Source organism: Dendrobates tinctorius, unplaced genomic scaffold (genome assembly GCF_039654945.1).
Source record: "Dendrobates tinctorius isolate UK_male_01 unplaced genomic scaffold, ASM3965494v1 ptg000020l, whole genome shotgun sequence".
Taxonomy (NCBI): Eukaryota; Metazoa; Chordata; class Amphibia; order Anura; family Dendrobatidae; genus Dendrobates; species Dendrobates tinctorius.
In genome coordinates, this window is record NW_027361688.1 from 8,436,527 (window position 1) to 8,580,705 (window position 144,179).

The window sequence follows — 144,179 nt, forward strand, 5'->3', positions numbered from 1 at the left end:
ATGTACAATAGACAAGTATAAAATAATGGGGTTTAAAATATAGAGAGTACACTCACATGTGCTTGGAGATCAGGCAGAACATGCGGCTTGGTGGGGGAGGGAGAAGGTGGAGCCACACGTCTCCACTCATCTGGGTTCTGGTCAGCTCAAAACTCTGCTCCAACTGACCGGGATTTGCCAGGGGATAGCTATAGACTAGGGTCTGTGTGACATCACGGAAGGGGCAGTCTGGGGAAGTCCCACCTCTCCCTCTGCAAGTTATGATCTGGCTACAAACTTTAGAATAACCATAACTTTGTGGGGGAAGCTAGTATGAACTCCCCAGTGGTATCATGTTTCCCAGGGTAACAAACCCAACACGACAACATCAAGAAGGCCCTAGATATGACCGTCCATTTGGGAGCAAATCATATCTCAGGTTCTGGTGATCCGAGAACTTCGCAAAAGCCAAGGTAGCGAAGCTGGGACCGCTCAGATCACAAAAATATAATTGTGCTGTCTCTGCTATGTGTGGTTTTTACGGCACAGTCTCTTTAATATCGCCCATAGCTGCATTCATTCACATCTCCTGAACAAAGGATTTCCTGTCCTGGCAGGCAGGGGTTTTCTCACTTAAGTTTCAAGTTCCACAGAGCTGCAAGCAGGGGGGCACTGGTCTGTATGTGTAAAGAGAAGGGGGGGTGAGCGAGCGTAAAGCAGAGGGTTGCACAAGCTGACAGGCTACTTTCTCATAGAATGCCGGATTTCTAGAAAGTTCCAACAGATAACATCATACTTTACAGAAAAAACCTCATACTTCTCAGACATTGTATATCACACCTCCCCCCTTTAGAGGGCGCTACGGAAGAGCTACCTCTCGGTAATCGGCCATGCGCACCTCAGCGGGTTCGCCCCGGCGGGACAACCCATCTGCATTGTCATTTTCACTGCCCTTCCTGTGTTTTACAGTAGAGTCGTACTGTTGAAGGGCAAGGCTCCAGCGGAGCAACCTTCCATTGGTTCCAGACACTGTGTGCAACCAGCTCAGAGGGTTGTGGTCGGTTACCACCGTGAAGGCGCGCCCGTACAGGTAGGGCTGCAAACGTTGCAGTGCCCACACCATGGCCAGACACTCCTTCTCGATGGTGGAGTATGCCACTTCCCTCGGCAAAAGTTTCCGGCTCAGGTACAACACGGGGTGTTCCTGGTTCCCCGAGTCGACCTGGCTGAGCACAGCGCCGAGGCCAAACTCGCTGGCGTCGGTCTGTACCAGAAACGGGCGACTGCTGTCGACTGCTCTCAACACTGGAGAGCTGCACAGGGATGCTTTCAAAGCTTGGAAAGCCGCCTCACAGTCATCTGTCCAGTTGACTGTTTGGGGTAGCCTCTGCTTGGTGAGGTCAGTCAAGGGTTTTGCAACGGCGCTATAGTCCTGTACGAACCGCCTATAGTACCCTGCAGTGCCCAAGAAGGACTTCACCTGTTTCTTGGTCCTGGGGATGGGCCAGGACACGATTGCGTCCACTTTTCCTGGCTCCGGACTCATGAAACCTCCACCTACCCGGTGCCCCAGGTAGTGGACCTCGCGCATGCCCATCTGGCACTTTCCCGGCTTGATAGTCAGGCCTGCCTGGTGAAGACGCTTGAGCACCTCCTGGAGATGCTGAAGGTGTTCCTCCCAGGTGGAACTGAAGATGGCGATGTCGTCTAAGTACGCCACTGTGTACTCCTCCAGTCCCCGAAGCAGGTGGTTGACCATCCGCTGGAAAGTGGCAGGGGCATTCTTCATGCCGAAGGGCATGACTGTGGACTCATACAGTCCAAAGGGGGTGATAAAGGCGGATTTCTCCTGCGCTTCAGGGCTCAGGGGAATCTGCCAGTATCCCCGACTCAAATCCATGATGGATATGTACCTTGCTTTTGCCAGCCGCTCAAGCAGATCCTCGATGCGCAGCATTGGGTGGGCATCAGAGGTTGTGATGGCGTTGAGCCCCCTGTAGTCCACGCAGAACCGGGTGGTTCGATCCTTTTTAGGCACGAGGACTACAGGTGAAGCCCACGCGCTTCTTGACCGTCGAATCACCCCCAGCCTTAACATCTCACCGATCTCTTGGCGCATGACCTGTTGCATCGCCTCAGAGATCCGATAAGGTGTTCGCCGTAATGGGGCGTGAATCCCGGTGTCCACCTCATGAACCGCTAACTCCGTCCTCCCAGGTCGGTTGGTGAACACGGCCTGGAAGGGTTCCAGGGTTTCCTCCAACTGCGACCGCTGGGATACGGTTAGCAAACCACTTATCTCCATGTCCTCAATAGACCCATTGGCCTTGTCTTGGGCCAGCATGTCCAGGAGGGGTTCTTCCTCCCCATCCTCGGGCAGGTTGCGGATCGGTAGGACGCAAGCTTCACGCTCGTAGTGCGCCTTCAGCATGTTGACGTGAAAGGCCTTGCGCCTACCCCGAGCATGGTCAAGCATGACCACGTAGGTGACCGGGTTGAGCTGTTTGTGGACGACGTATGGGCCTTCCCAGGCTGCCTGAAGCTTATCCGTTGGTACGGGGACAAGCACCCACACCTTTTGACCCACCTGGTAGGTCCGCTCCCGGGCGTTCTGGTCGTACCAGTGCTTCTGGTCAGCCTGAGCCTGCGTCATGTTGTCATGCACCAACTGCGTCAAGGTCTGCATCTTGTCACGGAAGCGCATGACATAATCCACGATGGACACTTCTGTGGGATTTGGCTCATCTTCCCAGGATTCTCTTATCAACCCAAGGGGTCCCCGGACTCACCTGCCGTACAGGAGCTCGAAGGGGGAGAACCCGGTCGAGGCCTGTGGAACTTCTCTGTAAGCGAACAGCAGGTGTGGGAGGTACCGCTCCCAGTCACGCCCTTGGGTCTCAACCAGCATGCTGAGCTTCTGTTTGAGGGTACCATTGAAGCGTTCACACAAACCATTAGTCTGTGGGTGATACACACTCGATACCAGGTGCTTCACCTGCATTTTCTCACAGAGAGCCTCCATTAGGCGAGACATGAATTGGGTCCCTTGATCGGTAAGCATCTCCCAGGGAAATCCTACCCTTGAAAAGATGGTCACCGGTGCGTCAGCCACCTTATCTGCCCTGGTTGAAGACAGAGCTACTGCCTCTGGGTACTGGGTAGCGTAGTCTACCACGGTGAGAATGTATTGCTTTCCAGAGCTGCTGGGGACGGCCAGCGGGCCTACAATGTCCACCGCGATCCTCTGGAAAGGCTCCTCTATCACCGGCAAAGGAGTAAGGGGAGCCTTAAGAGCAGGCCCCGCCTTACCCACATTTTGACAGGTGTTACAGGAGCGGCAGTATTGTGTCACATCTGTCCCCATCTTGGGCCAATAGAAGTGTTGAGACAGCCCTGCCTTTGTTTTGCTGATCCCCAAGTGTCCAGCGAGTGGAATCTCATGGGCAATCCTCAACAACTCAGTTCTGAACTGTAGGGGAATGACTAGCTGTCTTTCCCTCAACCACTCCTTTTGGGAATCTCTGGGTACTGTCTCCCGGTACAACCTTCCTCGTTCCCAGAACACCCTCTCCTTATCAGACTCGGAGGTGGGCGTCTTGGCGAGACCTCTCAATTTCTCCAGACTCGCATCTGAGTGCAGAGCAGCCTGGAACTCCTTGCGGGAGGCTGCCAGAAGTGACGTCAGGGTACCTTCCTTACGGGGACCCTCTGGAACCGACTCTGGGTTCACCTCTGGTTCAGTCTCTCCTGTAGCAGAAGAGGGTCCAGAAGACAGGGCGCTACCTGCGATCTGGGCCCTCTGACTGCGTGTGACAGCTGCTATGTATGCTGTCTCCCTGGGGATTTCTACAGACCCACCAATCGGCGCTGCCTTCCTCTGTGGCACTGGTCAGCTGCATGGCATTACCTTCCTCATGGTCCCCATGCACCTCCCCATTTCCTTGAGCAGGCTTGCTCCTGCCAGGGGTTCCTCAGCCTTCTCACTCCGCAGAGTGACGGGGCTGAGCACTTCGGTACCTGTGGACACATCTACCGTTTCAAAGAAAGGGTTAACAGGTTCAGTCGGCACAGGTACATCATCATCATCATCATTATCATTCTTAGGAACAGAATGGTTATCAGATTGCTTGAGTACATTCACATCACCATCAGCATCATACCTGGGGAAAGAATGGTTGTTAGTTGCATCATTACTAAGGCATTAGCAGGTAACACATTCAGTTTCCCATCATCATCATCAACATCAGGGTTAACGTTACCCTTATTATCAGATTTGGGAAGGGTGTCAGGGACATAGTATGCAACCATCCGCCCCAAGTCAGTCCCTAATAAAACATCAGTGGGCAAGTTTTCAGACACTCCCACCTCCCTCAACCCGCTCCCAGCACCCCAATCAAGAAAAACCCGGGCCACTGGCAAGGGACAACGGGTGCCTCCAATCCCAGTGACAGTCAGGGTTTTCCCCTCAACAAACTCTTCAGGGGCCGCCAGTCCAGGACGGATGAGGGTTCGTTCAGCCCCGGTGTCCTTGAGGCCTGTAGCAAGACGGGCCCCCACCTGAACAGGTTGAACGTTGTCGTCAGCCCTCCCAACCACACCTCCCACCAAAAGAACAGAGGCGTTGGGCCCAGAGGCCTTGGCTGGGGGGTTCTTCGGCCTTTCCGGACAGGCGTGACGGAAGTGACCAGTCCGATTGCAGGTGAAACACAGGCGACTGTCAATAGTAGGCCTGGTGTTGGCAACAGGGACAGGGCCTCCGGAGAGACGGCTAGCTGCAGCACTGGGGTTGGTTGCAGGCTTACCCCCTCTCCAGCTGGTGGTGACTGGCCTCCGCATCTCTGGCTTCCGAATGGCCTCGTAGTTGTCGGCGATCTGCGCCGCGTTGTCCGCGTTTGTTGGTTCACGGTCCAGGATGAACTGTCGGACCTCAGCTGGGCAGAGATGCAGGAACTGGTTTTTGATCATCAGGTCCCGTAGCTGCTCAAAGGTTTCAACAGACAGCCCTTGGATCCACTGGTCAAAGTGGGTCCTGAGTCCTTTCACCACATCACTGTAGCTATCGTGTGGGCCACGTTGGAGGTGCCGGAACTTCTTTCGGTATACCTCATGTGTCAGCCGGTATTTGACAATCACGGCCTGCTTTATGGCCTCATAGTCATCATCATGCGCTTGCGGAAGAGAAGCAAACACCTCCAGGGCTTTGCCTTTTAGCCCTGGGGTCAAGTACTTGGCCCATTGGACCTTATCCAGCCGGTACTGTCGGCAGGCTTTCTCAAAGGCTCGCAGAAATGTGTCCAAGTCCCCGTCCTTTTCCATCACGGGAAAATGCTCTGGCCGGGGTTTAGGACTCTGGACGCTGCTGGGCTCACTGGTTCGGGCTGTGGGGGCATTCCACCCCCCCAGAGCATCTCCAGTTCATGGGCTCTCTGAGCTACTGCTTGGCGCTCACGTTCGGCTCTCTCAGCCTCTCTTTCGGCTCTCTGGGCCTCCCGCTCGGCTTGGGCCTCCTGCCGATATTGCTGGATCAGCCTCACCCGTGCCTCACTGTCTTCGGCAGGGAGTGCGTCCAAGGCCATTTGCAGATAGGGGTCCACCCCGCTCTGGTTGAATGTGGGGCCAGCGCTCATGAGTGGAGCCTCTGCTGCAGCCCCATTGTCACTTGGGCCAACTTCTGCGTCCGCTGGACCCTGGGTGTTGTCCAGCTGCACCAGAGCCGTGATCAGTTGGGCTCTGTTTTTGTTCGTGGCGTTAAGGCCTTGGAACGTGCATAACCCAGCAAGAACTTCCTTTGTCTGCTGTTTGTACCAAGGTTCTCCTTTTGCCGCCATGGTTGCCAAATAAAAGTTAGAAAAGAAAAACGAAGAAACGGGAGGGGATACTTGCACGTACACAAAAAATGTCTCAGGACTAATAACCAGAGTCTGTTCTCCAAAACCTATGATGCAGGATTCCCGCAGGACCGTGCAGGTTTTTAGTGAGAGGAATGATTGCTCAAACCAAATCACTAATGCTCTAGGATTATCCCACCGCTCTGCCACCAATATGTGAGGAACAGCCCGCTCACTGTTCCCCAATAAGTGACAAATGGGGGTCCCGCTGCCACCAAAACGCGACGGACAGCGGACCCTGTGTCACCACTATGTCACGATCCCACCACTGACACGGGTGTATCAGCTTACGGAGGGACGCGACACACTGCCGCCACACGGCTATCACAGGCACAGTGGGGGCTTATCTTAGTTATCCCACCACTGGAACCATGTGACCAAAATATCCAGCAAGCTAATCTCGCTCTAACAATTTGCCGCAGGGGGGTATTTTGGGTGCCCCACCACTGCTATCAATCTTCCACGAACTGCGGGGATTTATGTATATCCCACTTTCTCAGTTCCACTTTGGAACTCGCAGCTCTCCGGCGCCCCCCCTACCCTCAGGTCAGTCAGGGAACTGCACCCGGAATAATTAGTTGCCGGACGGGCTACTTGTTGTGCACGGGCCGCTGGACTGCCGCAGTAAGGGAATTATCAATGCTGTGGCCGCAGCCCCTCATTCAGCAATATGAGTCCCTTCTGTACTGCCAGCTAGTCTCGCCAGCCGTGCACACCACGCTGCCACCAGCCACGCTTTACTTAATCAAGGAGTTAATTAAGAGGGTCCGTGACAAACCCCAAATTAGTAGCGATTCTCTAAAAGAGGCGCTTAGTTCGTTTCTTAGAGCATGGAGGCAGACTGAATAATTTTATCATTTATTTCCCAAATGGGCAGTGATTACAGATAAAAAGTTGCTATACAGTTGAGACATAAAATATGTACAATAGACAAGTATAAAATAATGGGGTTTAAAATATAGAGAGTACACTCACATGTGCTTGGAGATCAGGCAGAACATGCGGCTTGGTGGGGGAGGGAGAAGGTGGAGCCACACGTCTCCACTCATCTGGGTTCTGGTCAGCTCAAAACTCTGCTCCAACTGACCGGGATTTGCCAGGGGATAGCTATAGACTAGGGTCTGTGTGACATCACGGAAGGGGCAGTCTGGGGAAGTCCCACCTCTCCCTCTGCAAGTTATGATCTGGCTACAAACTTTAGAATAACCATAACTTTGTGGGGGAAGCTAGTATGAACTCCCCAGTGGTATCATGTTTCCCAGGGTAACGAACCCAACACGACAACATCAAGAAGGCCCTAGATATGACCGTCCATTTGGGAGCAAATCATATCTCAGGTTCTGGTGATCCGAGAACTTCGCAAAAGCCAAGGTAGCGAAGCTGGGACCGCTCAGATCACAAAAATATAATTGTGCTGTCTCTGCTATGTGTGGTTTTTACGGCACAGTCTCTTTAATATCGCCCATAGCTGCATTCATTCACATCTCCTGAACAAAGGATTTCCTGTCCTGGCAGGCAGGGGGAGGGAAGGGGGCTTTCTCACTTAAGTTTCAAGTTCCACAGAGCTGCAAGCAGGGGGGCACTGGTCTGTATGTGTAAAGAGAAGGGGGGGTGAGCGAGCGTAAAGCAGAGGGTTGCACAAGCTGACAGGCTACTTTCTCATAGAATGCCGGATTTCTAGAAAGTTCCAACAGATAACATCATACTTTACAGAAAAAACCTCATACTTCTCAGACATTGTATATCACACCTCCCCCCTTTAGAGGGCGCTACGGAAGAGCTACCTCTCGGTAATCGGCCATGCGCACCTCAGCGGGTTCGCCCCGGCGGGACAACCCATCTGCATTGTCGTTTTCACTGCCCTTCCTGTGTTTTACAGTAGAGTCGTACTGTTGAAGGGCAAGGCTCCAGCGGAGCAACCTTCCATTGGTTCCAGACACTGTGTGCAACCAGCTCAGAGGGTTGTGGTCGGTTACCACCGTGAAGGCGCGCCCGTACAGGTAGGGCTGCAAACGTTGCAGTGCCCACACCATGGCCAGACACTCCTTCTCGATGGTGGAGTATGCCACTTCCCTCGGCAAAAGTTTCCGGCTCAGGTACAACACGGGGTGTTCCTGGTTCCCCGAGTCAACCTGGCTGAGCACAGCGCCGAGGCCAAACTCGCTGGCGTCGGTCTGTACCAGAAACGGGCGACTGCTGTCGACTGCTCTCAACACTGGAGAGCTGCACAGGGATGCTTTCAAAGCTTGGAAAGCCGCCTCACAGTCATCTGTCCAGTTGACTGTTTGGGGTAGCCTCTGCTTGGTGAGGTCAGTCAAGGGTTTTGCAACGGCGCTATAGTCCTGTACGAACCGCCTGTAGTACCCTGCAGTGCCCAAGAAGGACTTCACCTGTTTCTTGGTCCTGGGGATGGGCCAGGACACGATTGCGTCCACTTTTCCTGGCTCCGGACTCATGAAACCCCCACCTACCCGGTGCCCCAGGTAGTGGACCTCGCGCATGCCCATCTGGCACTTTCCCGGCTTGATAGTCAGGCCTGCCTGGTGAAGACGCTTGAGCACCTCCTGGAGATGCTGAAGGTGTTCCTCCCAGGTGGAACTGAAGATGGCGATGTCGTCTAAGTACGCCACTGTGTACTCCTCCAGTCCCCGAAGCAGGTGGTTGACCATCCGCTGGAAAGTGGCAGGGGCATTCTTCATGCCGAAGGGCATGACTGTGGACTCATACAGTCCAAAGGGGGTGATAAAGGCGGATTTCTCCTGCGCTTCAGGGCTCAAGGGAATCTGCCAGTATCCCCGACTCAAATCCATGATGGATATGTACTTTGCTTTTGCCAGCCGCTCAAGCAGATCCTCGATGCGTGGCATCGGGTGGGCATCAGAGGTTGTGATGGCGTTGAGCCCCCTGTAGTCCATGCAGAACCGGGTGGTTCGATCCTTTTTAGGCACGAGGACTACAGGTGAAGCCCACGCGCTTCTTGACCGTCGAATCACCCCCAGCCTTAACATCTCACCGATCTCTTGGCGCATGACCTGTTGCATCGCCTCAGAGATCCGATAAGGTGTTCGCCGTAATGGGGCGTGATTCCCGGTGTCCACCTCATGAACCGCTAACTCCGTCCTCCCAGGTCGGTTGGTGAACACGGCCTGGAAGGGTTCCAGGGTTTCCACCAACTGCGACCGCTGGGATACGGTTAGCAAACCACTTATCTCCATGTCCTCAATAGACCCATTGGCCTTGTCTTGGGCCAGCATGTCCAGGAGGGGTTCTTCCTCCCCATCCTCGGGCAGGTTGCGGATCGGTAGGACGCAAGCTTCACGCTCGTAGTGCGCCTTCAGCATGTTGACGTGAAAGGCCTTGCGCCTACCCCGAGCATGGTCAAGCATGACCACGTAGGTGACCGGGTTGAGCTGTTTGTGGACGACGTATGGGCCTTCCCAGGCTGCCTGAAGCTTATCCGTTGGTACGGGGACAAGCACCCACACCTTTTGACCCACCTGGTAGGTCCGCTCCCGGGCGTTCTGGTCATACCTGTGCTTCTGGTCAGCCTGAGCCTGCGTCATGTTGTCATGCACCAACTGCGTCAAGGTCTGCATCTTGTCACGGAAGCGCATGACATAATCCACGATGGACACTTCTGTGGGATTTGGCTCATCTTCCCAGGATTCTCTTATCAACCCAAGGGGTCCCCGGACTCACCTGCCGTACAGGAGCCCGAAGGGGGAGAACCCGGTCGAGGCCTGTGGAACTTCTCTGTAAACGAACAGCAGGTGTGGGAGGTACCGCTCCCAGTCACGCCCTTGGGTCTCAACCAGCATGCTGAGCTTCTGTTTGAGGGTACCATTGAAGCGTTCACACAAACCATTAGTCTGTGGGTGATACGCACTCGATACCAGGTGCTTCACCTGCATTTTCTCACAGAGAGCCTCCATTAGGCGAGACATGAATTGGGTCCCTTGATCAGTAAGCATCTCCCAGGGAAATCCTACCCTTGAAAAGATGGTCACCGGTGCGTCAGCCACCTTATCTGCCCTGGTTGAAGACAGAGCTACTGCCTCTGGGTACTGGGTAGCGTAGTCTACCACGGTGAGAATGTATTGCTTTCCAGAGCTGCTGGGGACGGCCAGCGGGCCTACAATGTCCACCGCGATCCTCTGGAAAGGCTCCTCTATCACCGGCAAAGGAGTAAGGGGAGCCTTAAGAGCAGGCCCCGCCTTACCCACATTTTGACAGGTGTTACAGGAGCGGCAGTATTGTGTCACATCTGTCCCCATCTTGGGCCAATAGAAGTGTTGAGACAGCCCTGCCTTTGTTTTGCTGATCCCCAAGTGTCCAGCGAGTGGAATCTCATGGGCAATCCGCAACAACTCAGTTCTGAACTGTAGGGGAATGACTAGCTGTCTTTCCCTCAACCACTCCTTTTGGGAATCTCCGGGTACTGTCTCCCGGTACAACCTTCCTCGTTCCCAGAACACCCTCTCCTTATCAGACTCGGAGGTGGGCGTCTTGGCGAGACCTCTCAATTTCTCCAGACTCGCATCTGAGTGCAGAGCAGCCTGGAACTCCTTGCGGGAGGCTGCCAGAAGTGAAGTCAGGGTACCTTCCTTACGGGGACCCTCTGGAACCAACTCTGGGTTCACCTCTGGTTCAGTCTCTCCTGTAGCAGAAGAGGGTCCAGAAGACAGGGCGCTACCTGCGATCTGGGCACACTGACTGCGTGTGACAGCTGCTATGTATGCTGTCTCCCTGGGGATTTCTACAGACCCACCAATCGGCCCTGCCTTCCTCTGTGGCACTGGTCAGCTGCATGGCATTACCTTCCTCATGGTCCCCATGCACCTCCCCATTTCCTTGAGCAGGCTTGCTCCTGCCAGGGGTTCCTCAGCCGTCTCACTCCGCAGAGTGACAGGGCTGAGCACTTCGGTACCTTTGGACACATCTACCGTTTCAAAGAAAGGGTTAACAGGTTCAGTCGGCACAGATACATCATCATCATCATCATTATCATTCTTAGGAACAGAATGGTTATCAGATTGCTTGAGTACATTCACATCACCATCAGCATCATACCTGGGGAAAGAATGGTTGTTAGTTGCATCATTACTCATCGAGGCATTAGCAGGTAACACATTCAGTTTCCCATCATCATCATCAACATCAGGGTTAACGTTACCCTTATTATCAGATTTGGGAAGGGTGTCAGGGACATAGTATGCAACCATCCGCCCCAAGTCAGTCCCTAATAAAACATCAGTGGGCAAGTTTTCAGACACTCCCACCTCCCTCAACCCGCTCCCAGCACCCCAATCAAGAAAAACCCGGGCCACTGGCAAGGGACAACGGGTGCCTCCAATCCCAGTGACAGTCAGGGTTTTCCCCTCAACAAACTCTTCAGGGGCCGCCAGTCCAGGATGGATGAGGGTTCGTTCAGCCCCGGTGTCCTTGAGGCCTGTAGCAAGACGGGCCCCCACCTGAACAGGTTGAACGTTGTCGTCAGCCCTCCCAACCACACCTCCCACCAAAAGAACAGAGGCGTTGGGCCCAGAGGCCTTGGCTGGGGGGTTCTTCGGCCTTTCCGGACAGGCGTGACGGAAGTGACCAGTCCGATTGCAGGTGAAGCACAGGCGACTGTCAATAGTAGGCCTGGTGTTGGCAACAGGGACAGGGCCTCCGGAGAGACGGCTAGCTGCAGCACTGGGGTTGGTTGCAGGCTTACCCCCTCTCCAGCTGGTGGTGACTGGCCTCCGCATCTCTGGCTTCCGAATGGCCTCGTAGTTGTCGGCGATCTGCGCCACGTTGTCCGCGTTTGTTGGTTCACGGTCCAGGATGAACTGTCGGACCTCAGCTGGGCAGAGATGCAGGAACTGGTTTTTGATCATCAGGTCCCGTAGCTGCTCAAAGGTTTCAACAGACAGCCCTTGGATCCACTGGTCAAAGTGGGTCCTGAGTCCTTTCACCACATCACTGTAGCTATCGTGTGGGCCACGTTGGAGGTGCCGGAACTTCTTTCGGTATACCTCATGTGTCAGCCGGTATTTGACAATCACGGCCTGCTTTATGGCCTCATAGTCATCATCATGCGCTTGCGGAAGAGAAGCAAACACCTCCAGGGCTTTGCCTTTTAGCCCTGGGGTCAAGTACTTGGCCCATTGGACCTTATCCAGCCGGTACTGTCGGCAGGCTTTCTCAATGGCTCGCAGAAATGTGTCCAAGTCCCTGTCCTTTTCCATCACGGGAAAATGCTCTGGCCGGGGTTTAGGACTCTGGACGCTGCTGGGCTCACTGGTTCGGGCTGTGGGGGCATTCCACCCCCCCAGAGCATCTCCAGTTCATGGGCTCTCTGAGCTACTGCTTGGCGCTCACGTTCGGCTCTCTCAGCCTCTCTTTCGGCTCTCTGGGCCTCCCGCTCGGCTTGGGCCTCCTGCCGATATTGCTGGATCAGCCTCACCCGTGCCTCACTGTCTTCGGCAGGGAGTGCGTCCAAGGCCATTTGCAGATAGGGGTCCACCCCGCTCTGGTTGAATGTGGGGCCAGCGCTCATGAGTGGAGCCTCTGCTACAGCCCCATTGTCACTTGGGCCAACTTCTGCGTCCGCTGGACCCTGGGTGTTGTCCAGCTGCACCAGAGCCGTGATCAGTTGGGCTCTGTTTTTGTTCGTGGCGTCAAGGCCTTGGAACGTGCATAACCCAGCAAGAACTTCCTTTGTCTGCTGTTTGTACCAAGGTTCTCCTTTTGCCGCCATGGTTGCCAAATTAAAGTTATAAAAGAAAAACGAAGAAACGGGAGGGGATACTTGCACGTACACAAAAAATGTCTCAGGACTAATAACCACTGAGTCTGTTCTCCAAAACCTATGATGCAGGATTCCCGCAGGACCGTGCAGGTTTTTAGTGAGAGGAATGATTGCTCAAACCAAATCACTAATGCTCTAGGATTATCCCACCGCTCTGCCACCAATATGTGAGGAACAGCCCGCTCACTGTTCCCCAATACGTGACGAACGGGGGTCCCGCTGCCACCAAAACGCGACGGACAGCGGACCCTGTGTCACCACTATGTCACGATCCCACCACTGACACGGGTGTATCAGCTTACGGAGGGACGCGACACACTGCCGGCACACGGCTATCACAGGCACAGTGGGGGCTTATCTTAGTTATCCCACCACTGGAACCATGTGACCAAAATATCCAGCAAGCTAATCTCGCTCTAACAATTTGCCGCAGGGGGGTATTTTGGGTGCCCCACCACTGCTATCAATCTTCCACGAACTGCGGGGATTTATGTATATCCCACTTTCTCAGTTCCACTTTGGAACTCGCAGCTCTCCGGCGCCCCCCCTACCCTCAGGTCAGTCAGGGAACTGCACCCGGGATAATTAGTTGCCGGACGGGCTACTTGTTGTGCACGGGCCGCTGAACTGCCGCAGTAAGGGAATTATCAATGCTGTGGCCGCAGCCCCTCATTCAGCAATATGAGTCCCTTCTGTACTGCCAGCTAGTCTCGCCAGCCGTGCACACCACGCTGCCACCAGCCACGCTTTACTTAATCAAGGAGTTAATTAAGAGGGTCCGTGACAAACCCCAAATTAGTAGCGATTATCTAAAAGAGGCGCATAGTTCGTTTCTTAGAGCATGGAGGCAGACTGAATAATTTTATCATTTATTTCCCAAATGGGCAGTGATTACAGATAAAAAGTTGCTATACAATTGAGACATAAAATATGTACAATAGACAAGTATAAAATAATGGGGTTTAAAATATAGAGGAGTACACTCACATGTGCTTGGAGATCAGGCAGAACATGCGGCTTGGTGAGGGAGGGAGAAGGCGGAGCCACACGTCTCCACTCATCTGGGTTCTGGTCAGATCAAAACTCTGCTCCAACTGACCGGGATTTGCCAGGGGATAGCTATAGACTAGGGTCTGTGTGACATCACGGTGTGACGTCCGCCTGCGGGTCTGGGCTGCAGCCAGGCAACACCCCGAGAAACACTGATACCCTTTACCCCTATACAGGGATCTGGATTTATAGCAGAGCCCAGGAGGCGCTGTCTGAATAGGAGCAGTGACCAGAGCAGGACGGTCGCCAGAAAGGTGTTCCAATACAGGACACAAACGTGGAGATATGCGAGTCTAAACCAGTCGGGCAGCAATGGTACAAAAACGGTAGACAGAAGCAGAGTCAGATTCAGGCCGAGAGTCATAAACCAGGAGAGTAGCAGAGGTACAGAATCGTTAGGCAGAAGCAGAGTCAGATTCAGGCCGAAAGTCATAAACCAGGAGAGTAGCAGAGGTACAGAATCGTTAGGCAGAAGGAGAGTCAGAAGTCCAGGCCAAAGTCAGTCAGTCAGAAAGCAATTCACACAGTAACACACAGGGGAACCAAGAATATATCCGGCGGCTTGCAAGACCAGTCCCAAGGTATTTCAGGGATCAGGTCACCCCTCATAGGTTCCTGGACTGATGATGTCATCAGTACCACCCCCAGGACCAGGCCAGATGGAGATGCAGTAACCTCTTGATGACTGACAGAGGGGTGGAGCCTGCGTCCACCAGATGCCTGCGCAGGTGCCCTTACTCTGTCAGCACCATAACTCCCGGGCGAGCTATGGCGCCTCCTAGTGACCGCGACAGGAGCAGCAGACCCAGAATTTAACGGCGACGTGACAGACCGGCGCCTCCTAGAGGCTAAAGCCGGGACAGTAGGCTCTGAGCCTGACGTGACAGAACCACGGCCCTGTCCAGTGGCCGAGGCAGGAACAGCCGTCCCTGAGTCTGACGATAAAGTGGTGGTCCGGCGCCTCCTAGAGGCCGCGACCGGAACAGCAGGCCCTAAGTCTGGCGGAAACGTGACAGTACCCCCCCCTCCAAGAGGGGCCTCCGGACCCTCAAAACCCGGTTTATCAGGGTGAAGGAGGTGAAACCTTCTAATCAACCCCTTGGCATGAATGTCACTAGCGGGGACCCAGGACCTCTCCTCTGGGCCATAGCCTTTCCAATGAACTAAATATTGCACAGACTTTCTCACTAAACGGGAATCAAGGATGCCCTGGACTTCGTACTCCAAGGCACCCTTGACCAAAACTGGAGGAGGAGGGGACTGGACGGGATGAATTGGGGAGCGGTACACCTTGAGAAGGGATTTGTGGAAAACATTAGGAATTTTAAAAGACTGAGGGAGCCTTAAACGAAAGGCTACCGGGTTAATTACTTCTAATATCTCGTAGGGACCAATAAACCTGGGCCCCAGTTTGCCAGATGGCACCTTAAGCTTAATGTTTCTGGTAGACAGCCAAACTTTGTCCCCAACTCCTAGGTGCGGCCCCGTGGACCTCCGTTTATTTGCGGCCGAAGCCTGCCTGACCTGGGACCCTTCCAAGTTTGTGTTCACCTCCGACCAGATTGTCCTTAAGTGACGTATGGAATTCTCTACTCCCGGAAGCTCCGACATCTTGGCCGAAAATGAACCAAAACGTGGGTGCAAACCATGATTGCAGAAGAACGGGGTGGTTTTGATAGATTCCTGGTACTGGTTATTTAGAGCGAACTCAGCTAATGGGAGATGTTCCGCCCAATCAGACTGATGTTCCGAGACATAGCAGCGAAGATATTGCTCTAGAGCCTGGTTGGTACGCTCCGTTTGACCATTGGTCTCAGGGTGGTAAGCGGAGGAGAAGGATAATTCAATACCAATACGTTTGCAGAATGCTCTCCAGAATTTGGAAACAAACTGGGTACCTCGGTCGGACACGATATTCTCTGGAGCGCCATGCAGCCTTATTACATGAACAATAAACAACTTACTCAGAGTTTCTGAATTAGGTAATCCAGAGAGGGGAACAAAATGACATTGCTTACTGAACCTGTCCACCACCACCCAGATACATGTCTTCCCCTCTGAGGGTGGTAGGTCAGTAATGAAGTCCATGGAGATGTGGGTCCATGGACTCTCTGGAGCGGGCAAGGACTGGAGCCAGCCGGTAGGCCGATTGTGAGGGGACTTGGCGCGAGCACAGATTTCACAAGCTAGTACATAATCCTTGCAGTCCTTAACTACCGTTGGCCACCAAAAACTCCTAGTCACAAGTCTGGCGGTATTATTGACCCCAGGATGGCCTGCCAGGACGGAGTCGTGCGACTCCTTCAGAACTTGTAGGCGAAACGGCGCTGGAACAAACAATTTCTGGGGGGGGCGTCGAGTCAGGGGCTGGTTCTGGGGACCTACGGATCTCCTCCAGAAGGTCCAGAGACACAGCCGACACAACAATACCATTGGCCAGTATTGGAACTGGCTCCGAGTCCTCAGCCTGTGAGGGGCAGAAACTTCGAGAGAGAGCATCAGCCCTCACATTTTTGGTACCAGGACGAAAGGTTATTAAGAAATCAAACCTAGAGAAGAACAAGGCCCACCTCGCTTGTCTAGGATTTAATCTTTTTGCTGACTCCAGGTAAGTCAGATTCTTGTGATCTGTAATCACAGTGATCTTATGTTTGGCGCCTTCGAGGAAGTGGCGCCATTCCTCGAAGGCCCATTTGATCGCCAATAACTCCCGATTACCTATATCGTAATTCTTCTCAGTGGCAGAGAATTTGCGGGAGAAAAAGGCACATGGGCGAAGCTGAGTGAGTGATGCAGTGCCTTGCGACAGCACTGCTCCCACTCCGACCTCAGAGGCGTCCACCTCTACAATAAACGGGCGGTCCAGATCAGGCTGAACCAAAACTGGGTTGGCTACAAAGCACTCTTTTAACGTAGCAAAAGCCTGAATTGCCTCAGGGTGCCAATTGGTCACGTCTGCCCCTTTTCGGGTCAAATCCGTGAGTGGTTTAGCAATTTCGGAGAAACCCCTGATGAATTTTCGGTAATAATTTGCAAACCCTAAAAATCGCTGCAGCGCTTTTAGCGACTTGGGTTGCACCCAAGTTTTAATAGGTTGGATCTTGGCAGGATCCATACGGAAGCCTGTGCTTGAAACCACATATCCTAAAAATTGTACCTCCTCCGCAAAAAAAACACATTTCTCCAGTTTAGCAAACAGGGAGTGTTCTCGCAGTCTCTGCAGTACAGAGCGAACGTGCTGAGCATGTGTCACAGGGTCAGCAGAATAAATCAAAATGTCATCTAAATACACAACGACATACACCCCACAAATGTCCCTGAAAATGTCATTTACAAAGTGCTGGAACACGGCAGGTGCGTTACTGAGTCCGAAGGGCATTACCAGGTACTCAAAGTGGCCAAGAGGGGTATTAAAGGCTGTTTTCCACTCATCCCCGTCTCTTATGCGGACTAGATTGTATGCCCCCCGGAGGTCCAGTTTAGTAAACCAACGGGCTCCCATTAGCTGATTAAAAAGATCAGGGATGAGTGGAAGCGGGTACTGGTTCTTTATAGTGATTGCATTCAATTCCCGGTAGTCAATGCAGAGTCTGAGACCACCATTTTTCTTTTCTACAAAGAAGAAGCCAGCTCCAACTGGTGAAATGGACGGTCTAATAAACCCCTTTTTTAAGCTATCAGCTATGTGCTCGTTCATAGCCTGACGCTCTGGACCTGAGAGATTAAATATTCTCCCTTTTGTGAGACGGGCATCTGGAATCAGATCTATAGGGCAATCATACTTTCTGTGAGGGGGTAGCTTTTCAGATTTTGCAATAGAAAAGACATCCTCAAAATCTCTGAAGGCAAACGGTATGTGGAGGGGTTTAACTTTAACTTGGTTTACTGTTAGTGACATGCAGTTTTCCTGACAGTGTGAACTCCAGCGTATAACATCGCCTAGGTGCCAGTCGATGACTGGATTATGCTGGCGTAGCCATGGCATCCCCAAAATGACTGCAGCAGACAAATTATCCATCACAAAAAATGACATAACCTCGGTATGCAATGCTCCCACCGACATAGTGATTTTGTCAGTAACAAATTTAACCCCCTCCTGGACAATAGATGTGCCATTAATAGCCGTAGTTTTTATAGGGGCATTAAGTCTTAATAGGGGTACACCGAGACTTTTAGCAACCAAAGAATCCATAAAATTCTCTTCAGATCCACAATCCACATATGCGTTCACACACTGAGATTTCTGACCAAAAGAAAGGGCAATAGGCAATAAAACTTTAGCCGCATCTGCGGGCAATACCTGTGCCCCTGGGCAACCATAGCCAGAGTTGCCCAGAGGCCGATGTCTCAGTAGTATGGATCTCTGACGCTCAGCTCTCTCTCTGAAGGCTCCAGACTGCAGCATACTGGTGCAGGAAGATGAAAGTGCTCCTTCAGGCTGTGCACTGAACCAGGTGTTTAGGCCAGAAATCAGCTCAGTCAGAAGAAGGGAGAGAAAAAAAAAGTTCAGGGAGACTGCTTTTGTATATGCTGGATATATACACAAGAAGCAGTTTTTTTTATATGGCCGGATATAATGTGACGTCCGCCTGCGGGTCTGGGCTGCAGCCAGGCAACACCCCGAGAAACACTGATACCCTTTACCCCTATACAGGGATCTGGATTTATAGCAGAGCCCAGGAGGCGCTGTCTGAATAGGAGCAGTGACCAGAGCAGGACGGTCGCCAGAAAGGTGTTCCAATACAGGACACAAACGTGGAGATATGCGAGTCTAAACCAGTCGGGCAGCAATGGTACAAAAACGGGAGACAGAAGCAGAGTCAGATTCAGGCCGAGAGTCATAAACCAGGAGAGTCGCAGAGGTACAGAATCGTTAGGCAGAAGCAGAGTCAGATTCAGGCCGAGAGTCATAAACCAGGAGAGTCGCAGAGGTACAGAATCGTTAGGCAGAAGCAGAGTCAGATTCAGGCCGAGAGTCATAAACCAGGAGAGTCGCAGAGGTACAGAATCGTTAGGCAGAAGCAGAGTCAGATTCAGGCCGAGAGTCATAAACCAGGAGAGTCGCAGAGGTACAGAATCGTTAGGCAGAAGGAGAGTCAGAAGTCCAGGCAAAAGTCAGAGTCATAAACCAGGAGAGTCGCAGAGGTACAGAATCGTTAGGCAGAAGGAGAGTCAGAATCCAGGCCAAAGTCAGTCAGTCAGTCAGAAAGCAATTCACACAGTAACACACAGGGGAACCAAGAATATATCCGGCGGCTTGCAAGACCAGTCCCAAGGTATTTCAGGGATCAGGTCACCCCTCATAGGTTCCTGGACTGATGATGTCATCAGTACCGCCCCCAGAACCAGGCCAGATGGAGATGCAGTAACCTCTTGATGACTGACAGAGGGGTGGAGCCTGCGTCCACCAGATGCCTGCGCAGGTGCCCTTACTCTGTCAGCACCATAACTCCCGGGCGAGCTATGGCGCCTCCTAGTGACCGCGACAGGAGCAGCAGACCCAGAATTTAACGGCGACGTGACAGACCGGCGCCTCCTAGAGGCTAAAGCCGGGACAGTAGGCTCTGAGCCTGACGTGACAGAACCACGGCCATGTCCAGTGGCCGAGGCAGGAACAGCCGTCCCTGAGTCTGACGATAAAGTGGCGGTCCGGCGCCTCCTAGAGGCCGCGACCGGAACAGCAGGCCCTAAGTCTGGCGGAAACATGACACACGGAAGGGGCAGTCTGGGGAAGTCCCACCTCTCCCTCTGCAAGTTATGAGTTATGATCTGGCTACAAACTTTAGAATAACCATAACTTTGTGGGGGAAGCTAGTATGAACTCCCCAGTGGTATCATGTTTCCCAGGGTAACGAACCCAACACGACAACATCAAGAAGGCCCTAGATATGACCGTCCATTTGGGAGCAAATCATATCTCAGGTTCTGGTGATCCGAGAACTTCGCAAAAGCCAAGGTAGCGAAGCTGGGACCGCTCAGATCATAAAAATATAATTGTGCCGTCTCTGCTATGTGTGGTTTTTACGGCACAGTCTCTTTAATATCGCCCATAGCTGCATTCATTCATATCTCCTGAACAAAGGATTTCCTGTCCTGGCAGGCAGGGGGAGGGAAGGGGGCTTTCTCACTTAAGTTTCAAGTTCCACAGAGCTGCAAGCAGGGGGGCACTGGTCTGTGTGTGTGTGTAAAGAGAAGGGGGGGTGAGCGAGCGTAAAGCAGAGGGTTGCACAAGCTGACAGGCTACTTTTGCATAGAATGCCGGATTTCTAGAAAGTTCCAACAGACAACATCATACTTTACAGAAAAAAACCTCATACTTCTCAGACATTGTATATCACAGCAGTAAAAATGTATGCCATCATTGACGATCAGAGCCATCGATCCCTAGCTGGACCTATGTTCTTTGAAGCCTTTGGAATCAAGGGACCAGCAACGCCCTATACTCTGAATACTTGCTCAGGCCGCATAGAGACTAGTGGCAGGAGGGCACAAGTTTTCATTGCTTCTCCTGTCAACGGAGGCGTAGAAATACCCTTACCTACGCTAATCGAATACGATCAAATACCCGACCAAAGGGATGAGATCCCTACCCCAGAAGCTGCGTTCCACCAACCACACCTAAGGCACCTAGTCAGTGTTATCCCACCTATGGACTCAGATGCTGATATCCTACTTCTGATTGGCAGAGACAATTTAAGGATACATAAAGTCCGTCAACAGTGCAATGGTCCTGACTATGCCCCCTACGCACAGAGACTCGACTTAGTGTGGGTAATCATAGGAAACATGTGCTTGGACCGAACAACAGTCGATTCCTTTAAGACTTATGTACGCAGAGATGGACGAGCTACTTTCTGCAAACCATGCCCTTATCACTACGATGTGAAAGAGAAGCCTCCAGATCCTGTACAGCTGCCTGATGTCATTCCTTCTCCCTATGCAGATGACTTGGGAAGATCGGTGTTTCATACAACCAAGGATGACAACAATGTAGCCCCGTCAATGGAAGACAAGGAATTTGTCAGGATAATGGACAATGAGTTCCTGAAGGATGAGACTAATCACTGGGATTTTCCCCTACCCTTCCGAACTATCAGGGTAAGACTCCTGAACAATCGTGAACAAGCCTTGTCCAGATTCAACTCTCTCCAGCGCACACTAAGCAACAAAACGGAGATGAAAGAACACATTGTCACCTTCATGAGCAAGATATTCCGGAATAACCATGCTGAGCCAGCGCCTCCCTTAAAGGAAAATGAGGAGTGCTGGTACCTACCCTCATTCGGAGTATATCACCCACGGAAACCTAAGCAATTTAGAGTTGTCTTTGATTCAAGCGCCAAACATCAAGGTGTATCTCTCAATGATGTCCTCCTCACGGGTCCTAACCTTACAAACAACCTAGTAGGAGTGTTGATGAGGTTCCGGAAAGAGCCCATCGCCATCACCGCCGACATTGAACAGATGTTCCACTGTTTCATAGTCAGAGAGGACCACAGGAATTTCCTCAGGTTCCTGTGGTACAAGGACAATGACCCCAGCAAGGAGATGGTGGAGTATCGCATGAGGGTGCACGTATTCGGGAACAGCCCTTCCCCAGCAGTGGCAACCTATGGCCTGCGGAGTACCGCACAAGAAGGAGAGGCCGAATATGGAACAGATGCCAGAGACTATGTAGAGAAAGACTTCTATGTAGATGATGGACTAAAATCTCTACCCACAGAAGAAACGGCTATCGATCTACTCAAGAGGACCCTAGGTATGCTGTACCAAGCTAAGCTTAGATTGCACAAAATTGCTTCAAACAGCCAGGCTGTCATGAGAGCCTTTGATTCAAGTGACCACGCACCAGGATTCAAGGACATAGACCTGGGACCAGACTGTCCACCTGTGCAGAGAAGCTTAGGCTTGAGGTGGAACCTGTCAGTTGACACCTTCAGTTTCCAAATCAACTGTGCAGACAAACCATTCACTAAACGTGGTGTCCTGTCAGTGGTGAATAGCTTATACGACCCACTGGGGTTCGTAGCACCAATTACCATACAAGGTAAATCCCTTCTGAGACAGCTTTCCGAAACCGTCAAGGACTGGGATGCCCCACTCCCTCCCGAGAAGGAACCAAAATGGGAAACCTGGAAGCAGTCTTTGTGTGCCTTGGATGAGATCCACATACCGAGATGCTACGCCAGAACCTCACTTGCTGCTAGTACTAGGAAGGAACTCCATGTGTTCTCGGATGCATCCACGGAGGCCATTGCAGCAGTTGCCTATCAGAAGGTGACGGGACCCGACAATCAAGATCACTTTGGATTAGCCTTCGGCAAGGCTAAGTTGGCTCCCAAGCCCGATCATACTATTCCCAGGCTTGAACTTTGTGCAACCGTGCTTGCAGTAGAACTCGCAGACTTTATACAGCACGAGCTGGACACCAACATAGATGACGTGCAATACTACACTGACAGTAAGGTTGTCTTAGGTTACATCTACAACCAAACAAGGCGCTTCTACGTGTTCTTCAGTAACCGCATTGAGAGAATAAAGAGGTCTTCCAAGCCTGAACAATGGCACTATATCCCATCTGAACTTAATCCAGCTGACCATGAAACTAGACCTTTGTCTATAAGGTCCTTTGCTAACTCTTCTTGGCTTTCAGGTCTTAAGTTTCTGTTGGAACAGAAGGGAAGTGATTATGTCCAGGATGTCTTCAGCATCCAGGATCCGGATGGCGATCCAGAAGTTCACTCCGAGGTCAGTGCTTTGGCGACGAACACTAAACCAACCTCCAGCCTCGGTTGCCAGCGCTTCGAACGCTTCTCCAATTGGATGAGACTCGTCAAGACTATCGCAAGGTTAGTCCACATTGCGAGATCATATCACAATTCACTTGGAGACAAAGACTGTCACGGCTGGCACGTCTGCCATAAACCACTCTCTGCCGAGGACATTTCTCACTGTGAGTCCCTTATAATACGTTACGTCCAGCAGAGCATATTCAGTACTGAATGGGAATGCCTTCACCACAAACAGCAGATCCCTCTGAAAAGCCCCATTGCCCATTTGAATCCAGTAATGGACAGCTTCGGTTTGCTGAGAGTCAGTGGTTGTTTAAATCAAGCCAAGATTGCGGCTTCAGAGCAACATCCTTGCATCATTCCCAGTAAACATCATATCACTGATCTACTGATCCGGCACTTTCATGAAAAAACCGAGCACCAAGGCAGGCAGCTCACAGAAGGCAAGTTACGGTCTGCAGGGCTTTGGATCATAGGTATGAAAAGACGTGTAGCAGGATCACTACATCGCGGTGTGCAATGTCGGAAAACCAGAGGAAAACAGGTACATCAACAAATGGCCGACCTGCCCTCTGACAGATTGAGTGCCGAGCCGCCTTTCACCTATGTTGGCCTAGATGTCTTTGGGCCATGGATGGTATCTGCACGCAGAACTCGAGGTGGTCGAGGTGGCCACGCCAACAGCAAACGTTGGGCCGTACTATTCACTTGCATGAGTGTCCGTGCTGTCCACATAGAGGTAATAGAGTCTATGGACACATCCAGCCTGATCAACGCTCTCCGACGGTTTCTAGCGATCAGTGGACCGGTGAACCAGTTGAGGTCTGACCGCGGAAGCAACTTCATCGGTGCATGTCGAGAGCTGGATATTGACATCAAGCCAATTCAGGATCAGTTGGCAAAAAGAGGTTGCACCTGGATCTTCCATCCTCCGCATAGTTCTCACATGGGAGGTTCCTGGGAAAGGATGATCGGGATCTCACGCAACATCCTGAACTCTATGTTTATGGACGTAAACTCTTCAAGGCTTACGCATGAGACCTTGGTTACTCTTCTGGCCAAAGTTTCTGCTATAATCAACTCAAGACCACTTGTCCCAGTGTCAATGGATCCCGAACTGCCGACCATCCTTACGCCAGCTACTCTTCTCACCCAAAAGACCGGGAACCCGCTAACAGTTAGTGGAGAGTTTACTCACGCAAACACCTACCAGAAACAGTGGAAACGTGTGCAGTACCTCGCTGATTATTTCAGGAACCGGTAGAGAAAGGAATATCTCGTGACTCTCCAAGGAAGAAGAAAATGGCGACAGAATAAACCGAACTTGAAAGAAGGAGACGTGGTACTAATGAAAGAACAACAAGGCCGAAGGATCGACTGGCCTATGGGAATCGTTACAAAGACTTTCCCTAGTCAAGACGGTAAGGTCCAGAGGGTGGAGCTGAAGGTTCTTAGGAAAGGCGAGCCTAAGACATTTCAGAGGCCAATCCACGAGCTTGTATTGATACTGCCAATTGAGGACGTTCCGGTAGGATGAACCACAAACAGAACACTGCCCTACTATTTTGTCCATTGGATTACTGTTGGGTCGGAGACAGTTTGGCCTAGTGCGGCTTCTCCGATCCGAAGATGGATACCATTGGATTGTCTCAGGAACTGACTATCATTTACCTCGTTTTGAAGTTGTTATGATTGCATGCATATTTGTGTTTCCTTTCTAGGTTATTGAACTTTACTTAAACAAAAAACATTAATATAGTGAAATCCCTTACGGAATTTCAGACGGGGAGTGTGCTGTCCCATCTAAAGTTATGATTTTTGTGCTTTATATAGATTGTGTTATTTTCCATGCTGTGATCAGTTTTGCATTTGGTCTGCTGCCACCTGCTATCCTTTTTCTGTATAGCAGACTGCAGCTAATTATTTTTAGTACATGCCTTCAACTTCCTGGTCAAAGTCACTGCTTCTCTTCCTGTTAGCTGCCATTCTAGTTTTCATCTTCACCCGGGAGAGATACATTTACCAGGCTGTGAAAGGCATCAGTTTTTTGACCACTTCGTTGCACACACAATTTTCTGCATCTTGCTGTACCACCTGGATTGTTACATCTGCATTCCTGGAGAAGTACTGCATTACCAATCATACGCTGTATGTCCAGATTTCCAATAAACAAGTCTGGACTTCACAATATCTGGTGTGTATCATCTCTCCGGACGCAAAACAGCAACAATGGTCCTGTCTGCTCTGCATTGAGGAAACGGAAGTTAGAAATCTCTCCCAGCCCCAATCAACTACACCTCCATTCGCCTCATGTGGGGACAGAACAGAAAGTGATTGTCAATCAGTGGTGCTTCCTAAGTGGACAGTTTGATTTCACAGAAGTTTGATTTACTTGGAGTTATATTCTGTTGTTTAACTGTTCCTTTTATTTTTTGAGCAGAGTATATATATAAATATATATATATATATATATATATATATATATATACAGTGGGGAAAAAAAGTATTTAGTCAGTCAGCAATAGTGCAAGTTCCACCACTTAAAAAGATGAGAGGCGTCTGTAATTTACATCATAGGTAGACCTCAACTATGGGAGACAAACTGAGAAAAAAAAATCCAGAAAATCACATTGTCTGTTTTTTTTTTCATTTTATTTGCATATTATGGTGGAAAATAAGTATTTGGTCAGAAACAAAATTTCATCTCAATACTTTGTGATATATCCTTTGTTGGCAATGACAGAGGTCAAACATTTTCTGTAAGTCTTCACAAGGTTGCCACACACTGTTGTTGGTATGTTGGCCCATTCCTCCATGCAGATCTCTAGAGCAGTGATGTTTTTGGCTTTTCGCTTGGCAACACGGACTTTCAACTCCCTCCAAAGGTTTTCTATAGGGTTGAGATCTGGAGACTGGCTAGGCCACTCCAGGACCTTGAAATGCTTCTTACGAAGCCACTCCTTCGTTGCCCTGGCGGTGTGCTTTGGATCATTGTCATGTTGAAAGACCCAGCCACGTTTCATCTTCAATGCCCTTGCTGATGGAAGGAGGTTTGCACTCAAAATCTCACGATACATGGCCCCATTCATTCTTTCATGTACCCGGATCAGTCGTCCTGGCCCCTTTGCAGAGAAACAGCCCCAAAGCATGATGTTTCCACCACCATGCTTTAGAGTAGGTATGGTGTTTGATGGATACAACTCAGTATTCTTTTTCCTCCAAACACGACAAGTTGTGTTTCTACCAAACAGTTCCAGTTTGGTTTCATCAGAACATAGGACATTCTCCCAAAACTCCTCTGGATCATCCAAATGCTCTCTAGCAAACTTCAGATGGGCCCGGACATGTACAGGCTTAAGCAGTGGGACACGTCTGGCACTGCAGGATCTGAGTCCATGGTGGCGTAGTGTGTTACTTATGGTAGGCCTTCTTACATTGGTCCCAGCTCTCTGCAGTTCATTCACTAGGTCCCCCCGCGTGGTTCTGGGATTTTTGCTCACCGTTCTTGTGATCATTCTGACCCCACGGGGTGGGATTTTGCGTGGAGCACCAGATCGAGGGAGATTATCAGTGGTCTTGTATGACTTCCATTTTCTAATTATTGCTCCCACAGTTGATTTCTTCACTCCAAGCTGGTTGGCTATTGCAGATTCAGTCTTCCCAGCCTGGTGCAGGGCTACAATTTTGTTTCTGGTGTCCTTTGACAGCTCTTTGGTCTTCACCATAGTGGAGTTTGGAGTCAGACTGTTTGAGGGTGTGCACAGGTGTCTTTTTATACTGATAACAAGTTTAAACAGGTGCCATTACTACAGGTAATGAGTGGAGGAAAGAGGAGACTCTTAAAGAAGTTACAGGTCTGTGAGAGCCAGAAATCTTGATTGCTTGTTTCTGACCAAATACTTATTTTCCACCATAATATGCAAATAAAATGAAAAAAAAACAGACAATGTGATTTTCTGGATTTTTTTTTCTCAGTTTGTCTCCCATAGTTGAGGTCTACCTATGATGTAAATTACAGACGCCTCTCATCTTTTTAAGTGGTGGAACTTGCACTATTGCTGACTGACTAAATACTTTTTTTCCCCACTGTATATATATGCACACACACATCTATTAATCTATTATGAAGTATATACATATTCATAGATCAGATAAAGAGGACTGAATACCTGTTACAATTCTGCTGCACCCTGTGTCTACATAGTTGAACCTGACCTTTGCTTTCTGAGGATCAGATAATTGTAGTTTCATTTCTTCCTTCTTCCGTTAGTCATGGCGTCTGCTGATCTGAGAGACGAGCTGCTCTGCTCCATCTGTTTATCTACATTTAAGGACCCTGCAATACTGAGATGTGGACACAACTTCTGCCGGGTCTGTATTGGTCGTGTGCTGGATACACAGGACAAGTCTGGAGTTTATTCCTGTCCTGAATGCAGAGAAGAGTTTCAGGTGCGGCCGTCACTGATGAGGAACATAAATCTCCATAATGTCGCAGAACGTTTCCTGATTACTCAGCGAGAACAAGAGGAGATCACCAGGATCTTCTGCACTTACTGTGTGGACTCTCCTGTACCTGCTGTTAGATCCTGTCTACACTGTGAGGCTTCTCTGTGTGATAAACATCTGAGAGCTCACAGCAAATCACCAGAACACGTCTTATCTGATCCCAGCACTTCTCTGGAGAGAAGGAAATGTTCTGTCCATAGGAAGATCCTGGAATATTACTGCACTGAGGACGCAGCTTGTATCTGTGTGTCCTGCAGTTTGGCCGGAGAACATCGGGGACATCAAGTGGAGATGCTGGATGAGGCCTCTGTGAGGAAGAAGAAGAAACTAAGAAATGTTCTCCAGAAAATGAACACAAAGAGAAAGGAGACTGAGGAAAGAGTCCGGAGTCTGGAGGAGAGCTGGAGAAAAGCTCAAGAAAAAGCAGCTGGAGAAGCCGAGAGAGTCACTGCCCTGTGTACAGACATCAGGAGACGGGTGGACGACCTGGAGAAGAAGGTCCTGAGTGAGATCTCCAGGCAGGAAAAGGAAGAGTCACTGTCACTGTCTGCTCTGATCCATCAGCTGGAAATAAAGAAGGACGAGCTCTCCAGGAAGATGAGACACATTGAGGAGCTGTGTAACATGACGGATCCACTGACTGTCCTACAGGAACCAGACACCGGTGACTTGTGTGATCCTGAGGAGGAGGGAGGTGGTGAGGACACAGGAGGACATGATAAACAGCCCCATGATGGAGATGACCTGGATGTGGCTGTGATCTCACACACATTACACACATTATGTGACGTAGTAACAGGTATAAGGAGCGGGATCTATGTGGCGAGTCCTGCAGACATATTACTGGATGTAACCACAGCTGCTAATAATCTCCTTATATCAGACGACCTGAAAACTGCAACCGGGACACAAGAGAAGCAGAAACGTCCAGAAACAGCAGAGAGATTCCAGTATTATCAGGTGATGAGCAGGAGGGGATTTACCTCAGGACGACATTACTGGGATCTGGAGATCAGTAGATCAGGAGATTGGATTGTGGGGATGTGTTACCCCAGTATAGAAAGGAGGGGGCAGCAGTCAGTGATTGGATATAATAACAAGTCCTGGGGTTTGTGGAGATATAATAATCAGTATTCAGTGATACATGGCAGTAAAGAGATCCGGTTACCTGACAAGATCCCCAGTGATAGAGTCAGGATCTGTCTGGATTATGAGGCCGGGCAGTTGTCCTTTTATGAGCTGTGTGACCCCATCAGACACTTACACACCTTCACTGTCTCTGTCTCTGATCCCCTTCATGCTGCGTTATATGTATATAAAGGTTCTATAAAGATATTAGGGAGAAGTAACTAGAAGAAACCTTTATAACGTGATACATCCATTGATACGATAAAGAATATCTCAGATTTGTTGCATTTAAGGCTGGGTTCACACGTACCGGAACTCTTGCGGAAATTACAGCGAGAATTCCGGAATTCCATTCCGCGGGAAAATCGCATTTTAAATTCCCGCGATTTTCCCGCGGAAAAACTAGCATTTTGCAAGCGTAATTAGCTTGCAAAATGCTAGCGTTTTCCAAGCGATCTGTAGCATCGCTTGGAGAACTGATTGACAGGTTGGGCACACTCATCAAACACAGTGTTTGACAAGTGTGACCAACTTTTTACTACTTAGGCCGCCTATGCAACATCAATAGTAAGAGATAAAATGTAAAAAAAAATAAAAAATGGTGTTATTCTTACCTTCCGACGTCCCGCGCAGCCTTCCCATTAATCCTTTGCGAAAATGCCTTTTTCTCGCGGGATCGCGATGTCTCGCGGTAATTCGCGATGACGTCGCGCGAATGACCACGAGACTTCGTGATCCCGCGAGAACGGACGCCATCACGGGCATTTTCGCAAAGGATTACTGGGAACGAGAGCGTGGAGAGAGGCGGGAAGGCTGCGCGGGACGTCGGAAGGTGAGAATAACAATATTTTTTATTTTAAATTCTATTTTTTACAGGGATATGGTACCCAAAGCCCGGAGGACAGTCTCCTCTCCTCCGGACCGTGGGTACCATCCGCAATTGTTCTGCTTACTTTTCGCATGGTGTGCACAGCCACATGCGGGAAGTAAGCAGAACAATGCATTCCTATGGGTGCGGGATCGCCGCGATTCCGCGAAATTAATGAGCATGCTGAGTTTTTTACCGTGAAGCGATTCCGCCGCTGTAAAAACCGCAGCATTAGCACAGCATTGCGGAATCCCATAGGAATGCATGGGATGCTTATTTTTCGCGTTTTCACGGCAAAATCGCGCGGTTAAAACCGCCGCGGAAACGCGAAAAAAACGCCACGTGTGAACTCAGCCTGAATGTTTTAGATCATTCAACTAATTGTAGTATAAAATAAAGACAAGCTTAAAGATCAAAACGTGTTTAAATTCCAAGTGTTTGCCCCTTATAACTAATAACTGGTTACATACCTGCAATCAAACATGTGCAATAATAATTCTTTCATTGTGAATATTTGGCGCCCTCTTTGCATAATTGTTTTTATTTGACTATTCTGGAAGGATTTCTCGCATGAACTTCCCAATTCTGGTCCTTTAATAGTATCTCGAAGGTTATTGCATATGATGTAATTTTTGAAATGACAAAAAAACCTGTGCAGAATAAAGTACCAGCAAATTAAATGAGAACTTTGGAATTTTATGTACAAGATGCCTCATTTTTCGCTTGTAATTTGAAAGGTGCAAATGTTTAAAATTTACCATGTCAGTTGTTTTTGCATTTTGCTGCATTTTTTTTTGCTTACAGACATCAATGTGGAGCTCATTTTCTGAATAAAAAGTGTTGCTCTAATGACTGCTACAGGAAGGTATATACAATATAAAAAAATAAATAAATAAATATTGAAAAATAAAATAGAAAAAAAGTATCGTTTCTAGAGAAGGAAAACGTGATATCACAGGAGCAAGAAGCAACAATCCAGCAGGAATATAAATGTTGTACATTAAAAAAAGATTCAAATACAAAATTTACTTGCAGATTTTCATGATTTTTATGCAATTTGTAAGTGAAAAAAACACATAAAAAATCCATTACATACATTGACCCAAATAGGGTCAGTATTCAAATTGTCCATTCTTCATTATCTTTCTTTTGAGCCGCTTAGAAGAAGTTCCCTTATTGCTTTGATTCAATCTATTGTCTCACAGCTTAACCCAATGGTCCTTGATCTTTATTAGAGACTAGATGGAGGCCTGATGCTATCACATCGGGAGGGCAGTAATGTCACGCTGGGGCAGGCTTTGCAGCTTTGAGAATCCCCCCCCCATGTGCTCACCCACCTATCCACTCTCTCTTTCCCCATGTGCTGACTTCTCCCGTCTGTGCTCTCTTCTTTGACCCGTCTACTCTATGTGCTCTCCCTCTTGTCTTCTGTCTCTCTCCTTCCTGTGCTGTGTTCTCCCCTCATGTGCTGTCCCGTTTGAGCTGTCTCCCCCCTGTGCTCTGTCTCTCCCACCCATGTCTGACTGTGTACAGAACATACCACAGCTCCTGGGCAGGGGAGGAAGCAAAAGACAATACTGACATTACAGCAGGAGATCACAGAGGATACATTTTGTGAGGTAAAATATTGTTTAAAACCAGTCCGTGAAATGTTTTACCTCACAAAATGAATCCTCTGTGAATCCCTGCTGTAATGTCAGTATTGACAATTGACAATTTTTAAAATGAACTTTCGTTCGTGGGAAAACCCCTTTCTTTAATGTGACCAGCTTCCTCTGCCTGTAGACACGTCACGCATCTGCCACCAGGATCAGCCGAATGATTCACTGCGCCTGCACGGAATTCACACAGGCGCAGTGCAACGGTGTTCCGCTGGAGGTACCGCACACGAAGCTGTGTGTGTGTGGTGCGACGGTGTTCTGCTGGTGGTACCGCACAATAGGTTGGTACCACCAGCAGCTTCCATATTGAGACACCCATCACTTGGGTGTCCCAATATGGCGGTCAGTGAACTTCCTCCGCTTGGAATTCTGGGATACGGTGACATCTGGACAGAACAGCAAATGAAAACATTACAAGGGGATTATATAAATAGATGAGCGAATATGTTCAGAAAACGATCGCCAAACAAATTAGGCACATTTGGATTTGTGATCGGAAACACGAACATTTTTTTCTTAAAAAGTCTGGGAAAATAATTGCGTTGCTATTTTCAGCACTTTGGCTAGGATAGTGGTGGTGTAAGACAAGCGTGGGGCCTGTGTTTGGTGAGGGTAGGGGGTGGGGAGAGCGCAGAGGGGCGGCGTGCTTGTAAATTTTTTTTCTCCAATGTCCAGTCACAAGGGCTTGTGCCACTGGCTGCTGAAATCACATTCCCTCATTATATAAAGTGCGGACATCTTGTTTTGCGCCATTTTGTCACTATAACAGCGCAGAGAGGCTGCTGCTGACGCTGGTCCTCGGTGCTGATAGATTTTAGCTAGTTAGCTGGGCGGTTCTTTCTAGCTAGCTAGTCCTGTGTCCAGCAGATTTTTTTCTTGTGCCATTAGGGAGGTCAACAAAGACAGCAAGGCACATTTCATAGAAGTGTGTTGTGCAGTGCTTCTATTGTGCTCCATGTGCGAGTAGACCTTTTTTTTCAGTTGCTAACGTGATTCAGCAAGGCATATCTCACCTTGTGATTTAGTGCCGCTGAACTTCATCTGTGTGCAGAGCTGATGCAGAGTAAGAAAACAATTTATTCCTGCTACAAACGTGATACAGCACGCCGTATATCACCTCATCATTTCGTGGCGGTGAAATTCATCTGTGTGCAGAGCTGTTGCTGAGTAAAAAACTTATTTTTTTCTGTTACAAATGTGATGCAGCACGCCATTTCCCACCTTCTCATTTTGTGGTGGTGAAATGTAGCTGTGTGCAGACCTCAGGAAGAGTAAAAAAAAAAAAAAAAAATTGTGACAAACGCGATACAGCAGGCTAGATGTCAGTTTGAAATTGTTCGGAGCATATCTTCTATGTTATATAGGCCTCATCCATACAAAAAAAAAATACTTTCTTCTGTTACTAATGTGATACAGTAGGGGAGAGCTCAGTTTGTCATTTTTTGGAGCATAGCTCCTATGTTATACAGGCCTCATCCACAGTAAAGAAAAATGCTTTCTTCTGTTAGTAACATTATATAGCAGGCCAGATGTCCGTTTGAAATTTTTGGGTGCTGATATTGTTCTCCACCCAGAGGAACACATGATAAAATGGAAATTGGTTTTCTTACTATCGTGCTACCTAGAGCAGGCTACATTTAATCTTTTCATTCTTTGGTGCAGATATGTTCCATATAGGGTTACTCATGATAAAATATAAATTTGCTGTGTTACTACCGTACTCCAAAAAGTTGGCCACATCTGAGGTTGTAATTCTCTTGTGCTGAGATTCTGCTATATCCAAGGTTTGTCCACAGTAAAAAAAAAATCAAATTTTTCTCTTACTACCGTGCTACATTAGATTTCAGAAAGGCAGATTTTAAGGGATTCAGAAAGAGAATTGGAGGGATCCAATGGCTGGATATCATTAAAGACAAAAATGTCCAGGAAGGATGGGAAATCTTGAAAAATGAAATTCTCAAAGCACAATTGTTAACTATTCCGAAAAGAGGGAAGAATAGGAAGCATTTAAGGCAGCCAGGATGGATGAACACAGAACTTAAGCACATGCTAAAAAGGAAAAAAAAAATGTTTATAAAATGGAAAGAGGGAGGCATAGCTAAAGAAGAATATAATGCTGTCTGCAGAACCTGCAGGGCACAAATCAGATTATCTAAAGCTGACAATGAATTGAGGCTTGCAAGAGATGTCAAAAGCAATAATAAAGGATTTTGGGGATATGTCAAAAGTAAAAGAAAAGTCAAAGATGCTATAGGATTTTTACAGGATGAAAATGATGAAATGGTAAGACAGGATGTTGAGAAGGCCGAACTTTTAAATTCCTATTTTGCATCTGTTTTCTCTCAGAAAGGAAATGTAACATCAACTGTTCTTCACTGTCCTATTAAGGAAATAGAAGAATCCAGGATATCTATAAACAGAAAGATAGTAAGGAAACACTTAGCTAACCTAAATGAATTCAAGTCTCCAGGTCCAGATGAATTACACCCCAGAGTACTGAAGGAGATAGCAGAAGAAATTTTTGAACCCCTCTCCATAATCTTTGAAAATTCTTGGAGAACAGGAGAAGTCCCAGAAGACTGGAGAAGAGCAAATGTTGTTCCTATCTTCAAAAAGGGGAAGGTGGACCCAGGCAACTATAGGCCGGTGAGTCTGACTTCTATACCAGGAAAGATCTTTGAACAAATTATTAAACAACATGTATGTCAGTACCTGGAAAAGAATGAAGTGATTAAACAGTCAGCATGGGTTTGTAACTAATAAGTCATGTCAGACTAACTTAATTTCCTTCTATGACGGAATCACTGATTGGGTGGATCAAGGAAATGCTGTAGATATAGTATATCTTGACTTCAGCAAAGCATTTGACAAAGTATCTCATACAATCCTTATTGAAAAAATGACTAAGTATGGAATGGACAAGGCAACTGTTAGGTGGATTCATAACTGGCTTAGTGATCGGACCCAAAGAGTGGTTGTAAATGGCTGCACATCCAGTTGGAAGAATGTCTCAAGTGGGGTACCACAGGGTTCTGTCCTGGGCCATGTATTGTCCAACATCTTTATCAATGATTTAGATGAAGGAATTGAGGGTAAACTGATTAAATTTGCTGATGACACAAAGCTAGGAGGGATAGCTAATACTAGAGAAGAGAGAGAGAGGATTCAAAAAGATTTAAATAAACTGGAGAAGTGGGCAGCAACTAACAGAATGGTTTTTAACAGGGAGAAATGCAAAGTACTACATCTGGGCAATAAAAATGAAAAAAGCATATACAGAATGGGAGGCATAGGCCTAAGCAACAGCACATGTGAAAAAGACTTGGGTATACTAATAGATCACAGACTGTATATGAGTCAACAGTGTGATGCAGCAGCAAAAAAGGCAAATGCAATTCTAGGATGTATTAACAGAAGCATACAGTCTAGATCATGTGAAGTCATTATTTCCCTCTACTCCTCTTTGGTCAGACCTCATCTGGAATATTGTGTCCAGTTTTGGGCACCACATTTTAAAAAAGACACTAACAAACTGGAGCAAGTTCAGAAAAGAGCAACCAGAATGGTGACCGGACTGCAAACCCTGTCTTATGAGGAAAGGTTGCAGGATTTGGGATTGTTTAGTTTGCAAAAGAGAAGACTGAGAGGAGACTTAATAGCTGTGTACAAATATCTAATGGGCTGTCACATTGTAGAAGGATCAACTTTATTCTCATTTGCACAAGGAAAGACTAGAAGCAATGGGATGAAACTGAATGGGAGGAGACACAGATTAGATATTAGAAAAAACTTTTTGACAGTTAGAGTGATCAATGAGTGGAACAGGCTGCCACGAGAAGTGGTGAGTTCTCCTTCAATGGAAGTCTTCAAACAGAGGCTGGACAGACATCTGACTGGGATGATTTAGCGAATCCTGCTTTGAGCAGGGGGTTGGACCAGATGGCCCAGGAGGTCCCTTCCAACTCTACGATTCTATGATTCTACATAACGTAGGCTACAGTTTATTTTTTAATTACCATATATACTCGCATATAAGCCAAGATTTTCAGCCCACTTTTTTGGGCTGAAAGTCCCCCTCTCGGCTTATATGCGAGTCATATGCCAGGGGGTCGGCAGGGGAGGGGATGTCAGGTAATCTTACCCCCTCTTGGCGAGGTCTCTGCAGCCTCCATGCTTCTCTCAGTCTCAGGCTCCTTCCTTCAGCGGTCACATGGTACCGCGCATTAAACTCATGAATATGCGCATATTTATGACTTTAATGAGCAGTACAACGTGACTGCTGAAGGAAGGAGCCTGAGATCAGGAGAGGCAGTGGGACTGCAGAGACTGTGCCAGGAGGGGGTAAGTATAAGCTGCACGCTGCTGTCCTCTCCTCCTCTTGTTAGGGTATGTGCGGATTTGGCTGCGCAGATTTTGTAAAATCCGCAGGTAAATCTGCAGGTCAAAAGACCTGCGGTTTTACCTGCGGATTAGCCTGCGGTTTTTCATCTCCACACTGGCTCAGTGGATAGCACTGCAGCCTTGCAGCGCTGGGGTCCTGGGTTCGAATACCACCATGGACAACATCTGCAAGGAGTTTGTATGTTTTCCCCGTGTTTGCGTGGGTTTCCTCCGGGTACTCCGGTTTCCTCCCACATTCTAAAGACATACTGATAGGGAATTTAGATTGTGAGCCCCATCGGGGACAGTGATGATGATGTGTGCAAACTGTAAAGCGCTGCGGAATATGTTAGCGCTATATTAAAAAAAGATTATTTATTTATACTGCTATGTGTGAATGGTGACTGACCCCTTCCCTCTGATATTACGCATGTGGTTAGGGAATTAGTTCAGTAGTCTGCGCCAGTCAGTGGCAAGCCTTAGGCCACTGTGCACACCGCACCTCTGCGCTAGCATCCGACATAGCGCCTGCTTTGTAGCTGTGTCATCCAGCGGCCGTGTCCTGCACCGTGCTGCAGTTGCAGCCCTTCTTAGCATTCGCAGTAGCGACGCCGCACACACGGTAGGTCTAGACGGACGCAGCTCCTGTCTTAGTTCCTGCTCCTGTGACCTTATACCGTGTGTGCATTTTCCTGAGGCCTGTGACTCTAACAGGCTGTGTTTTTTGTATGTTTTTGTTGCGGTGTCTCTGTGTGTGAACAGAGCCCGCTCTGCGCACTTTGGGTGAAGTTGAACCCGTGCGCATTATACCGCCATATTGCTCCTCTGTCAATACCTAGCAGCAGTCATATCATCTACTGCACGGTGGACCCTGAGCGGCAAACACACTTTATTACCATTTTTATTTAGTGCGTTCCGCTGTTCCTAACACCTCTGTCTGTGATGTTCAGATCAGAGGGCGCAGTGACGTAGTTAGTGAACGCCGTGCCCTCTGCCTGAACGTCACTGACGGGACGCAGAGGAGGAGAGGACAGAGCAGCGCGCAGCCATGGAGTGGGGATCGGCACATATCGCCAGTGTCGGGGTCCTGAGCCAGCGGTGACATCAGAACCGGTCACCGCCTGCTCAGGACACCGGCACCGGGCCCCCAGCGACGAGAGGTATGTCTTTTTTTTTTTTTACAGCAGCAATATATGGGGGCATAACTATGGAGCAGCAGGGCTGCCACTAGGAATTTCGGGGCCCCATACTGGCAAAATTTTCGGGGCCCCCTTTAGACTCCGCCCAGGCTCCATCCAGCCCCGCCTCCACCACTCGAACTGTCCACAGTCCCACCGCTTTCTTGGATAAACTCCACTTCTCACCTATCACACATTAACAGTTCCCATCACCAGGTCACACATATAGCCAGCAGCTTTTGCTTTGGCCAAAAGATTGTTTTACGTCGCCACCATAACAGGGTAGACACTTTTGGCCAGGCCCTACTCTACTGTAACCTATTAAATATTTGTTAAAATATGTAATACAATTTAGGTATATTTTTATTTATTTTTCAATTTTTTAAAATGACCAATAATATCACATACAAGGAACAAATATCGCTACACCATGTCCAGACCACATATTACCACCACATAGTGACCTATAATAAGACATACAAGGAACAAATACCGCCATACCATGACCAGACCACATATTACTACCATAGTGACCGAATAATATCACATACAACGAACAAATACCACCGCACCATGAACAGACCGCAAATTACCACCACAAAGTGACCAAATAATAGAATATACAAGGGACAAATACCACTGCACCACGCCCAGACCACATATTACCACCACATGGAGACTGAATACTGCAATACTGACATTAATTAAAAAAACATAATACTATGACCATAAGAGACATTATACACACAAGATCTGTACTTAGTATGCAGTGTCTGTGTACAGGTAATATAGTGATCAATGACATTATACACAGGAGCTCTGTATATAATGTACAGGTAACACAGTGATCACCGGTGACATTATACACAGGACCTCTGTACATAGTGTCAGTGTACAGGTAACACACTAACTCACCAGTGATGTCTCTAGGTGAAGTCCTTCATCTTTGTTTTTCATCTTTCATCCAGCACAGATCGCCATCACGTCTTCCAGCCAGGACTTGTCTCTGCAGGAAATAACACAGTTATCTAGAGCTCCGCTTGCAGAACACATTACTTATTTTTTCCCAACTTCTACATTACACCACATGAAGAAAAAAAGGCGACATAGTATCACTCTACACAGTAACAGGACCGCCCCCCCATTTACAACAGTATCCTCAAGAAAATAAAATACATCACTGCAGTAATAATATCCCTTAATTAGCCCCTATGGTAATAATATCCCCCATCCTGACTCCCGTGTGTCTCATTTTTGGCTTCAGCCATATGTTCTCCCATCCCACCCTCATCAGTATCCATTCTGCCCCATATGATCTCCCCTCCTGACCAATCTGTCTAAATCGTATCCATCCTGCCCCATGACCCTGCTCCATCTATCTCCAATCATGCCCGGTGTCTCACATTCTGCCCCCTCCTGTGTCTCACTGTCACATTCTGCCCCCTCCTGTGTCTCACTGTCACATTCTGCCCCCTCCTGTGTCTCACTGTCACATTCTGCCCCCTCCTGTGTCTCACTGTCACATTCTGCCCCCTCCTGTGTCTCACTGTCACATTCTGCCCCCTCCTGTGTCTCACTGTCACATTCTGCCCCCATGTCCAGCATTCTGCCCCAGTCTCTTGCATTCTACCCCCAGCGTCCACCATTCTGCCCGCAGCGTCCAACATTCTGCCCCAGCTCACAGCCTGCCCCCATGTCCAGCATTCTGCCCGCAGCGTCCAGCATTCTGCCTCAGTCTCCAGCATTCTGCCCCAGCTTCGAGCATTCTACCCCATGTCCAGAATTCTGCCCCAGCGTCCAGCATTCTTCTGCCCCATGTCCAGCATTCTGCCCCGTCTCAGTCTGCCCTCATATCCAGCATTCTGCCACCAGCGTCCAGCATTCTGTCCCCAGCGTCCAGCATTCTGCCCCATGTCCATTCTGCCCCCAGTGTCCAGCATTATGCCCCATGTCCAGCATTCTGCCCCCAGCGTCCAGCATTCTGCCCCATGTCCATTCTGCCCCCAGTGTCCAGCATTATGCCCCATGTCCAGCATTCTGCCCCAGCGTCCAGCATTCTGCCCCATGTCCATTCTGCCCCCAGCATTCTGCCCCATGTCCAGCATTCTGCCCCCAGCGTCCAGCATTCTGCTCCCAGCATTCTGCCCCTAGCGTCCAGCATTCTGCCCCCAGCGTCCAGCATTCTGCCCCCAGAATTCTGCCCCCAGTGTCCAACATTCTGCCCCCAGCGTCCAGCATTCTGCCCCCAGCGTCCAGCATTCTGCCCCCAGCGTCCAGCATTCTGCCCCCAGCGTCCAGCATTCTGCCCCAGCGTCCAGCATTCTGCCCCCAGCGTCCAGCATTCTGCCCCCAGCGTCCAGCATTCTGCCCCCAGCATTCCTGCCCCATGTCCAGCATTCTGCCCCCAGCATTCTGCCCCCAGCGTCCAGCATTCTGCCCCCCGCATTCTGCCCCCAGCGTCCAGCCTCCAGAATTCTGCCCCCAGCGTCCAGCATTCTGCCTCCAGCATTCTGCCCCCAGCGTCCAGCATTCTGCCCCCATCGTCCAGCATTCTGCCCCCAGCATTCCTGCCCCATGTCCAGCATTCTGCCCCCAGCATTCTTCCCCCAGCGTCCAGCATTCTGCCCCCAGCATTCTTCCCCCAGCGTCCAGCATTCTGCCCCCAGCATTCTGCCCCCAGCGTCCAGCATTCTGCCCCCAGCATTCTGCCCCCAGCGTCCAGCATTCTGCCCCCAGCATTCTGCCCCCAGCGTCCAGCATTCTGCCCCCAGCATTCTGCCCCCAGCGTCCAGCATTCTGCCCCCAGCATTCTGCCCCCAGCGTCCAGCATTCTGCCTCCAGCATTCTGCCCCCAGCATCCAGCATTCTGCCTCCAGCATTCTGCCCCCAGCATCCAGCATTCTGCCCCCAGCATTCTGCCCCCAGCGTCCAGCATTCTGCCCCCAGAATTCTGCCCCAGGCCCCCTGGATAGCCGCTCTCAAAAAAAAAAAAAAAAAATTCTTCTTACCTTGTTATCTGGCTGTGCTCCAGCGGCAAGGCTCCCTCCCTCGCCCAGTCCCACGTGGCACACTGACTGAATGAGGAAGTGGAGGAGCAGAGCAGTGTGTGACGTCAGGTGAGGGCGGAGCTGTGGCTGGACCATTGTGCAGGGGGGGATTTCGGCGCTGGCTGGACCATGGTGCGGGGGGGGGGCCTGCCCGAGGGGCCCGGCAGGCGCTGAGTCTGAATTTAAAATAAAGCTGCAGAAGCCTGTATAAAATGTAGGGGGGCCCCAGCGCGGATCGGGCTGCCAGCATGGTCGGGCCCCCCTAATCACCGGGCCCCATACACATGTAAGGCCTGTCATGCCCTGATGGCGGCCCTGTGGAGCAGCATATGGGGGCACAAACTATGGAGCATGTTATGGGGCATAATCTATGGAGCAATTTATGGGGGCATAACCTATGGAGCATAATCTATGAAATATCTTATGGGGCCATAACCTTTATGGGGCAGCATATGGGGCATATTCTATGGAGCATCTTATGGGGCCATTATTAACCTTTGTGCAGCATATTATGGGGTGTATTTTGTATGGAGCATCTTATTGGGCCATCTTGGACTGTATGGAGCATTATATGGGGCTCCTGATTCAATATGGATAATCAAAAACATTTAACCTACTGATGTCTCAATTAATTTTACTTTTATTGGTATCTATTTTTATTTTTGAAATTTACCAGTAGCTGCTCCATTTTCCACCCTAGGCTTATACACGAGTCAATAATTTTTCCTAGTTTTTTGTGGCAAATTTGGGGGGGGGGTCGGCTTATACACGAGTATATACGGTATTTTGTGCTGATATTGTGCTCCAGCCAGGAGTCCACGTTTCACAATATAAATTTGAGCTAACAGCGTGGTACTGAAACCATGCCACATTTAAGCATTGGACAGGGCTTGGAGCAGTATTTCTTGCTTAGGGCTCATACTCACTTGCCAGAGACTCGCACGATTCTCTCGCATGAAAACCTGGCACTGCCGCCGGCACTCGTACCGGAGCGTGCAGCTACATGTATTTCTATGCAGCCGCACTCTCCAGTCCCGGCGGCAGTGCCGGGTTTTCGTGCGAGTCACTCGCAAGTGAGTATGAGCCCTTACAGTTTGATCAGTAACTAGTAGATGAGTGACAGCTGTAGGCCTGATGCTCTGAGAGCTCTGCCAAAATCAAGAAACACAAATGAAGGAGACCCAACTGTTGCTGCTTCCACTACTAAGCAGGTAATAGTGGAACACGGAGTGTATGATATATACACCTCCAATTCCAACACATGGCATATATGTATATACATTGATATGGTCACTGCCACCTCCACAATAACATAACAAAAGGAATTACCATCTGCCAACACCAATCATTTATACAGGCCGATTAGACATCCGTTACAGGTAGCGTATGTCTTCAGAGGTGCGGTATACAGAGCAAGAGGAACAGAGCCATTATATTGTATATGTTAAATCTAGAAAGGTAGGCAGTGTTTATAAAAAAAAAAATATATACAAGGATGTTACAAAATGGGAACAAAACAATACAAAATATATACATATCCCACAGAAAAAAAAAAAGGATATCAAAAGAAAAAGTACTAAACCTGTGTCATGGAAATGGCTCAAAGTTTAGAGGAGGGAAGCACTCCTTCGAGCAACAGAGAGAGCCAGAGTATTTGATCTTCTTCCAAAATACAAAAACCCAAACTCTGATTTTTATTAAATGAATGTTATACCCACATACCTTCTCTAGGTGAGCTCATATGGGGGGGGCTAGTTGTTCGATATTCTAGGTCTTTAGATTATGAGATCCAAAACATTCAGGATATCTTCTCCCCTGGAAGTCCCAGGCAGTAGATATTGTCATTTCCTGTCACGATTTTACCTTTCTATAGAGATGAAACATGGCACTGATAGCATCAGACCGCTATTAAGTTAGAGGTGTTCAGCTGGCCTTATGGTGAGGTGAGTGAATGAGCTATGTTAATCTCCTTGCTCCGACGCTGAAAATATATCTCCCATAAATATCAGAATGATGCAAGCCGCAATATTCCTCACTGACCACCGGTTCCACAGTCTGAGAATTCCTTTGATCAGAGGAAGCCCTTGCCTCAGGAACGGTTCGCCTTTGAGTATATAAATCCTAGACTGGCTGCCTCTCAACAGTTCCCTTGGCACCTCCCACTCCCGACTCCAAGACTTCTCCCGTGCTGCGCCAATTCTCTGGAATGCTCTACCCCAAGATATTAGGACCATCCACAATTTGCATAGTTTTAGGCGCTCGCTCAAAACACATTTGTTCAGAGCGGCCTATCACATTCAGTAATCAAAGTCATGTTATGTTTGTGTGTGTAGCCCATTCACTATCTCCATCTAACCCCCACCCCCTGAAGATGGCTGGACCATCATTGTAAATACAAACCTGTGCTTTGTATCTCCCCCACCTCATTGTAGATTGTAAGCTCCCACGAGCAGGGTCGTCTTATTTTGCTTTAATTATTGTATGGTTAACGTTGTTACTTATGTCTGTTGTGTTTGAAACTGTTCAACTGTAAAGCGCTGCGGAATATGTTGGCGCTATATAAATAAAGATTATTATTATTGTCATAATTACCGATTCACTGAAGGAGGTCCTACTTCAATGGAGGTTGAAGTGTCAGCTCTTTCTCACTTCCTCAGTTATAATTAATCCCATATGTTTGTGAGTGTAGGTAATAGGTCATCTTGCCGGAGATTTCTTTATGAATTTTTATTTTTTTTTCTCTATAGCATGGTATATCACATAAAATACCAATAAAATAAATTTAAGTTTGTGGGTGTAACGTGAAATAATGTGCAAATTTCTCAAGGTACTGTATCGTATGAAAATATAGTGCTGCCTCATTGACAAATAGTATTTACCTTCCTGTGCATTATGAAGTTACAGGTAATGCTGCTTGCCTGTCTTTCCGTTTAAGGTATGTTGGCACAGATAGTGCTGCCTCCTATATATTGTAGGGAAGGATAGTACCGTATCCCTGTAAAGCGATGAACAGACAGTGATGTCTGTGTATAGTGCAGGCACAGATAGTACTGTCTTCCCGGCTCAGTGGAGTGATAAAGGCATACACTGTGTTCCAAATTATTATGCAAATGATATTTTTCTCTGATTTTCCTAAACAGTCGGTACAAATGACAGTCAGTCTAATAAAACTAATCACCAGTTAGAGTATGCATCAAATTTTATTGAAGAAACCTCCCAATGATAACAGTATAATCTCCAAAATGAATAAAAACTCAAATTGCACTGTTCCAAATTATTAGGCACAGTAGAATTTCTAAACATTTGATCTGTTTTAAAGAACTGAAAATGCTCATTTGTGGAATTTGCAGCATTAAGAGGTCACATTCACTGAACAAAAAGGATATTTAACTCCAAAACATCCTAACAGGCCCAGTTACATGGTAACATAGGAACCCTTCTTTGATGTCACCTTCACAATTCTTGCATCCATTGAACTTGGGAGTTTTTGGAGAGTTTCTGCTTGTATTTCTTTGCATGAAGTCAGAATCGCCTCCCAGAGCTGCTGTTTGGATGTGACCGGCCTCCCACCCTCATAGATCTTTTGCTTGATGATACTCCAAAGGTTCTCTACAGGGTTGAGGTCAGGGGAAGATGGTGGCCACACCATGAGTTTATCTCCTTTTATGCCCATAGCAGTCAATGACTCAGAGGTCTTCTTTGCAGCATGACATGGTGCATTGTCATGCATGAAGAGGATTTTGCTCCTGAAGGCACGTTTCTGCTTTTTATACCATGGATGACAGCTGTCAGTCAGAAACTCGATATACTTTGCAGAGGTCATTTTCACACCTTCAGGAACCTTAAAGAGCCCTACCAGCTGTTTCCCCATGATTCCAGCCCAACACATGACTCCTCCACCTCCTTACTGACGTCGCAGCCTTGTAGGGGCATAGTGGCCATCCACCAACCATCCACTACTCCATCCATCTGGACCATCCAGGGTTGCTCGACACTCATCAGTAAACAAGACTGTATGAAAATTAGTCTTCATGTATGTCTGGGCCCACTGCAACCATTTCTGCTTGTGAACACTGTTTAGGGGTGGCCGAATAGTAGATTTATGCACCACTGCAGCCTTTGAAGGATCCTACACCTTGAGGTTCGAGGGACTCCAGAGGCACCAGCAGCTTTAAATATCTGTTTGCTGGTTTGTAATGGCTTTTTAGCAGCTGCTCTCTTAATCCAATGAACTTGCCTGGCAGAAACCTTCCTCATTCTGCCTTTATCAGCACAAACATGTCTGTGCTCAGAATCAACCACAAATCTCTTAACAGTACGATGGTCACGTTTAAATTTTTGGGAAATATCTAATGTTTTCATCTCTTGACCAAGGCATTGCACTATTTGATGCTTTTCAGCAGCTGAGAGGTTTTTTTTCTTTCCTAAATTCCTTGAAACCTGTGCCCTGCTTAATAATGTGGAACATCATTCTTCAGTAGTTTTCCTTTAATTGGGCTCTCCTGGTAAACTAATTATCACAGGAATTTGAGATTGATTCCAGTGATCCAAAGAGCCCTCATACACAATAGCATCTATGAGTTTATTTGAAAAACAAAAAATTACATCTTTATGACACTTAAATCCAATTTGCATAATAATTTGGAACACAGTGTAGACATAAATCAAAGGGACAGGAGTGTAAGGACCCTCTATCGTCTAAAGATACGCATGTCATGGCTGTCTGACACTGACTGTCTATTAAAACGAGATATTAAACATCTCATGGCGACTGAAGACATAAAAAAAGAAAAAGAGAGAAAAAACACAAGATCCATAAATAGAATTTACGTTTATTTACAAGAATCTGGACGAGCGCCTCACAGGGAAGAGCCGATATCACTGCGAAAGGGAAAAAAAAAAAAAAAGCGTTACAAGGATATTTACGAAGGCAGGTAAATCTAGAATTGCCGTATTATCACATCCGCTCCACCCCATTGTCAGTGCAGCAGAGGACGGCAATGACGTCTACTGTGAAGCAATCAGCTCACCATTCCAGTCGCACGGCAAAATACTCCAGGAATAGCAACAGTCCAAACGATAGCGGGCGCTCACATCCTCTAAAAAATAATGGCTTTATTGATCCAGTGGTATAAAAAGGCAAAAAACATGGTTGAAAACAGCACAAAAATGAAAAAAGGCAGAAATCTCCAATGTGCTCCCAGGCTACATGTTTCCGACCTGCACGGTCCTTTGTCAAGCCTTGGCCATGCAGGTCTGAAACATGTTGCCTGGGATCGCAGTTGATTTTTTTTTTTTTTGCCATTTTTCGTGCCTTTTACACTACTGGATCAATAAAGCAATCCCTGTAAGAAGATGTGAGTGCTGGCTATTGTTTGGTCTGTTGCTATTAGTGATGTCTAATAGATTTAGGGGATAGAAAAACATGGCGTCCCCCGTTATATAATGGACTTGGAGCTTACACCAGTTAGGGCTCATGCAGACGTCCGGTCTGAGCACAGCCCTCAATGCGTGGACTATTCGCGGATCTCCCGATACGAGGCAGTACAGTTCAGGTCGGGAGACCAGCAGGCAGACTTTGTATTTGGATTCTTGCTTGGATCACATTTCACAGATGCCTACGTGAGCCCCGAGACCCATGTTGTGACGGAAATCCTTCAATGCTGTGTTCATGACCACAAGCCGTACATTTCCACTGTAATCGTATGGCACGGGTGGAACGTACTGGTGATCACTGTCCAACCTGGCGGAGATCCCATGTATATCCCCCAAACTGGTGTTAAGAAGTCTATGTTCACAAGTGATCATTAGAGGGTTAAAGCGACCTTACATAAGGATGTAATAGACTATTAAAGGGCAGCTGATTCAGGCTGCACAAACCTCAGACAGCATGAATCACAACCTGACAGCAAGACATATTTTTTCTCCGAGACGTTTCAGATAAAATATACAAATATACAATACACAAATATACAAATATACAAAGATGTGTTCATGACCACAAGCCGTACATTTCCACTGTAATCGTATGGCACGGGTGGAACGTACTGGTGATCACTGTCCAACCTGGCGGAGATCCCATGTATATCCCCCAAACTGGTGTTAAGAAGTCTATGTTCACAAGTGATCATTAGAGGGTTAAAGCGACCTTACATAAGGATGTAATAGACTATTAAAGGGCAGCTGATTCAGGCTGCACAAACCTCAGACAGCATGAATCACAACCTGACAGCAAGACATATTTTTTCTCCGAGACGTTTCAGATAAAATATAGTTAGAGGATCCGGCCGGGAACCATAGGCAGAGACTAGACTCTTCCCAACAACGTTTCAGGTGACAAAAAGGTCTCTCCCATAGTGAAGGAACTGTATCACCGTGAGTAACGTGAAGAAAAGGATCTTCTAACTTTATTTCCTCTGAAATGTGAGATATATATATATATATATATATATACAGTGCCTACAAGTAGTATTCAACCCCCTGCAGATTTAGCAGGTTTGATAAGGTTTGATAAGATGCAAATAAGTTAGAGCCTTCAAACTTCACACAAGAGCAGGATTTATTAACAGATGCATAAATCTTACAAACCAAAAAGTTATGTTGCTCAGTTAAATTTTAATAAATTTTAAACATACAAGTGTGGGTCAATTATTATTCAACCCCTAGGTTTAATATTTTGTGGAATAACCCTTGTTTGCAATTACAGCTAATAATCGTCTTTTATAAGACCTGATCAGGCCGGCACAGGTCTCTGGAGTTATCTTGGCCCACTCCTCCATGCAGATCTTCTCCAAGTTATCTAGGTTCTTTGGGTGTCTCATGTGGACTTTAATCTTGAGCTCCTTCCACAAGTTTTCAATTGGGTTAAGGTCAGGAGACTGACTAGGCCACTGCAACACCTTGATTTTTTGCCTCTTGAACCAGGCCTTGGTTTTCTTGGCTGTGTGCTTTGGGTCGTTGTCTTGTTGGGAGATGAAATGACGACCCATCTTAAGATCCTTGATGGAGGAGCGGAGGTTCTTGGCCAAAATCTCCAGGTAGGCCGTGCTATCCATCTTCCCATGGATGCGGACCAGGTGGCCAGGCCCCTTGGCTGAGAAACAGCCCCACAGCATGATGGTGCCACCACCATGCTTGACTGTAGGGATGGTATTCTTGGGGTCGTATGCAGTGCCATCCAGTCTCCAAACGTCACGTGTGTGGTTGGCACCAAAGATCTCGATCTTGGTCTCATCAGACCAGAGAACCTTGAACCAGTCTGTCTCAGAGTCCTCCAAGTGATCATGAGCAAACTGAAGACGAGCCTTGACATGACGCTTTGAAAGTAAAAGGTACCTTACGGGCTCGTCTGGAACGGAGACCATTGCGGTGGAGTACGTTACTTATGGTATTGACTGAAACCAATGTCCCCACTGCCATGAGATCTTCCCGGAGCTCCTTCCTTGTTGTCCTTGGGTTAGCCTTGACTCTTCGGACAAGCCTGGCCTCGGCACGGGAGGAAACTTTCAAAGGCTGTCCAGGCCGTGGAAGGCTAACAGTAGTTCCATAAGCCTTCCACTTCCGGATGATGCTCCCAACAGTGGAGACAGGTAAGCCCAACTCCTTGGAAAGGGTTTTGTACCCCTTGCCAGCCTTGTGACCCTCCACGATCTTGTCTCTGATGGCCTTGGAATGCTCCTTTGTCTTTCCCATGTTGACCATGTATGAGTGCTGTTCACAAGTTTGGGGAGGGTCTTAAATAGTCAGAAAAGGCTGGAAAAAGAGATAATTAATCCAAACATGTGAAGCTCATTGTTCTTTGTGCCTGAAATACTTCTTAATACTTTAGGGGAACCAAACAGAATTCTGGTGGTTTGAGGGGTTGAATAATAAATGACCCTCTGAATAAACTTTTCACAATTTAAAAAAAAATTAAACAAAGAAATAACATTCTTTTTTGCTGCAGTGCATTTCACACTTCCAGGCTGATCTACAGTCCAAATGTCACAATGCCAAGTTAATTCCGAATGTGTAAACCTGCTAAATCTGCAGGGGGTTGAATACTACTTGTAGGCACTGTATATATATATATACACACCTGTCTGCAATCATACTGCCGGGCTCGGATTCATGCTGGCCGGGATTTGGGTTCCTCTGCCCATTAAACAGGGCACATAGCAGCTCCTCTGCTGGATTCCCCAGGCTGGGTGTGGATTATATAACCAGCCTACTGATTTTAGGGGCTGTTGTGTAATCCAGCGCGTCGCCCCCTCGGTACGAGTATTCGTCAGCTTAGGGGGCCCTCACCGCAGATGTCTAAGGATGTTACGCCTTGTTCGTACTGTAGAGAGCCTCACTCTTCGTCTTCGGGGGACAGTCCCAGCTCCTCGTCAGTCCACTGTGAGGGGTCCGGATATGGAAAGTGACCCTATGAAAAATAAAGAGAAAATTTGTAACCTCCACGTGTGATGATTATGTCTGATGTCGCTGCTCAGTAGTCGCGTATTACATATCTTCTCCCAGTAGATCCCCGATCATCTCTGTCCTGCCTGCACTGGGGCAGGAGTTTGTGTCCTGCCTGTGACATGCTGCTGCACAGAGCGCAGTCTCCTCTCCTGGGCCTCCGACCTGCATCTCTATCGCTCTGGCCTCCTGCTCACAATTTGGAATACTCTCTATGGCAAGACATCATGGGATATGTAGTTTCTGGTTGCCGACAAGATGGCAGCTTAATAAGGCAAGTGCTGGTTGGTAGGAGAGAGGCTTTTAATGTGGACGAGGTTAGAGGGTGCTAGAAAGGATTCCAGTGCCCACTCTAGCTTTACATCCATGCTAAAGATCTGGTGCTTTGTGTCATGATCCAGTTTGGATCTGACAGTTTAAATGGACAAAGTGAACTTTTTTTTTCCCTTTGGCTAGGTGCCAAAGTGATGTGATTGCCCCCGGTGGCCATTAGAATTATCACACGTGGTGTCATTCATTCTGAGTTGCCCCGGTGGTGGTGAGCGGTAGTGCACTTTAATTTCATGTGCACTTAATTACAAAGCAGGTGTTAGCCTCTATAACAGAGAGTCAGAGGTTTTCAATCACGGTTGGTGATATTGTGTGTTCATTTGGCAAGTAAGCCTGGGTGAGGAATTAGCTGAACATGAGTCCTGCGCAGCCCAGCCAGAGGGGACGAGTGGCAGCTATGTGGTCTGCAACAAGGGCTGGCATGGCGTGGTGGAGTCACAGTTTGTGGTGTCGGCAGGAAGTGCTTGCATGGCTTGGTGGAGTGACGACTACGGAGAGAGTTGAACTCAGCATGCGGGACTTGGTTGCTGAGAGCTGGACTCAAGCATGATGGACTTTTTGGGCAGGAGCTGAACTCATCTTTGGGACTCTGTTACTGGACTTCTGCAATTGGTGGTGGACTCTGCTCCAAGGCTGCACTATGGTGAAGGATCCATTTATGGTGATGGATCCAGGTGGAGGAGAAGATGCACGCAGGTGGTGGGCTCTGTTGCTAGGAGCATACACAACAGAGCAAAGCTAAGTGGTGTTTCCCCTGTATTGTCATTTTCCCTCATGTATGTTTAGTGCAGTGGTGGGATTAGTTTCCGCACCGACCAATTCCCTAGTGAGGGTTTAGGTCAGGGCGAGCTAGGGTTTTTAGGTTCCTGTTGCGCGCCCGGTGCGGAACCAGCATAGGGAACGTTAGGAGTGCAGGGACACTGGCTCAGGGGAGCTCAGGAGGTCTCCACTTCCCTATTCCCTATCGCAGGGCCCACCATTGTTAATGTTTCCCAGGTTTCCCTTATTGTTTAAATTCGCCTTACTGGAGGCGGGGTTTCCAGACTTGTATATACGTGTATGTCTAAATTCGCCAGTTGGAGGCGGTGTATCCAGCTGCACGAGTTTATTACTTAAATTCGCCCCACTGGAGGTGGTGTATCCAGGGTCACGTGTGTCATATGGGTTCGCCTTGCGGTACTCGCTGCGTCCAGGCACACGTGACAATATCACCAACCCTTACTTTTTTTTTGTTCTAGGGAGCCTTGGCCATGTGGAGACCTGTGAGAAATTGCTGCCGGGCCTCACTGAGGTGAGTGAGGAGCGGCATGGTGTGTTAGAGCAGCTGCAGCAGCAGTTATCAGGGTCTGGGGCCTCTGCTCAGATAACCAGGAAATCAAAATGGCGGCTGCGGTCTGGCAAAAAGCCCCCTAGAGTCGCTGCTGGGGAGCGGGACTTGTTCATACAGGCGGACGTACCCAGACAGGTGGGTGGCGTTGGTGATCCCCATGGTGCTGTCTGGGTTTCCCCGAGGTGAAGGGGTACGTCCCTGTAGTGAGCAGACTGGTGTATAGTCCGCGGTGCTTACGCCAAATCTTCTATACCACCGAAGAAGCCGCCGCCTCCTGGTCGTGTGGAGGCGACCAGCGAGTGAATATTTCCTCCATTTTCCTGTCCCCTTCTCCTCCAGGTTTGAGCAGCAGGTGTGCTGCGGGGGAGTTGGGACAAATCTCAACCCTCGCCATTAACCAACCCTGGGAGGCGTAGACCTCATGGTGAAAGGGTTGGAGGGTGGTGTCCCTTGGTGAATAGCGGGGGTGAGAGTGGTGACAGCAGGGGGACGCCTCTGTTGTCGAGTCCAGAATGAGTTCACCAAAATATGACAAACGAATGTGTGGCAATAAACGTTCAGGTCCGGACCTGTGTGTGAACGAGCATGTATGGGTGGCCACCAAAATACATCTTGTGGAAGCGTGTTGTGGAGTCTGATCAGCTCATAGTAAACATACACATACATAAACTCGCTCCCCAGGTCGGCGCTGTGGAGATGAGTGGTGCCTCCAGAACATGTATTGCCAATACCAGCAGTGCGTTTGTCATAAACCTAAGGTGTCAGGTGGTGGTGGGGTGAACTCTGGATCTGGGCGTCCCCTCTGTAGGTGTTTCCCTAATGAGTAGTGGTCTAGAGGGTCCAGAGGCCCCTCATTAAGGAGAGGGTACTGTCATTATCCAGTTTGGATCTGACAGTTTAAATGGACAAAGTGAACTTTTTTTTCCTTTGGCTTGGTGCCAAAGTGATGTGATTGCCCCCAGTGGCCATTAGAATTATCACATGTGGTGTCATTCATTCTGAGTTGCCCCGGTGGTGGTGAGCGGTAGTGCACTTTAGTTTCTTTGGTTTAATGTGCACTTAATTACAAAGCAGGTGTTAGGCTCTATAAAAGAGAGTCAGAGGTTTTCAATCACGGTTGGTGATATTGTGTGTTCATTTGGCAAGTAAGCCTGGGGTGAGGAAGGAGCTGAACATGAGTCCTGCGCAGCCCAGCCAGACGGGACGAGTGGCAGCTATGTGGTCTGTAAGAAGGGCTGGCATGGCGTGGTGGAGTCGCAGTTTATGGTGTTGGCATGAAGTACTTGCATGGCTTGGTGGAGTGGCGACTATGGAGAGAGTTGCACTCAGCATGCGGGACTTGGTTGCTGAGAGCTGGACTCAAGCATGATGGACTTTTTGGGCAGGAGCTGAACTCATCTTTGGGACTCTGTTACTGGACTTCTGCAATTGGTGGTGGACTCTGCTCCAAGGCTGCACTATGGTGATGGATCCGGTTATGGTGATGGATCCGGGTGGAGGAGAAGATGCACTCAGGTGGTGGGCTCTGTTGCTAGGAGCGTACGCAACAGAGCAAAGCTAAGTGGTGTTTCCCCTGTATTGTCATTTTTCCTCATGTGTGTTTTAGTGCAGTGGTAGGATTAGTTTCCGCACCGACCAATTCCCTAGTGAGGGTTTAGGTTAGGGCGAGCTAGGGTTATTAGGTTCCTGTTGCGCGCCCGGTGCGGAACCGGCATAGGGAACGTTAGGAGTGCAGGGACACTGGCTCAGGGTAGCTCAGGAGGTCTCCACTTCCCTATTCCCTATCGCAGGGCCCACCATTGTTAATGTTTCCCTTATTGTTTAAATTCGCCTTACTGGAGGCGGGGTTTCCAGACTTGTATATACGTGTATGATAATGCCCAGTATCAGAGAACGAGACAAGGCGGTGACCATGGTCCAAAAACGCCTTGTGCATGGATTACCACTCCATATGCTAATCTTAAAAAGGAGAAAACGGAGTAACGGATCCAAAATATATGCAAAAGTATAAATTTTATTAGTACTCACATCAAGTGCTGACAAGTATACAAGTTGACTAAAATAGGGGGGATAAGCCCCAATGATACAACAATCAGGACAGACAAGGACAGGGTAAATAAAATGATACCAGTGCTCGAAATCTACATGGCACAACGTTCAGTCAGCCCATGGGCATTGCACATAACAGACATATGTCTAATGGTAAAAGATAGTCAAATATGGCATACTCAATTAAATGTGTATTGTACATAGTTGTACATGTCTAGAGCGCCAAAAAAAAAACAAACCATCCAGAGGAGTCAATGTGCAAGTCCAATGGACACTGAACATAAATGAATCAATGACATGTGAAAGGATTCTTATCCCCCCTATTTTAGTCAACTTGTATACTTGTCAGCACTTGATGTGAGTACTAATAAAATTTATACTTTTGCATATATTTTGGATCCGTTACTCCGTTTTCTCCTTTTTAAGATTTGTATATACGTGTAATGACTAAATTCGCCAGTTGGAGGCGGTGTATATTGCACTGCACGTGTTTATTATTTAAATTCGCCCCACTGGAGGCGGTGTATCCAGGGTCACGTGTGTCATATGGGTTCGCCTTGCGGTACTCACTGCGTCCAGACACACGTGACCGTGACACTTTGTATCAGAAAAAACAACTCTGCACACTCTAAAATATATACGAAAAAGGCAGCACAGCAGCACCCTGTGAATGCCAAGACATATGAGGTCAATGGAAATAACTTCCAAACGCTCCGTCCTCAGCAAGATGTACTTACAAAAACGAAGGTTCTTAGCGCATGATTTGGCCAATTTATGTGTGCCTGTCAACCGCGGCAAGGTGACACTTCTCTGACGGGTCCTGTCTAAACCCTACCATATCCTACTATACATGCCACTTTCAGGTTAAAAAAACCTACTATAATGGACAAACATGTCTCTCCTGGGCTGCAAGCCTCCAATTTGAATGGGCAAGTAGAACTGGTTGACAACACCTGCAGGTTAATGGGAGGAGAGCAAGTGTCAGAGCAGAGGTAGTCACCCCCCCCAAAAAAAAAAAAGCTATAAGAAGGTTCTTGGCACATTTGTTATTTTGGGGGGGGGGGGGGGTGACTCCCTCTGCTCTGACACTTGCTCTCCTCCCATTAACCTGCAGGTGTTGTCAACCAGTTCTACTTGTCCATTCAAATTGGAGGCTTGCAGCCCAGGAGAGACATGTTTGTCCATTATAGTAGGTTTTTTAACCAGAAAGTGGCATATATAGTAGGATATGGAAGAGTTTAGACAGGACCCGTCAGAGAAGTGTCACCTTGCCGGGCACACATGAATTGGCCAAATCATGCGCTAAGAACCTTCGCTTTTGTAAGTACATTTTGCTGAGGACGGAGCGTTTGGAAGTTATTTCCATTGACATTGTATGTCTTGGCATTCACAGGGTGCTGCTGTGCTGCCTTTTTCATATATGTTTTGCAGTCACTGCAGCTTGCACCTATTCACACTTAGGAGGTGCTGGTCAGGTTTTTTTTGTATATGCACACTCTAAAAGAGAGATCAGGAGAGGGAAAGAAAGACATCCTAAAAACCTGTAGTCTGAGTAATAACAGCAAATTCTCACCAAAACTGCATCAGGGTTGTGCCAAAAATGCCAAAGAATCCAGAACCACATGAAGCCCCCGAGCAGCTCGGCCTGAATGTTCTGGGATTTGGTCAGTTCCACCATTTCTCTGTATCGTGGCGCTATGTGAACCTCACCCCCGGCACTAGAAAACAAGAGGAAAAACGTGAAAAAAGGAGGGGGGGGGGAAGGAGGGGCAAGAGGAAAAGGGGGTGAAGGGTAAAAAAAAAAGGGGGTGAAGGGTAAAAAAAAAAGGGAGTGAAGGGTAAAAAAAAGAAAGTGATGGGTAAAAAAGGGAGTGAAGGGGTAAAAAAGGGAGTGAAGGGGAAAAAAAAAAGGGAGTGAAGGGGAAAAAAAAAAGGGAGTGAAGGGGAAAAAAAAAAGGGAGTGAAGGGGAAAAAAAGAAAGTGATGGGTAAATAAGGGGGTGAAGGGAAAAAAAGGGAGTGAAGGGAAAAAAAGGGAGTGAAGGGAAAAAAAGGGAGTGAAGGGAAAAAAAGGGAGTGAAAGGTAAAAAAAAGGGAGTGAAAGGTAAAAAAAAGGGAGTGAAAGGTAAAAAAAAGGGAGTGAAAGGTAAAAAAAAGGGAGTGAAAGGTAAAAAAAAGGGAGTGAAAGGTAAAAAAAGGGAGTGAAAGGTAAAAAAAGGGAGTGAAAGGTAAAAAAAGGGAGTGAAGGGAAAAAAAGGGAGTGAAGGGAAAAAAAAAAAGAAAAAAAAAGGGGGTGAAGGGGAAAAAAAGAAAGTGATGGGTAAATAAGGGGGTGAAGGGAAAAAAAGGGGGTGAAGGGAAAAAAAGGGGGTGAAGGGAAAAAAAGGGGGTGAAGGGAAAAAAAGGGGGTGAAGGGAAAAAAAGGGGGTGAAGGGAAAAAAAGGGAGTGAAGGGAAAAAAAGGGAGTGAAGGGAAAAAAAGGGAGTGAAGGGAAAAAAAGGGAGTGAAGGGAAAAAAAGGGAGTGAAGGGAAAAAAAGGGAGTGAAGGGAAAAAAAGGGAGTGAAGGGAAAAAAAGGGAGTGAAGGGAAAAAAAGGGAGTGAAGGGAAAAAAAGGGAGTGAAGGGAAAAAAAGGGAGTGAAGGGAAAAAAAGGGAGTGAAGGGAAAAAAAGGGAGTGAAGGGAAAAAAAGGGAGTGAAGGGAAAAAAAGGGAGTGAAGGGAAAAAAAGGGAGTGAAGGGAAAAAAAGGGAGTGAAGGGAAAAAAAGGGAGTGAAGGGAAAAAAAGGGAGTGAAGGGAAAAAAAGGGAGTGAAGGGAAAAAAAGGGAGTGAAGGGAAAAAAAGGGAGTGAAGGGAAAAAAAGGGAGTGAAGGGAAAAAAAGGGAGTGAAGGGAAAAAAAGGGAGTGAAGGGAAAAAAAGGGAGTGAAGGGAAAAAAAGGGAGTGAAGGGAAAAAAAGGGAGTGAAGGTAAAAAAAGGGAGTGAAGGTAAAAAAAGGGAGTGAAGGTAAAAAAAGGGAGTGAAGGTAAAAAAAGGGAGTGAAGGTAAAAAAAGGGAGTGAAGGTAAAAAAAGGGAGTGAAGGTAAAAAAAGGGAGTGAAGGTAAAAAAAGGGAGTGAAGGTAAAAAAAGGGAGTGAAGGTAAAAAAAGGGAGTGAAGGTAAAAAAAGGGAGTGAAGGTAAAAAAAGGGAGTGAAGGTAAAAAAAGGGAGTGAAGGTAAAAAAAGGGAGTGAAGGTAAAAAAAGGGAGTGAAGGTAAAAAAAGGGAGTGAAGGTAAAAAAGGAGTGAAGGTAAAAAAAGGGAGTGAAGGTAAAAAAAAGGGAGTGAAGGTAAAAAAAAGGGAGTGAAGGTAAAAAAAGGGAGTGAAAGGTAAAAAAAGGGAGTGAAAGGTAAAAAAAGGGAGTGAAAGGTAAAAAAGGGAGTGAAAGGTAAAAAAAGGGAGTGAAAGGTAAAAAAAGGGAGTGAAGGGAAAAAAAAGGGAGTGAAGGGAAAAAAAAGGGAGTGAAGGGAAAAAAAAGGGAGTGAAGGGAAAAAAGGGAGTGAAGGGGAAAAAAAAAAAAAAAAAAAAAAAAGGGGGTGAAGGGTAAAAAAGGGAGAGAAAAGGAAAAAAGGAGTGAAGGGTAAAAGTAAAAAGGAGGGAACTGCACCAAGACAGAGAAAGGACACCAGCATCTCCCGGGAAGCTTTCCCCCTGCAGTGCGTGTGCCGTCATTCCAGGGACTGATCATCCATATCCCACCCTCATCTCTCCTCACCATCCTTCTAATGCCGCAGTCAGCCAGCCGTATGAATCTGATGGAGATCAGAACGCAGTGCACGGACTGGCCAGCAGGGCGTGTGACACTCATGCACTTCTATGCAGCTGTCATGCTCGGGTCAGGAGACCTGCCGGTCAGTCCTCGCAGTGCTTTCGATCTCCGTCCAATTTATATGGCCGTCTGATTGTGCCCTATGGAGCCTGCAGGACCTGGTGGAAGTCCCAGGACTAGGGGGGGGTCTTCAAACCCTTCTCCTGACGCAGCTTTTCTTCCCTGCCACATAAACCAGGGGCTGCAGCTCCCCCCATACTCCAGGCAGCCAGCGAGAGCATCTACAAGACCTGGAGAAGAATGACCCCGATGTCTCCAGGAAATTCGATCCCAGGACCCCTGTGCTGCAGAGCAATAGCGCCCCCCGCCGAGCGACATCAAAGTCCACATCTACAATGTTTTATCATCAACACAAGATGATAAACCTTCCACCGTTTCGTGTATGCAGTCCCCGTGCACATCTCCACGGTAACAGACCACCGTTTGCTTTGGCTTGTGTTTCAGCTGGAAGGAACCATAGAAGTCCATAAGTCCGCATAGGGGCTGTATACACAAAACAGCAAGGATGCAACTACGGACGTCCCCCCGGTGAGACCCCAAAATGAGCATTTATGGTTTTATACCACCCTCCTAGGTCAGAAGAATATCCCCCACCGCGACATGCGTCCAATAACCGTCGCCTTCCCTAGAAATACTACAAGAAAAGAGGTTTCTGGCAGATAAATGGGCAAAAAACAGCCAAAATGCAGAAATGCTGAGGACTCCAGTCACAGACAGCAAGAGGAGATCTCGCACAGAGTCATACGTGCAAGAGAAGGCTGGATCACACGTGACCTAAAAATTCATGGAAACCCCCTTTAAATCCTCCATTACCCAGAACCCCCCGCGCCGGCCCTCTATAAGCGCCCTCTCCTCGTCCTCTGCCCCCCGCGGCCTCACTCACTTGCGGACCCCGGTTCTCCGCCTCCCTACGACTCCGCAGAAGAGGCGGCTCCCGGCTCTCAGCGCTCCCCCGAGCCGCACCAGCGACGCCATGACACCGCAAGCTGCAGCAATGTCACCTTCCGGCAGGACAACGCCGCCGCCGCTGATTGGCTGCAGGAATTAACGAAATCTCGCGAGAATCCCTCATCTCCCAGACGCGACCATTACCAAAAATAGGGGGGTGTTTATAATTTACTTCGTTCTAAAATCGCTCTCCGATGATCCCTCTGTATACCTACAGTTTTTCCTATCTGGATAATCGCGTTTGAATTCACTTTTAACCCCTACAGAGCGCGTTATAGCAATAGAACAGAAATGACCGATCTAGATTAAGTATTGATCTCATGACAGGAAATCTGAGTGCTGGCTGATTAGTAAATGATCTTATGAATCTTATGTGAGAATTCTCCGAAAATGAATATGAGACCGTGCTTTTTAGACGGTAGTGCTCCCCTGTAGACGTGAGTGGTATATCCCGTTGTCATAGTGCCTGTGTAAACAGAGCGTTGTACACATAGGGCGTGTGCGGGGTCCTAGCGCCCGGCGGGCAGAGAGCTGAGCGGGTGAGTGTGACTGCTGCATACTGGTATAATATGCGGGGCGCTGTATATTGGGGTCTCAAGGTTCTTGGTGCGACCACAGGGTCTAGTTTTGGCTGCCCATTGTGTCATATGACATGAGGGGTTTAATAGAGAAAGGGGTCACTTTAAGCTACATGATAAATATGACGCCCAGGAGCGTCGCCCTCTGCGAGACCAGACGGGTCCGTGTGTTTAATGGATGAACCGATCATTTTGGTGGGAGCTGTGTAATTATGGTACTTTTACGTTATCTGGATTGTCGCTCCTCTCGGGGGCTGACACATAACTACTCGGACCCCCCGGAATCGGATCTGAGCCTCACGGTGGATGGGTCTTCATAGGAGGTTGGACTTAACACTGGTGGGCTCTTGAGCAACATGGCCGGCATGGGTTGCAGCACTCCGACCTGATGCACAGTGTCCGAGAAGTGTGAGTGACCCGTCCAGTCGGAGGACCCAACACAGGTGGCTAACCAGGAGGTCAGTTCTTCCAGTAGGTAGCGGAGATGGTTGCCCCACAGGTCTGGTAGTCCTTTTCTTGAGGTTCGTTCTTTCAGTAGGTAGCTGATTGCCCCACAGGTCTGGTAGTTCTTATCCTGGTTAGCCACCAAACACAGGTGGCTAACGATAAGGTCACTCCTTCCAGTAGGTAGCTGAGATGTTGCCCCACAGGTCTGGTAGTCCCAATCTTGATTAGCCACCAAACACAGGTGGCTAACCATGAGGTTCGTTCTTTCAGTAGGTAGCTGATTGCCCCACAGGTCTGGTAGTCCTAATCTTGATTAGCCACCACACACAGGTGGCTAACCATGAGGTTCGTTCTTTCAGTAGGTAGTTGATTGCCCCACAGGTCTGGTAGTCCTTGTCTTGACTAGCCACCAAGCACAGGTGGCTAACTATGAGGTCACTCCTTCTAGTAGGTTCCTACGATGTTACCCCACAGGTCTGGTAGTTCTTATACTGGTTAGCCACCAAACACAGGTGACTAACGATGAGGTCAATCCTTCCAGTAGGTAGCTGAGATGTTGCCCCACAGGTCTGGTAGTCCCAATCTTGATTAGCCACCAAACACAGGTGGCTAACCATGAGGTTCGTTCTTTCAGTAGGTAGCTGATTGCCCCACAAGTCTGGTAGTCCTTATCTTGGCTAGCCACCAAGCACAGATGGCTAACCGGGAGGTTGTGTCTTCCACTAGGTAGCTGAGATGGTTGCCCCATAGGTCTAGTAGTCCTTATTCCATAAAGCTGGTCTGGCCGGCATTCATCAGGTTCAAATGCAAAGCAGAAGTTGCGTACAAACTAACATGAAACCTACAAATGGTTTTGTCGGTATTGTCAGTCTTCTCACACAACTGTATGCTAGGTAAAACTTTTAGACCATCGCATCACCGAACCTCACGGGAATGGGCCTGTTGGCACACCAGCAGGAGTCCAGAGTCGGAGAGGTCTTAGTAGAAGGCTAGGCTATCGATCGATATTCGGCATGAGTTGCAGCCCCCTCACCTGATTTGCAGTGTCCTAGAAGCGTGAGAGCCCCCACACAGAGATGACTCACCAGGAGGTATTACACTCCTAGGTGACGCAAGTGGTTTTGGACACACTGTGCCACAGACTGGAGCTACCTTGGAGGGGCATGAGTAAGAGGCTGCCTTGGTGTTCGCTTTGGCCTCTAGTGGTGAGGTCAGACTTGTGCGGCAGGTCACTGCCAGGTACCATTCCAGGGCAGTGTCCTGCAGCATCTGCTGACCCCCAAAGGCTCCAGACGTTACTTTTTGATTCTTAGACTGAGCAGGATGGCCACTGGGACAGGTTCTCGTTGTGTAGACAGGACGGCCATTGGGACAGGTTCCTACTGTGTAGACAGGACGACCACTGGGACAGGTTCTCGCTGTGTAGACAGGACGGCCACTGGGACAGGTTCACACTCTGCAGACAGGACGGCCACTGGGAAAGGTTCCCACTGTGCAGACAGGACGGCTACTGGGACAGATTCACGCTGTGCAGACAGGACGGCCACTGGGATAGGTTCACACTCTGCAGACAGGAACGCTACAGGGACATGTTCAGGCTGTCCTGACAGGGCAGAAGAGGTGAGAAGCCAATTTGAGGGACCTCTGACAGAGGATTAAATGAGAGTTATAATGGAGTGAGGTGCCACTCATGGCGGTGCTCTTGATGTCCAAATAATAAGAAAGTGCCACATAAAAGTGCATACAATAAGTAATTAAATATTGGGGTGATGTACGATGCACCATGGTGGCACGATGACTAGGGCTTGCACTTTCTTCTCCACCTCTAGAGTGTGACCTATGACTTGTGAAGACTTGCTTATTCTGTATCGTGTATCCAGGAGACTACATCCAAATAAAAACACGGATGGGAGCATTGCTCCTTTCACTAAGTGCTGCTTATCTAAAGGAAGAAGGGGGACGGCTTGTTTGTACGTTGCTATTTTCCTTACACTCTTAGAGACCGGTTTGGATTATCGGCGTTATGTGACGTGATCTTATGTGCTCACATCAGAAGACACACAGGAGACATGTCCAGTCTCCACCATCCCAGCTGCTTCTGCTCCCAGTGTCCTAAGAACCTCACTGGAGCTGTGACATTCGCGGTGGGCACATTGGATGGAGACCCCGTGAAATTGAATCTTCTGAAGGATTATGTCTCCAAGGCACTGTACAACTTGGTCACCGGCTGGAGAGCATCATCATTCAATGTCATCTACTTCTCTGAGGAGGTATGAGACCATGTCCATCCCTGTTAAAATAAAAAATACAGTGATATCCTCAGGTTTGGAAGTTATTCCCTTTCCGAAGGGATAACTTCCCAATCGCTGGGCGTTCGACTGCTGAGTTCCAGTGCTGAGAACTGGGTGAATGGAGCGGTGATTGAACATGTGCACCTCCGCTACATTGATACTTAATGGGAGTGCCGAAAACCAGCCAAGTCCTTTGGCTATCTCCAGTGATTCCATTAAGAAGGAATTGAGCAGCAAAGTGCATGGTTGACCACCGCTCCATTCACAAGAGCTTCGGTTCTCGGGATCAGTGGTTGGTCCAGCAGTCAAACCCCCAGTGATCGGGAAGTTATACTTAACTTTCAAACTTGACAATACCCCATTTAAATTGATTGTCTTGTGATATCAATGATCTGTCCTTTGAATAGGTCATCTATACCAAAACAGTGGTGATCCGACACCCTGAACCCTATGCTGATTAGTGGGGATGACAGGTGTCAGACTCCCACCTATCTAATATAGATGAACCATCCTAAGTATAGGGTATACATATGAAAGTCCTGGACAATTTCTTAGTCACCTTTATTCTTGATCAGATCCATTGGGTGATCAGAAATGCACATATGTGCAGCTTCACAAAATGTTAAAGGGGTTGACAATTGTATGATTTCTGGGTGACAGACCACTAGGACCCCTCTAAGGATCAAGAGAACAGAGGAATCTTAAGGGAAAGAAGTAGTAATGAGCATGTACTACCACCACACCATTCACAGCCTACAGATGTGTTGGTCGCACATGCTCACTACAGCTCCTTTCAAATGGGGGATTTTGGGCTTGTGTAAGTTTGGTAACAAATCTAAACTACTTTGTTAGATCCATAAGTGGTGTGATCGCACGGTGACGTGGACCCCAGATACCGCAAATCAGGCCATTTCATGGATCCAGACTTTTGCCTGCGATTCTGGTGCTGACCCTTCTGAAGCTTTGGCTGCAGCTTTCGAGGACCCATCATGTCAGACGGTGTACTTAGTAATGGACACCCTACCACCCCGGGTTCTGCAGGACATCTACAACTTTCTCGCCAGAGATGAGAACCCCTGCTCTGTAAATGTGGTGTACCTGCGAGAGGAGCCGAATGACTGGACGAGAGAAGGAGCCTTCCGAACAATTAATCTGAAGCCTCTGAGATCGTCAGATATGGTAGGTAATAAAGAACGGCCACTGTGACCTGGGGATCTGATAGATTTTCTATATGGTACACCACACGGGAGAGCTGACAGATCCTTTATACTCTCCATTATAAAATAAATCCCTTGTTTTCAGGCCAGAATTAATGGTCACCAGAGACCCCATTATTATTGCCCATCATCATCTTCTTCGTCTTCCTGCACTTTCTCTACAGCTGTTTCCTCTGAACCTCAGTAAGTATCACCTCCATGACATTTGTACCCTGCTTATATCCATGTACTATTCTAGATATATACAGTGCCTACAAGTAGTATTCAACCCCCTGCAGATTTAGCAGGTTTACACATTCGGAATTAACTTGGCATTGTGACATTTGGACTGTAGATCAGCCTGGAAGTGTGAAATGCACTGCAGCAAAAAAGAATGTTATTTCTTTGTTTAATTTTTTTTTAAATTGTGAAAAGTTTATTCAGAGGGTCATTTATTATTCAACCCCTCAAACCACCAGAATTCTGTTTGGTTCCCCTAAAGTATTAAGAAGTATTTCAGGCACAAAGAACAATGAGCTTCACATGTTTGGATTAATTATCTCTTTTTCCAGCCTTTTCTGACTATTTAAGACCCTCCCCAAACTTGTGAACAGCACTCATACATGGTCAACATGGGAAAGACAAAGGAGCATTCCAAGGCCATCAGAGACAAGATCGTGGAGGGTCACAAGGCTGGCAAGGGGTACAAAACCCTTTCCAAGGAGTTGGGCCTACCTGTCTCCACTGTTGGGAGCATCATCCGGAAGTGGAAGGCTTATGGAACTACTGTTAGCCTTCCACGGCCTGGACAGCCTTTGAAAGTTTCCTCCCGTGCCGAGGCCAGGCTTGTCCGAAGAGTCAAGGCTAACCCAAGGACAACAAGGAAGGAGCTCCGGGAAGATCTCATGGCAGTGGGGACATTGGTTTCAGTCAATACCATAAGTAACGTACTCCACCGCAATGGTCTCCGTTCCAGACGAGCCCGTAAGGTACCTTTACTTTCAAAGCGTCATGTCAAGGCTCGTCTACAGTTTGCTCATGATCACTTGGAGGACTCTGAGACAGACTAGTTCAAGGTTCTCTGGTCTGATGAGACCAAGATCGAGATCTTTGGTGCCAACCACACACGTGACGTTTGGAGACTGGATGGCACTGCATACGACCCCAAGAATACCATCCCTACAGTCAAGCATGGTGGTGGCAGCATCAGGCTGTGGGGCTGTTTCTCAGCCAAGGGGCCTGGCCATCTGGTCCGCATCCATGGGAAGATGGATAGCACGGCCTACCTGGAGATTTTGGCCAAGAACCTCCGCTCCTCCATCAAGGATCTTAAGATGGGTCGTCATTTCATCTTTCAACAAGACAACGACCCAAAGCACACAGCCAAGAAAACCAAGGCCTGGTTCAAGAGGCAAAAAATCAAGGTGTTGGAGTGGCCTAGTCAGTCTCCTGACCTTAACCCAATTGAAAACTTGTGGAAGGAGCTCAAGATTAAAGTCCACATGAGACACCCAAAGAACCTAGATAACTTGGAGAAGATCTGCATGGAGGAGTGGGCCAAGATAACTCCAGAGACCTGTGCCGGCCTGATCAGGTCTTATAAAAGACGATTATTAGCTGTAATTGCAAACAAGGGTTATTCCACAAAATATTAAACCTAGGGGTTGAATAATAATTGACCCACACTTGTATGTTTAAAATTTATTAAAATTTAACTGAGCAACATAACTTTTTGGTTTGTAAGATTTATGCATCTGTTAATAAATCCTGCTCTTGTGTGAAGTTTGAAGGCTCTAACTTATTTGCATCTTATCAAACCTGCTAAATCTGCAGGGGGTTGAATACTACTTGTAGGCACTGTATGTATTTTATGATATTTCTTTATTAAGGAGTAGCAGCAGTGAATAAAACTGAGCGACATCTTTGTCTATCGTTTCCAAAATCCTACATTTGGCCATTTTGATCCCTTTACTTGACCTCTAAGGGCTCATACCCACAGGCAAAAAACTCGGACAAGTCTCGCACGTCAATATCCGGCACTGCCGCCGGCACTCGGATCGGAGCGTTCAGCTGCATAGAAATACATGCAGCTGAACGCTCCGATCCGTGTGCCGGCAGCAGTGCCGGGTATTAACATGCGAGACTCATCCGAGTTTCTCACCTGTGGGTATGAGCCCTTCAACTGTAGTACCTTTCCTTCCATGCTTTTATACATTTTCAGTGTTGTATATAATACATAGATGTCCCTCTACATCTGTTCCTCCCTCGCTCACACATCATGCTGTCTTATAGAGAGAAGCTGCAGTCGCATCCCCCTCCTCCCTCTCTATTTACTGTACTGCCCTTAACAGGCTCTACAGGCAGATAAATGGGATCTACTTGTTAAGCTGAGGAGGTGGAAAAGGTCTAAATTCATCAATGACAGTAACGTGTGTAAATCAATGCAATCCTATGGATCACGCTAATCATCATCTAGCACCATAATACCAAAAAATGAAGGACCTTATGTTCGGTTTGGGTCCTATATTTCCCTTTGATTTAATGTTTCTCAGGCTGAAAACAATTAACTGCTGTGTCCATCCCAAAGAACTTCCATCTCCTGTAAGCCCCGTGCAACTAGCACCAGAAGTATTGAGTTTGTTTAGAGGGGCCAGGGTATTGGCCCGCAGGGACGCAGATGGACTTTATTACATGGGGCACATTGCCCGCGAGGTGGAGGTAAGTAGCAGCAATGCCTTACGTCTGAACGTGTCTCAGAAATCCCAATTTCCACTGGGTTGTCTACTAAGTCAACGATTGTGTCTCCCTTAACCACGAATTCAGGGCTCCAGTGACCGATTCCTTGTGGAGTTTGAGAAATGTCGCTCCTTAAAGGGTAAAAGTCAGTTCCGCATGCAGGAGACGCCAGTCTGTGACATCATCCACTATGAAGATGCAAGGTGGAGACCACTATCTCCAGGAGACCATGTGCTAGCACCGGTAGATGCTAAAATGGAGAACTATGGACCTGGTACTGTTCTGCAAGGAAAAGAAACCCGAGCGCGTGGATTAGGTATGAACGTGTGGGAACCAACAAAATAATTTAGTCTTCAACATTCTTTCAAATGAAATTATCACCTTTGAATACCTATTTAAAGATCTAGAGCACAATTCATTTTTTATGTCACTTTTGTTCTTTAACTTGTGGTTTTCAATGACTTTTGTCTGCCAAATTTATCAAAATAGTTTCCTTCATGAATTTTTCACAAAGCCTGAGTTACATCCTGTATGATACTCCAGAGCTGCACTCACTATTCTTCTGCTGCAGTCACTGTGTACATACATTACTTTACTGATCCTGTACTGATCCTGAGTTACATCCTGTATTATACTCTAGAGCTGCACTCACTATTCTGCTGGTGCAGTCACTGTGTACATACATTACATTACTGATCCTGAGTTACATCCTGTATTATACCCCAGAGCTGCACTCGCTATTCTGCTGGTGCAGTCACTGTGTACATACATTACAGATCCTGAGTTACATCCTGTATTATACCAAAGAGCTGCACTCACTATTCTGCTGGTGCAGTCACTGTGTACATACATTACATTACTGATCCTGAGTTGCCTCCTGTATTATACTCCAGAGCTGCACTCACTATTCTGATGGTGCAGTCACGGTGTACATACATTACATTACTGATCCTGAGTTACATCCTGTATTATACCCCAGAGCTGCACTCACTATTCTGCTGGTGCAGTCACTGTGTACATACATTACATTACTGATCCTGAGTTACCTCCTGTATTTATACTCCAGAGCTGCACTCACTATTCTGATGGTGCAGTCACTGTGTACATACATTACATTACTGATCCTGAGTTACCTCCTGTATTATACCCCAGAGCTGCACTCACTATTCTGCTGGTGCAGTCACTGTGTACATACATTACTGATCCTCAGTTACATCCTGTATTATACCCCAGAGCTGCACTCACTATTCTGCTGGTGCAATCACTGTATACATACATTTGATTATGTATCTATAGTCAGTTTACCATGTGTTTATATATATATATTCTTTATTAGCTTTTGACAGCACTGGGGTCCTGGTGACTTTCTGGAATGGAAAGACTAAGCTAGTTCCTCCTGGCCTGGCCATATGGATCCCTCAGACTTTAGGTGACCGCATCACCTTGGAGCTCTATATTCCTCCAGAAACTCGAAAGAAGCTGATAGAGACTTGCACCAATTTCCCCTTTATGGGCACTAGTGATTATCACCAAGAGTGTCAGGTAGAAGAGAAATTTGTTGGCTCAGGGTCTCATAAATGTCACTATTGTGGTCCCGAAACTGGTGTTTGCCAAAAGTGTCATGTTCCCGAGGAGTTATGGGTGGCCCTCAGGAATTCACTGAACCACATCAACCAGATCACGGCAACTAAAGAAAAATCTACCCAAAAGGGCAAAGCTCCCAAAAAAGATGAAGAACCTGGCAAGGAAAAACCCAAACTCCAGAGGAGGAATGTACGGTACCAGGGATTCCACCAGATAAGTAGACATGTATGTTTAGGCTGTCAGTTGGCCACAATTCCCGTACTGTTTATCACATTGAAGTTTTAAGGAATCGAGAAATTGTTGGAGATGGAAGGTGGCTGATGTTTCTTCTTAGGTGATTCTTTGTGTTTCAGAAGGAACCTCTCATCCATAGTAGAGACACTCAGACGGAAAACCTCATCGACCCTCCGGACACGTCTTATAGGAGAAGAGAAGGTAACTATGAGATGTACAGCATCTGACTTCTAACTGGTCAAACCCTACTTTACCCGACATCATCTGTTGGAAGGTCCCCATACATATTAGATAGCAAAAATTAGAAAGTTTGTCCGATATTAACTGTTTGGGGTGAGAAGCGTCAAAAGATTAGATTACTTTGGAGGTCACCACTAGGACATTTACGGTTTGAACAGCAAAAGGACTAAAGCTGGTGTGACGACGACACAGCATCCAGACGTCTATTTTCAGCAGGCCAAGAGACATAGGCTATTATTCATGAGTCTGAATGTTGACTCTAGAATTGATGTGTTTTTCTTCCGGTAGGTAAAGAATCATAGACTATTGTTTGAACTTTTTGTTGTTTCTGAATTGATGAATGGCTGCTGTTTGCCTCTTATATCAGCTCCTACAGGTTATTGTCTTCTATCTTTGCAAGACAAGGACATAGGGTAATAGGACAATAGATGTTTGCTATGTTGATTACCCGTTGTATAAGTCCAGCTATTTTGTTGAGTTGCAAAATAGAGAAGGATGAACTATGCAGATTGATTAAATACTCACACAATGAGAGTTAAAGTCATCCCAGCTCCCCCCTGACCTGTGGATGATGACCTGAACCACAAATGTGGGTATTTTGCTGAGACTGTTCTATGTTATTGTGTGTTGGTAGTTCAATAAAGTATTGTCACACTGTTTTACCCTCTCACCATGTGTTGTCTGAGTATTCTACCTATGGGAAAGGAGAGCGGGCATTCAGTGGGAGGATAGCTGGTCTTGTCAATCTTTCTTAAGACAGCTGGGGCAATGGATGAGAGCACCCACTGACCCTCGTGTCTCCACATTTGGTGGCACCAGTGGGATGTGTCTTGACCCATGCGGTATCGGGCCAGCGGACGAGAGCACAAACTGACCGCCACCCCCGTGTCCAACAGCTGGCAAATTCACATTTCATGGCTGTTGGCCAAACAATGCTTCGGCCGATCATTCGGTGGACGGCCATCTCAGTCGACTCTCTCATACACAGGATAGCTCTTTCATCCGAGGTTTTTGTCACTGGTAAAACAAATCAATCTTTATTGTAAAAACATTCAAAGGTAATCCCATAGGGAAGAAAACTGACGCGTTTCTGGCTTTGAGAATGACCTTAGGCTATGTGCCCACGTTAGCGTTTTTAAACGCTCAGGAAACTGATCCCCCTTCCCAGAAAACGCGCGTCTATTTTCCGCGCGTTTTTTGCAAAAAAGCCGCGCGTTTTCTGGGAACATTGGGGAAAGCTAAAAACGCTCAGCAATGCGGAAATTAATGAGCATGCTGCGTTTTTAGCCGCTAAGGCTAGTTTCACACTTGCTTTTTTTTGCAGCGCGTTTTTCCCGCAAAAAAACGCATTAAAAAAACGCATACAAAAGCATACAACTGCTGCGTTTTTTTCAAGCATTTTTATGAGCATGCATGAAAAAAACGCAGCGTTTTTATGCGTTTGTATGCGTTTTTAGTGCGTTTTTACCGCGTTTGCGTTTTTTCCAACATTAGGTGGCCCCTCACACTAACCCAAACCAAGACTTTACTAACCCTAACCCTGACCCTGACCCTGACCCTAACCCTTAAACAAACCATACTTAACCCTAACCCAAACCCTAAACCCTAACTAACCCTAACCCTGACCCTAACCCTGACCCTAACCCTGACCCTAACCCTGACCCTAACCCTAACTAACCCTAACCCTGACCCTAACCCTGACCCTAACCCTTAACCAAACCATACTTAACCATAACCCTGACCCTAACCCTAACCCTGACCCTAACCCTTAACCAAACCATACTTAACCCTAACCCTGACCCTAACCCTGACCCTAACCCTTAACCAAACCATACTTAACCCTAACCCTGACCCTAACCCTAACCCTGACCCTAACCCTGACCCTAACCCTTAACCAAACCATACTTAACCCTAACCCTAACCCTGACCCTAACCCTTAACCAAACCATACTTAACCCTAACCCTGACCCTAACCCCAACCCTGACCCTAACCCTAACCCTAAACCCCTTTAACTAACCCTAACTCTAACCCAAACCCCTAAATTCCATGGTTAAAAAAAAAAAACGCTTGTGCAAAAAAACGCATACATAAGCATGCCAATGCGCACATATGCGCACCCATAGGCTATAATGGCCATTTTTAGCTCAAAACGTGCGCATATGTGCGCATGCGCTTTTTTGCAGGGCCAAAAAATGCAACATGCTGCGTCTGGAAAATACCAACGCATACCCCAAAAAAACGCAGCGCATGAAAATCGCATACATGCGCATGGCAGCGCGCAGGTATGCGCACCCATGTCAAATATAGGGGAAAAAACGCATGCGCAGGTTAGCGTTTTTTTCCAGCGCTAAAAAACGCAAATGTGAAACCAGCCTAAGCGATTCCTGAGCGGTTAAAAACGCATGCATTGGCACAAAAAGCCAAAAACACATGCAAATTAATTTTAAGCATCTTTTAAGCGTTTCTGCAGCGTCTGAGCCGGCATAAACGCTACGGAAACGCTTAAAAAAATGCAACGTGGGCACACAGCCTAAATTTTAACCAGTCACTATAGTCATAATAAAGAAAAAGACATAAAACCAATCGCATGGGAACACACATAATAAGACATAAAACAAGCCTTGAGCTGTCACCCTGTAGTCTGTACACTAAATATATAACATCATCTATATATGACCCAATAAAATAATAGTTTTTACTTTATTGGAAAAAAAATAAAAAGATGCCTAAAAAAAAGCCTCATACTTCGACATCTAAGAGACAATAAAATTATGACCACCGGAACGAATGATAGAAAAATAAAAATATTATTTACATCCTCAAGGTAAACATTGTTTAGGTTAAAAGGTTAAAAGTGGGTTCTCTGCATTTTGCTCTATATGGTTCTCTTAAAATAAGTTGATCTGATCTAAGATCGCTGGTGATCATCTGTGGAGGAAATCAACAGCCAGTGTTCAGTTTTCCTGCAGCACCACCACTGGGGAGATGAAGCATTACACGGTGCTTATTGAAATCAGTGGGTTGTCCATCTGACGCTTGGACGTGCTGGGTCCTCCAGGGTATGTCATGGAGGCAATGAATGACGGAATCCTTTATATGATATAATAGTATCCAAAATATGAAATATCAACTATATACAGGGTTTTTTATGTTTATTTTTTTATTTTATCTCATAGATGTTGGTATAATGGGGTCATCATATAGACCCTCATCGTCAAAACTCGGGAACGTGACTCATCTCCAGGAAACTTTGATGCGCATCGAAAGAGCAATGAAAGAAGATCGCAGGACTATGGAGTCTGTGATTCTTGATCGGAGACCACGTTCTACCCCTCTAAAACTAGTAAGTTAAGGTGACAGGTTTACTGAAGACCTATAGTACGATAAACATGGGTTCCGTCATCAGCTTTTCCCTCCATCACCTTCATTTACAGCCACGCTCTTCTCTATACAGCCCCATGTGTCGTCACGGTTACAGACTACAAACAAACCCTCTGTAGTCAGATACTGTCCTCATAAACCCTTCATTGTGCTGTATATTGTGCTGCACAGCACAGCTCTGTTAACGGAACAGTGGTCGCGGTCGGGTACTGCACATCCACCCCCTATTGATTTAGAAAGGGGGATGGATGTTCAGTACCCAGCAGCGGTCACTATAGCGATGACGTAGCTGTGCTGTGCAGGTCTGTAATTGAGCAGTTCCAGCTGCCGCCAACACAGGGAACAGCTGATCATCTGGGGTGTCGATTGTTGCACCCCCACCAATCAGACATTGATGACATTTCCCAAGGATAGGCCTTCAATGTAAAAGTAGTGGACAACCCCTCTAAATTCTAGGACAAACCATACAAGTCTAAGCATCTTTCACCCTTTTGGATAGGACATATTGTCACATGAGAGATATAGGGTTGAGCTTTGGGCGGACGTTCACCCCGAACATTTAAATCTCAACACTGAATATGGTTTATTTCCCCAGAATTATGAAGCTAAAGTCAGGAAAAATCAGGATCTGAGAGATCAAAAGGAAGAGGAGACATCAGAACTACAGAGGACGCGAGTGGAGGAAAGACAGAGGAAGAGGGAAGAGAGAATGCGGGAACTGGAACAGAGAGAACTGATGCTTCAGGATAACAGACGGTATAGACGATGTATATCAGTGATTACCAGCAATTCTCTCAATGTTATGGATTCTCAAATTGCTATAATACTGCCTTCCATATACAAAAATATAACTCCTATAATACTGCCCCTATGTACAAGAATATAACTACTATAATACTGCCCCTATGTGCAAGAATATAACTACTATAATACTGCTCCTATGTACAAGAATATAACTACTATAATACTGCTCCTATGTACACGAATATAACTACTATAATACTGCCCCTATGTACACGAATATAACTACTATAATACTGCCCCTATGTGCAAGAATATAACTACTATAATACTGCCCCTATGTACAAGAATATAACTACTATAATACTGCTCCTATGTACACGAATATAACTACTATAATACTGCCCCTATATACAAGAATATAACTACTATAATACTGCCCCTATGTACAAGAATATAACTACTATAATACTGCCCCTATGTACAAGAATATAACTACTATAATACTGCCCCTATGTACAAGAATATAACTACTATAATACTGCCCCCTATGTACAAGAATATAACTACTATAATACTGCTCCCTATGTACAAGAGTATAACTACTATAATACTGCCCCTATGTACAAGAATATAACTACTATAATACTGCCCCTATGTACAAGAATATAACTACTATAATACTGCCCCTATGTACAAGAATATAACTACTATAATACTGCCCCTATGTACAAGAATATAACTACTATAATACTGCCCCCTATGTACAAGAATATAACTACTATAATACTGCACCCTATGTACAAGAATATAACTACTATAATACTGCCCCTATGTACAAGAATATAACTACTATAATACTGCCCCTATGTACAAAAATATAATAATAATAAATTTTATTTTTATAGCGCCGACATATTCCGCAGCACTTTACATTTCAGAGGGGACTTGTACAGACAATAGACATTACAGCATAACAATAATCACATATATTATAACAAATACAAAGAGGAATGAGGGCCCTGCTCGCATGCTTACAGTCTATGAGGAAAGAGGGAGACATGAAAGGTGGGTGGTAACAGTTGCCCTGATTGTATGGACCAGCCATAGTGTTAAGTGTGTAACAGTACAAACACAGAGGGCTAATGGATACATAAAGCATGTGGGAACATGATGCGGGGAATCTGATTATGGTAAAACTTTTGGCTGTGCCACACAGGGATAGATTAGGTTAATGTGTTGAGGCGGTAGGCCAGTCTGAATAAATGAGTTTTCAGGGCACGCTTAAAATTGTTGGGATTGGGGACTAATCGTATTGACCTGGGAAGTGCATTCCAAAGAATTGGCGCAGCACGTGTAAAGTCTTGGAGACGGGAGTGGGAGGTTCTGACTATTGAGGATGCTAACCTCAGGTCATCAGCAGAACGGAGGGCGCGGGTAGGGTGGTATACTGAAACAAGGGAGGAGATGTAAGCTGGTGCTGAGCTATGGAGGGCTTTGTGGGTGAGGGTAATAAGTTTATACTGAATTCTGGAGTGGATGGGTAGCCAGTGTAATGACTGGCACAAGGTAGAGGCATCGGTGTAATGATTGGTGAGGAATATGATCCTGGTTGCAGCATTCAAGACAGATTGGAGGGGGGAGAGTTTGGTAAGAGGGAGACCGATTAGTAGAGAGTTACAATAGTCGAGACGAGAATGAATAAGAGAAACAGTGAGAGTTTTTGCAGAGTCAAAAGTAAGAAAAGGTCGAATTCTAGAAATGTTTTTGAGGTGCAGATGACAAGAGTGAGCCAGTGATCGAATGTGGGGGGCAAAGGAAAGCTCGGAATCAAGTATGACCCCAAGACAGCGGGCATGTTGCTGGGGAGTAATAGTGGAACCACACACAGAAATGGCAATGTCAGGTATAGGTACATTAGTAGAGGGAGGAAACACCAGGAGTTCAGTCTTTGACAGGTTCAGTTTCAGATATAGTGAGGACATGATGTTAGACACAGCGTTTAGACAATCGCCAGTGTTTTCTAGAAAGGCTGGCGTGATGTCAGGAGAAGAAGCGTATAATTGGGTGTCATCAGCATAGAGATGGTACTGGAAACCAAATCTACTGATTGTTTGACCAATAGGGGCAGTGTACAAGGAGAAGAGGAGGGGGCCTAGAACCGATCCTTGAGGGACCCCAACAGTAAGGGGAAGGTGAGAGGAGGAGGAACAAGCAAAAGATTCAGTAAAGGAGCGGTCAGAGAGATAGGAGGAGAACCAGGAGAGAACGGTGTCCTTGAGGCCAATGGAACGGAGCATAGTGAGGAGGAGCTGATGATCCACAGTGTCGAATGCTGCAGAGAGATCCAAGAGAATTAGCATGGAGTAGTGACCATTCGATTTAGCTGTTAGTAGATCATTAGAGACTTTAGTGAGGGCAGTTTCACTAGAGTGTAAAGAGCGGAAACTGGATTGGAGATGGTCGAGAAGAGAGTTTTCTGAGAGATAGCGGATAAGACGGGAGTGGACCAGGCGTTCCAGGAGTTTAGAGATGAAGGGAAGATTAGAGACAGGTCTATAGTTAGCGGCACAGTTTTGGTCGAGGGATGGTTTTTTAAGTAGTGGATGTATGATGGCATGCTTAAATGAGGAGGGAAAGATACCAGAAGAGAGAGAGAGGTTAAATATTTTAGTTAGGTGAGGGGTGACAGCAGGGGAAAGGGACTGGAGGAGATGTGACGGAAATGGGTCACTGGTGCAAGTGTTTGGGCGAGAAGATGCAAGGAGCCTGCTTACTTCTTCTTCTGTGACTGGTTCAAAATCAGAGAGTGAGCTAGATGCAGTGGGGGAGGGAGGACAGTGCATGGTATGAGGTGATTGGGAGATAATTTCCTGTCGAATCTGGTCAATTTTTTCTTTGAAGTAATTGGCCAGATCGTCAGCTCGGAGCTCTGTGGTTGGGGCCTGTACCCTTGGGTTGAGTAGAGAATGAAAAGTGTCAAAGAGACGTTTCGGGTTGTTGGACAGTGAGGTGATGAGGGTGTTGAAATAGGCTTGTTTGGAGAGGTGAAGGGCAGTGTTGTATGTTCTATAACTACTATAATACTGCCCCCTGTGTACGAGAATATAACTACTATAATACTGCTCCTATGTACAAGAATATAACTACTATAATACTGCCCCCTATGTACAAGAATATAACTACTATAATACTGTCCCCTATGTACAAGAATATAACTACTATAATACTGCCCCTTATGTACAAGAATATAACTACTATAATACTGCCCCCTATGTCCAAGAATATAACTACTATAATACTGCCCCCTATGTCCAAGAATATAACTACTATATTACTGCCCCTTATGTACAAGAATATAACTACTATAATACTGCCCCCTATGTACAAGAATATAACTACTATAATACTGTCCCCTATGTACAAGAATATAAGTACTATAACACTGCCCCTATGTACAAGAATATAACTACTAAAATACTGCCCCTATGTACAAGAATATAACTACTATAATACTGCTCCCTATGTACAAGAATATAACTACTATAATACTGCCCCTATGTACAAGAATATAACTACTATAGTACTGCTCCCTATGTACAAGAATATAACTACTATAATACTGCCCCTATGTACAAGAATATAACTACTATAATACTGCCCCCTATATACAAGAATATAACTACTATAATACTGCCCCCTATGTACAAGAATATAACTACTATAATACTGCTCCCTATGTACAAGAATATAACTACTATAACACTGCCCCTATGTACAAGAATATAACTACTATAATACTGCCCCTATGTACAAGAATATAACTACTATAATACTGCCCCTATGTACAAGAATATAACTACTATAATACTGCCCCCTATATACAAGAATATAACTACTATAATACTGCTCCCTATGTACAAGAATATAACTACTATAACACTGCCCCTATGTACAAGAATATAACTACTAAAATACTGCCCCTATGTACAAGAATATAACTACTATAGTACTGCTCCCTATGTACAAGAATATAACTACTATAATACTGCCCCTATGTACAAGAATATAACTACTATAATACTGCCCCCTATATACAAGAATATAACTACTATAATACTGCCCCCTATGTACAAGAATATAACTACTATAATACTGCTCCCTATGTACAAGACTGTAACTACTATAATACTGCTCCCTATGTACAAGACTGTACCTACTATAATACTGCCCCTATGTACAAGAATATAACTACTATAATACTGCCCCCTATGTACAAGAATATAACTACTATAATACTGTCCCCTATGTACAAGAATATAACTACTATAATACTGCCCCCTATGTACAAGAATATAACTACTATAATACTGCTCTTATGTACAAGAATATAACTACTATAATACTGCCCCCTATGTACAAGACTATAACTACTATAATACTGTCCCCTATGTACAAGAATATAACTACTATAATACTGCCCCTATGTACAAGAATATAACTACTATAATACTGCTCCTATGTGCAGGATAATCAGTCACATTATTATTTCAGGATTCGTTCTCAGCAAAGAATCTTGCTTGACTTGGAGAAGAGACAAGACCAGGAGGGATTGGAGGTTCAGCAAGCAGAATCTCGCAGAGCCACGGCTGAAGAGAGGAGCCGCAAGAAATATGAAGACGTGAGAAAGGAGTGGAAGAGGGAGGATCAGAAAGTCCAGTTCTGGAAGGACCTTCGGCAGCAGAGAGAGAATCTGGATCTGGAGAAGATCCATAAACAGCAGGAGAAAGATGAGAAGTATAAGGTGAGTACGGTATATATTACGAGTGTGGAATTATTGGTCATTAGATAATTGCCTATCTTATTTTACTAGGAATTTGTAATTTCTTCTGCATTATTAGTAATGTATGAAATTTCATTTTAAGTAATTCTGTGATCTATTTTCCCATGTCTCATTTTTGTTCCAGGAGCTGCTCCACAGCCAGATGATTCCACAACAAAGACAACAAGAGGCTGCTCTCCAGGACCGGAGAAGACACCAGCAAAAGCTGGAAGGATCCAAGAGCAGAGTCTCCAAGAGACTGGCGGAATTCTACCAGCAGACTGAGCGGGAGTCCCAGAGGGACAAGGATTTACAGCAACGTCTCAAGGAGCAGAATCTGCAGGCGCTTCGATCAGCCATGGTTCTTTGACAACATCTGCTTGTGTTTTGAGGAACCAAGTGGCTCAGTGGTTAGCACAGAAGCCTTGTAACACTGGGGTGCTGGGTTCAAATGCTACCAAGGACAACATCTACAAGGGGTTTGTATGTTCTCCCCGTGTTTCTGTGGGTTCCTCCAGGTTCCCTGGTTTCCTCCCACACTCCAAAAACATGATGATTATGAGTGATGATGATGTCTGTAAAGCACTGTGGAATATGATGGTGCTAGCATAACAAAAAATACACAAACTGCTCCTTACCATGAGCAGAGAGTGTCCTTGGTGTGATAACATGGCAAACTGTAATAGGACCTGGTATTTTCCATAAATATGTACATTTTGTTCCCTGGTGTGAATGTCCCTGTTGTCCTGAATCCGGTGATATTTTTCTTTTGTTCCTGCGCCTCTTCTTCCCCCCATATATTTTTACCAAGTGGGTGTGGTTTTTAATTTTTGAATTCTTGAATATGGCGCCCATTTGGCTAAAAAATAGATTTATATTTAGGTAAGAGAGGGTCATATCTCAGGAACGGAGGGGCGCAGGAAGAAAAGAAAAACATCGCTGGATACAGGGGAACCGCGGCATTCACACCAGGTAAAAAAAAACAAACATGTTTATGGCAAGTGACAGGTCCTCTTTAAATGGATAGTCTAAAATTTGAAGAAAGCGTTCAGCTTTTTTTTAAATAAATGACTCCTCTCTTGTCCTGTCGGGTTTTGCAGAATTGACGTAATAGGGGCTGAGTGGTAATATGGTAACATTACACCTCCTCATTACACATCCATACTAGTATTTTTTGATGGGGTCTCAGCACTCATACATGTATCAGCTGTCATTAGGATGTCACACATTATACCACTAACATCACACTATTCAGCTTCTTATCACCTTTATTAGCATGATTATATGCAAAAAATTTGATAAAGGGATAATCTAAGATCAAGGTATAATTCAGCATATGCCCTAATGGGGTATTCCCATCTCCAAGACACTGTCCCAATATATAGTAGGTGTAATAATAACAATATTAGCAAATACTTCCCATTTGAAATATAGTATAGTTCACCTGATTAGCTATGTCGCTTACCCCCTGTGCAGGGCATTGCAATAGCTTAGGTATCCATGGTTACGACCAGTCATATAGTGACAGTCACTTGCTAGTCGTCATAACCATGGACACCTAAGCTATGTCCCTTATCTCATGTACAGGATATTGCTTTAGCTTATCAGGATAACTGCACTGCATTTCTAAAAGCAGTCGAGTGGTCAACCAGCTTTTCCAAAACCAAATATTCAAGTGGGAAACGTACTAACTAAAGCAAAAAAAACCCCAATATATTAATTTGATGTGAAACTCCACCAGTAGCACCAATGTGTATATCATTATATTGTGAATTATATAGCGGGTTCTCTTTTTTTAGACATTTTTTTTAATAAAGCAGAAACAATATCATCTATAAACCATCAAAATTAAATCAATGAGCAGAAATCAGTGTTATTATAATGGCGAATACTCATGTACACACTTCAGCCCAAGAAGACAACCCTTTTCTAAGAGAAAGTCAATGTAGCGATCAGGTGATCACTGTGGGTGTTATTACTTAAAGTGAAAGTATAATTTTAGCCTAGAATTTATAGCTAATTAAATCGAGATATTAATGCATATTAGATACAGGAAATTGTGGTCTGGAGGTGACGCATTGATGTCTATAGGAGCAGTGTGATCGTGCTCTGTGACCTGTGCAGGGGTCATTGTGCAGAGAGGTCTACAGCTGTGTCCATCACCTATTGTCAGCCATGAATCCTGGATTATCTGTTACCTTTATTGTAATCCTGTCTGTGATGATTTAATGACTGCTGGAAAGGGATTCCTGCAGAACAGTAAGCGTCAGCCTCAATGAGGCTCCGCGGCCAAAGCGTAAACTTAATATTTTGTATTTAGACAATGCAGAGAAAATCGTAAAAATGTTTACTATGAAAACTTCACTTCCTCATGTTACATTTCCTTTACGTTATTATCTTCAATGAGCTACTAATGTAGCACCCACCAAGCATTACCGGAAATACATATAATGCAGCATGAAGGGGCTCGGAGAAGGTGGCAGTGAAGGTGTGTAAGTGTCTGATGGGGTCACACAGCTCATAAAAGGACAACTGCCCGGCCTCATAATCCAGACATGTCCTGAATCTATCACTGGGGATCTGGTGAGGTAAACGGACCTGTCTACTGTCATGTATCACTGAATACTGATTATTATATCTCCCCAAACCCCAGGACTTGTTATTATTTCCAATCAGTGACTGCTGCCCCCTCCTGTCTATACTGGGGTAACACATCCCCACCCTCCAACCCCCTGATCTACTACTCTCCACATCCCAGTAATGTCGTCCTGAGGTAAATCCCCTCCTGCTCATCACCTGATAATCCTGGAATCTCTCTGCTGTTTCTGGACGTTTCTGTTTCTCTTCTGTCCCGGTTGCAGTTTTCAGGTCGTCTGATATAAGGAGATTATTAGCAGCTGTGGTTACATCCAGTAATATGTCTGCAGGACCCTCCACATAGATCCCGCTCCTTATACCTGATATTACCTCACATAATGTGTGTAATGTGTGTGAGATCACAGCCACATCCAGGTCATCTCCATCATGGGGCTGTTTATCATGTCCCCCTGTGTCCTCATCACCTCCCTCCTCCTCAGGATCACACAAGTCACCGGTGTCTGGTTCCTGTAGGACAGTCAGTGGATCCGTCATGTTACACAGCTCCTCAATGTGTCTCATCTTCCTGGACAGCTCGTCCTTCTTTATTTCCAGCTGATGGATCAGAGCAGACAGTGACAGTGACTCTTCCTTTTCCTGCCTGGAGATCTCACTCAGGACCTTCTTCTCCAGGTCGTCCACCCGTCTCCTGATGTCTGTACACAGGGCAGTGACTCTCGGCTTCTCCAGCTGCTTTTTCTTGAGCTTTACTCCAGCGTTCCTCTAGACTCCGGACTCTTTCCTCAGTCTCTTCTCTTTTTGTTCTCAGTTTCTGGAGAACATTTCTCAGTTTCTTCTTCTTCTTCTCCGTGGCCTCATCCAGCATCTCCACCCGATGTCCCCGATGTTCTCCGGCCAAACTGCAGGACACACAGATACAAGCAGCGTCCTCAGTGCAGTAATATTCCAGGATCTTCTTATGGACAGAACATTTCCTTTTCTCCAGAGAAGTGCTGGGATCAGATAAGACGTGTTCTGGTGATTTGCTGTGAGCTCTCAGGTGTTTATCACACAGAGAAGCCTCACAGTGTAGACAGGATCTAACAGCAGGTACCGGAGAGTCCACACAGTAAGTGCAGCAGATCCCGGTGATCTCCTCTTGTTCTTGCTGAGTAATCAGGAAACGTTCTGCGACATTATGGAGATTTATGTTCCTCGTCAGTGCCGGCCGCTCCTGAAACTCTTCTCTGCAGTCAGGACAGGAATAAACTCCAGACCCGTCCTTTGTATCCAGCACACGATCAATACAGACCCGGCAGAAGTTGTGTCCACATCTCAGCATTACAGGATCATGAAAAACAGATAAACAGATGGAGCAGAGCAGCTCGTCTCTCAGATCAGCAGACGCCATGGCTGACGGAAGAAGGAAGAAACGAAACTGAAAGCATCTATTACTCATTACTTAGCAATGTTGTAGTTACACCCATTCACTTAACTCATTAAAGCAGGGGTGAGGAATCTTTTTTCGGCCAAGGGCCATTTGGATATTTATACCATCCTTCGGGGGTCGTACAAACTCCGCCCACAAAGTACATCCTGACTCTGGCACCGGTGTCATGACTTAATCTTTCATTGCATGCCCTTCAATGTTCAGTAGTGAACACTGCGTGTGTCTGCTAACAGAGCAAAAAGAAATTAATGAGCTTGTGGCAAACAAAATACAGCTCCCTGCCCCAGAATGCAGTCCCTGAGAATCTGCTCGGGGGCCTGATATAAGGTCATCGAGCGCCGTAAATGGCCTTGGGGCCTGAGGTTCCCCACCCCTGCATTAAAGTGAATCTAGCACCAGATTTTTGATACCCCTCATGAGAGTATCATGATGTGAGGCAGAGATCCTAATTCCAGCAATTTATCACTTCCTTTGTTGGTCCTGTATTTTTTATTAACCCCTTCACGACATTTGACAAATATATATTATGGTCGAGCAAATGTTCACGCAAAATGACATAAATTGATAGCAAAAACTATGACATAAACTCATAGGAAACACTTAGCTAACCTAAATGAATTCAAGTCTCCAGGTCCAGATGAATTACACCCCAGAGTACTGAAGGAGGTAGCAGAAGAAATTTTTGAACCCCTCTCCGTAATCTTTGAAAATTCTTGGAGAACAGGAGAAGTCCCAGAAGACTGGAGAAGAGCAAATGTTGTTCCTATCTTCAAAAAGGGGAAGAAGGTGGACCCAGGCAACTATAGGCCGGTGAGTCTGACTTCTATACCAGGAAAGATCTTTGAACAAATTATTAAACAACATGTATGTCAATACCTGGATAAGAATGAAGTGATTAAACAGAGTCAGCATGGGTTTGTAACTAATAAGTCATGTCAGACTAACTTAATTTCCTTCTATGACAGAATCACTGATTGGGTGGATCAGAGAAATGCTGTAGATATAGTATATCTTGACTTCAGCAAAGCATTTGACAAAGTCTCTCATACAATCCTTATTGAAAAAATGATTAAGTATGGAATGGACAAGGCAACTGTTAGGTGGATTCATAACTGGCTTAGTGATCGAACCCAAAGAGTGGTCGTAAATGGCTGCACATCCAGTTGGAAGAATGTCTCAAGTGGGGTACCACAGGGCTCTGTCCTGGGCCCTGTATTGTTCAACATCTTTATCAATGATTTAGATGAAGGAATTGAAGGTAAACTGATTAAATTTGCTGATGACACAAAGCTAGGAGGGATAACTAATACTAGAGAAGAGAGAGAGAGGATTCAAAAAGATATAAATAAACTGGAGCAGTGGGCAGCAACTAACAGAATGGTTTTTAACAGGGAAAAATGCAAAGTACTACATCTGGGCAATAAAAATGAAAAAAGCATATATAGAATGGGAGGAATAGGGCTAAGCAACAGCACATGTGAAAAAGACTTGGGTATACTAATAGATCACAGACTGAATATGAGTCAACAGTGTTATGCAGCAGCAAAAAAGGCAAATGCAATTCTAGGATGTATTAACAGAAGCATACAGTCTAGATCACGTGAAGTCATTATTGCCCTCTACTCCTCTTTGGTCAGACCTCATCTGGAATTTTGTGTCCAGTTTTGGGCACCACATTTTAAAAAAGACATCAACAAACTGGAGCAAGTTCAGAGAAGAGCGACCAGAATGGTGACCAGTCTGCAAACCCTGTCTTATGAGGAAAGGTTGCAGGATTTGGGAATGTTTAGCCTGCAAAAGAGAAGACTGAGAGGAGACTTAATAGCTGTCTACAAATATCTAAAGGGCTGTAACATTGTAGAAGGATCAACTTTATTCTCATTTGCACAAGGAAAGACTAGAAGCAATGGGATGAAACTGAATGGGAGGAGACACAGATTAGATATTAGAAAAAACTTTTTGACAGTTAGGGCCCCGTCACACACAGCGATCTCGCTAGCAAGATCGCTGCTGAGTCACAAGTTTTGTGACGCCACAGCGATCTCACAAGCGAGATCGCTGTGTGTGACAGCGATCAGCGACCGGCCCCCCTGCCGGGTATCACTGATCGCTGGGGAAATGTCAGGACATTTTTGGGGTCGCTAGTCTCCCGCTGGCCAGCACGCATCGCTGCGTGTGACAGGTGGGAGACCAGTGACCAGCGAGCAGGAGCCGGTAACTAAGGTAAACGTCGGGTTTCTATACAACATGGTTTGTGTTACAACTGATGAATCTTTTGATATCATTGGCTGCACCAATCTTGTGAGTTTGCAGTGTATACTGACATGGTGCATTTGCGACATCCACATTTAAAAAAATCTTTACAGCTTAGCCAAGTTTTTTATCACTTTTTGGAGGCATGTATAGACTTGGGGAAAGAGTAGCACCTATTGATCGCCTTTTTCTCGGCACACAATCTAATCCATTTTCCAGGATTTTATATAAGTCCCGATCTTGGAATAATATAGGGACATAGCTATGAACAATATTTTTTATTTCCTGAAATTGGCAACTATATGGAGTACTGAAGATAGTTTGTTTTTTTCGTTTTGTTAAATTTTGTTGTTGGTGGTTTCTTATTGTTATTTATACCATCATTTATGACATAAACTCATAGCTGACCATCTGCTGTCACGGCCAGGAGCAGCGACCGCACCGCCTTGGGGCCATTTAACCCTCTAAATGCAGTGATCAATATCAATCGCAGCATTTAGGAGGCTGGGAGAGGGAGAGGTGCTCCCTGACCCTTCAGATTGGCGCCCCTGCGATGTTATTGCAAAGGTTCTATCATTGCCATGGCAACCTGGGGTTGTGCTGACCACATCTTGTTCACCCAGCTACCACACGCTGCTTAGAGCATGGTGTAAGAGGCTTGTGGCAATGCAGCACTGACAGCTATAATGCATTGCAATAGATTATACCAGCGATCAGACCAATAAAAGATAAGGGTCCATAGAGGGACTATGTAAAAAAAAATTTAAAAGGCATTTTAAAAAATAATAAAACAACCCCAAAAAACAAAACTCTTGTATAGCGCTATGTTATGGATAGTGCTGTACATAGGGGATAAATTTGCACGGTGCTCGTAGCATTCCGCTATCTCTGACGTTTTCCATGTACAGATATGTACCAAAGCACCTGTGTGTTACATGACCTATCACATGTTTTATCAAAAGTGATTATGTCACATGTCGTGTGATACATTGGGGTGGGGAGCTGCGCACTCTAAACCCGAGGCCATGGCTTCTTAATCTGCCCCTGCTCGGCTAACACTTATCCTGCTGTCTACACTGAGCTCTGACACTGGGTGTTTACCTGTAAATCTCTGAAATATGTGATTCAGACAGAATTCCCAACGGAAGATTCCCTTTCATAAGGCAGATGGAGACAGTGTGGACGCCGTCTGAGCTGTGATCCGGCGGTCTCCATCTTTATAAGCGTGCATAAAAGAGCGGTACATCTGAAACTAAGCACACCGCTGAACAGAGGCTGATGGAGTCCAGAGTAACTCTGCTGCGTCATTATAGTGAATGGACCCGTAGGGGGTTTAATCTGTATCCTATCATTCGGAGGTTTAGATGGGAACCGAGATGTAAGTGCTCAGAGTAGAGCACAGGATAAATGTGATCCACAATTTTATGTAAAACATTACCAATAAATGCTTCAAGTCAATACACAAAAAGCAAGTCTCCAATCAGGTCCGTCATGTGTCAATGGAAATATATCGGCTTCCACATTACTGCAAGAACAAAGTTTATGGAAAATCGCTATGGCTCCTCACCCCAAATGAAATCCAGTGACTTCTGCTCTCCCAAATTCAAATGCACCACTCCCTTCTGAACCTCAGTGTGCCTAAACCATATTTAGCGACCAATTGTTTGGCATTTCTGTAGCAACAAGAACCTGCTTAATTTATGGGTGCATATCTCCAGAAGCATGAGCTAGGCATAATGTGGGAACAATACAACGTACTGGGCACAATGTATGGGCACTACACTGGCTACACTGGCAGATTTGCAATTTTCACTTAGCAACATCCACTGCTGCTTGTTTCTGGAAAACACCTATGGAGTCAAAATCGTCACTCACTGCAAATGTAGATAAATTCTCCAAAATAAGGTCACTTGAGGGGGATTCTGCTTTTCTGGCACTTAGGTTCTCTGTGGAGTCTGCAAACTATTCTACTATAATTTGTTCTCCAAGAATCAAATAGCGCTCCATCCCTCCCAAGTCTGGCCATGTGGCTAAGCAGTACTGTATAGACACATATTAGGTATTTCCACTTTCAGCAGAACTTATTTGACAAATTTTGGTGCCACTTTTATCCACGTCTCCTTGTGAAAATGTAAAATTTGGGGCTAAAACAAAGTTTTTGTGGTAAAAATGAAATTACTTTTTCTTCACTGCCCAATCATATAAAATTCTGTGACCTACCTGTGGTGTCAATATGATCACTGCACCCATAGATGGATTTATTGAGAGGTGTAGTTTGTAAAATGGGTCACTTATGGAGGGTTCTGCTGTACAGGCACCTCAGGGGGTCTCCCAGTGGGTCATGGCTCCCGCAAACCATGACCGTAAAATCGGCAATATAATATGGTGCTTCTTCCCTTCTGAGCTTTGCACTGTGCCTGAAAGGTGTTTATTGATTATATGTAGGGTATTGTCGCACTCAGGAGAAATTGCACAACAAACTGAGAGGTCTATTTTTTTCTATTAGTCCTTATAAAAATGTAAAATGTGTGGCTAAAACAACATTTTAGTGGTAAAAATGTAATTATTCTGTCTTCAGCACCCAATGGTATTGTAACAACCCTGCCGGCATCACTGGATTGCCTCCCATCCACCACCTACATTACTCACTACTCTGGGGCATGCTGTGAGTTCTATCTGCTGCCGGCTCCATGCTGTGTGCCCCTTGCTTCCTGCCTGCTCTCTGCATACTTCCTGGCTGTGTGCATAGGGCGTCGGCGCTGGCACTTTCTGGTTCTTATGGAATCAGTGTGCACCTGCCTATGATGTTCCCAGCCAATTACCAAGAGGCCTCTAGTATTTAGGGCTGCTCCACCTGGAGGAAGCTGCCTGAGCAACGCCTTTACTCAGTCAGTGTCTTGCTGCTGAGTTGCCAGGTTCTGTCCTGTCTCTGCCTGCTCTGGGGGCATCATACCCGGATCTGTTTCCGTGTGCTTTGTGTCTTGTTTTCTGCCCACCAGGAGGCTGTATATCCTGGTCTCTGTATCTCTGTCTCTGTGCCTTGTGCATTTCTTGTTCTGCCCACCAGGAGGCAGAATATCCTGGTCTGTGTCCTTGTTCCTGTGCACTGACTCGTACCTTGCCTTGTCTGAACTCCGTCCTATACCTGTGTCCATCTTATCCTTGTCTCCGTGCCTTGCTCTGTTCGTAGCCTAGTCTGAACTCTGTCCTATACCTGTGTCTGTTTTATCCCAGTCTGTGGTCTTTCCTTCCCTACTCTGGGTACTCTGGTCTTTACTCCCTCTGTCTTGCTGCTACTGCAGTTCCGCTCCGCTCTGCTGCTGCAGAACCTCTTGATGCAGCTGCTCTCCTAATACCTTGCGGTTCCGCCTTGCTTCACACCTGCTGCTGCAGAACCTCTTGCTGCAGCATTTCGCCGCATACCTTGTGGTTCTGCCTTGCTTCGTTCTTGCTGCTGCAGAGCCTCTTGCTGCAGCTCCTCTCCGCATATCTGCAGTTCCACTCTGCTCACCTTCTCTGTGGCACGTGCTGCTGCAGAACCTCTTAATGCAAACTGCACTTTCTCTCCACAGCCTTGCGGTTCTGCTCTGCTCTGATCCTTGCAGCTCTTCTCTGCTCCGCAACCCTGTGGTTCAGCTTCGTTTCCATTCTTTATCCTGTGGATCCTTGTCCTACCCATCTTTACTGGTTCCTGAACCAGTTTCTGCATCTTCTATGTAAGGCTGTGTGCACACGCTGCGGAATCCGCTGCAGATTAATCCGCACGGATTTTGCAAAAACCGCAGATAATCCGCAGGTCCAAAGACCTGCGGATTATCTGCGGTTTTGCCTGCGGTTTGGTCCTGCGGATTCACTATCTCCACAATGGTGGAGATAGGAACCCGCAGCGGTTTCCGCAGAAAGAATTGACATGCAATTCTTTCTGCGGATTCAAAACCGCAGCAAATCCGCGCGGTTTTTTCCGCAGCGTCGGCACAGCGTTTTTTTTTTCCCATTCAAATGAATGGTACTGTACACCGCAGCTAAAACTGCTGCGTGTCCGCAGCGGCCAAAACCGCTGCGGAAACGCAGCGGAATCCGCAGCGTGTGCACACAGCCTAAACAGCTCTCTACCTGTTCCCTCACACCATTTATATCTGTCTATGTTCCGTCCTTCCCGAACCAGTTCCTGCACCTCCAGTGTAAACAGCCCCTACCTGTTCACATATCCTACTCGTCCCAGTCTATGTCTCTGTCCTGTCACTACAGAGTCAGTTCCTGCCTGTCAGTGCCTTAGCCATACCCGCCTGCCAGTGCCTCAGCCGTGCCCGCCTGCCTGCTAGTGGATCCGTCGTGCACACCTGTCCTGCCAGAGTGCCAGCCGAGCCCGCCTGTCCTGCTAGAGTGCCAGCCATGCCCGCCTGTCCTGCCAAAGTGCCAGCCGTGCCATCAAAATACCAGTCGTGCCTGTCAGCACCTGCCCGCACCTGCTATCAGTGTCCAGTCCCTGAGTGGGATCAGCAGCCACAGCCAGACACCACCCTGAGTGGCACCTGGCAGCTACCTGCCACACAAGCCTGACCTCACCATCAGAGGCTCCAGTGAACACCAAGGTATCTGCTTAGTTACGCCCCTTCCAGGGTAGTCTGGATTGTGGCACAGTGGGGCCACACCCCCTCACTCACGCCAAACAGTCAGGGCATGAGCGTTAGAGGTATAAGGTTATGTGAGACACATATAGTGCCAATATGATCAGCGCACCCTTAGATTAATTCATTGGGGTGTGTAGTTTGTAAAATGCAGTTTTTATAGAGGTTCTGTTGTACTGGAATCTAGATACGTTCCCTTAGGGGTCTAGTTTCCAAAATGATGTCACTTGTGGGGGGTTTCTATTGGTTAAACACATCAGGGGCTCTCCAAATGCAACATGGCGTCTGCTATCTATTCCAACCAATTTTACGTTCCGGAAGTCAGACGTTGCTCCTTCTTTTCTGAGAACTTTCATGCACCCAAACAGTAGTTTTCCCCCACATATGGGTATCAGCATACTCAGGAGCAATTGCATAACAAATTTTATGGTCCATTTTCTCCTGTTACCTTTGTGAAATTGCAAAATGTGGGGCTAAATTAACATTTTTGTGGGAAAAAGTAAAATTTTAATTTTTTTCTTACACATTGCTTTAATGCTGAGCTCTTTATAACCCCGCCCACACCACTGATTGGCAGCTTTCTGTGTACAGTAACCAGCTGAGTAAGTGACACAATGCTGGAATCAGGTCTCTGTCTCTTCATCAAGCTGCTCTCAAATTAGGCAGCAAAAATCATGTGCAGATTCTCTTTATGGATGAAGCAATAGAAATGAGCTGATTGATTAACGGAGGACTAAGTTCATGTTGAATTTTCTGAAATTTGTGGTTTCGCATGAATTCAAACATTTTGAGATTCTATTTGCTGTTCGAAAGATAAAAAAAAACTTTGCATTGCCGTGCGGGCCTGCCCATAATGCCCTGCAGGTGTCACATCTTATGGATTATCATACTTTGCACAGTGGTGGTCAGAACCTCGGTCATCAGAGTTCACCGGTTCCCAGTGGGGTACAGTTTGTATGGAAAAGTTGTTGTAGAGTCACTGGTAAGTCTCTGTACACACATTGCTGTTTTAGCGCGTTTTTTTTCTGCTCAGATTTGTCACAAAAGCTGAAGAATTTCTTAGTGCCAGCAAAGTGAATGAGATTCCTGAAGTGGGTTACAGTATGGCTGACCACACTTGGCACATCGGGCTTATGCCACTGCAGGGTCCATGTGTCCCACTATTTGTCATCTTTCTTCCCCTGATGAATCCCTTTTACCAGGGAGGAAACACGTTGGGAAGATAACCATTCTTACATACATGGTGGGGTGTCAATAGCAGGTTACATTTGGGTACTGTCCTCGTAACGTCAGGAGCTATTCGGGGGCAAGTCAGGGAGTGACAGTTCCCCCTGCCCCTTATATATATCATTGCTCCGGTGTAGCCTTCCTAGATATCTTGGTACGTATCATACTGCTGAGATTTCTACATGGACATCTGAAATAATCCAGACTGAAAAGCCTGACGGTTCATTAATAGAGATAAGGAAACCCGAATAGACATTTTCAGCATTCGTACCGGACAGTCACTGTTCGGGCCTGAACATCGACTTTCTGCTAAAGTCTGGTGCAGTTTTCAAGGTAAGGAGGGAGAGACAGTAGACTCATGTTACACAGCATTCAGATCCATGGAAGCGTCTTCATACACGAAAAGTCCGTCGTCTGACAAGTTACAACTGCTCCCTTTCCCTGACCGCATGTTTTAGGATTTCAATAAAGGAATAATTTTGAGTGCTGCTCTTACCTGCTATTTGTTTTTAAATCCCATGACCAACCCCATATGAGCTAACCAAAGGTGTTACCTTGACCTATTATAAAGCAGAAATTGGGTTTTTGCATTTTGTCAGACCTGGAAAGTACAGCTTGCTGTGGATTCTGTCTGTTTTCCTAAGGAGTACCTCCTTCCGCTATGCTCTTTGCCATTTCTGTGATATCAGGTTTAGTAAATCTCCTTTGTTATCCCTTTTTAATGTAATTGTAAATGTTGTATTGCTTTGTTCCCGTTTTGTAAAATCTTTGTATATTTTTATAAGCATTGCCTTGCTTTCTGGATTAAATATATAAACTTTAAAAGTTATCTGTTCCTTTTGTTCTGTAAACCGCACCCCTGAAGCCATACTCTACCTGTAATGGGTGTTCAGTTGGACTGTATAAATGATTGATGGTGGCAGCTGGTAGTTCTTTTGTTATTGTGGTGTTGGAATTAACTGTTCCGGGGTATATATACTGTATATACAGACAGTACATATATATTTAATTCATTGGAATCAGAGGTGTATATACCATAGACTCACTGTTGGTTCCCTAAAAACCATCCTAGTAGTGGAAACAGCTGTGGACTCCGTTAATTGAGTAATTGTCCTGACAAATGGAGCGGAGTTGGTAGCGGTGGGATCTGCGTGATCTCTCAGGTGATATCCTTGACGATATACATATCGCTATTATCAGAACGGTTAAATATCTTGGGTCAGAGTTATTTATGATCCCAGTCATGACAGTGGGATATTGGCTGTCAAATACAGCTGGATCCTACTAGTGATTCTGTGGGCGCAGCTCCTTTGTTCTCACAGTTACTGAGCCATAATACTATGGAAATTGACAGAAATGTCAATTACAGCAGTCAACTTTTGTGACACAAAGCATGGAAGTGAATGAAAATAAAAAAAAAGAAACGTAAGATGATAATCACCACCTCTTATGCAAGTAGTGTGTGCTGTAAACACCAATGTATAAAAATATAAAGATCATCCCTAAACCGAAACTATCTATGAATAGACCCCCAATACCCACCAACAGATGAATAAGCCGTGAACAGGAACTGTTGAAAAAATTCTTTACAGTGCTGTACCCTGAACTTTGGCATCCAAGTAACCTTACACCGATAGTAGAGCCAACTCCAAATCTCTCCTTCTAGGTCGTCTATTACATTCGGTTTCTCTGTTGCAGCTTCTAAGCTGATAGATACAAATAATCTTCATATCAATGGCTCATAATACTTGAAATGTTACGGGGTGAGAATATTTTTGTCTTCTCTACATCCAGCTTTGTTGATATAATCATTCGTCACCTGTGCAGCAAAAAAAAAGATTATTCTGTCTCTTTCTTTTCAAGGTGTTGATTCAGCCGACCAGCTCAGCCAGTCTGTCCAGTATAAAGAGCAACGAAAATCAGGAACTTGGAGTGAGGAACCAGTGCGACCGAGTGTGTTTAGGAGGTAGCATAGAGACCTGAGAGGTTTGAGATGGATTAGGATAGAGTAAGATGGTGCTGTGGAGAGTGGGTGAGGGCCAACGTTTTAGCAGGCAATTTTTCCTAGAGACAAAAGACAACATGAGGTGGGAAAAAAACGAAAACATGCGTTTGGACCGGATGTAAAAAGTAGGCAAAGATATGTGTATGAATCAAAAGATTGATGTGAAGGGATCTTCAGAACAGAATTTGGTTGGCACAGTCTCTCTGGGGACAGTTGATAAGTTGGTCTTGTTGTTTAGGGCAGACCATAATAACACCCTGGCAGAAGGCACGCTGTCTGGGTGTTATGTTTACACCAATCTCTCCTTCACCTCCCATATACAATCTCTTCCCCGCTCTTGCCACTTACACCTAAAGAACATCTCTAGAATACGCCCTTTTTTCACCATGGAAACAACAAAAACCCTCACTGTCGCCCTGATCCACTCCCGCCTGGACTCCTGTAATGCTCTATTAATTGGCCTCCCCGTTACTCAACTTTCCCCTCTCCGGTCCATACTTAATGTAGCAGCCAGGGTCATCCATCTGGCTAATCGGTACTCGGACGCGTCTGCTCTTCGCCAATCGTTACACTGGCTGCCCATTCATTATAGGATCCAATTCAAAGTACTTGTTCTCACCCACAAAGCTCTCCACAGTGCAGCACCCCCCTACATCTTCTCCCTCATTTCTGTCTATCGGTCTAACCAACCACTGCGCTCTGCAAACGACTTTCGACTGACCTCTGCACTAATCCGCACCTCCCACTACCGACTCCAAGACTTCTCCCGTGCTGCTCCTATCCTCTGGAATGCTCTACCCCAAGAAATTAGGACTATCCACAATTTGCATAGTTTCAAGCGCTCTCTCAAAACACATTTGTTCAGAGCAGCCTATCACATTCACTAATCAAAGTCATTTTATGTGTAAGTGTGCGTGCGTAGCCCATTCACTATCTCCATCTATCCCTCACTCCCTCATGATGGCTGGACCTTCATTGTAAATACATCATTGTAAATGCACACCTGTACTCTGTATCTCCCCCACCTCATTGTAGATTGTAAGCTCTCATGAGCAGGGGCGGCTGATTTTGCTTTAATGTTGTTGACTTGTGTTTTGAAACTGTTAAACTTGTAAAGCGCTGCGGAATATGTTGGCGCTATATAAATAAAGATTATGATTATTATTATGGAAGTTAGTCAGTTAACGGCCAATGTGGTGTATCTCAGAGGCTGGCCAACTATTAGTTGGTGAGGACATGGTTGTAGTCAAAATGCTCCACCGCTATTTTGAGAGGAAACGCAACCATTCTTGGCTGCAGTTGCATAGTCTGTACCTAACAATTACATTGCACACCAGTGAAGTACAGTCCCAAGTCACTAGTTGGCAAACAGTTATCTATAAAGATCCCCAGTAGAAGACCGTAGAGCAGCCAGCCATACTGCATTATGCCGAGTCCCCTATTTGGTGCAAATCTGTCCCTTAATATGAGATCTTCTACCTTCTCCAAAGATTGTGATGGAAATTAGGCCTCACAAGATTTGACAGTAAACCATTGTTGGGTTGTGAATAACCCTGGGCCTAAGCTAGATTCCATCTCCTCTACACTAGTAATGAGGTAATACTTCACTGTTCACCTGAGGCACAAGAAAGGCTAGGGGCACCCCTGTCTTCAGTAGTGCAAGTAGCCCCAAGTCTAAATTCTTAGCAGCAGATTTCCCTTTTAAGGGGCCATGTAGATGGTCCGACAAAGGCCATTAAATGCCCTCCAATCTGCAACATGCAAGCCAATACGCAGTTGTTGGTTGATCGTATTTAATGCCATCCACACTACTATATGCAAGGAACGATGGTTCTGTATGCAGAGGACATCATGTTATCAGCAGCACATCTCCTGTTGACTCAGGACAATGTGCTGCCGAGCGTGATAATTTGTAATCTTGCTGAAAAGTCATCTCACCTGACGAACGAGTGTTTTGCTCATTAGTCAGATGACTGCCGACCTATTTAATAATCATGAAATGATCATCGATTGGCACACACGTTCCCAATTATTAACCTGTATAAATAGGCCTAAGGGCCCTTTGTCACCATCTTTCCATCTTCCTGAGAAAGTCATCTCACGAAACATGCGTTGAGGCGGCGAGAGATCCCACATTATACCCTATTCAGCACGTGAACTCTTACTGCTACTTAGTTTCCTTTATTGTGATGCACGCTTTTTTGCAGCACCTTACACTTTATGCATTTTATTAAGGATCATTCATATTAATTACCTACATCTATATTAACTTGCCTCTGCTCTACTGTGGTCTAATATTAAGCAGGATCGCCTGCATTTTCTATGTGGTATTGCAGCCTCTGACTATTTCTACATGACTTTCCTGGCAACATATCGAATATCCATATTTTCCAGGATATCATGCAATTTGTCATTTATCTTTCCGTGTGTGTCATGGGTTAACATTCCAACAGGTGATTTCACTTTGAATTTGGAATTAACAAACCCACGTGGTGGGTGATGTGCCAGTGTGGTTTGGCAGTGATATATATATATATATATATATATATATATATATATATATAAGTAACGCCAATTCACACTGATCGACAACCATGAATAAGGCTCTTCTGAGCTGAAACGCGTCGGTTGTATCCACACAGGCCAGAGCCGCATATCACCATCATTTTATTCATTTGATTCTTCAATAAATACTGGACTTTTTCTTTACTTACCTGCCATCACGCTGGATTCTTTTCTTCGTGCATTTTGAAGACTTTGGGGCAAAAAACGTCAGCGAATACGACAAGACAGAAAAAAGAACAGTGACTTCAATAAATCAGAAATTATTAACTAGATCATATTCAATAAATCAGATATATGATGTATTTGGTCCGTATACTATTTTTCTTAGATATTTGTACATTGTACTTTAGGGGAGAATCCTATCCGAAGGCATTTTACATTTGTTGAATTAATTTATTCCCTGAAGCGGCCCATCCCAGATGACTACGCAGGTACTTAGTAATGAGCAAAATGTTTTAGGAATTACCCACCGTTCACTGTGCTAATAGAAAGAAATAAACCATAATATTTACTTGCACTAGAAATTTGGCTTTACTAATTCTTGACGAGCCCTTCCTTCTCACTGTCCACGGCCTCAAACCACAACTTACCTTGTACATAGGACTCTTCTAACGTAGAACTTACACAAATGAAATGCGGAAAGCCGGATGCAACACACAGAGAACAGGAGACGAGCACAGTGAACGGTGTAATATACAGTAGCTCCAGACAATTGGTATTGCTATCAATCAACCATGAACCATATAGTGATGCAAACACAGTAATAATGAAGACTCTTCACTATGTGACGTTAATGTTCTCTTTACTGGAGGGTTACGTCCATTCACGGGAGTTACCACATAAGTTCTTCCTGTAATTCTGGCCATACGAGGCTCATCTTTTTTTTCCCGCTAGGCTGCAAGGCTTTCGGATGAAGTCTATTAGAGCGCGTTGTGCCTCCCACGCATCAACCAGCCCCCTCCCCACCTGATGTCCTAACCCAGGCCAACCCCGGTACTGTAAACTACAGCTGGAAATGACGGCCCTGCTCACTGACCTTCTGCAACTGTAGGCATGCTCCTCTGATTGTCATCTCCTAGCAGGCGCTTGGCGCTGGACCGCCGGTAGACGTCTGAGCTTGGGGTGGGAAAGACTTGGTCTCAACTCTGGACAAGTGTCGTCTTTTCCCTGGAAATGAAACAGCATGAGGCACAGGTCCTGGTTTTTCCCGGCGCAGTGTGGACTCTGGGTTTTGACTGGTGCGGTTCGAGACTCTAGGTTTTAACTCGTGCAGTCTGGACTCTGGATCTCACTCTGGATTTGGACTTTGTCAGGCAATGACCGGCACCTTAGTGCTGTAGACTTTCCAGTGAGGGCTGTTATTATGCTGGCTCCGGTGCCATGCCTTGTCCGCGTCTGCCTCGCTCTCCTTCTTGGAACCCAAATCTCTCTGTGGTTTCACGCACAAGGCTTTTATACCCAGGAACCCTATCATGCGAGACACCTAAACAGGCTCAGTACAATAACTTGTGTTAGCGCGGGTGGTCAGGAGCAGGAAACTCCGAGAGTGGACCCTCTGGACCGTGGCACCGAGGGACCCCGGGCGAGCTGCCAGGTGGAACCGACCCCTATACCGGGACCGTTAGGAGCAGGCCCAGGGGTTCGAGTACCACGGTAGCCGGTACCGAGAGGGGCGGCTCAGGATGGACCGGAGTAAGACTGAGACTGGAGTAGGACAGCTGGAGCACTGAAGACAGGACTGGAGTAGGACGACAGGAACACTGAAGGCAGGACTGGAGTAGGCCGGCAGGAACACTGAAGGCAGGACTGGAGTAGGACGGCAGGAACACAAGGCAGGACTGGAGTAGGCCGGCAGGAACAGTGAAGGCAGGACTGGAGTAGGACGGCAGGAACACAAGGCAGGACTGGAGTAGGACGACAGGAACACTGAAGGCAGGACTGGAGTAGGTAACCAGGAACACGGGTAGCAGGACTGAGAAGCTGCTGTGAGGAGCAGCCGAGACAGGAACTGCAGGAGCAGAGTGTGCACAATGGAGCGAGGCCAGAGTGTCAGGAAACACAACGATCAGGCGCCTCCCTCAGGGGGAAGCGGCCTGATATGGCCCCGTCTGGTCAGCCATTGGTCCAAAGGTGCTTCCGGGTCAGGGCACAGCCGGAGCATAAGAAGCAGGAAGAAGGCGCGGCCGCGGCCTATGGCTCATGCGCATAGCATGCAGGGAAGGCATCGGTCGCGGGCCTGTCTCAGGTGACCGCCGCGGCCGTCGGGTGGAGAGAGGCTGCGGCGTGGGAGCGGAGGCCGACTGCGGCGTGGGAACGGAGGCCGGGTGAGTATAGCGGAGTGGTGTAACAACTTGATTGTCCTGCAATTCTTCTGGTACATCTTGGTTCCTCCTGGTTTCTCCCGGCCAGCAGATGGCGGTCTTCCCTCACTAATGTCACCAAATGCAAGGGCTCTTCAGAAATATCAATTCTTCCTCTTACACATAGACCATATGTGCCTATGGAGAGTACAGTACTCATTTTTAATTAAAGGGGATGTCTCGCCTTAGCAAGTTATCCTCTATCCAGCAGTGGGGCCGCCAGTGATCAGCAAGTTATCATCTATCCAGCAGTAGGATCTCCAGCATTCAGCAAGCTATCATCTACCCAACAGTGGGACCACCCACAATCAGCAAGTTATCACCTATCCAGCAGTGGAACCACCAGCGATCAGCAAACTATCAGTTATCCAGCAGTGGGACCACAGGCAATCAGCAAGGTATCACCTATCCAGCAGTGGGACCGCCAGCGATCAGTAAGTTATCGTCTATCCAGCAGTGGGACTGCCTGCGATCAGCAAGTTATTGTCTATCCATCAGTGGGACTGCCTGCGATCAGCAAGTTATCATCTATCCATCAGTGGGACTGCCTGCGATCAGCAAGTTATCATCTATCCATCAGTGGGACCGCAGGCGATCAGCAAGGTATCACCTATCCAGCAGTGGGACCACCTGGGATCAGTATGTTATCATCTATCCTGTGAATAGTTGATAATTTAGTAAGTTGAGACAACTTCATTAACGTCCATCTTATTATTTTTAGGTCCTAGATTGATTCTTTAATAATTTAATCGTAACTGTATGATGATTTTCATTTATTCTGGCCACCACTAGGGGGAGCTAAATGTTAACAGATGTACACAGCACTTTTTGAACTTAGAGGGGTTTTCCACCTATAGAAAAGTGGTCCACAAATGTTTCCCAGCATGTCCTATAACAAAGTTAGACAATACTTACCTTCACCCTGTTCAGCACCAGCTTTCCAATACCAATTAGGTTTGTGCATTTTGGCTGCTCCGGTGACAATATGAATGCAACACGCGCATCACTGGGTCCAGACGCTGGACTGGGGAGGGTGTGTATTATATAACTTTGTGATTTTACATGCTGGGAAACGTTTAGGGATCACTTTTCTATAAGTGGAAACCCCCTTTAATCAGAGCTGTATAAATCTGTTATGAGTTCCCCTTCGTAGTGGCTGAAAGTAGCTGCTGTGACAGCGATATCACAATCAGAGTATAGGTCGGGCTCGGCAGTTTGGACTTCTTTGATTAATTTGGTACCTTAATGTTCCTTGATGAATAAATAATGCAATCACTACTGCTAATGTTGCTGTCAATCAACTGGCCCTCCTGCAACACGATTGTGGGGTGTTGATGAGCTGCCATGACAGCTGGTGACCTACTGAAAGTCCAGATTCCGATCAAGGTAATTTTCCTGTGACGTCCAGCCATAAGCCGTGCTTTTTACTATACACAATACCGTACTTTTTGGGCTATAAAAAGCACTTTTTTCCCAAAAACGTTTTGGGGGAAAATGGGGGTGCATCTTAGGGTATGTGCACACGTTGCAGATTCTGCTGCGGTGTACAGTACCATTTTATCCAATGTAAAACAAAAAAGGTTGTGCTGATGCTGTAGATTTTTCCGTGCAGATTTTCTGCGGATTTGAATCCGCAACATGTCAATTCTTTGTGCGGACCCGCAGCGTTTTTACACCTGCTCCATTATAGGAATCCGCAGGTGTAAAAACGCAGGGGAAATCCGCACAAAATCTGCAGAAAATCCGCAGTAAAACTGCACTAAATCTGCAGGTAAAACAAAGGTCATTTTACCTGCGAATTTAGACAAATCTGCACGGAAAAATCCGCAGCAGAATCCGCAGTCCAAACGTACTTACCAGGAGTGTGGCGGCAGCAGGAGTCGGACAATTCTGCCGGCCCTGGGCTGGGAAGAGGGGGAGTTCGGCGAACCAAGGCTGTAAGGCGATGATCTGACTCCCATTCCAGGCTGGTCCGGCAGTGCAGGGGCTCCGCCGACATTTTGTGAAAGTCCGGAGAGTAATGTGGTGGCCTCCGAAAAAATGGCAGCCGGAGGTGGCACATGTGCAGATTGAGATCTAGGCACCGAGATCTCATTTTCTGAGATCTCGGGACAAGATCTCGTTTCCGAGATCTCAATATGCGAATGCGCCGCCTCCGGTGGCAATTTTCCTGGAGGCCCCTGCATTGCAGTAATGGAAGTGCGGGGGCTATGGGCTTTCACAAAATGTCAGCGGAGCCCCCGCACCACCAAACCTGCGCACCAGCCAGGGAGTCAGATCCTCGCCGGACCACAAAACACCTCCTGTGAACCCGCTCCACCAGCGCTGCTGATCCCCCCAGTAAGCTGAATTCAGACTGTAAGACGGACGCATTAATTTTTTTGCCCTATTTTCCTTCTTAAAATTTGTGGTGTGTCTTATGATCCGGTGCATCTTATAGTCTAAAAAGTACAGTAATACTTGAGCAATGCTGTGTGTACTATAAGAGATCACAGGTTAAAGTCCCTTATGTGGACTTAGAACAAAAAAATGAGAAATAGAAAGTTTTTTAAAATATATATACAAAAACATAAAAATTCAAATCACTCTTTTATTTTAAAAATAAAGATACGTAAAAAAATAAAAAAAAATATGTTTGTTATTGCAGCGTCCGGAATAGTCCAGTCTCTCAAAATCTAAAAAAAAAAATTTGGCCAATCTGTAAACTCTATAAAAAATTCGCCAGGATTTTGAATTTTCAGTCATTCAAACAGCGCAAAAATACAATAACAAGTGATCAAAATCTCCCCACGCAAAAAAAGCAATTGACGGAACAATAAAAAATATGCATGAATCTCAGAAAATATGGCACAAACCAATTTTTTATTTTTACAATATTCGATTTTACTTAAGCAACTGAAACAGTAAACTAAACAGCAACTAAAAACTACAAGTTTAGAATCAAAACAAAAAAAAATCGGATTTATACCACATGGTAACCGAAAATAAAGCGATCCAGTAATATTAAAACAAGTAATTTTATTAATAAATATTAAAAAGGTGAAATAACACGCCCCCGGGAAAAAGCCAGTGGGAAACGCGCATTGGGGTGGAGGAGGTCACGTCACATTGAGTCACCAATGCCCTATCACTTGAGGTAAATATCCCTTTTTTGGCTGCTTTAATGTTATCATTACACCTGCTATTTGAAAGCACATCTATTTATATGGCCATTCTACTTTTATTTATAGCTTTGTGGGTTATTGGTTTACATCTTTGGCTATGAGAGATATGATATAGGTAGGATTCTACTACTAGAGATTTTGTATCATTGAGTACTTATTATTAATCTTATGATATCCTGCATTAATTGTATAAGTGATTATTTCATGTAGCCTCATTTATTATATTTATTGTGTTTTGGGCTAACATATATACAATTTTGGTGACTGTGAATATTTTTAGTGGCTCCAGTGCCTCCTACTGGACATTTCTGTTATTTCACCTTTTTAATATTGATTAATAAAATTACTTGTTTTACTATTACTGGATCGCTTTATTTTCAGTTACCATATGGTATAAATCTGATTTTTGGTTTTGAGTTCATGTCTTTAAGTGCCAGTTTTTTTATTCTTTTGTATTGGGACATTATTGATTTAAAAGTTTAGAATCAACATAATTGCAGTGACCTGTAAAATCTTGTTGTCGGCACATTTTTATCATGCAATTAACTCTGTAAAAAAAGAACAAAAAACGCAGCATTGCATTCTGTCACCATTACACCTCACTTCGATTTTTTATGCCATTTTCCCTAACGCTATATAAACTCTATCTGATAAAATGAATGTTGTCAGTAAAATCTGCAACTTGTTCTGCAAAACACAAACTCCTACAAGTCTGTGATGACGGAGAAATAAAAAAGTTATGGAGATTTGAAAATTTGAAAAAAAAAATGAAAACTGTGTCCTTATGGGGTTAAATCTGAAAACGCTAAGTTTCCATTATCTAAGAATTAAATGATATTATTACGTTTGATCTGTTATCCTTAACTCATTTTCACGTTTGATTATACATTTTATACTTTATTTTCTGGACATAATCATGGGGGCAGCCATATTATATGAGCTGCTGCTTTTCCTGCTAACAGCATTCAGAGCTGTGCTCCACAGCAGACACATGGATGTGGGAAAGTGTGATCTCGAGAGGACGTGTGGGCATGCTCTGTGTCCTGTGCAGAGATCACTGTGCAGGGAGGAGGGGAGCTGTTGTCAGTGAAGGATCCTACGTTATCGTCCTCCAACTTTATAACAAACGTGTTATGCTGCATTACATTGTAATCCTTCCTGTGTTGATAATGAGGCTGATGAGTAGTGATGTGTCGTTCGCGAACGATCCGACACAAAGAGCCGGCTCCCTGCTTTGAACGATGGCAGCTGACACCCCAGTGAGAGCCACTAAAATCCCTGAATGGCTGTCACTGGGCGTAAAATCCCATTGTTCAGCAGATGTAACCCTGCCCACCCGAACAAAACTCCGCTCACCCAGCAATTTAATTGGTTCCTAGAAAGTGGGTGGGGTTTATGCAGCAGGTGGGCAGGGTTTCAGACGCCTGAACACGTATCCAATAGGGATCCATTTAGGATCCAAAAAGAGCCGGACTTCCCATCACTACTTGCTGAGAAGTGATATCTGTGGAAAAAGTATCGTGGGGTTCAGTGGCTTCAGGAAACACCTGAAGATTTCAGGAAGCTCCTGTGGTAAATATATTTTATGTCATAGAAGATCAGAAAAATGTTTACCGTAAAATGTAGTCTAAAAACAGGTAATTGTCTGATGCTACTTTCTCTCTAAGTTATAATCCTCACCGAGCTATAGAAAGGCAGTCCACGGAAATGGCCAAAATACACAGATAATGCGGCATGAAGGGGCTCGGAGAAGGCGGCAGTGAAGGTGTGTAAGTGTCTGATGGGGTCACACAGCTCATAAAAGGACAACTGCCCGGCCTCATAATCCAGACATATCCTGACTCTATCACTGGAGATCTTGTCAGGTAACTGGATCTCATTCCTGTCATGTATCACTGAATAGTGATCATTAAATCTCCCCAAACTCCAGGACTTGTTATTATATCCAATCAGTGACTGCTGCCCCCTCCTGTCTATACTGGGGTAACACATCCCCACCCTCCAACACCCTGATCTTCTGCTCTCCACATCCCAGTAATGTCGTCCTGAGGTAAATCCCCTCCTGCTCATCACCTGATAATCCTGGAATCTCTCTGCTGTTTCTGGACGATTCTGTTTCTCTCGTGTCCAGGTCGCAGTTTTCAGGTCGTCTGATATATGGAGATTATTAGCAGCTGTGGTTACATCCAGTAATATGTCTGCAGGACCCTCCACATAGATCCCGCGCCTTATACCTGATATTACGTCACATAATGTGTGTAATGTGTGTGAGATCACAGCCACATCCAGGTCACCTCCATCATGGGGCTGTTTATCATGTCCCCCTGTGTCCTCATCACCTCCCTCCTCCTCAGGATCACACAAGTCACCGGTGTCTGGTTCCTGTAGGACAGTCAGTGGATCCGCCATGTTACACAGCTCCTCTATGTGTCTCATCTTCCTGGACAGCTCGTCCTTCTTTATTTCCAGCTGACGGATCAGAGCAGACAGTGACAGTGACTCTTCCTTTTCCTGCCTGGAGATCTCACTCAGAACCTTCTTCTCCAGGTCGTCCACCCGTCTCCTGATGTCTGTACACAGAGCAGTGACTCTCTCGGCTTCTCCAGCTGCTTGTTCTTGAGCTTTTCTCCTGCACTCCTCCAGACTCCGGACTCTTTCCTCAGTCTCCTTTCTCTTTGTGATTAGTTTCTGGAGAACATTTCTTAGTTTTTGCTTTTTTTTATTAGAGGCCTCATCCAGTGACTCCATTTTATGTCCATTATGTTCCCCAATCAAACTGCAGGACACACAGATACAAGCAGCGTCCTCCGTGCAGTAATATTCCAGGATCTTCTTATGGACAGAACATTTCCTCTTCTCCAGATTAGTGCTGGGATCAGATAAGACGTGTTCTGCTGATTTGCTGTGAGCTCTCAGGTGTTTATCACACAGAGAAGCCTCACAGTGTAGACAGGATCTAACAGCAGGTACCGGAGAGTCCACACAGTAAGTGCAGCAGATCCCGGTGATCTCCTCTTGTTCTTGCTGAGTAATCAGGAAACGTTCTGCGACATTATGGAGATTTATGTTCCTCATCAGTGTAGGCCGCACCTGAAACTCTTCTCTGCATTCAGGACAGGAATAAACTCCAGACTCGTCCTGTGTATCCAGCACACGACCAATACAGACCCGGCAGAAGTTGTGTCCACATCTCAGTATTGCAGGATCATGAAAAACAGATAAACAGATGGAGCAGAGCAGCTCGTCTCTCAGATCAGCAGACGCCATGGCTGACGGAAGAAGGAAGAAATGAAACTGAAAGTGTCTATTACTCAATACTTAGCAATGTTGTAGTTACACCCATTCACTTAACTCATTAAAGGGAACCTGGCACCTGCATTCCCATGTGAGAGCATCATGCTGTAGGGGCAAAAACCCTGAGTCCAGCAATTTATCACTTCCTTTACTGGGTCCTGCATTTTGGCAGGCACTGCACTGGTCAAGGAGGGTGCCTTTGACTGCAGTGCTGCCCCCTCCCCTTTCCCCCATGGCCCACCCACTTGAGTAGTTGGGGTGTGGATTTTATAGGTATGGGGCCAATAGGATCAGGAAGGGGCTAGCACAGCCCCTTCCTGTGGGTATAAAATACAGGAGCACTGCCAGTCCCCTCTCTTCCCCCGGATATTTTAGGGTCCTGGAGGTGCTTGTGTCAAGCACTGTCTGGAGGGAGATATGGCAGACCCTCTCATTGAGGCCCTGCGTTTGTGGGTGAAGCAAGAGGGCGAGCCCTGGTTACAGACCTTAGGTGGCTCAGCGCTCATCTTGCCACCTCACATGTACCTGCTTCTCTGCTCCTGCCCGGCCCTGTCTCTGCTCACTTGCCGGCTGATCTGGCTGCTGCGTCGCTGCATCAGGTACAGCCGGCAGCGGTGGGTCAGCAAGGAGGCAGGCGGTCCGCCCGGTGATCTCGCCCTCCTGCATGACTTCGGGACACTTCACCGGCGGCTGCCGAAGTCTCTCATCGGCGCGGAGGAAGTCCCCGCCCCCTAACTTCCTGCCCTGCGGTCAGACGCACGAGGCAGCAGCTGCACAGAGGAGCAATTTGCTCTGGCTAGTTGAGGCGCCGTCTCAGTTCCCCAGGCCCCACACTCAGCCACCACCGGTGCCCAGTAACACCGCGGTTACCCGGAGGCAGTCAGGCCCGCCTTTGTGTTATACCAACCCTAGCAGTTCGGCGGGGCCCACCATGGGGAGCAGGCAGAGTACATCATCATCATCATCAGTTGAGGAGCCGATCACTGCACAGCCAGGTTTGACCCCGGATGGTGCTCAGAATAATGTGTCCCGTATGCAGGCGCAGGCTAACATTGCAGGTGCGTCTCAGCGCCCACCGCCCCCTGATGAGAGTTTTACTCCGCATAATGTGGGGCTTGCCTCATCCCCGCATTTATGTTGCATAGCCCAAACACAAGGGCATTCTGACCATATTTTGGCTCCTGTTACTGCGGGAGCTGTCACAAGCAGGGAAGCCTCAGTGGCTCCCGCCCCGGATGATCATTCTCATAGGAGAAGGCAGGACAGGCGTAGACGCCACAGATTCTCCTACTGCTCATCCCCCAGACCCGCCGCGGGCATCACACACCAGAGCGGCGCCATAAGAAATCCAAACATTCAGGCCATAGGGCCTCATCCCATAGACGCCTTCAATCTCGGTCCTCGAGGCGTGGCTCTCCATCTTCATTGTCAGAGGTGTCCAGCACGTCTGAGAGCCCCGAGCATGGTCACGGCCCTCCTGAATGCAGGGAGTCGAGGGCTCAATCAAGGACTTCCAGCCTGGTTGAGCCAAGCGCACCTCCCGAGGCTACAAATCAAAGCATCAATTTCCAGGCGGCTTATTCTGGAGCTGGAGTTCCTCCATCAATGGGAGTCCCTCCTCCAGCAGCGGATTTGGGTGAGTGTTCCTTGTCAGGTTTTCAAAATGTGGACAATGCTGCTATTATCTCGGCACTGAGGGCGCTGGTCGGGCAATTGTCTGCCCCAACTGGTACAGTGAAGGAGGGTAATAGAGTCGATTCCTCGCTAGCGGGGGTACATAAGGACGCCATATTTTGCGGGGTGAGTGCTCTAGGGTCACATATAGACGAGGATACAAAAAATACAATTTGGAACAATGATTATATTGAAATTTGGGCGTTTATTTCAGTTGATCAACACACAGTTGACAAGGAAAGGAGACCTGCTGAGAGGTTTTCGGATAGAGTACGCCATAAAGTGGCAAAAACCATGAACAACTGGTTGCAGGCTTTTGCTGTTTTGGGTTGTATTATGGGGCAGAGGCATCTGAACCGTTGCTCGGAATTGTATATATACCAAGATATGATTTACAATTCATACAAGGCGCATGGAGGGTCCGCTTGGTGGCGTTACGACAAAGAATTCAGGAGGCGACTGGCTTTACACCCGGAAATAGGTTGAGTGTAAAAGCGACTGAGGTTTTGTTGCGCCTTATGATGACACAAAAGCAATAACCCTTCTTTCCAGCAGCAACTACTGGACAAAGCTCGACAGGCCCGAATTCAGTGGTCGTATGCAGACCCGGCGCCTGTTGGTTGTTTAATGAGGGACACTGTCGATTTTACGGCCTCTGCAAATTAAAACATGAATGCTCGGCACGTGGAGGTTCCCACCCAGCAGCCATGTGTCCCCGTCCAGTTGGAAAGCTGCCAGTCAAGCCGCAGCAAACTGAGCGGAAGGGCACCGGTGAGCGTGGTCGCGATGGGACCGTGGTTAGACCTGTACCCTAACAAGGAGGCAGCTGGTCAATTGCGTTTTGCGTTTCAGTGTCCTATGCATCGTTTGATAGGGCGGTTGCATTGGTCAGAGAGGCGGGTGAAGGGGCCTGGTTGGCTAAATCTGACACTGATTCGGCCTTTTGCTTGTTACCAGTGCATCCTGATTGCTTTCATATTTTGGGTTGTCAGGTGGAGGGTGAGAATTACTATGACATGTGCCTCCCCATGGGATGTTCCATCTCATGTTATTATTTTGAACTTTTCTGCTCCTTCCTGGAGTGGGTGGTGAGAAGGGAATCTGGAAGCAGATCCGTTACTCACTACTTGGATGATTTCCTTTTTATTGGTACTAATAACGCGGATTTATGTTTTAGATTGCTTACGACGTTCACGTCAGTTGCACAGAAATTTGGCGTGCCTCTGTCACCAGAGAAGACCATTGGCCCTGTTCAGAATTTGTCGTTTTTAGGCATTGAAATTTATACAGTAGAAATGGTCTATCGATTACCCAGCGAAAAGATTCAAAAATTGATTTTGTTGATTGAAGGTTTCATGGCGGTTCGGAAGGTTACCCTTTTACAGATGCAATCTTTGTTGGGCTTGTTGGTTTTTGCTAGTAGAGTCATGCCAGTAGGCATGGTTTTTTCAAGGTGGCTGTTGTTGGCTATCAAAGGTATGTCTAGCCCACACCACAGGGTGCGGATTACAAGGGCCATGAAGGCGGATTTGGAGGTGTGGTTGTCCTTTTTGCAATCATTTAACGGCCACACTTGTTTCCTATTGCCTCATTGTACAACTAGACTTGAAATTTTTTACTGCAGGGGACGCTGTCACCGGGTTTATTGCAATTTTCGGGAATCGATGGTGTCAGGATTCTTGGCCAGAGTTTTGGTGCCAATCGGGTTGGTGCCACGACAGGACCTTGTGTGAGATTTTCCCTATTGTCATCTCGGTTGAACTGTGGGGTGAATTTTTGTGCAACCATGAAATTCATTTGCAGACGGATAACTTGGGTGTATCATGTTGTATCAACCACATGTCATCAAAGTCTTTGCCGGTGTTGAGCCTGCTGCGGAGATTGACATTGTTATGTCTGAAGTTCAATATTTGGCTTTGGGCTCAGTTAGTTCAGGAGCTCGATAACTCGATGTTTAATTCTTTCATCCATTCTGATTAGCAGGTTTTCACAGATACTTTTCCCAATGCCCCCCCAGTGGGGTTCTTTTGCCCGCCGCTTCTGTGGGATGTGGTCGCGAGCAGCTGATGTCGCTTGTCCATTCTTCAGTGTCTCCGTCAACTTGGCAAGCATACGGTAAGGTCTGGGTTGAACAATAAGGGTTTGTCGGGCATGTCAGTACAGCAGCGTTTGTCGGGTTCGGCTTTTCATTTGTTAGGTTGGGCGGATGTTACTAAATCCTTTATTATTAGGCAGGCCATGAAAGGTTGGAGGAGGATTCAGCCTAGCAATGAGTGCAGGCGCCCCATTTCTCTAGTTTTATTTGGACGAATCATAGCCTTTACGGAAAATGTGTGCAGTTCTTCTTTTGAATCGGCCCTCATATCAGCGGCTTTTTGGTTGGCATTTTTTTGGGTTTTGAGGATCAGTGAATTGGTCCCGCGGTCGAAGTTTAGCTTGGGGTGTGGGTTATTATTTGAGGATGTAGTTTCCTTGGAAACAGCGGTTCGTGTTCGGATTTGAAAAATCAAAAACTGATCCATTGGGTCGGGGTACTTGGGTGTTGTTGCATGCTTCAAACTCTCCGATTTGTCCGGTCGCTTTACTTACGGCATATGCGGCTATTAGGCAAGGGGGCAGTTTTTTCTTAACTGATGCAGATTTTTCACCTTTAACTAGGTACCAATTTCAGGCCGTATTTTCTAAATGCTTAACGGTTGTGGGAGTTTCAGCTTGTGACTATGGTACTCATTCATTCCCCATTGGGGCTGCCACCGAGGCTGCTAAGGCAGGTTTGCCGGATGCTGAAGTACATAGGATAGGGAGGTGGCGATCAGCGTGCTTTGCGCGATATTTTCGGCCGGATTTGTTATACTAACACTTTATTTTATCCACAGATGCTGTTAGACCGACTGTCCGGTTGCTTGGACATTCGTATATGTTTTGGGCAGCTCAATGGGCCTAGTGTCGCCCAAGTGGGAGGCACCTGGGATTTCGGGAAGTGACCATGATGTGGCGGGGCATCAGGGGCTTGCAATGGCCGCAAGTCTTACCGGAAGTAGTGACCATCGCAAGAGGAGCCAGGGGGCCGGTAATATTGGTCTTACATGCGGGGGCAAATGACGTGTGTTCGTACAAGGTGGTGGAGCTCATAACCATGATGCAGGCGGATATTGAACATTTTCAAAGCTTTTTTCCGGAACTGGTGCTGCTCTGGTCCGAAATTGTTCCGAGGGTAGTGTGGCAAGGAACCAGAGATGGAATGGCCGTCGAACACTCTAGGAGGACAATTAGCGCTCGCATTTCGAAGTTTGTGCGTGAGAGATTTGGAGTGGTCATCAGACACAGGCAATTGGAGGGCGATAATGCATCCCTATTAAGGCCAGATGGGGTGCATTTGAATGATATTGGGCTTGATATCTTATCTGGGCTTCAAGATGGGGTGGAGCAAGCATTGCTATTGATGGGTGGGGGTCTGAGTCCTGTTTGAGAACAGGATCCTCCGTGGCGGTGAAAGGATGAAAGGCACAAGGTTACGGCTCGCTGTCTGACTTGCCTGTGAATATTCAAAACGAAGAAAAAAGCCCAAATATGCTGAAAATAGAAAAAAAAAATTATTTAAATATACAAATACATGACATGGAGAAGGGAAGTTACACCTAGAGGCACATGTTGAAAAAAGACGCACCACAGATCAATGCTGTCATATTATATAACATAGGGGATAAAGGCGATGTATAGAATGAAAGTTAATACTAGCACAATAGGGTAAAAATGCACCAATCCCTGATGGAATCATATATCGCAGGATATATGTAAGAGGCCGCATGGACTATAAAGGGTAAATATAATTAATTACATCGTCCCTATTGTTGCGCCGTCCCTCTGAGGATAAATAGATATAGTGTGAAACCCACCGCATCCCAAATAGTAATGTAGAACAGAAATTACCTAATATGTTGGCAGGGGCAGGAGCTTGATCTGGGAGCGTCACCCCGACGCGTGTTTTGGCTGGGAAGCCTTTCTCATCAGGGATTGGTGCATTTTTACCCTATTGTGCTAGTATTAGCTTTCATTCTATACATCGCCTTTATCCCCTATGTTACAGTATATACTATGACAGCATTGATCTGTGGTGCGTCTTTTTTCAACATGTGCCTCTAGGTGTAACTTCCCTTCTCCATGTATTTGTATATTTAAATAAAAAAAAATTTCTATTTTCAGCATATTTGAGCTTTGATCGTATTTTTTCTTCGTTTTGAGTATAGTATATGCAATTTCCCTTTTATAGTCCTGTTTTCATCGGTAAATTTATATACCACCTTTTGGGTGGGTTTATGTGATGTATCTCACAAGACATTTATATTGCCTGTGAATATGCAGCAGGGCATTAGGTGGCGAGCGCATTTTAATAAAGTTAAGTGCCATTCAAATGGTTGTTAAAAAAGCATTTAATAAAAGCTGTGACCGACCTTCACCCATAATTTGGTATTTGAGTCTGTTTGGTAAGGTTCGTGGGGTTGGGGAAGTGCGCCAGTGGGGTTAGCTCTAGGTCGGCGCAGTCTTGATTAAAAACTGCTGTTTTCATCCCTTAAGGTATGTATACACGTTGCAGTTTTGCCTGCTGAATTTTTTGCACAGAATCTGCATCTCTTGGCAGAAATCGCAGATGATGATTTGATGTGGTTTTGATGCATTTTTTTATGCGGATTTGTATGCGTTTTTGAAAGCTAAATAAAGATGTTATTTAACAAAAAAAAAAATTTGTGATGCCATTTCTGTCCAACCTCCTCTTTTATATTTGTCCAACCCACACTCCATTACACACACAGATAGATGGTAATAGATAGATATGGGATAGATAGATAGATAGATAGATAGATAGATAGATAGATAGATAGATAGATAGATAATAGATAGAAAAAATCTGCATTAGGCCGGGGTCACACTTGAGAGAAACTCTCACGAGTCTCGCACATCAATACCCGGCACTGCCACCGGCACTCAGACCGGAGCGTTCAGCTGCATAGAAATACATGAAGCTGCATACTCTGGTCCTGAGTGCCGGCGGCAGTGCTGGGTATTGATGTGCGAGACTCGTACGAGTGTGTGGGCTGCCGCACAATTTTCAAGTCCAGAGAGGGAAAGCCAGTGACTGGGGCCAATGTTTATAGCCAGGGAAGGGGGTAATACCCATGGCCCCTTCCCAGGCTATGAATATCAGCCCACAGCTCTCTGAATAGCCTTTATTGGCTATTAAAATAGGGGGGCCCTCCAAAAATGACGTGTGGACCTCTATAATTAATAGCCAGAAAGGCTACGCAGACAGCTGCGGGCTGATATTCATAGCCTAGGAAGGGGCCATGGATACTGGGCCCCCCTGGCTACAAACACCAGCCCACAGCCGCCCCAGAAATGGCGCTTAGCCTCTCTCTTCCCACTGCCGTGCAGGGCCGCCATCAGGGCATTACAGCCCTTACAGGTGTATAGGGCCCGGTGATTAGGGGGCCCGGCTGAGCATGCTGGCCACCAAGTCTGCGATCGGGCCCCCCAACATTTTGTTCATGCTTCTTCGCTTCATCATTACCCACCCAGCCTGCCTGCGGGCCCCCCCCGTGCACCATGGTCCAGCACCGCCCCCTCGTGATGTCACATGCTGCGCTGCTCCACTTCCTCATTCTGGAGCAGAGCAGTGAGCACATGGGACGCAGGGAAGACTGTGGAGTCTGGAAGGCGGCAGGATGGAAGGCAGAGTCACGAGGTGATGGCGAGCGAGCAGGGACCAGGGTAAGTAGTCTGAATATACCCACTTCCAGCTCTGTAGCACCGCATACATCCTACTGTGGGCACTGCAGCTGCACTGCATTAACAAATGCCATTCACTCTGCAGCACAGAAATATGCTGTTATATTTAGTATGCCTCTCAAAAGCCATCCGTACAGAGCCTGAAGGGAGCACAAGGCATGATATGTATATGGCATCCATATATATCATACCACTCCACATTTTACAATGCCATAGACACATTATAAGCACAAATGAAATGTAGTACTTCAATCATCCCATATAGAAAACCATAGGCGACATCTTCATGCCAGTAGCTTACCTCCCCCAGCTGTGTCTGACAGCTGCTGTATGTCTGCACCTGCATGGAAGTATGTGACACTGAGACTAGATCCCGGCTACCAGTAGCTGGGACCTGTTGCTTGGAAGTGCATAAAAAATAGCAAGAAATGAGAAGGCTGCTAGGTAAGGACTGTACATACTAATCTACCTAAATCTGTCCCTGAGTGTTTTTCCTCCCACTTCTAATAAACCCAGGTCTCTTTCCTGCCTTTTTCTACAGCTGCTCTCTTGTATTCTGTTCAATGTGTTCTGTCTTCTCCTCCCTGTTATGAATGGGTCACTGAGGAGGAGAGCAGGCCCAGGCTAAGCCATAGAAAACCAGAGAGGTTGGTAACTAAGCAGATTGCAGACCCCTGAGCCTATCCACACAACTAGCAGTAGCCGTGGAGCGTACCTACGATGATCCTAGATGACACGGCACAGCCGGAGAGCTAACTAAGCCTAAAGCAAGAAAGGGGAAATCTAAACTGCCCCAGAGCAGACCCCAAAGGAATAGATAGCCCCCAAACATATACTGTCGGTGAGACAAGATGAAAACACAAACGCAGGCAGGAAAATAGACTGAGCAAATGATGGGGCCCATACTGACTAGACAGGACAGGAAATAAAAGACACTGTCTGCAATCACGCAAAAGACCCTGCAAAAAGTCCAACACGTCTGATGCACAAAAAAACACTGAAGTCGCACGACTTCGCCCCCACTATATCAGCACTCTGGTTGTAGAAAAATATATATATATATATCTTCTTGCACGGTTGAGAATCAAAAAGTAAAAGCAATGTTGAGGATAAAATAAATCTTGTTTTTAATTATTCATTTCAAAAAGTGATTACAAAAATGAAGAAAAGTAAGTTCATGACATGCAGTAATTATTTGAAGAGAAAACGAGCATTGTTCTTACATATAGTCTTGAGCAGCTGTCCGGGTGTTCGAGAGTCTCAAGGGATATGAGATCTCCTGAACAAGAGTTAGACCGGCTTTATATACTATTCTGACCTATAACCTACAACCACATATGGTGGCTTGCCACTATGTTCAGAAGTTCTTCCATATTAAGTGAACCGTAGTTATTTTAACAATATGTATACAGTTATTTATGCATTACCTTAGTCTGAGATATTTAAGCCTAAAGTCTGAGATCTTTAGAACCATTCATTATCTCTAAATAGTCACATTTTGACAGCTTTGACTATTTTGACCTATACATTTGACAAGAGAGACAGCTGTGTGAGCCAAGGAATCCAGAATAGCTCAGTCACACTCTAACCAGAGCCTCTGCTAGCTGGACTAGACTCTGTATATTTTTTTATTATAGAAATACTGATATTTTACAATCCCCCCTGATTATGATTTGAGAAATATCATAATCAATCCTAACTCATTCTCTCACCATTCGTATCACATTCATTCTTTATTCTGAAAACCTTGTATCAACATCTGCCCTGAATGTCATCTGAATTTTCAAACCTATTGTAAAAACAAAAATTAGATCAGAGAGTTATATTTTTTTTCGTTTTAACATCTCTCTTAAAATATCATCTTCCTTTTTCATTTCTATCTTTATATTCTTATAAATTCTCCTAATTTTACACATAATAATTATTTGATATATTATACACAGCAAAACTATGATAAATAAAATAACGATCGGATTAGACAATACATTTCCTGCTGCCATTTTCGCTGAAGACTGTGACCAACTAGTTACAGATTTTCCTAAATTTCTCCACCAAGATGAGCCTGACGTACTCGTCCATTCATGTTCAATATCATTTAGATTACCTTGTTCATGTCTAAATACAATTTCAGCTTCTTTTAATTGTTTTGTCAGCAGATTTAATAAACCCTTGTCTTTCTTTATTTCATTTGTCCACAAATCCCAAGGGAATTTATTGACTTGTGACAAATTGAACTGGATCGGAAGGATTTTCAAACGTCTTGAGCTTATTGACGTAATATTAATACTTCCTTCCTTCTTTGTGAGAGTTTTAACATTTCCCTCAATACAATATAAACCCATTGTCAGATTTTCGACATGTACACAAGATGAGAAGAATGCAGAAACTGCTTCTTTTCCTGACATGACTTGGAAACAAGTTTTGTTAGCGCTTACTGGTGTCACCAAGTCATGTATCGTGTGGACATTCTCAACTCTGGCATGACAAGAAGTATGATTATGGAAACATGAATGATAAATGACTTTATCCTGTCCAGGTAGACACATTACCTTGGAAACAAAATTTAAGCATGACGAAATGTCTAATTGTTCAATGTTTGTACCATCAAATGCAAAATCTGTGTACTGTAATTGATAATATAACAATTGTGTAGGGCTGACAGGAATTCCCAGAACACCTATAGGAACCAGGGTTTCTTCTCTTCCTGACACTGGAATCAGTGATGTTCCTACACAAATGTTCTGTTCACATCCTAACCACTTATTTACCCACAAATCTGTATGGTTTAACGCAAAGTTATATTCTATGGGCAAATTTCTTATTAGCCCTAAAGGGGTAATTCCACTTTGTAAGGCTTGTGCAATCATTTTCAGATTGGTGGAATATTCAATCTGAATTTCTAGACATGTTTTGGCCACTTGAGATTCCTGTTCACTTTCCATTAAAGCTAAAGTAGCATCCTGAAGATGTGATACAGAAGATCCCAATACAGTAGCAGTGTTCAAAACCATCTTTTCAAGGACTTGATTCAAACTTTTCTGAATCTTTACCCCTTTTCCTCCAATATACCCAATATTTTCCAGATCTGATTTAAGTGTATGAATGTCCATAGTGTTAATTAAACTTCCTACTGTTCCTAATCCCCCCAAAATACCTTCAAACACTCCCCTCTTACTTCTAACCTGTGTTGAAGTTCTTTTCCCAAACCATTGTTCTATTCCCATCTCCATGTTAGTGAGATGTGGTTGACACTGGGGATATCTAGAAGAGATTTTCCAGTTAGACATGTTAAAGGTCCATACCATGGTCAGAAACATTCCATCTCGTAACAGAGGTTTAGATTGGAACTGATTGATCTGAAAAGGAGTAGATGGTTGAAATCTTGTCTGTGTGCATACATTAGCTACTGCTGACCATATATTTACCTTTACATCTCTACATTGTTTGTAGTTATACTTCGTTAAAATGCAACATTGGTAAAGTCCAGAATCCTTAGGAGATGGATTATCTACAGAAAAAATAAAATCCTTATTTAACCATCTCACGTTACCGGATTGACCTCTGTGTATAACATTTGTTGGACCATTTGAAAAACTTCCAAAAAATGATTTATCTTTGGTCCATATTAACAAAGATTCTGAAGGTAGCTCTAACCTCGTGCTGCATTTTAGTAATAAAGGAGACATATTTTCTTGACTATATACTGCTTGTGGTGTAACCCTTACTTCTGGAGCTATAGTATTTGAAACTGTAAAAACTACAGATACCTGTACTTGTACTGGTTCTCTGGTTATCTGAAAATTCCATGTTTTTACCCAATCCTCGTCTCCTTCTGTAATAGAAAGAAATGAAGGATCTAAAACTTTCCCAAAAAGTTGTGTCTTTAACAAAGCATCTGTTTTGGATGTTTCAACTTTCCCTTTTGCGATCATATCATTTGTAATATCTCCTGACCACACAGCTCTCTCTTTACCTCTTATCTCTATATTCCAGAATAACACATCTGTAGGACTACATTCCCATGTGCCTGTCTTATTATTGTGTATATAATCTCCTTGTAACTGTGTGAACTTCGTCTTAGGTCCTGTGGCTGCATGTAATATTATGTCAGTGTCATGTATGAAGTGTAGCTCAATACAGCATTTTGCACCAAAACCCATGCAAATGTTTCCAGTAATATCTACTGAATCGTCCGGTATGTCCTCATCTATTAAGCTTTGTAGATTCGTTCCTCTTGGTTTCCTTGGATGTAAAGTTCCTTTGAAAAGTTCCTTCACTTCACTAGTATTTGTTCCATGGTGTGAAATATCTTCAGCGTAGATCACAGTTGAAACAGTACAAAACAGCAGAAATGTGATTCCCATCAGATAGTAGCTTTTCCTGGGAAATTTCTTTTTCTCCTGAAGGATTGGTGTTGAATCCCTTCCATCAAGGACGTGGAGTTTCATATTCCAGTTCTTATTGGAATCCATTTCTTCCTAAAAGAAATGCAGTATCATTATTTTGCAATATACAGTTTGCATTGATCAACATGTACCCACAATTTTTGTTGTCTGCGGGTATTTTTAACCACCTTAGATGCTCGTTGCACAAGTATCATCACTTGTCCCATGGTTTCGATAATTTCAAAGGGACCTTCCCAATTACTTTCCCAAGGTCCATTCTTCCTGAAAGTTTTAATCATCACTAGAGCCCCTTTCTTGAATTTGGATACATATGGTGGCTCCATTCTCTGCATTCTTGATGCAGCATGTGGAAGAATCGTTTTCAAATTTTCCTGTAACAATTGCAACCATTCGGACCTTGCAACAGCATCTTTTTGTGGTGTAGACAAAAATGGTTCATGAGGAAAAATCAATGGCATTTTTCTTCCTGTCATCAGTTCAAAAGGAGTAAACTGAGTTGTGGCAGAGGTTGTTCCTCTTACACTCAACAGTACAAAAGGTACTGCATCAACCCAAGTATTGCCTTTGTCCAATAACATCTTGGCAATTCTGGATTTTATTGTTCTATTCATCCTTTCCACAATACCAGCAGACTGTGGATGGTAGGGTACATGAAACTGTTGTCGTACCCCTAGAATAGCACAAACGGCTTGCATGATTTTTCCTGTAAAGTGACTTCCTCGATCAGAGGTGATCATTCTTGGGATCCCCCAAGTACAAAAGACATGATTAACTAATGCTCTAGCTGTAGACAAAGCATCATCTTTCCTGACAGGTAAAATTTCAACCCACTTAGAAAAAACATCTACCACAACCAATGCATACCTGAGACCATTTTTACCTGATGGTAACGGTCCAATGTAGTCGATTTGTAACGTAGACCATGGACCATCTGCAGGTGCGATTCGGAGTAGTGGCGGTTTCTGTCCTTTTGGTCTTGGATTAATTTGGGCACAAATGAGACATGATTGAACAACACTTTGCACTGTCTCTTCCATCTTTTCCCAGTAAAATTTCTCTCTGAGAATGCCTAACAATTTTTGTTGGCCCAAATGACCCAAACTTTCATGATTGTATTTTGTGAACTCAACCTGTAGATGTCTTGGGACAACAGGACGCAAGTCCCCGTTTAAGTCATGACACAAAACCCCGTTTTCACAAACAAAGGGAGGTTTTGGATCAACCCGGGAAGCAACAAGAGATGAGTCTTTTTCTTGTTCTTCCGCAAAAGAAGGGATATGCGTGTCTGTTCTTTGAACTGCTGAAACCTCGAGAGGTTCAGGTTCAAACACCTCTTCTCCTGTCAGGGCTGCCTCTTTGGCTAGCATATCTGCGGTTGCATTTCCAACAGATAATTCATCATCAGATTTTTTATGGGCCGGAACCTTGACAATAGCAAAACCATTAGGGTTTTTTGATGCTATCCTGAAAATTGTCTTCAGTGTGTCACTGTGAACAAGAGTCTTATTAGATGAATCTACATAACCTCTTTTTTCCCAAACTGACAAGTAATCTGTCAGTGATCTTACAACATAAGAGCTATCACTGTAGATCACAATGGGACACTGATCATCTGCTTCATTCAGCTGTAGTACCATTTTTACTGCTTCTAGCTCTGCTCTTTGAGCTGAAAAATGACTCGGTAATTTGTGCTTCACAACCTGTCCTCTTTTGGGATAAAAAATGGCATATCCTGAATAATAGTGCCCATCTGAATAGAATCTGGAACCATCTACAAAAATTGGTTCGTCTGTTACCTCTGCTTTCCGTCTGAAAAGTGATGGACTTGGATCCTGAAAAGACTGTAAACAATCATGAGTTTGTCCTTCATATTGCATCAGCTGAGGAAGAACATATTTGGCCTTGTAATCTACCTCAATTTGTTTGGGAGACAATGACAATAACCAATGAGCAAATCTCTGATGTGACACACCTGGGATATTATTCTCAAAGAGAAGTTTTAGTGTAGAGTGAGGAGTTTGCAAAATGATTTTGTTGAACCCGACAATATGTTCGGTTGCTTTGACTGCAAAGTACACACCTACCAAGTGTCTTGCACAGGTCTCAAAACCTTTTTCAACAGGTGAGAGAAGTTTTGAAAAATAGCCCAAAATTCTCCACTCTTCTCCCTGTAATTGCAGTAATACAGCAGAAACAGAAATCTCCGATGTGTGCACTTGCAAAGCAAATGGAGCCGAAGGATCTACTGTGGACAAAGCAGGTGCATTTTGTAAATTCATTTTCAATTGTTCAAATGAGGTTTGCTGTTCATCACCCCAAGGACCAAAGTAATCACTGTTTTCACCTTTCAAAAGATCATATAAAGGTCTGGCCTTATCTGCAAAATTCTCAATGAAATCCCTTGAATAATTCATAAGACCTAAAAAATGTCTCAATGCCTTGTGTGATGTCGGAATTGGTAGGGAAGCAATTGCCTCAATTCTTTCCTGCAGTGGCTGCCTTTTTCCTGGACTCAACAGCACCCCTAAAAATCTGACCTCAGTCTGCATCAATTTGACCTTTTTGGTGTTCAATTTCAACCCTGCATCATGCAGCAACTCAAACAATTCTGTCAGAAGAGAAACATGTGTCTCTTTATCCTCTGTAGACAATAAAATATCATCCACATATTGCAGAATGCAATCAGGCCTCGAAAATCTGGATAATACCTTTGCCAATGCCTGATGAAAAACACTAGGTGACAAATGTGCTCCTTGAGGTAACCTGCAAAACAGATATTGCTCGTCCAAGAAAGTAAATGCAAACTTATACTGACAACTCTTTTCAAGAGGTATACTGAAAAAACCATTGCTAATGTCCAGTACAGAGAAGTATTTGGCCTTTGCATTTAACCTTGCCATCATGTCATGAGTATCTGCCACAATTGGTGCGACATTGGGTGTATGCTTATTGAACATCCGTAAATCCAATATCATTCGATAAGAACCATCAGATTTCAAAACACACCACAAAGGATTGTTACTTACAGAATTAGCCTTTCGGATAACACCTTGATCTAACAATTCCTGTATGATCTTTGACATAGAGTCAATTGATTCTGGAGGCAATTTATACTGACGCTGTGGCGGGGGATCACGCCCCTCCACATTCACGATAACGTCTTTCATTGTTCCAACCTGATTCCTGAACTGAGCCCAAAGAGAAGGAAAAAGCTGTACAATTTCTGTCAATACCTCGTCATCATTAGTGTCAGGCCACAAATGGTCTGATGACACCACATCATTCAAGCAAATACTTCCAACATGGCTATAATCATTAGGATCAATGACTACCGGTTTACAACCATTGGAATCTTTCCAGATCACTTGATTTCCTAGGTCAACTACCCATCCGAATTTCTGCATAAAATCTGTGCCAAGTATATTTTCAGAATCACGACAATACCAGATGTCAATTTCTGTTTTGAAAGAACTAGGTATTTCCAAAATCACATTGGGAACTAAGGTCGCTTTAGTTCCACCTTTTCCACTGAAACCGACAATTGTACAAACTGGTGAATCTGGGTTTAGCTTCAAATCAAGGTTTGTAACACTTAACTGAGCTCCTGTGTCAATGAGGAATACAACATTCTGGCCTGCTAAACTTACTTTGATAAATGGTCTTCCACAGTCATCCAATGTAACTTGAGTCACAAATTCCAATGGATGTGGTACAGGAATAGTCTGTGATTGTCAGAAAGATGAAGGAGATGGGAGAAGACCTGTGTCCTTTTTAAAAGACCTTGGAATTCTATCCCTTGACTCTGTTTCCTTCACTGTCATTTCTCTGATCTGTCTGATTAATGGTGCATATGGTGACTGTGTTTGTCTGTTGGCAGTATGAGCAGGTGCAGATAATTGTAATGCAGGTGCGGAAGGTGTGGTGTATGATTTTGGCATGAGTCCATTTTCCCTTCCAAGCTTACCTGTTCCTTGTGTACCCATCTCTGATTCTGCTCTCAAAAATTTCCTGCACTGCCACTTCAAGTGTCCAAGTATACCACAAAAATAACAATGGATATTGTTCCTTTGTGTAGTATTTTTACCTCTATGCTCAATGTAATCCCTGCTCTTGGAGATTACTGTGGCTCTAGGTTTCAGCTGACTGTCTTCCTTCTCATGAACTACCGCTATTTTAGCCTTGACCTGATTTTGTTTCATGGATCTCCTTATTCTGTCAATAAAAACTGTTGCTTCTTGCAATGCTGGCTGAGTGTTAGCCAATTGCACTGAGGCAGGATCTAAGTACTTGAACTTCTTTACAAAAAATTTGATCATGGATGCTGGCTCTTCGTGAGGCCCGAGATCCATTACCATCCTATAGGCCTGTTCAAACTTTACCAAAAAAGAGAATGGGTCTTCAGAAATATTTGTTTGTAAACTCCCTAAAATATCAACTGTAGGCATGTCTTCTCCAGTTGTAAACAATACTAATTGTCTAAGTCTGTCTTCTTTTGTACTATGTGTCATTTCATTCTCATCATTTAATCTGGGTGTGGTCTGTAATCTTTTTCCCATATGTGAAGGTAACCAAACTTTGAATATTTTATTCTTTTGCTCATCATTCAGATTGTATTTGTCTGTGTTTGATTCAAAAGTGTCCGCATTATAAAAGGCATCCATCTTATCATTGTAATTTGGAATGTCTTTTACAATTTTCATTAGCTGATCGTGTATTTTCAGATTAATGCGTGCTGCTCTGTCATGTAATTTTTTCCGTTGTAATTCTACTGCCTCTAATTCCTCTACTGAAGCATCTGGATCCTGCATATTTGGTACAAATGAAGAGGCAACAACACTGTCCTCCTGTTTACCTGTTGATCTTGTGTTAGCAGAAACCCTTTTTATATCTTGTTGTAATTTAGACAATAACTCTGTCCTGGTATCTATTTGATCTTCCAATTGTTCAATATGCTCTGACAAAATCAAACAATTTGGACAATCAAAGTAATCCCCGTCAGACTCTTGTGTGTCACCTGGTGTGTCAGTGTGATTAATGTCTTGTGTGACAATGCATGTTTTATAGGTGTTAGGTTCAGTTTTCTCAAAGACTAAGCTATTATACACATGAACTAGCTGCATAACATTCTGAAGTTTCCTTTGTAATTTTCTAACTGAGAAAAACCTTTTGTCAATTTTAACATTTTCTGCCTCACATTGATTATACAAACTAGACCATAATTGGGCATCCGTATGATTATGAACAAACTTGAAATCTATGTTACTTTTCTTAGCATAATCATGTATAAAATCCATTATATTTTTTCTCACCTATTGAGAGTCTTTCCCGTCAATGGATGGTCCTCAGTGTCCTTATGCAATCCTCAGATCTCCGTCTGGATGAGACGCATGCAGCTCTTTACGATCCTCACCCGTCGTCTTCAGGTTCAGTGTGATTTTTGTGCCGTGAAATAGTAGAATTCCTGAGGAAGCTTGTACAACAGGTGGTTTTTTAGCAGAGTTCGTGCTCCCCCCTTGTACAATCGAGGAAGGAATGCCAACCAAAATTAGCACAAAAGATCAGGCTGGCTACGGCTCGCCAAAATGTTGAAAAATATATATATATATATCTTCTTGCACGGTTGAGAATCAAAAAGTAAAAGCAATGTTGAGGATAAAATAAATCTTGTTTTTAATTATTCATTTCAAAAAGTGATTACAAAAATGAAGAAAAGTAAGTTCATGACATGCAGTAATTATTTGAAGAGAAAACGAGCATTGTTCTTACATATAGTCTTGAGCAGCTGTCCGGGTGTTCGAGAGTCTCAAGGGATATGAGATCTCCTGAACAAGAGTTAGACCGGCTTTATATACTATTCTGACCTATAACCTACAACCACATATGGTGGCTTGCCACTATGTTCAGAAGTTCTTCCATATTAAGTGAACCGTAGTTATTTTAACAATATGTATACAGTTATTTATGCATTACCTTAGTCTGAGATATTTAAGCCTAAAGTCTGAGATCTTTAGAACCATTCATTATCTCTAAATAGTCACATTTTGACAGCTTTGACTATCTTGACCTATACATTTGACAAGAGAGACAGCTGTGTGAGCCAAGGAATCCAGAATAGCTCAGTCACACTCTAACCAGAGCCTCTGCTAGCTGGACTAGACTCTGTATATTTTTTTATTATAGAAATACTGATATTTTACACTGGTATATTCTGAAAGCAGAGCAAAAAGAGACCAATCTAACGGGACATAACAAACTGGCACAAGCAGTAACATATGGGCGGTGATTCAGCACAGCCCCAGCCGGAGCTGGCTGACCCACACAAAGCAGAGATAAACAAAACCAGATCAAATGCAAACAAAATGGCAAATGAACCACTTAGCTGAACATGCAGGGAGAGAGCTGAAGACATCAGACCTCAGGAGGCACAGGAAGAAAATCACCAGCAGGGATAGAGGGAGTCGGCTGTCTTAAATCCCAACCTGAAACCCCAGATCTTCAATCGTCATCCTCATTATCAGGTGGCAAGCCTCTGTCAATCAGATCAGCTCCATTACCTCCAATAACCACCAGAGGGAGCCCAGAAAGCGAACTCGCAACCTGTCAATCTGACCACTACCTTCAGTAATAACCAGAGCGAGGCCAGAAAGTGAATTCACAACACCTCCCCCTGCTTCTGGTGGTACTTGTCCATTTTCTGCTTCCGATCACTTCTGCTGCCACCTCTGTATAGACCGGCTCACGTTGCCTTTTTCATTCCCTCCCTTTATTTTTCCTTTTAGTCATCCTATCCACCCTCATTCATTTCCTCCTTCATTCTCATATTCTGTCACCCCTCCTCTCTATCCATTAGTGTCTCATTATTGCACTCTCATCCTGCACTCTCATTGTGATAGTTCTCTTTATTCATAGAATCATAGAATCGTAGAGCTGGAAGGGACCTCCTGGACCATCTGGTCCAACCCCCTGCTCAAAGCAGGATTCGCTAAATCATCCCAGTCAGATGTCTGTCCAGCCTCTGTTTGAAGACTTCCATTGAAGGAGAACTCACCACTTCTCGTGGCAGCCTGTTCCACTCATTGATCACTCTAACTGTCAAAAAGTTTTTTCTAATATCTAATCTGTGTCTCCTCCCATTCAGTTTCATCCCATTGCTTCTAGTCTTTCCTTGTGCAAATGAAAATAAAGTTGATCCTTCTACAATGTGACAGCCCTTTAGATATTTGTAGACAGTTATTAAGTCTCCTCTCAGTTTTTTCTTTTGCAAACTAAACATTCCCAAATCCTGCAACCTTTCCTCATAAGACAGGGTTTGCAGACCGGTCACCATTCTGGTCACTCTTTTCTGAACTTGCTCCAGTTTGTTGATGTCTTTTTTAAAATGTGGTGCCCAAAACTGGACACAATATTCTAGATGAGGTCTGACCAAAGAGGAGTAGAGGGCAATAATGACTTCACGTGATCTAGACTGTATGCTTCTGTTAATACATCCTAGAATTGCATTTGCCTTTTTTGCTGCTGCATTACACTGTTGACTCATATTCAGTCTGTGATCTATTAGTATACCCAAGTCTTTTTCACATGTGCTGTTGCTTAGCCCTATTCCTCCCATTCTGTATATGCTTTTTTCATTTTTATTGCCCAGATGTAGTACTTTGCATTTTTCCCTGTTAAAAAACATTCTGTTAGTTGCTGCCCACTGCTCTGGTTTATTTATATCTTTTTGAATCCTCTCTCTCTCTTCTCTAGTATTAGCTATCCCTCCTAGCTTTGTGTCATCAGCAAATTTAATCAGTTTACCCTCAATTCCTTCATCTAAATCATTGATAAAGATGTTGAACAATACAGGGCCCAGGACAGAGCCCTGTGGTACCCCACTTGAGACATTCTTCCAACTGGATGTGCAGTCATTTACGACCACTCTTTGGGTCCGATCACTAAGCCAGTTATGAATCCACCAACAGTTGCCTTGTCCATTCCATACTTAGTCATTTTTTCAATAAGGATTGTATGAGATACTTTGTCAAATGCTTTGCTGAAGTCAAGATATACTATATTTACAGCATTTCCTTGATCCACCCAATCAGTGATTCCGTCATAGAAGGAAATTAAGTTAGTCTGACATGACTTATTAGTTACAAACCCATGCTGACTCTGTTTAATTACTTCATTCTTATCCAGGTACTGACATACATGTTGTTTAATAATTTGTTCAAAGATCTTTCCTGGTATAGAAGTCAGACTCACCGGCCTATAGTTGCCTGGGTCCACCTTCTTCCCCTTTTTGAAGATAGGAACATTTGCTCTTCTCCAGTCTTCTGGGACTTCTCCTGTTCTCCAAGAATTTTCAAAGATTATGGAGAGGGGTTCAAAAATGTCTTCTGTTATCTCCTTCAGTACTCTGGGGTGTAATTCATCTGGACCTGGAGACTTGAATTCATTTAGGTTAGCTAAGTGTTTCCTCACTATCTTTCTGTTTATAGATATCCTGGATTCTTCTATTCCCTTAATAGGACAGTGAAGAACAGTTGATGTTACATTACCTTTCTGAGAGAAAACAGATGCAAAATAGGAATTTAAAAGTTCGGCCTTCTCAACATCCTGTCTTACCATTTCATCATTTTCATCCTGTAAAAATCCTATAGCATCTTTGACTTTTCTTTTACTTTTGACATATCCCCAAAATCCTTTATTATAGCTTTTGACATCTCTTGCAAGCCTCAATTCATTGTCAGCTTTAGCTAATCTGATTTGTGCCCTGCAGGTTCTGCAGACAGCATTATATTCTTCTTTAGATATGCCTCCCTCTTTCCATTTTATAAGCATTTTTTCTTCCTTTTTAGCTTGTGCTTAAGTTCTGTGTTCATCCATCCTGGTTTCCTTAAATGCTTCCTATTCTTCCCCCTTTTTGGAATTGTTAACAATTGTGCTTTGAGAATTTTATTTTTCAAGATTTCCCATCCTTCCTGGACATTTTTGTCTTTAAGGATATCCAGCCATTGGATCCCTCCAATTCTCTTTCTGAATCCCTTAAAATCTGCCTTTCTGAAATCTAACCTTGACGTCTGAGTCTTCACAGGTCTTCCTCCTCTAGTTATCCAAAATTCTAAAATAGCATGGTTGCTACCTCCTCAGGTCCCAGCCATTTTTACCTCCTCAACCATTTCCTCCCTGTTTATAAGGATTAGATCCAAGGTAGCAGTTCCCCTTGTTTTCTCCCCTACCTTTTGGAAGATAAAGTTGTCAGCAAGAGAGGATAAGAATTTCCTTGACCTGTTAGTTTTGCCTGAGAGAGATTCCCAACAAATGTCAGGATAGTTGAAATCTCCCGTGACAACTATGTCATATTTTTTGGAGAACTTGGCCATTTGATGCATAAAGAATTCATCCATATCTTCAGCTTGCACAGGCGGCCTGTAGTAAATGCCTACAATGGTGTCCTTTCCATTGTTCTGTCCTTGTATTCTTACCCAAACAGTTTCCACAGAACTCCCAGTCTCTGAAGCTTCAATCTCTGTGCGTTTCTAACATACAATGCGACACCTCCTCCTCGTTTATCAAGTCTGTTTCTTGCAAATAAGTTGTATCCTTCTAGCCTTGTATTCCAATCATGTGTATTGTCCCACCAAGTTTCAGTGATTCCAATGACATCATATTTCTTTTCCTGTGTTAGTAGTTCCAGTTCTCCTTGTTTGTTGCCCATGCTTTGTGCATTAGTATAGAAACATTTTAGTTTGTGATTGGTTTCTCTTTCTCCAATATTTTTATTAATTAGATTCTTTTGTCTTTGTTCTTCCTTTCCACTTCTAATAGCAGAGTTCTCAATAGCATTTGTCAGGTGTATGGCTTTTTCTGGTCTTTTGCTTCCCTTCCCATGTTGTTCTAGTTTAAAGCTCTCCTTACAAGTGTAGCAAGGCGACTTCCAAATACATGTTTTCCAGTCTTAGTACGGTGCACCCCATCTCTAGCAAGTAGTCCATCGTATAGGTAATTCACTCCGTGATCCAGAAATCCAAATCATTGCTGACGGCACCATCGTCGTAGCCAGTTGTTCACCTGCAGAATCTTATTCCACCTCCTTGTTCCATGGCCATCCACTGGGAGGATGGAAGAGAAGACCACCTGCGCTTCCAGTTCTTTCACTTTCTTACCTAAGTTTTCAAAGTCTCTGCAGATGGTTTCCAGGTCGTTTCTTGCGGTGTCATTTGTCCCCACATGTAGTAGCAGGAATGGGTAGTCATCTGTAGGTCTGAAGAGTCTTGATATCCTGTCAGACACATCTTTAATTTTTGCTCCTGGAAGACAGCACATTTCTCTTGAAGTTATATCCGGTCTGCAGATAGCGGCCTCTGTTCCTCTCAACAGGGAATCCCCCATGACCACCACTCTCCGTTTCTTCTTCACAACATTTTTCTTTCTCATCCAGGAGGACTCTGAAGGCGTACAAGGTTGCTGTTTGTGGGTAAAGTCTTATCCTGATGTATTTCTTCATCGTTCTTATTCTGACTCATGGATATGTAGAACGTATGGTGCCTGGATAGACCTCTCTTTCTGGGCCCTTTCCGTATCGACCTGTACTCACGTTCATACCGATTAATCAGACAGCTTAACTCAGCCACGATCTCATGTAAGAAGACTCCAGGAAAAGAGGGATGCTTTAACTGAAATTCTTGTATTATGATGAATGCAGCAGGTAAAAAGGAATATTCTTCAGAGCACATGTAACAGGATGCATACAGATGGAGGGACGATCACAAAATGGAGAATGAGGGAGGGAACAAACATACATCACAGGACTACAGGGAGAGAGTTGGGACAAAATACAGGGAAAGGCAAACTTCTGCCTAGCAACAAGTGATGCAACACAAGTAATGCAAATATTAAATGATTTCCCAAGTCGTGGGACATGACACTCCCCGTCTGAAATCCTTGGATTTCACGATGTCCGTAACTCTTCGAAGTCGTTCGAACCTGAAAAACAAGAGAAAAGAAAAACATGCATGCAATAATAAACATTTTTAAAGTCCAACTCGTTGTTGTTGACCCGTAGATCACACCGGAAGATAAGTCCAAGTCTATTAAACCCATCTTCGGATTGGGGAAGCCGCAAACATGCCAACTCTTCCACCAACCCAGCAATCCAATGGCAATGTTCAAAATTCAATCCAATGGAAAATGTCAATGTTCAATAAAACTGGGGGATGAGGAGGTATGCTCCCCGCCGTGAGCAACGTCCAGGAGCAATGTTCAGTTCATGTGACGTCCTCCTTTGGCAGTAGCAGCACGAGATCGGTGACCGGACGGAGGAAGGTTCGGGTAGAGCCCCCTTTTGTCACCTTAACTTCTGTCTTACGCGTCTTTCCATCCTCGCTGGGCATGACCTTGGTGATAAGACCCATTGGCCAGTCGTTACGATGAGCCTCTTTGTCTTTTAAGAGAACAAGGTCTCCGTAGAAGGTAAAGGAATCAATTGCAATGTCCATTTCGTCTCTTACAACTTCAGCAATTTCTACTGCCAGTACTGCAGCGCAAAGTTCGAGTCTGGGTACAGAGTGTGCAGGCTTCGGGGTTAATTTGGCCTTACCCAGGATGAAACCACAATGCACCTTATTAGTTTCTAAGGTCTTCAGATAAGCTACTGCGGCTATGGCTTCTGTAGATGCATCACAGAAAATATGAACTTCTCTTCTGATTGCAGCCAAAGATGATCTTGGAGAATAACAACGTGGGACTTGGAGTTGCTCTAAGAACTTCAATGACTTCTTCCATGTCTCCCACCTTTGCTGTTTCTGAGTCGTCAGCGGGGTGTCCCAATCGGTGTTCTCGGCAGTGAGCTGTCTTAACAGTATCTTGCCTTGAATAGTGATGGGTGCTACAAACCCGAGAGGATCGTAGATGCTGTTTATGACAGATAGGACTCCTCGTTTGGTAAAGGGTTTGTCACAGGGCGACACTTGGAAGGTGAAGGTGTCCTGTTTGATATCCCACAGTAGACCAAGGCTGCGCTGTGTGGGAGGAACATTAGAACCTAGGTTGAGGTCCTTTAGGTTCGTGGCATGGTCCTCAGATGGAAACGCGTTCATTACCTCTTCACTGTTAGAGATGATCTTGTGGAGTCTAAGGTTTGATGTGGATAGCATTTCCTGTGTCCTGGAGAGTAGGTCAATTGCCTCTTCACTTGTGGGCAAGGACTTGAGCCCGTCGTCTACGTAGAAGTTCTTCTCTACGAATTGACGAGCATCGGATCCGTACTCTCTCTCACCATCCTGGGCTGTCCGTCTCAGTCCGTAGATCGCCACAGCAGGTGAAGGACTGTTGCCGAATACATGGACCTTCATCCGGTAGTCTATGACTTGATTGTTGACATTGTTGTCTTTGTGCCATAGGAACCTAAGATAGTTTCTGCTGTCTTCCTTCATGATGAAGCAATGAAACATCTGCTGAATGTCGGCCATTATAGCAACAGGTTCTTGTCTGAAGCGGATCAATACTCCAAGGAGGCTGTTGTTCAGGTTGGGTCCAGTTAGTAGCAGGTTGTTGAGAGAGAGGCCTTCATACTGAGCACTTAGGCTTGTGAGGGTGATAGACACCAAAGGATGGAAGGTACCAACATTCTTCTCCTTCCTTCAGTGGTGGCGCAGGTTCAGCATGATCTCTGTCAAAGATGTTCTGCATAAAGTCAATGAAATGCTTCTCCATCTCTGGTTTCCTCTTTAGGGTACGCTTTAAGGATGAGAACCTTGCAGTTGCTTGCTGCAGGTTGTTCGGCAACCTCGCTCTTGGGAAACGAAAGGGTAAAGGAGCTACCCAACTGTTGGAGTCATCTTGAACAAATTCTTTGTCCATAACCTTTATGAATTCTTTATCTTCCCTTGTGGGTGCTAACTTGTTGTCTTCATTTGTGGAATCGAACACTGTTGACCCGAGGTTTTCGTCCCAGGGCTGGAGCATGTTCATGTTGTTGAAGGATTCCTGTTGCCTCTTGGTGTTGCTCACTTTCTCTTTCACCCAGTAATGATGTGGGCATGGCTGAAAATGAGTGCTGCGACCATTTGGCAAGATGTGTGTTTTGTAAGAGGAGATGTTATTAGGTCTCTTCATCTTGTGTATGCAAACATCGCCTATAATTACCCAGCCTAGATCAAAGCGTTGGGCAAATGGTGCGTCGTGTGGTCCGTTAATTTGCTGACGTACCTTGTGCAGCCGGAGAATGTCTCTGCCAAGCAGAATCAGGATATCTGCGCTGTTGTTGAGGGCTGGTATCTTGTTTGCTATCCCCTTGAGATGTGGGTGATGAAGAGCAGCCTCTGGCGTTGGGATCTCTTCTCGATTGGATGGAATCTGGTTGCACTCGACAAGTGTAGGTAAGGGTATCTCTACGGTGTTATCGAGGGATGTCACCATAAGACCACTGGCCCTTCTCCCAGAGACCTCTGTAACACCGCTGCAGGTGCTTAAGGTGTAAGGGTAAGCATTTCCCTTTAAGTTAAACATATCAAAGAGTTCTGACCTTGCAAGTGATCGGTTGCTCTGATCATCCAAGAGGACGTACACCTTCACGGCTTTCTCTGGGTGACCGCTGGGATATACGTTCACCAGGCAAATCTTCGCACAGGACTTGTCCCAGAGACCTTCTCCGCAGACTTCTGTGCATGAAGAAGATATTGTGGTATGACTTGCAGTTTGAGCTGCGTCCTCCCCGCCATGGCTCGTGGTGGGGGAAGGAGTACGTGTAGAGTCAGGACGGTATGGGTGGAGTGCTTGTACGTGATCCTCACTGTCACACTCCATACACTTAATTGTAGTTTTACAGTCTTTAGCAAGGTGTTCAGTAGAAGCACAACATCTGTAGCATACCCCGAACTTCTTTAGAAGTTTCTTGCGTTCTTGGAGCGGTTTCTTCCTGAAGCCGATGCACTTTTTTAAGGGATGTGGCTTCTTGTGGATGGGACACTCACGATTTGGGTTCTCTATCTTTTCACTCTTGTTGCGCTTGCCTGGGGCTGATGTTGGTAAGGGAAGAATATCCGTCTTCTTCACTGACACTGGACCCCTGCGGTTTCTGTCATTCGAGCGTGTGCTCACGTATTTAGAAGGAGGTGAAGCTGGGCCACTGGATTCTCCGTAGGAAAAGCTTGGGTCGTTCTTACGCTCTGCAATGTCTTTTATAAACTCACAGAAGTAGGAGAACGGAGGAAATGACACTTGATGGTCTTTCTTGTATTTTGACCCTATTGCAGTCCACTTCTCTTGTACATTGTATGGTAGCTTGGAGATAATGGGGTTTACTCCAAGAGCAGTGTCCAAGTAGCTAAGGCCAGGTAGGTGGGTGTCTGCCTTGGCCAGCTGGAGCTCTAACAGCAGGTCACTGAGCTCTAGGAACTTTGAACTGTCCTTGCTTGAAACTGTCGGGATCCTTCAGATACTTCTTTCACCCGAAGGACCGATGTTCTTGGGTGTAGGACACCATATGTCTCTGATTAAATCAGCTCCGTCGAGAAGAACTACACAGACTCAAGCTGCATGATACAACTCGGGATGCCTGCCAAGACGCCTCTGGCTTATCAGTTAGGCTTCCATCTTTTATAGCAAAGAATTTTAGTGTTTACATACATGCGCAGTATAGAAATGATTTCACAGCTTGTTTCAATCACAGAGAAAGCCATGTAGGCTGAGACACAGGAATTTTATCTCTTATCTGGTTTTGGTTCTAAAGGGAACAGAAAAGATAAGTTTCAACAAGAAAATGCAACATAGACAGAACTCAATTTAACTCCTTCAGTTCCTATCATTCCCCCCTTTGACATCTTTATTCTTCACAGTCTGGAACACTGGATCCTGTAATGACAGCTGATAGTGTCCTATTCACCAGGTACTATCCCAGGCCGACGGGTTGCCCGAGGGAGACAAGTATCTTCTTTTACCCTCTCCATCCCCCAGTTACTAAGGTCACGTCTGTCATCACAAGAGTACGCTCCTTCATGTCAGAAATGAGATGTCAACCTAAAACTTAAAGAAAACAAATATCAACTTTGGTATATGTTCTGTCATTAACTTATCTTTCTCATCTGTTTCTGTATTTTTTCTTACATACAGAAAAACACCAAAAAACAAGTTTCAAAAATACATATATTACAAGGAGACAAACAACAATACGTAATAGACTTAGTATAATCCCAGCTATCCAACCTCCTATACCCTTAAACCAATTGACTGGATTCAGAAAGGAGAAGGTATCTGACCACCAACTATCTTTATTGCGATCATTGTCTTTATTATACTGATCTCTAAGTTTTTGAACATCCTCTAATTTTAACTTTAACTTTATAGTGTTGTTGGGATCTATATAATGACAGCAAGCGGGTCCGACGACCTGACACATGCCACCCTGTGCTGCCGTTAAATAATCCAGTACTATGGTATGCTGATTAGTAACTATAATAAGTTGATTCTGGACAGCAACAGTGGTGTTAAGTATATCCAATATGTCCCAGATTTGATCATCTAAATAATCTGTAGCCCTGACCAATTTATCCCACATTTGAGTGATCATAGGATAGATAAAAATTATGTGAAGATTAATTTAAGAATTAAAACCAGAATTGAACCAGAAGGGAACTGAAGGTAACTGGACACAGTCACTGTAAACAATGTTTCTGTTTGTTTTCACTTTCACCCCAATAATCCTTCACTTTCTGCTAATTCCCCTAATCCCTACTCCTAGTAAGGAACTGTTCATCTCTTCTTCAATCCTCCCCATCCACCTCACCTCCGCCTCAAAACTGTTCCTTAACATACAATCCTCTGTCTCCAAACACAGACAGCCCCCTCATGCCCTCTCCTGCTCCCACCTGCTAACACTTTCTCTGCTCCTTCTCACTGCTGGTGATATCTCTCCAAATCCTGGTCCTCCTCACCACATTCCCACAGTCATTTCTACCTCCCATCCACACTCTATCACAACCTTCCGTAACCTCTCCAACCTTATACCCATTCACCCAGCCCCCGCTTCCCCAGTCCCACTAACAGGAGCTCTGTGGAACGCTCGCTCTGTCTGCAACAAGCTTTCCTACATCCATGATCTTTTTGTTACTACCAAACTCTCCTTCCTCGCCATCACCGAAACCTGGCTCACCCCTTCTGACACAGCCTCTCCTGCTGCACTTTCGTATGGCGGCTTCCACCTTTCTCACACCCCCCGCCCCAGCAGCAAACATGGTGGAGGAGTTGGTTTTCTCCTGTCAGATACCTGCTCCTTCACCCCAATCCCACTGCCACCCTCTGTTACCCTCCCTTCCTTTGAGGTGCACTCTGTGCGCATCTACTCCCCCTCCAACCTCCAACTGGCTGTCATCTACCGCCCCCCAGGGCCAGCCACCACCTTCTTTGACCACTTCACCACCTGGTTACTTCATTTCCTTTCCGCGGACATCCCTACTATCATCATGGGCGACTTCAACATCCCCATTGACACTTCCCTCTCAGCTGCCACTAAACTTCTATCTCTCACTTCCTCCTTCGGCCTCACTCAATGGTCTTCTACAGCCACCCACAAAGATGGCCACACACTGGACCTCATCTTCACCCGCCTCTGCTCCCTATCTAACCTCTCTAACTCACCTCTTCCTCTCTCTGACCACAACCTGCTCACATTCTCTTCCCTCTTCACTCCATGTCTACAATCCCCACCCCACAAACTTTCACACCCTCGCAGGAATCTTAAACACCTTGACCTACACTCATTCTCCGAATCCCTCCTCCCTCTTACAGATATAAGTTCCTTACACAATGCGGATGACGCTGCCGCTCTATATAACACCACAATAGCTGTAGCTTTGGAATCCGCTGCCCCACTTACACATACCAAAACTCGCAAAATCAACAGACAGCCCTGGCACACCAGCCTGACCAAAGAGCTGAGGCGAGCTTCCAGGGCTGCTGAGCGCAGATGGAAAAGATCCCACTCCAACGAGCATTTCATCGCATTCAAACAGTCCCTCACTACTTTCAAGACCACACTCGCCACAGCTAAACAAACCTACTTCTCATCTCTCATATCCTCCCTGTCTCACAACCCTAAACAGTTATTTAACACCTTCAATTCTCTCCTCCGCCCCCCAGCACCTCCTCCCTCCCCACTCATCTCAGCTGAAGACTTTGCCTCATTTTTCAAGCAGAAAATTGATAACATCAGGGACAGTTTTGGTCAACAACCCCCAGAGCCCTTCCTCCCGACTTCCCAGCCCTCCACCTTCAAAACCAACTTCTCCACCATTACAGAAGATCGACTCTCCACTCTACTCTCAAGATCACATCTCACCACCTGTGCACTCGACCCGATCCCATCCCACTTCATCCCAAACCTCACCACAGTCTTCATCCCAACCCTAACCCATCTCTTCAACCTATCACTAACAACTGGTGTTTTCCCCTCAAGCTTTAAACATGCCTCCATCCTATCCTCAAAAAGCCCTCTCTTGACCCATCCTCTGTATCTAGCTATCGCCCTATATCACTTCTCCCATACGCCTCCAAGCTACTGGAACAACACGTCTACCTTGAACTGTCCTCCCATCTCTCTTCTTGCTCCCTCTTCGACCGCTTACAATCTGGCTTCCGGTCACACCACTCCACTGAAACTGCCCTTACTAAGGTCACCAATGACCTCTTAACTGCCAAGAGCAAGCGACACTACTCTGTCCTCCTCCTCCTGGACCTGTCGGCTGCCTTTGACACAGTGGACCATTCCCTATTATTACAGACCCTCTCATCCCTCGGCATCACAGACTTGGCCCTCTCCTGGATCTCATCATACCTAACAGACCGGACATTCAGCGTCTCCCACTCACACACCACCTCCTCACCTCGCCCCCTATCTGTCGGAGTCCCACAAGGTTCAGTCCTAGGGCCCCTGCTGTTCTCTATTTACACCTTTGGCCTGGGACAGCTCATAGAATCTCATGGCTTTCAGTATCATCTTTATGCTGATGACACACAGATCTACATCTCTGGACCAGATATCACCTCCCTACTAACCAGAATCCCTCAATGTCTGTCCACTATTTCATCCTTCTTCTCCACTAGATATCTGAAACTCAACATGGACAAAACAGAATTCATCATCTTTCCCCCATCTCACGTGACCCCCCCTACGAACCTATCAATTACAGTAAATGACTGCCCACTCTCCCCAGTCCCACAAGCTCGCTGCCTCGGAGTAATCCTTGATGCTGATCTCTCCTTCAAACCACATATCCAAACCCTTTCCACTTCCTGCCGACTTCAACTCAAAAATATTTCACGCATCCGTTCATTCCTCACCCAAGAATCTGCAAAAACCCTAGTCCATGCCCTCATCATCTCTCGCCTTGACTACTGCAACCTCATGCTCTGCGGCCTCCCCTCAAACACTCTCGCACCCCTCCAATCTATTCTAAACTCTGCTGCCCGACTAATCCACCTGTCCCCCCGCTATTCCCCAGCTTCTCCCCTCTGTCAATCCCTTCACTGGCTCCCAATTGCCCAGAGACTCCATTACAAAACCCTAACCATGACATACAAAGCCATCCACAACTTGTCTCCTCCATACATCTGTGACCTCGTCTCCCGGTACTTTCCTGCACGCAACCTCCGATCCTCACAAGATCTCCTTCTCTACTCCCCTCTTATCTCCTCTTCCCACAATCGCATACAAGATTTCTCTCGCGCATCACCCCTACTCTGGAACTCTCTACCACAACATATCAGACTCTCACCTACCATCGAAACCTTCAAAAAGAGCCTGAAGACCCACCTCTTCCGACAAGCCTATAACCTGCAGTAACCACCGATCGACCAAACCGCTGCACGACCAGCTCTACCCTCGCCTACTGTATTATCACCCATCCCTTGAAGATTGTGAGCCCTCGCGGGCAGGGTCCTCTCTCCTCCTGTACCAGTTATGACTTGTATTGTTTAAGATTATTGTACTTGTTTTTATGTATACCCCCCTCACATGTAAAGCGCCATGGAATAAATGGCGCTATAACAATAAATAATAATAATAATAATAATAATAATAATAATAATAATAAAAATAGAACTAACAATTTTATTGGCCACACTCATCTGCACTATATGTGGTCTCCCAGAAGGACGAGGTGTATTATCTGCTGCTCTTTTGTATAATGTATGTTTGGGTATTGCCTGCATATCCAATTGTTGGTTTGGAATGATAAAGGTAGCCGGAGTTAAACGTCCCAGAGTACAAGTACCTCTTACCCCTACTGGCAACCATTTATATGCATTGTCTCCACATACCCAGAACATATCACTAGGTAAATCCCATAAGGCTGAATGTTGTAATACCAGTCTATGGACTAAATCTATGAACGCAGATACATTCTGAAGCATACACCAATTTGGAAGTTGTCCTAAAGGGCTACAATACCCTACATCGGGATTTCCACAGGTGGGAGTTCCTTTCTCATATCCAGATGACTCGTTGCAAGGTATATTACCTGAAATATTAAAACAAGTTTCATTATTGCCCTGGGGAAATAAATTGGAATACTCCCAGGACGTATTATGCAACCTTCTTTCTAGCAGTGTTGGTTTGAAGGCGTCAGTAGAGTGGGAAGTTACACTAAAACTAACTTGTAGGCCGTACGTTGGAACTTACCCCAAATTGATTAATCGAGTCCTATTCCTTGGTACCCAAGCCCCCCCCTTATATGCCAAATATTGAAGGTGAGTGCTACTTCCTGAAAGGTTACCTTGCCACCAGGGATATCCTACCCATCCCACAACAGGTATACCGATAGTCATATTCCATAACTTCATATTATTTGTGGAATTATTAGCGAGTGTGTCAGAACAGTCAGTCCAAGCAAATAACTCTTCGGGTGGGACAGGGATAACAAGAAACGGAATACTCGTGGCTGATACTGGTGAGTACGTGCAGATCCAGCAATCTGCCGGAGGCTGAGTATCATTCAACCAATCTCTCAGTAATTTTTCATGATGTTGTATAAACATATTATTCAATGGCATCGGAGAATTTAAACTGTCCCATGCAGTTACTATCATCATTAGAGAAAATGCAAAAAACCAAAGCATTATGTTCTTTTATGTGTTGTTAACCCCTGTGGCTAGTTTGCAATGTGATGCGTGGATCCAGGTTGGTCGTCCTTCTAACTTGACAGAGGTAGGCGTTTTCAAGAGTACTTGATAAGGACCTTGGTATCGGGGTTCAAGCGTCTTTCTGGAGTGTTTCTTGACATATACGTAATCACCAGGTTGTAGACAGTGAGTTCCTTCCACACTATCCGGATCTGGAATGGAAGAAAAAACTAGAGAATGCATTTGAGTTAAATGCTTTTGTAACTGGATTACGTAACTAGTCAAACCATCCACATTAAGTGTTAAAACCTGTGGGTAGTACAACCCTGTGTTCGGTGGTCTTCCAAACAATATCTCGAAGGGTGACAGTTTAGTTTTCCCCGTGGGTGTGTACCTTACTGAGAATAATGCTAATGGGAGACACTCTGGCCATGGTCTATGGGTCTGCTCCATGGTTTTCTGTATTTTCAATTTTAGTGTCCCGTTCATTCTTTCTACCTTCCCTGAACTCTGTGGGTGGTAGGGTGTATGAAATGCTTGTTCTACACCTATCATTTGCATGACATTTTGCATTACCTCAGCAGTGAAATGTGTGCCTCTGTCTGATTCAATTGTTTCAGGGACACCGAATCGTGGTACTAGTTCCATCACTAGTTTCTTTGCAGTGGCTCGAGCTGTAGCCGTTTTCACCGGGTAGGCTTCTGGCCATCCAGAGAACATGTCAACACACACCAGAACATACTCATATGGTCCACTTCTGGGAAGTTGAATGTAGTCGATTTGTAGTCTCTGGAAAGGATATAACGGCCTAGGACTGTGTTTCCGTGGAGTCTTCACTACTTGTCCGGGATTGTGTGCTAGGCATATGGGGCAGGTGGTACAGTGTAGCTGCGCCATCTTCCCAAACCCAGGAGCAATCCAAATGTTCGTGACTAGGCGTGTCATTCCATTGGCGGACATGTGAGTTGGAAGATGAACTGCTTCTGCCATCCTCGGATATAAAACCCTAGGCAAACAGTACTTCTGATCTTTCTTCCACATTCCGTCCGTTTTTTCGGCACCCATCTTTTCCCAAGTTTCCTTGTCTGTCTGGGCGGAGTCTTCTTGGAACTTTTGTAAGTCTGTAAACAATCCTAATGCATCCTGTTGCACTATGTTTACCTTTTCTGGAGTTCCCAAAGCAGCTTGCTTCGCTGCCTGGTCTGCTTTCTCGTTGCCTTTCGCTTCCATGTTGTCTTTTCTGGTGTGTGCTGGCACCCTCATAATGGCCACCCCCCGTGTCTGGGCCACATTCTCGAGGATTTCTCTGATCAGTGTGGCATGTTTTATGGGTGTTCCTGCTGCTGTCATGAAACCCCTTGTGCGCCACAAAACCCCAAAATCATGTGCTATCCCAAAGGCATATCTTGAGTCAGTGTAGATATTTGCTGTTTTTCCTTTGGAAAGTTTTAATGCTTCTTTCAGAGCTGTCAGCTCAGCCTCTTGTGCGGACATATGGGATGGAAGTGCCTTTGCTACAATAGTCTCATGTGGTGACACTACCGCATATCCTGTGTGGAATTTTCCAGTGTCATCGGCATATCTGCTGCCATCCACAAAAAGTACAAAATCTGGATTTAGCAATGGTGTATCAGTGACATTGGGCAAGCCAACAACTTCTTGCTGCATCAGTTCTATGCAGTCATGTTCATGTTCAACTTCGTGTGGGGGTTCAAAAGAAAGTGACAATTGTTCCTCATTTACCTCATCTATCCCCCTTCAGAATCCGCAATGGGCAACAGTGTAGCCAGATTCAGATTCTGAGTTTTGGTGAACGTAACATTAGGTGGCATAAGCAAAGCACATTGTAGTCTGAGTTGTCTGGCCATAGAAATATGTTTGGAAGACACCTGGTTCAAGATACCGTATATATCATGTGTGGTACAGACAGTTAGTGGATTGTCCAATACAATATCAGAAACCTTATCAAGTAATAATGCAATTGCAGAAACTGCCCTGACACAGGATGGTGTTCCTTGTGCTACAGAGTCTAACTTAGCAGAATAGTATGCAAGGGGTCTATTCTTTTTGTCATGTTTCTGTGTCAGAATGCCAGTAGCGTGCCCTCTGATTTCAGCAGCCATAAGTTGGAAGGGCATATCATAATTGGGTATGCCTAATGCTGGGGCTGATATTATGGCCTTCTTTAGATACTGAAGTGAGGTTCGTGCGGTATCAGTCAGTTGGAAAGGTGTTGTGTTAATGCAATCATACAGTGGCTGCACGTGTTCACTAGCATGTATGACCCATTGGCGACAGGAAGAAACTAAGCCAAAAAATGCTCTCAACTGCTTATGAGTTTTTGGTTCTTTCATCTGTTGGACAATTGTGATTCTGTCATTGGTTAGGTGTCGGGTACCATGAGACAGACAATGTCCTAAAAATACAACTTTTGGTTGACAGAACTGTAATTTCTCTCTGTTGACCTTACACCCATTGTCTGATAAAAATATCAATAATGATAGCGTATGGGTTTTACAGCTAGGCTCATCAGGTGCACCAAGCAATAGGTCATCCACGTATTGTAGGAGCACAATGTCAGGTGGGTGTGGCCAGCCGGCCAACACAGACTGTAATGCTTGTGTATATAATGTGGGTGAATGCTGCATGCCTTGTGGCAGTCTGGTCCAGGCATATTGTTTGCCTTTAAACGTAAAAGCAAATAAGTGCCAACAGTTTTTGTGAAGAGGTACTGAGAAGAATGCGTTTGACAAATCAATTACTGAAAAACATTTCGATTGGCTAGGGATTTTTGCCAATAACGTGTGTAGGTTAGGTACTACAGGTGTCAAAGGAACAAGGATTTTATTTATTTCTCTCAGATCATGAACCATGCGATATTTTGGAGCGTCACCTGGTCCTCCTTTCTTTTTGACAGGAAACAATGGCGTATTAGCTTGTGATTTGATCGGTACCAATGCTCCATTGTTTATAAGATCAGTGACTTGTGCTTCAATGGCAGCCTCTTGTTGGGCACTAATGGGATACTGCCGCAGCTGAGGCAACCTTGTGTCCACGGGTACCTCCACCACAACTGGGGATACGGGAAGTAAACCAATATCTGCATTCCCTTTTGCCCATAAGGTGTCGGGCAATTTATCTAAGGCTGGGTCCCATGGTTGTTGTGTAGTGTCATCGAGACTTTGTGACTCAAGGGCTTGAATTATCATGCAGGCCTCAAGAGCATCCTCATCCTTATCTGGGATAGTAAGATGTACGGTACCATCTTCTGAGAACTTAATATCTGCCTGTAGTTTCTTTAGCACATCTACTCCCAATAGGCAGATAGGTGCTTTTTTTACAAATAAAAACTTATTCAGGAACATATTAGGTCCTATTTTAACTGGCAGAGGTTTGCTAACAGGGATTAAGCTAGATTGTCCACTAAATCCTGGAACAAAGGTTGAGTATTCTGAAAGGAGATCTGGGGTTATTACCTTGTCATTGACCACCGAAGAGGTTGCTCCGGTATCTACTAGAAAGGGTACCTTTCTTCCATTGACTTGGATTTTAACTACTGGTTCCCTAGAGTCAAGTTGCATTTTAATTGCATCTAGTCAGTCAGTGCATTCCTCCCTTCTAGGCTGAGATTCTCTATCTGCTTTTCTCTTACGGCAATCTCTCTGGAAATGACCTGGCTTCTTACAATAGTGACATGTAAAAGTTCTCCTCCTAACCTCACTGATTGGATTTCCTTGATTGTCAAATTGGGTCACCGCTACCCTTGTTTTTGCTGGTGCATTCTTCCTTTCCTGCACATCTAATTCGATTCCCATAGCTTTTTGTCTTACTCCATGGGCATCAGGTACTGACCTCCAATCAGGGGTGCTTATTTTCAGGGGATCTCGTATTTCTTTGAGTAATCCTTCCATGAAAGCTTTTGCCAATAGTCTTGATACTCCCTCATTATTTGTATCAAGACCCTCATCTTGGAAAGCCGTTTCCAATATCCGGAAGAAATCGGTTACTGATTGTCCCGGTTTCTGCGGTATGGCTGTCATGTTACCTCTCTGTCTCTGTTTTGTCTGCATAAAATTGTCAAGGGCAGTCAAAAAGGGCTCTCTTGAAGCCTGAGTTCGAGGATTACCCTCTTGGTCATTATCAGCAGGTCTATTTGGTCCAATGGTCTGTGAAAACTCCCCTTGGGTAGTTATAGGTAACTTTAATCTACATAGGTCTTCCCCATCCAACCAGGTCCCTCTGTGCACGGTCAGTACTTGTCTTATGTATCGGGCAAACCCCATAGGAAAGGTAGTTGGATCTGGAGCATTTGACAATAATGCCATACATTCTGGGGCAGACCATGGAATATAATGATTGGTATGAATCTGTCTGGTGTGTGTAACACCTTGTTCATCTACTTCTCTAAAAGGGCGTGTTTGAGTCCTAAGAGGGGCTAACCTGCTAGGGTGGTGATAACGGGGCGCTCCACAGGCTAGGCAAGTATCTCTCCAGTCTGGATTTTGTTGACCACAATTACTACAAATCCATCCTGGATTGCCATTATCAGATGATAGCGATTGTACATCAGGGCACAGTCCGGTGGATGGTGGTATAACCGGCACTGTAGGTGGGACTGTTATACGGGTTGGGGCAGGATAGGGTGGTGGTTCCTGTTTCTCAGACACAGGGCTAAACTCTTTGGGGCGTATCCATCTTTTTGTTTTCTCATTATACGCCCAGTTTTCTCGCTTAGCAACCTGTGATACTTTAATACATGCCTCTACCTGTTCACCCCACCCATTGTCTGCAATTCTTCCTGATTTTGTGTCTTTTATCTCCTTCCATTTTTCTTCGTCTAAAGCTTCTTTACCTTTTAGCTTAAAAATTCTTAGTACCACCTTTAAGTCTTTTGCTGCACTACTTCCACATCTATCTTTTATTATTTCACATAGCAATTTTCCTTCTTCCGCTGTTTTCCCCTGACTGTTTCCCATTTTCTTATCCTGTATCACTTATCCCTCCTGTTAGTCCCCCGCCTTAGGTGGTGTATTGGGTAAGCTCAAGACTCAGCTCTACTATACCTCGTTACCTTCTTCCTAAGGTGCTAACAGACTGAATGGAGTTTCTGTTCCTCTTTGTACTACGTGTTTCGTGTACTTGTACGCTATATATGCTGCAAACAGAAGCACTCCCACAACACACAGGGATGTGAATAGGATATCCATTCACTGGGTTTCTTCAGTCATATCTTGTCACAGGCTTATTTTGTGATCCTGTGCTCATTCAATCATACTCTTATCTGTCACAAGGTTTATTCGTAAAGGGTGTTGATTTAAGCTTAGGCGGTGACCTCCCCGAAAGGACGCTGTCACATAACCCAGTTAGGCAATATCACCACTCTTTGGACGAATACCTACTGTGCAGCTTATTTTCTACTTTCCACAATCCTTCAAATCAAAGTAGCCACTCAACAACCTCCTTGATTCCTAACACGGAACCGTCTATTGTGCCCTGCAAATGTCCAATCACCATACCCGTTATGATTTGCATCAGCTCTTCTCCTAAAAATAGCAGTACACAGGCAGAATCTACAATAACCTCTCATCCGAGCAGAAGTTACATATGTATGTCACACCCGATTTCCTCAGAGTTCTTATACAGACCCGATTTTACGGCCCCCTCCTCTACTAGATTCCCCTTGATATGGACCTTAGTTAAAATGATATATTATGAAGAGCAGAGAAGAGAAAAATGATCTCTTACCTGGCCAGGTGTTTAGGTCTGCTGTTCACAATATCATCAATAACCGGTGTGGTCCGGAGGTCGGGTAGTCTTGTAGAGGTGCCTATTTCGGGTCCCTGTTCGGGCGCCAGGAAACTGTCGGGATCCTTCAGATACTTCTTTCACCCGAAGGACCGATGTTCTTGGGTGTAGGACACCATATGTCTCTGATTAAATCAGCTCCGTCGAGAAGAACTACACAGACTCAAGCTGCATGATACAACTTGGGATGCCTGCCAAGACGCCTCTGGCTTATCAGTTAGGCTTCCATCTTTTATAGCAAAGAATTTTAGTGTTTACATACATGCGCAGTATAGAAATGATTTCACAGCTTGTTTCAATCACAGAGAAAGCCATGTAGGCTGAGACACAGGAATTTTATCTCTTATCTGGTTTCGGTTCTAAAGGGAACAGAAAAGATAAGTTTCAACAAGAAAATGCAACATAGACAGAACTCAATTTAACTCCTTCAGTTCCTATCAATATCTTTGGAAAACTCTGTAGTCGCTTGAACAGTGCATCCTCTATGGCTTCTGGCCTGCCAAAGTTTCTCTCTAGTCTTTCCCATGCAGCCATGAGACCAGCCGTTGGATTACTGATATGTACAGACCTGAGTCTCTTGACACGCTCTGTGGATTGTGGTCCTAACCATCTGATCAGCAGGTCCAGTTCTTCCGCAGCAGTGATGCCGAGGTCACCAGTTACGGTTCTAAAGGCACTTTTCCAACCTCTGTAATTTTCAGGTTGGTCGTCGAACCTTGTGAGACCGGTTTTAGTAAGTTCACGGCGAATCATGTACCTTGCGAAATCGGACATGTCTGTTCTTTCTGACTTAGGATGCACAATTGTAGGCTGAGCGGTGTTGTACATAGGGGTGGAGACGTCTTGGCCTTGAAACATGGGGAAGTATGGAGTGGCATATGCATTTAGTCCAGCAACTGGTTTGGTGGGTATAGTTTCTGCTACCTGCGGAGGTGGCACTGTGTGGTTGTCGAGGGTATAATGACCTGCTGGCATATTGGGTTGCATGTAGGTATTAGCCTGTGGAGTTTGGTGAGATGCAGGGTTTTGGCGCATACTGGAATATGAAGGAAGTTCAAGTTTGGGAGCATTGTACTGACCTTGAATGCAGGATTCTGTAAGTGGATCGGCATCCTGGTACTCTGGAGAAGCGTCAACACCATCAGGAGTGTTGGTGATGATCTGCGGTTCGCCATCTTGGCTTAGCACGTAGTCTCTTGTGCGTTCAATAGGGTCTTCTGCCTCCATTTCACACAAACTGACGCTGTCTCTTTGACTCCCACTGATAGCCTGCTTGAGTACCTTTAATTCTGCCATGGCTGTTGCATGCTCACATTCCTTCTCTAGAGCTTCCATGCGTGCCGCTTCAGCGTCCATTTCTGCTCTATTTTGTGCAGCAGCTGCATCCATTTCTGCTCTTTTCTGCAGCAGCTGCATCCATTTCTGCTCTCTTTTGTGCAGCAGCTGCATCCATTTCTGCTCTCTTTTGTGCAAAGGCAGCTTGTACCTTAGTAGTTTCAGCCTTAGCACGTGCTCTTATAAGCTGCTCAGTGAGAGTAGAATATTTTGATGAACTTGACCTAGATGAACGTTTTGAGTGCTTACACGATTTGGATGAGCGAGTTGATGCATCTGGTGTCCGTGCGATTCTAGCCTCTATCTTGGCTTTAATGTCACGTACAGTGCAGTCTCTTTCAGAATTAAGCTGCTGGAAACCTTGCAATTCGTTTAAAGTCTCTGGGAGATTCAGTTTCTTCAGGAGAATAATATATTGGTCACTCTTCTCCATATACATTTGGTATGCTGTGCATAATTGTTCTAGGACTCCCTCTGGTGGTAACTCATGAGAAGCAGGCCTTGCTGCAGTGTCTATATGACTCAGCACTTTCTTCCATACTGAAGACACATCACTATATAATTCACATTTTGCAGTCTCTAAATTCTCCATGACTTTCCATGTGGGTTTGACTGTACGTTTTCCCCTTTCGCTAGATGGTGGATGGGGGTCTGGGTCTCTTTCCTGTGCTTGTAAGTCTGGTAGGGACATTGTATTCCTTGCTTCAGACATGATTAGATTGCAGGCAGGAAGAGTTGATGATGGGGGTTATACTTCCCACTGTTCAGCAACAGGAAATACACAGACTCTGCACAGAGTTGATACTTTGTATCTAATGCTGGAGCAGCTGCAGGGTCTTGCATAATGATGGGAGTTATATTCCTCTCTGTTCAGCTGCAGTGTGTGGCTTCTATGCACGCTGGGGTCTGTCTGGAACTGGGTTACAGTCTGTCTGGAAAATGTCCTTTTCCACTGAGATTCAGCACAGACCTTGAGTTACTGTCTCTGAAGGCAGGTTATTCCTTTTTACTATTCTGACTCATGGATATGTAGAACGTATGGTGCCTGGATAGACCTCTCTTTCTGGGCCCTTTCCGTATCGACCTGTACTCACGTTCATACCGATTAATCAGACAGCTTAACTCAGCCACGATCTCATGTAAGAAGACTCCAGGAAAAGAGGGATGCTTTAACTGAAATTCTTGTATTATGATGAAAGCAGCAGGTAAAAAGGAATATTCTTCAGAGGACATGTAACAGGATGCATACAGATGGAGGGACGATCACAAAATGGAGAATGAGGGAGGGAACAAACATACATCACAGGACTACAGGAAGAGAGTTGGGACAAAATACAGGGAAAGGCAAACTTCTGCCTAGCAACAAGTGATGCAACACAAGTAATGCAAATATTAAATGATTTCCCAAGTTGTGGGACATGACAGTTCTCCTGCGTGAGAGCCTGGTACTGGTTCCTGAGCAGTATGGGCGCTAACTGCCTCCCGATCCTCCTGCTTCTCTGGGTCACATGTCTCCATTCCTCTGTTTCTTCAGGTGCACTTCGAATTTCTTCTCTTTCTGTAACATGAAGAGATAATTCTGCTCTAAGAACTCTTCACCTTCCTTAATGATCTTCAACGTGTTACGGTTGTGCTATGGAGAGGTAAGGAGACTAGTACAACCCGGAGTGGACCCTCTGGGTCACGGCTCCAGAGCCCCTGCGGGCGAGCTGGTCAGGTGGAACCACCCCCTATACAGGGAGTGTTAGGGGCAGGCCCACAAGGGATGAAACCGTGACAGCCGGAGCCAAAGGGACGTCTGGGTAGGCACCAGGGAGGCAGAGGCAGAGGATCCGAGATGCAACAACAGAGGGAGGTAACAGAGACTGCGGAACTAAGAGACAGGGAGTACCCGGGTCAGGCGGAGACTGGAGGCTGCAAGAGAGGGAGATATATGATAACATATAAGACACGGAGCTCAGGAAGGACAAACCAAGACTCTAATAAGCAAGAGACACACAGAGAGCCAACCCAAGATGGAGCAGGGAGAGAGAGACACAGAGGCTGCTAGCGGTAGAACCGGCAGAGAATACACAGAAGCAGGACAGGGCCTGAAGAATGGGCGAACGCTGGCCGAACAGACAGCGACACAGCATGAGAATAACAGGCGTCTTACCTAGGGAGACGCCGGGAAGATATAGCCGGTGGGCGCCGCCATGATGGGGGCGGAGCCACCGCGTCAGAGATCCCATCAGTCTGAGCGCCGGGTGAAACGTCGGGCGCATGCGCGCAGGACCGACGTCTAGGAGGCCGGATGTCGGGAGCGGGGACGCGCCGTGGAGTGGGAGCACGGCGGGAGGTGTGCCTGGGGCTGCGCAAGTAAGTGACAGCGCCGGTAGGGGGCGTGACACAACGTAGCTAACCTCTCTTCAAGATTTTGCAACTTTTCCTCCAACAGGGACACAAGCTTGCATTTGTGGCATGTGAAGTTTGGCTTTTCCACTGGTAAGTCTGTGAACATGTAGCAAGAAATGCAGCTCACCAAATGGCTCCTGGCCTCTTCCATATTGAGATTTCAAATCAATGAAAAATGAGCCAAAATTTGGCGCGCGGTTTTCCGATTTTCTCTTTTCAGCTGCAACGGCCAAAACCCAGTGATCGCTGAGCTCACGGAGACTTCACTTATGCCAGAAGGCACTGGGCATATGCAAATGATCTCCTCGGGACTCATTTCCACATTCTCCATTTTTACATCTTACCCATAACATACAGTATTTATCCTTTTCCAGTCTTCTTTTTAGTTTTCTCCCTCGCTCTTGTTCTTTTTTTATAACCCATATTTTGATTTGCTTCTCATCTTACTCTAATTAGCTTACCAGATTATTGTAGAAATATGTTTTCCTGGAAAATGCACTAATGAGTAGGATTTAGGTGGTAGAAAGGTATTATAATCTGGCCCAGATCAGTTCACTAGTACTTTCATTCAGACTGGGGTGACTAAGGCCCACAGGTGGAATTTACTCCAGGGGTCCACCCTACTTCTTCTGTCCATTTTCATATTTAAGCTCTGTGTATATGAGAATATTATCAGGCACTACAGTATGAAAAACAGAACAGTTTTATCCACTGTACTACATCAAAGTGCATTTTCCCCTAAAGAGGTTGGGGATACATTTGGAAATGATCCCTTATGTCCAGGACAGGAGATAACTCCCCAAGCCCTGAAGGAAGATCCCTGGAAATGTGCATCTGCTCCATTCCGAGAGGCTCTTGGGTCGCCCCCGCTGGCTTCACCAAGGGCTGTGGGGTACTCGGTACCGGGTCGGTGTCAGGGGGATGATGTGTCACAGCAGCGGTGACCCGGCCCGTGGCCATGGGCCCCAATATCAATGGTGGTGATGTTTGTTTGTAATGTAAAGTTCGTGACGCCACCCGTGGTGTTTGGCAAGTAAGGTGTTAAGCCAACGCTGCTTGCAGATCCACTGGGACTGATGGTGTGGTGCAGCAAAGATGGTGTAGCTCCCCACAGGTGGAGCTTTAGTCCCAGGGCAGTGTATAGGTGCGATGAGAAGTAGGGGCACAGGATGGTGTAGATACTGATACCCCGATGTAGCGGTGCCGAGGTGGGAATCAATGGAGGACACCAGAGCTTGCAGTTTCAAAGCTTTACTCACAGTTCGTAGTGCACACAGGTGCCCGCCTCGGTACCGTGTCCTCTGGGACAGAGGCCCAGCCAACCTCCAGGCAAGATAGGGCTCTCCCCGCCAGCACCCCTCCAACATGTGCCTTTTCTGAACGACTCCTCTACTGTGCCTATTGGTGTGAAGAGCTCCAGTACAGTGGTTCTCTGAAGTTTCTCCTGTCAGATGTTCCTACCAAGTCTCTCACATGTATGACAGACAGCTGTAGCCTGCTTCGGGGACTCCCTTCTCCTGAATCCCGGCTCTCTATCCATTTCGCTGTTGTGTCCCAAGTCTTGGTTGGGAGCAGTGCATTTACAGCCAACTACTCCACCGGTGTCTGCTGCAGAACCATAAGTGTCCATACAACCTCGGGGACCGGGCCCCGGCCTTGCGCTGAGAACCTATAGGCAGGGTTCCTATCCAACCCACTCCTCCTCTCTATTCTCTCTCCACTTCGTTCCGTACTTGTCCTTCTCTCTCTCTTATGGAAATGCAGATTACAGTTCTAAGTCTCTCTCTCTTCTTCTTCCCTTCCCGTGCCAGCTGGCTCAGGTCACTGAGGCAGCTGCAGCACTCTTTTTTCCATCCCTTCTTCCAGGGATCCCCACTCCTCACTGAGTGGCTTCCCTTCTCTCTTCTGTCCGACTGACCCTCTGGGACTCACCCCAGACTGGCCCTTCTGGGACTGACCCCCGTTCTCAACTGACCTGTAATTCTATCTTTCCCCTTCTTTTTATACTAACTCCACCCACCTCCCAGCACATCTTGTGTTACAAAGCAGGGTTCCACGAAGGGTGCTCTGCTACCCCCAGCCTGGAGCTGCTAGGTGTCCTTGCTGAACTATCCTGTGTGTGGGTGCAGGTGTTGGAGTGTGGCAGGGAGTTCCCACCTTATCTGGATGGTGGGGCACTACACCTTAGGAGAAGGTGCAGTACCTCTGTGGCGACCGAGCCTCAGGGGCGCCACACTCTTTAGAACCCATATGAAACGCAATCTAGAAGAGGAAATGAGGATATTTTAACAAATGTTTAATAAGTTAGCGTAGAGTAGGTCTTGGCCAAAAGAGTCTACCATGATGTGTTGGCATCTTAAAAAATCTTTTGGCCAAAACAAAAGCTGGCAGCTATTTGTGATATCTGGTGATGGGAACTGTCAGGCTGTGTGCACACATTGTGCTGCCCTGGGTACCATATCCCTGTAAAAAACAGAATTAAAATAAAAAAAAATCGGGATATACTCCTGCCTCTCAGCCACGCTCCCAGCATCTTCCGGTCCCAGGGATGATTGCGCGAATCACCCCAGATGACGTCACGGTCGCGTGACCGCTACATCATCTGAAGTGATTCTCGCAATTCATCCCTGGGAACGGAGCTTGCTGGTAGCATTGCTGGGGCCAACAGAAGGTGAGT

The 144,179-nt window shown here is 45.7% G+C and overlaps 4 protein-coding genes and 2 pseudogenes across 6 annotated transcripts; 2 read left to right on the forward strand and 4 right to left on the reverse strand.

Moving 5' to 3' along the window:
* Positions 1-26,753: 26,753 nt before the first annotated feature.
* Positions 26,754-29,698, forward strand: LOC141083375 (E3 ubiquitin/ISG15 ligase TRIM25-like). The gene has a single exon (XM_073567592.1). It carries the CDS (start codon positions 26,775-26,777, stop codon positions 28,359-28,361), a length of 1,587 nt encoding a protein of 528 aa, XP_073423693.1. The 5' UTR covers positions 26,754-26,774; the 3' UTR covers positions 28,362-29,698.
* Positions 29,699-44,086: 14,388 nt separating this feature from the next.
* On the reverse strand, positions 44,087-56,326 carry NDUFB2 (NADH:ubiquinone oxidoreductase subunit B2). Of its 2 annotated transcripts, none has more exons than XM_073567596.1 (4): positions 56,169-56,326; positions 52,995-53,139; positions 47,592-47,677; positions 44,087-44,151 (listed from the first exon to the last, which is right to left on the reverse strand). In XM_073567596.1, exons 1-3 carry the CDS (start codon positions 56,258-56,260, stop codon positions 47,603-47,605), a joined length of 312 nt encoding a protein of 103 aa, XP_073423697.1. In that variant the 5' UTR covers positions 56,261-56,326; the 3' UTR covers positions 44,087-44,151; positions 47,592-47,602. The 2 variants fall into 2 exon arrangements, with proteins under 2 accessions (XP_073423697.1, XP_073423698.1); XM_073567597.1 differs by having other exon boundaries at positions 47,557-47,677.
* A 313-nt stretch (positions 56,327-56,639) lies between these two features.
* On the forward strand, positions 56,640-75,121 carry LOC141083376 (uncharacterized). Of its 2 annotated transcripts, none has more exons than XM_073567593.1 (12): positions 56,640-57,269; positions 59,088-59,528; positions 60,402-60,728; positions 60,852-60,949; positions 63,298-63,463; positions 63,569-63,797; positions 64,818-65,290; positions 65,419-65,500; positions 68,717-68,883; positions 69,517-69,677; positions 74,217-74,466; positions 74,630-75,121. In XM_073567593.1, exons 2-12 carry the CDS (start codon positions 59,328-59,330, stop codon positions 74,852-74,854), a joined length of 2,379 nt encoding a protein of 792 aa, XP_073423694.1. In that variant the 5' UTR covers positions 56,640-57,269; positions 59,088-59,327; the 3' UTR covers positions 74,855-75,121. The 2 variants fall into 2 exon arrangements, with proteins under 2 accessions (XP_073423694.1, XP_073423695.1); XM_073567594.1 differs by having other exon boundaries at positions 56,709-56,772; positions 59,312-59,528.
* Positions 75,122-75,734: 613 nt separating this feature from the next.
* On the reverse strand, positions 75,735-78,576 carry LOC141083377 (E3 ubiquitin-protein ligase TRIM11-like; annotated as a pseudogene).
* Positions 78,577-96,392: 17,816 nt separating this feature from the next.
* On the reverse strand, positions 96,393-99,980 carry LOC141083379 (E3 ubiquitin/ISG15 ligase TRIM25-like). Its single transcript, XM_073567598.1, has one exon. The coding sequence runs from the start codon at positions 99,978-99,980 to the stop codon at positions 98,376-98,378; it is 1,605 nt and encodes a 534-aa protein (XP_073423699.1). The 3' UTR covers positions 96,393-98,375.
* Positions 99,981-130,240: 30,260 nt separating this feature from the next.
* On the reverse strand, positions 130,241-131,935 carry LOC141083705 (uncharacterized; annotated as a pseudogene).
* Between the last annotated feature and the right edge of the window lie 12,244 nt (positions 131,936-144,179).

Excerpts from the sequence above, each read along its gene's own strand:
- LOC141083375 (XM_073567592.1), top strand. The coding sequence starts at position 26,775 with ATGGCGTCTGCTGATCTGAGAGACGAGCTGCTCTGCTCCATCTGTTTA.
- NDUFB2 (XM_073567596.1), bottom strand. The coding sequence starts at position 56,260 with ATGGCGTCGCTGGTGCGGCTCGGGGGAGCGCTGAGAGCCGGGAGCCGC. Across the intron at positions 53,140-56,168 it reads CGGAGAACCGGGGTCCGCAA|TGCCGGGGGTGAGGTTCACA; the intron begins GTGAGTGAGGCC and ends CTTGTTTTCTAG. Across the intron at positions 47,678-52,994 it reads ACAACCCTGATGCAGTTTTG|GGTCACTTTCCATATCCGGA; the intron begins GTGAGAATTTGC and ends TATTTTTCATAG.
- LOC141083376 (XM_073567593.1), top strand. The coding sequence starts at position 59,328 with ATGTCCAGTCTCCACCATCCCAGCTGCTTCTGCTCCCAGTGTCCTAAG. Across the intron at positions 60,729-60,851 it reads CTCTGAGATCGTCAGATATG|GCCAGAATTAATGGTCACCA; the intron begins GTAGGTAATAAA and ends CCTTGTTTTCAG. Across the intron at positions 69,678-74,216 it reads ATGCTTCAGGATAACAGACG|GATTCGTTCTCAGCAAAGAA; the intron begins GTATAGACGATG and ends TTATTATTTCAG.
- LOC141083379 (XM_073567598.1), bottom strand. The coding sequence starts at position 99,980 with ATGGCGTCTGCTGATCTGAGAGACGAGCTGCTCTGCTCCATCTGTTTA.